Genomic DNA, 120,107 nt, shown 5'->3' with positions numbered 1-120,107 from the left:
TCCATTTCACCTCTGAGCATCTGTTATCACAGCAAAGGTGGTGCTGGGAGAGATTGCCCCAACTTTGGTTCATCTATAATCCCTCCCCACCCATGCCCAGACCCAAGACATGATTTTCTCCTCTCTACTGGGTCTTCCTTCAAGACTCCTTCACATATATCTTTCTGACAGGTTCTGTACCCTGCAACATTTCACAGGTGAAAACAGGGCCTTTCTAGTGAAGATGTAAAAAAAAAGGAGCTCCTCCTGGGACCCAGTCCTGCCACATAACTGCTGAAGGCTCCACTCTGCCTTCTACCCATTCATTGCATTTACTTTGGGGAAGGCAATCCATAGCCCACACGCTACGAGCCCCTCTCCCCTAGTAGCTACCAGCCAGATCTCACTAGGTGATGGCACAAGGAGAAGGGCCTCCACTAATAAATTCACGGTGTAGGTAGGAATACATGGGAGGGGTTGACCCTGTGGAGACTGAGGCTATAGTGTGGAACTGGAGAAGTTACTCTGAAGATACTCTGCTCTTTCATGACTTAGGAGTCCTTCCAGTCGCCCCATTTCCATGCACAACTTTTCCCCTGATTTCAAAGCTTTCCAATGGAAATCAGCTTGCACGTTCAGTCTTTCCATCACTTGAAAACTAGAAGCATATCCCCAGTTTGCAGGGGAGGGGGAAGGACCATGACATTCTTAGGATGGTTCTTCCTCGTACCTTAAAACACAAACCAATTCAATTGAACATCTTATTCCATATCTTGCAGTACAACAGATACTATGTGTGGAGTAGTCTCTTGATAGGGTTTATTGAATCCCCCCCCCCCGGTTCTTGTATGTGCATTAAGGCTGCAACTACACAGCGTGGACTAGAGATCGAGGCCAGATGTGTTAGCATCTCTCGTTGAGAAGTGAGTTTGCCAGTGCTTGGCCTTAAAGGCTCCTCCATGCCAGAGGAGGAGACAAGCAGTTGCAGCTCTTTTCAACACAGACATGGCAATGGGAGGAGCAACACATGCCAAATGCTTCCTTCTCTCTTAGGTCCCGTGGGCTTCCTTTGGGTCAGGAGCTGGCAAATCTATGGACCGAAAAGACAAAATTTCAGAGGCTCCTTTCTCTTCTGGCCTCCGCTGGGAAATCCTGTTCAGAGGGCATGTTCCCAACTCTGCCATAGCCAGGAAACTGAGGTTAGCGGTGACCTCAAGTACCAGTGGCTGAATGGTCAAGGCATGGGACATCTAAGTCAAGGATGGTGGCTTTCAGCACCATCTGGAGTCGGGATGCACACATGTGGCTATTTATTGATTTTACCCACAACTTCAAATTCCTTGGATGAGATGGTTCTTAACCGTCCATTTCTTGATGTCTCTTTGAAGGGGACGTAGCTCAGTGGCTGAACAGCTGCTTTGCATGCAGAAGTTCCCAGGCTCTATTCTCAACACCTTCAGTTTAAAAGAAAAAGGAAGGAAAAAAACTAGTAGTGGGTGATAAGAAGGATCCCAAAGAGCCACTGCCAGTCATAACACACAGTACTGGGCTAAATACGTAGAGGTCTGATAAGGTACAAAGCAGCATTCCTGGGTTCATGGAAATGAATGAGAGCCCTCATTCTCATGGCACGACGACTCATTTCTTTCATACCTGCAAAACTTGTAGGCAGAGGCAAGAGCGGGATGGGTATACACTGCATTTGGCCGTGGTACCTTGGTCCTACCACTGTGGGCTCTCTCTCATAGCAGTATAGGAAGCTGCCTTCTGCTGAGTCAGACCATTGGTCCATCTTGCCCAATATTGTCAACACTGACTGGCAGCAATGGCTCTCCGGGGTTTCAGGCAGGAGTTTTTCCAGCCCTAACTGGGTTTGAACCTGGGACCGTCTGCATGCCAGGAAGATGCTGTGCCCCTGATCTACAGCCCCTCAATCCATAGGGATGCACCATAGAAGAAGACGACTAGCGTCCATTTCCGGCCTCTTTTCCCCCCTGTGGCCCAGTCTATTGACCCGTTCCGTAGCTTCAATGCCGAGGAGAGAAAGAGAACAAAAGCACACTCTCTCACCTGGTCTCCTGCAGAATCCCTGAATCAGGCGATGCCAAAAGTGGCAGCTTCCCACAGCAGACGCCCATTATGCCAGTTGACGCCGAAGTCTGTCATTTCCTTCCCCCTGTGTTAGTAAACATGTTGCTCCATGCGTTTGCAACAAATGACTGGTGCTCTTGCGTGCTTCGCTACTGTCCCCGTCCTTCATCAGTGCGTGTGCTGCGCTACCTGGGGACCCATGCTGGCTGGCTACCTGGTTATTTAATGCTCATGAGGAATGGAGAAGAGGCTCCTTGCCTCCATTTTGGGCAGGGGGGAGAGAGAGAGAGAGAGGGGCTGATTTAGAAGCAAATGGAGAGGGAAGCAGCGAGACGTTGTTTAAAAAGTGATTTGTTTAATGAAATCGTAAAAATGAATTTAGATGAATTTCCCAAATTACCCCATCTGCAGAGGCGACGTCCCGCTTTAAAAGTTCCCTGACATTAACGCCAATGAATCATCAAGCCCGGCAGCCCTTGTTCGGTGGGCGGCTTCATGATTCTTCCTTTAATGGCCCTTCATTCGAGGAACAGATGGCACCAGAGGCTGCTGGCTCCGGAGGCTCCCTTTTGCTGAAAGGTTGGCCTGTGTGCAGACCCTTGCTGAGCCTCTTAGTTGTGGGGAAAGGGCATTGCTTAGACCCCCCCCACACACACCTGCCTGTTCCTGCCCCTCAGCTAGTGAGTGAGTGGCACTGTGCAGAGTAGAACCTGTAGGATCCCGAAGGAAGTCCAGTTAATTGGCAGAATCTGGCTTCTGATACAAAATCCACTTCTCTCTCTCTCTCTCTCTCTCACACACACACACACACAGACAGCCAGGTGTCCTATTCTACAGAGGACAATTCACTATTTGAAGGGCTATCCAGTTTAAGAGCGTCTTTAAGCGAGTGTTTTATTGCACGCTCATTACTGGCCACTCATGGATGTTTGTGGGTCTTTCTGACAATGACATCCACCTCCTGTGAGTCTCCTGCTCCATTTCCAGGTTTTAGTGCTAAAAGTAAAACCTCAGAAAACCCGACTTTTGAGATATATCAATATTTGTCAGGTTTTCCCTGTCATGTGCTGAGAAAGTTTGCTATGAAATGCCCACTGGAGGGTGCTGTCCCTTTCAACTGCATTGAGGTTGTACAAGCCATGTGGTTGCTGCTCTCTTCCTCGTGTAATTACAGCTCATTGCAGAAGCAAAAGAGAAGCCGGAAGCAGAGCCACGGTAAGGGAACGGGATTTTTCCCCATCTGAAGGAGCTCTGAGTTTTGTATCAAGTTAAAGAGCCTTCAAGTTACGCATCCATAAGTTAGTATTCAGATAGCACCACAAAAGTCACCTGGGCCATGTCATAGGACATGACACCATGTACACCTGGTGTCATGTCGTATTGATACAATCCTATCATGGTGATGCTATATCCCTTTTGCACATGTATACCTCATAGCGCATACAGTGACATCTGTTGTGGTATTTTGGATAATACAGAATAAAAAGTGGGAAATAATGCCAGAAAAGTAGTATACGGAATTTCCTGACTCTTAGAGCAGTATGACAATGGAACCAGTTACCTAGGGAAGTTGTGGGCTCTCCCACACTAGAGGCATTCAAGAGGCAGCTGGACAACCATCTGTCAGGGATGCTTTAGGGTGGATTCCTGCACTAAGCAGGGGGTTGGACTCGATGGCCTTGTAGGCCCCTTCCAACTCTGCAATTCTATGATTCTATGCCCCAACAGTGATCAGTGTGGTTCCATACCAATAAAAAGCACTAGTGTAGTTCTGGCCCTGGTCTCAGCCTTCCCCACTATGGTGAGAAGGATTGCATTTCTATTTAAATTATTGTTCTGTCTTCTAAATTTGCTGTGCGGTGTGAATTGGTGCCCTCCTTTTAAAAAACATTTTGGTGATGCCTTTCCTTTTTTTTGGCAGTGGCTAAATGGCCATTTGCCCGCCCAGATAAGACTGTTTTTTAAAAAACAAGAATAGTGCATATCTACACCAAGCAGAATATAACACTTTGAAAATGGTTTGAAAACTATATGTGGGAGTGTGTGTTGTGGGCTCCAACAGTTGTCCATACTGTTATACACCATTTTAAAACAGCAGTGTAGCGCCCGTCTTAGTTTCTAGCCCTCCTTCTTAAGCAAGTGCATACATCACTTTCCACTGAAGGGTCAGGAAGTGGCCACACGGGTTTCCAATAATTGGGAAGCAGGATTTCTTTGCTCTGCATAGCTTCCTTTCAGTTCCCACTTCGCAGTCCTATCCATGTTGCCGAGGATGATGGTTCACTCAACCTTTCACCAGTGATGAGCAACACAGAAATATAAGTGACAGTTTGGGAGCACTGCCGTTTTCATGCACTTGCTGCCTGACTGATGATAGCAGGTATCTATGTGAGGTTTTGAAACTAATTGCTGCTGTCCTCTTCTGCCCCCTTGGCTTTGAGTTGTGTGCGCTAATCTCTGAAGATCCACTTTCCCTTTCTGAAGAGTGCCTTGAAAAGTTACCCATGTGTTCGCCATGCATGCCGTTCATTTTGTGACACCTTAAAGAGTGACAGAATTGCTGTGGCCTAGGGTGCTTGCTGAGAGACCTCCCTTAGTGCTAACAAAAAGAAGAAGAAGAAGAACGTAAGAGCCTTGCTGGATCAGACCAAGTATCCATCTAGCCCTGTCCTCTGTTCACACAGTGGCCAAATACCTGTTGACCAGGGATCCACAAGGAGGACACGATGCAATGGCACCCTCCCACCCATGTTCCCCAGCAACTGGTGTATGTAGGCTTACTGCTGCTGATATTGGAGGTAGCACACAACCATCAGGGCTAGTAGCCATTGATAGCTTTTGCCTCCAGGAATTTATCCAACCCCCTTTTAAAGCCATCCAAATTGGTGTCCATCACTACATCTTCTGGTAGTGAATTCCATAACTTAACTATGTGCTGTGTGCAGAAATACTTCCTTTTATTTGTCCGGAATCTCCCACCAATCATCTTCGTGGAATGACCACAAGTTCTAGTATTTTGAGAGAGGGAGAAAAATGTCTCCCTGTCCACATTCTCCACACCTTGCATAATTTTGTACACCTCTATCATGTCTCCCCTCAGCCTTGTATGGCTCTTCCATCTCTCCCCCTTAACAGATTTTTCCATGGTAAAAGTGTGTGTGTGTGTGGGGGGGAGAAACGAAAAACTTGAGAGGGTTACAAATGGGAGATGGCAATGTCTGGGACCCCACCGCCAATAAAACTCCAAGCTTGAGGCAGGGCAGTTCCACAATGAAAGCCTTGCCTAGAATCCACTTCAAGTGCTCCCTCCAGATTATGATAGTTGGTTTCTCACCTTATCTGTACTCTGGATTAGTTGGGGGGTTTCTTTCCCCTCTCCTTGCGTGTTAATTTCTTTAGCATAACGGCAGGGGCCTGTAAGCAGGTTTCCAAAGAATGGAAGGGGAATAGAACAGCCAGAACGGTGCACCAGCACCAGCTGTTTTGTGAGGCTGTTGAGACAGCTGCACTGAACCAGCCAATCTCCTCCATTTATGGGCAATTTCCCAAAGTGATCCCAGAGTATCTGGTTGTTTCATCTTCTTAAGATATGCATTTGCATGTATAGAAGGGATCTCTTCGCTCAGGAGATGCTGTCCAATTAAGAATGTGCCAACATTCATGCCTGCAGCAGGTGTTTGGAAGTTGAGTCTCTGCAATTGCTGGATGAGCAGGTGTGTGCTTGGCTCAGCCTAGTTTATACAGGTTGATGAGGTTCAGAAACAGCCTTCACAATGGCTTCACGTTGTTTGCAGAGTGACTCTCTTGGTGTGCTTGACTCTCATGCCCTGTATAATTTCTTCGGTCATCCTGTGGTTTTGGCAATCAGAAACGTATTGTGATGCTGCTCGTTTGTGAATGTAGCTCCTAGCCGTCTTATGGTGGGACTAGGCATATTCTACTCTTTAGACTGTGATGAGACGGGAGGCGAAGTTGAAACCATGATCTCAAGGTCCTTCCATGCTTGTTGATCCTAGGGTTGTAAGGTTGGGGGCTTGGACAATAGAAGTTTTGCTTAAGTCAGGGGTGGGAAACCTGTGGCCCTCCAGATGTTGTTGAACTACAACTACCATCATCCCTGACCATGATCCCTGCTGGCTGGCGTTGATGGGAGTTAGAATCCAACAACATCTGGAGGGCCACAAGTTGTTCACCTCTGGCCAAACATGCCAAATAGGTCAGGCAGAGCAGTGGGCAAATACCTTTCTTTTTGTTAGGGAGCCTTCTCTGTAGACTCTTTGGGGAATCAGGACTTATCGCTTCCCTGCTACCTGTGGGAGATGATGCCATCAAGTCTGCAACTTTAGTTTTTTTTGAGGTGGAGCAGCAGCTGGGATCAAGGTCAGTCAGGACTGGGTTGGGGGTGAGCGGGCTTAGTTGGAGCTCTGGAGGCGCCTTTAAGGTGCAAGAGCCTGGCCTGGAACCCTAACAGAGAGCAGCCTCAGTTGGAGTGTTATGTTGATGCTGTGAATCTCCATCTATGTTCAACATGTACTTGTGTGTGTGTGAACAAGGCCTACATCACCCAAGTGCCATAAGCTTCCAGGACCTATTCCTTGCCCTTATGTAGATATTTAAGTTGAAAGGAACTGACTTTTAGTGTGTGTGTGTGTGTTTTGGGAGGGATGGAGATATTTATTTATTTATATATATATATAAATATACAGTCTGTAGACATGAAAAACAAAAAGGCAAAGAGGCAGGAAATGTTAACCACAAAGTAGGATTCCCTCCTCCCCCATTTCTGGTTTGCTTGTTCTTCATGAGTTATTACACTGCCACAGCGCAAGGTCTGGCCAACTTTGCTCTGAAAAACAGTGCAGTCTTTTCTAGGCAAATCAAATGATGGACGGTGCAAGCCTAAATATGTTTACTCAGAAGTAAACCCATTGAATTCAATGTTTATCATTGATGTGGGGCAAATGCTTTCAAATGATACAGAGGGCCCTTTCAGACGAAGCTTTTATCTTGCGATTGCCTGCCTCATCGTTCACAGAATTTTACCAGGGGCCTGGGTTGTCAATGTTCTGGTCTCAGCACCTTTTTTTCTGCACCACTTCTTCCATCTTTTATTCTTACAGCAGGAAATCCTGTAAGGCGGGGGTGGGGTGGGGGTGAGACAGAATAGCTTCACAATGTCTTCTGATTGCTAGTGCTAGGAGCCCTCCATCTGGAAGTACCCAGAATTAACTGACACAACAATTCTAAGTTTAGGATGATAGTGGTGGCTAATGTTTGTGACTCACTTGCTCAAATTCTTTTAATGATAACCTAACTGCAGCTCCTCTCTGGAAGTTAGGTCAATATTGTATCCATTATTATTAGTTATTGTCATTTGTGAGCTGAACAGAATATCTTTAAAACTTTGGTTCCTTAGCAATTGACAGCGTGAATTGCCTTGTGGCTCTGTCACAGATCAGACAAATACCTGGAGGCTGTGTCTTTGCTAGGTGGGTTCACTTGATAATCTCCCCACTCGCTCACCTGCACACACAGTGTTTCAGCTCTGCTTCTAACCATGGAAAGATGGCTCTTGTGTGCGAACTTGAGTTCCCCTTGGCTGCTTTCCAGCTTAACTTAAATCTCCATCTGCAGCACAGAGATAATAGTGTGGCGAGAGCCCTACCTCACAGGAGTGTTTTGATGATAAATAGGACGCTCAGCTGCGATGATGAAGGGTAGGCCAGTGAGATAAGCATCTAACATAGGTCATTTCACAGCTAAGCCACTGTCCCTCCATTGCATTTTGCCTCCTGCCATCTCTCCCCCTTTCTCTCCCATAAATCCTTGTCTCTGTGATGACACCTGCTCCGATTACTTGGACTGTATATTTGGTGGGATTGAAATTTACAACCAGAACGCTATGTTTCCTTCTTTTATGGCTGTTTGTCTGGGCACACATTTCTGCTATCATTAAAAAAAAAGCAAAAAATGATTGGACAATGCCTCAAATAGAGGACTGTCATCTGAAAAAGACAACATCTGGCCACCCTATGCCTTGGTCTATCAAGCCTAGTATTGTCTCCTCTGACTGATAGTGGACGCGGGGTCTTCCCCATAACCTGATGCTGGATCCCGTTAACTGGAGCTGTTAGGAGTTGAATCTTTTGCATCCAAAGCATCTGGCTTCCTGCTGCGTTCTGGGGCTTTTCCCCAGTAGCAGTTCCTGGCAGACGTAGTGATGGCCACCAATTCGGATGGCTTTAAAAGGGGGTTGGATAAAATCATGAAGGAGAAGTGTGCTACAGCTGGTGTCTATGTGCTACCTCCAGTAACAGATGCTGTAAGCATATCTACAGCAGTTGCTGGGGAACATGGGTGGAGGGTGCTGTTGCACCATGTCCTAATTGTGGGTTTCTGGTCGACACTTGGTTGGCCACTGTGTAAGCGGAGTGCTGAACTGGATGGACACTTAGTTTGTTCCAGCAGGGCTTTTCTTACGTTCTTATCAGTAGCTTGACATTGATGGCAAAGTTCAGTGGCGAAAGTCCAGGCTAACTGCTCCTGAGCTTACTGACTTGCACTCTTTTTGTACCAGGGAAATTCAGGTCAGCATTTTTGGCCCTTGAGTGTTCAGCTACCTTTGTATTTTTTTTTTTAATTTTTTTTTTTAGACTTTTTGAATTAACAGGAGCAACGCTTTGTTTTCATTACCCTCTGATGCAGGCGTAGCGCAGAAGGAAAGGCTGATTAAGAAAAGTGACATGAGATGCTGTCACCTTTCCCATTTCAAGGTCCTCTGCCTCAGGTTGTTTGGAGAGAACACCACAGCGTCGCACATGTGAAAGCCCCTCTCAGATTCTCCGGGTGCATCTGCCTCACGTGCCGGCCTCCCTTATGACGTCACCGCCACTGCCGCAGCAGCAGCAGCGTGCATGTGGCACTTTACAAGACCTCACGAAACTGATTTCCTCCTAAAAGTTTACAGGACCATTCTAGACTGAAATAAAAAGGCTGCGGAGCAGGCAAAGACAAGGGGGTGGGGGTGGGGGAATAGGAGGCAGCCCAGACGCGACTGCAAATTAATTTGCATGATAATAGCAGCAAGCAGGAAGCACAAGGGCAGATCAATGTTGGAAGTGCCAGAAAAAGGGGCCGCTTGATACATCCAGCAAACGTAAAATGGTAACGCTTTCCTAGACCGTACCACTTTGGGCTGCAGGTGGGCACGTCTGAAGGCTCCTGCAACGGAACAAACAAACACAGCTCCCTGCATAGACAAAATTAGCATGCTAGGGAGAAGCTTATACAGCTGTCTAATGTTCAGCCAGGTTTCTGCCTGACCAGCTGTTTTTCAATGAGTATTTTATTTATGAGGCAGCGTTCAAAGGTGCAAACCCGCTACCACTTGCCATCTAAAGTGGTACATTCCAGGCAAAGAGTTGCCACTTGCTTTTGCTGAATGCATAAATGGCCCAGCCCTCCTGTATTAAGCCACTGGACTTCTTTGGAAGCCACATTCCAGTAATAATGGGTGGAGCCAAAGGCAAACGTTACCCCCCCCCCCAAATACTGGCCTATTGTAGCTTAATGCTCTTATTGGAGCATCATCAGATGGGGGGGGGGAATCGTGTTTCCTTACTATTGCTTCCCCCCTGCTTCTGTCCCACAATACTTCCTCTTCCTTCACACGGAGAAGAAAGGGAAAGTAACCAGTGACCACATGGCCCATTCAGTGGGTGTTTTTATCCCGCTGCTTTTCCTGCACACAGCAGGAAATGGCGGCACGTTCTGCTTCCCCCAATTTTTTTTTTTTAAACGGATTTACTGGGGTTCTTATTTTGCTGCCAAAAGAAGGTGGATGGCATCATCAGCAAAAGGACCTGTGACCTACTGCCTCCTTCAGCTTGCCCATGTTTTGAATCACTGGAATCAGAAGAAGAGAGCAGGTCCATGGGCAGGAGTGGCAATAATGAGGAGGGGAGGGGAGGGGAGGGGAGGGGAGGGGCACCTCACCCAAAGGTCCGCTGAAACCTGGCACCGGTGCTGTGTGGTCCCATTTAGACAGCCTGGCACCAAGGCTGCCATTCTTTAACCGCCGTGCTTCAACTCTGTTTGCAGACACACTAGCCCTGTTCAGAAGACACCTTAAACCATGGCTTTAACCATGGTGGTTAAGCCAGAAAGCTGGTTTGTGTTCAAAAGACATGTTAAACCACAGCTTTAAACATGGTGACTAAGGCATGGTTAAAGCCATGGTTTAAGGTGTCTTCTGAACATGGCCTGGCTTTCTGGCTTAACCACTGTGGCTAAAGCCATGGTTTAAAGTTACTTCTGAATGGGGCCTACAGCTGTTTCCAGGTGAGCATTTATTGTAGAATCTCCCAGGCTTATCCACTCATATTTTATACAGGGTCCACATTATGTTGTTACTGTGTTGGGTGACCCTGTGAAAAGGAGGACAGGGCTCCCTTAACAGTTGTAGAGAAAAGGGAATTTCACCAGGTGCTGCATGCATACAAATGACACCTACCTAAATTCCCTTTTCTATACAACTGTTAAAGTTCCAGGATCCCTATCCTCCTTTCCATATGGTCACCCTATTGTTACCCATTTGCAATCCTCTTCTATTTCCCCAGTGTTGCTTCTCCCCCTCCCAAGTAATGTTATTTTATTTTTAAATAAACTTAGCAAACTAAAATCAACAAATAGAAAAAGAATATACATAATAATAAATCAAGATCATTAAAGAAACAAAGGAATTTATTAATTTTAATTCTTAGTCTATAACCGATATGCTTATGGAATACCTAAAGTAAAATGGCCTAAGAAAGAGCTCAGTGCACAATGAAAAACACAATTTATGCAGCTTATAAAAGAAGCATGGGCAGGTTGTGTGCTACTGTGTGCATATGTATGTATTAGTCAGAAATATATATAGGCAACCATACTTGGTTGGAATTTGATCAAAAGTTTGAAGACCTTTAACATAGGCAATAAATGGAAATTATGGTGCCATAATATCATTCTTCAAATTAGGAATGCTAGTTCACTGCACTTGCTGAGTATGTTTATACATAGTAGTTTTGATGTGGCCAGTGTCATGAACCAGGATCCTGAATTTTTGTCCTCAGAGGATTCCAACCCCTTGTCCTCAGAGGACTATGTCTCCCGAAAGACCCTAAGAGCCAGGTCCCCTGCATCCAGTGGAGGTTGCATTGCCATCCTCAGTCTCTGAGGACTTACGCCATGAGGAAACTAGTATGCCGTAGCCACGTGATCATGACCTGAGGTTGATAAAACAGGCCAGGGCCCTTTAAGAGACAGATCTTCAGTCAGAATGGAGGTGGCGCCAAGAAGCCTAACTCTAGTAACATTTCTATTTAAACCTCAGTCTTGCTCTGATCCTTGTTTGAGCAACATGCAGGGAACCTGACCCAGCACCACTCGGAGCTTTCCATGGTGCTGAACTCTTTCTGTCTTGCTCCCTGAGAAACCACCACTGTTAAGACCTGATTCATGGCAGAAATCTGCAATCCAAGCCACATCACAGAGCAGAAGCCACAGTCTGAAATGATACAGGTTGCAGTCTATCAGGCAGGTAAGCCTATCACACATTTAGTATGCCCTTTGCAGTGGGTGCTATTTTTATCACTTTTTTTTAAAGTGATCTTTTAATAGCACTAAAACTTGTTTCTAGCTATATATATATATATGTGTGTGTGTGTGTGTGTGCGTGTTCTGAAGATGCTCTGTAATGTGGCTTGGACTGCAGAGTTCTGCCATTGCCCCTAAATGAAAGAGATAGCACTATGTACCCCTATAATGTTCTGTCTCACAACATATGCTTGTTTGTGTGTATGGGCATGTGTGGATGAGGAGTCATCTGGCAAGGCATTGATCTTTATAACTGAATAGGAGCCCAAATTCTATTCCCTGTTTTGGGTCCTTTCCCTTTACCCCACAGATGCAGAACCTCTTTCAGGCAGAGGGCTGAATTTCATTTCAGAAAAGCTCTTGGGGGCTGCATGTTAGTGGTAGGTGGGGCCAAAGGCAACAGGGGCACCACCCCCACCCCACACAGAGACACCAGCCTATTGTAGCCTAAAGCTTTTACTGTCAGTCACTAAGCCTTAGAAGAGGCATTTCTAACTTTTAGAATGGGGAGGGGGGGAGCCACAACATCTGGGAAATCATGAAGCTATTGGTGATTGGGGGGAGAGGGTGGGGCCAAGAAAGGACAGGGCCTTCTAGGGAACTCAGGAGGGCTGGATTTGGCCCCCCAGGCCCGAGGTTCTGCACCCTTGCTTTGCCCATCCAGCCATTTGGAAGAAGGGATGAGATGCATCATCCAAAATGCAAGTGCTACATAGCATGCTCTCCCTATGCTCATCAGTGGTAACATTGCCAGATATGTGCATGATTGGACAGTTGTGTGTGACAGAGATAACAGTTTTCTAAAACTGTAATAGTGTCTAATTTTTGCCTGTGTGATGTGCCTAGGATACTGGTTTTTTTCTTTTCTTTTTTTGAACAATCATCTCCGGTTGTGGCAACGGGGGTGGGGGGGACAGCTCACAAAGATTGGCAGTTTTGTGGGAATTAGCTTTTGTCATAACTTTGCTAACAGACATATAAGATGGTTCATGGTGGCCTACACCAATCGTGGAAACGAAAAGAGCTGGGTCAGGCCAAGGGTCCATCTAGTCCAGCATTCTGTTCACACAGTAGCCAACCAGCTGCCCACAGGAAACCCACAAGTAGGACATGAGAGCAACAGCCCAAGGTGGGTGATGGTCAGAGTTATAGGCCAAAATATCTGGAGGACCGCAAGAGTTCCACCCCAGGCACACACAAAACTGAATCTATGTGCTTGAACATGCGTGTGGTTGCTTTGCTAGCAGCCAATGTGGCTGGATGGCTTCTTCCTGCCCTGCAGCTTCCACCATAGGCTGATGGTTGTGGGGACTGGCTCTTAAGCAAATCCCTACCACCTTCTTCCTTCTGGTCCTTGGAGCTGTTAGAAATTCCTTGGCTAACTTCTGGGGTGGCGGAAACTCCCTCCGTAAGTACTGAATCCCTTTCCTCCAAGAGCAGGGTGCCTCTCTCTTGTGCTGCTGCTGCAGGCAGCTGATCAGCCCCATCATAAGGCTGGTGGCTACATGGCTATGTCAGGCTCTCCAGAGGGGGGAGAGGGGGGGTCACTCTTCAAGTTTAATAAAACATAGTGTTTTCAAGGGGGGAAATGACAAAGTCATTTGCTATGTCTAATGCATCAGTGAATGAGCACCTGGCCTGGCAGCAGGGCTGAAATGGAACTTGGATGGAATGGATACAGCCAGGTGCTGATAGGAGGAAGGACTGGAGGGGGTTGGGGATGGGTGGGAGGTGGGGAGCCATTGCATGGCTCAGAGAAGGAGGGAGTTCTCGGCTCCGTTTAGCTCTATGGGACTTCGGAACAATCCTGGTTTTCCCTACTTGCAAAGCAAAGATCCAGGGAACCTTCCTGCTTTTGGTGTCTGATTCTGATCGTGTGTCGGAATCTGATTTGATGCAAAGTAACTAGAGAATACAGAGACTCAAGGTGCTGCGTGAAAAATGGTTTATGAATCTCATAATAAACAAACATGAGAGAGGCCAACTGCCTTGTTGTCAGCATGCAAGCTTTCTTCATAAAGTAAAAGCCTACTTCAGCCTTTCCAGCCTGGTGTTGTCCAGATGTGCTGTACTTCAATTCCCATCATTCCCAGCCAGCATGACTGGGGATTATGGGAATTGAAGTCCAGCATATCTGGTCCACACCAGGCTGAAGAAGTCTGGCCTACTTTATCAGATGCCCTAGATAGACCAAAGATTCTTAGTTTAAGTATCAATAGAGGCACACCTGGCACCTATGTGACAATCTTTTCAGTGCCAGGTAAAATCGTTTTTAATTTTTCCAGGCATTTGACTCTGCTGTTGCTTTTAGCTTCAAAGGGTTTTGATGTTTAAGTGTGGATTTATTTTGGTTTTATTGTGAAATAATTTCATATTGAAACCCAAATATGCCGAAGGGTGGTATATGCATTTTTAAAATAAATCAAATGAAAATAAATAATTGTAAAGTCCAGTAATAGCACGAGTGAGATGCTTCCAAGCAAACACTTTGCCCAGGGGTGGTGGATATGTAAACCTACTGGCTGCTCAGCGTGTTATGTTCTCCTCTATTGCAAGACGAAGGAAACACATATTTTATGGGTAAATAGCATGCTCTATTCTTTGTTATGTTATGTTTTTAACATTGCCTGTGAGTTGAGGGTCACTCCTAAGAGTAAAAATTACAACGTAGGAACGTGACCCTTAGAGATCCTTTTGTGATCTTTTCAAGATACCTTAAAATGCTTTATTGTAATGTATGTAATAATGTTTAAAGCACTATTGTGAATTGAAACTATGCTACACTGGAGCCATGGTTCTCTACATTTCCATAATGTGGTTGAAGGACTTAGGCTGCAGTCCTGTACATACCTACCTGGAAGTAAGGCCCATGGAACACAGTGGGGTTTACTTCTGAATTGTTAGGGTCATTGCATGATTGCTTTGTTGTTTAAAGCAGAATTCTTGTTTCCTGTCACAAAGAGTTGTGGATATAGTTCTTCACTTCTGTTCCCTCTCAAAAACCCCAGCTTAAATTACCAAAGCCAGGAGATAATCAAACATACAGAGAGTCCATGGCTGGATATTTTACACTGACTTGGGAGGGGAAAACACTACACAGCCCTAATCACTGGCAAACTTGTTTCACACATTACAAAATTCCTATCTGAAAGATGCTGCCATGTACACATGAGCAGGAAACCCATGTATGGATCATAATATTTGCAGTGACATGCATGGTATGTTCACTGTATGTACCTGTGATGAGTAGCAGCAGCACATTCTGGCTATGGCATTATGCTGCAAGCACACACAATTAAGAAAACACACAGGTAGCATGAAATAAACACCTTCCACTCATCACCTCTGAAGGTTGAGAAATTCTTGTTCCTTCTGGGATCCCAAAACCTGTGTCCACGGAGATCCTACACAGAGTTAGGTAGCAGAGTAGAATGAAATAAGCATCTTCTAGTCCACTCATCTGCTCTAAAATTTGAGAAATCAATTTTTCAAAGGACAGGGGATTCCAAAATGACCAACAACATTAACTTTGCTGTTCAGCTATCACAAGTTGGGCAGAGTAAGCGGGATTTTTTGCAATCAAAAACCCTATGTGGGTTGCGACTTTACTTTCTGGTCACAGGGGTTGTTTATGCATGTGCTTACTAGGCATTAGTAACCTCCTTATTATGTGTACCATAATAACTGCATTTGCTATGTAACTGCATTTTCTACATTTTTGTCCTGTTATCCTTGCTTTCCCCTCCTGCGCCTCCCACCCTTGTCTCCCTCCTTTGAATGGCAAGCTGCTTGGGGCAGGATTTTGTCTTTTGCTTACGTTACTATGTTCGGTGCTGTGTGTGCTGGTGGCATTACATAAATTCACCATCATCATCCATAAATTCATCCTCATCCCAGATAAACTTGTATACTAAATCGGTACACAGTACAATAAAATCCATGCCTACTTTTGTGTTTGGGTTGTAATTATCTTCCCCAGATGTGATAGTAACTCCCCTTTGGAACTATGGACTTTGCTCAACATCTAAGATGCACTCAAGCGTGCTCATATGGCGAAGCTGTTGTGGTACCCCTTGCTCTCTGCCTATTACACACTATCCATCTCTAATAGGATTTATGTGGCTGAATGAGCAAGCTCATCAACAGGGCATTCGCTTGGTTTAAAATGTCAATTGAACATGCTTCCAGAGTACATTGCATATGAAGTATTTTACAATGCTTATCTCACCTTTCATCAATACAGCTGTGCATTAAATTAGGCTGAGTAAAAGTGGTTTCTCCAACAAAAGCTCTGAACCTTTCTGAAGATCTGAACCTAGGTCTTCAATACCCATGTCCTCTCTTTGCTCCACTCCATTATTAGAAGAATAGAATGGGATTAGACAATGAGTCAAATAATTTTTATGACATCTACTCCAGGTTTTCCAAATAGTTCTAGCAACACACCAAAATCTGATGTAGCTCCATCCCAGGTTTTACTTAGGAATGACACATACCTTGCCTCTGTCTTTCCATATGCTAGACCTGGTCAGTTTTGAGATATTTATTTATTACATTTTTATATCGCTCAATAGCTGAAGCTCTCTGGGTGGTTCACAAAAATTAAAACCATAATAAAACAACCAATAGTTTAAAAACACAAATACAAAACACAGTATAAAAAGCACAACCAGGATAAATACACGCAGCAAAAATTGATATAAGATTAAAATACAGAGTTAGAACAGTAACATTTAAATTTAAGTTAAAATTAAGTGTTAAAATACTGAGAGAATAAAAAGTACTTCAGCTGGCGATGAAAGGAGTATAGTGTAGGCGCCAGGCGGACCTCTCTGGGGAGCTCATTCCACAGCCGGGGTGCCACAGCAGAGAAAGCCCTCCTCCTAGTAGCCACCTGCCTCACTTCCTTTGGCAGGGGCTCACAGAGAAGGGCCCCTGTAGATGATTTTAAGGTCCGGGCAGGTACATATGGGAGGAGGCATTCCTTCAAATAACCTGGCCCCAAACCTTTTAGGGCTTTGAATGTCAATACCAGCACTTTGAATCAGGCCCAGACCTGGAGTGGCAGCCAATGAAGTTGTAAAAGGACTAGCATAATGTGGTCTCGCCGGCCAGTCCCTGTTAGTAAACGGGCTGCTCTGTTTTGTACCAGCTGAAGTTTCCGGACCGTTTTCAAAGGCAGCCCCATGTATAACGCATTACAGTAATCCAAACGAGAGGTTATCAGAGCCTGGATAACTGTAGCTAGGCTATCTCTGTCCAGATAAGGGCGTAGTTGGTATATCAGCCTAAGCTGATAAAAGTTGCTCTTTGCCACTGAGTTCACCTGTGCCTCAAGTGACAGTTCTGGATCCAAGAGCACCCCCAAACTACGGACCCGATCCTTTAGGGAGAGTGCAACCCCGTCCAGGACAGGGCAAACATCACCTCGCCGGACAGATGAACCACCCGCTAACACTACCTCCGTCTTGTCTGGATTGAGTCTCAGATACTTGTGTAGGCCTCTCTCCAAGTACTTATTGACACCAAAATTGCTTTTCATGAAACCATGCTTTGCCTAGAACACATCTTTCTCCATTTGCTTGGGTCCCTGAAGAATCTGTTTGCATATAAGATCAAAGATCTTATATGCACATTCTTGAGGCCTAGGGGGAAATGTGTCCATGTGAGTACAGTCTCTCATACAATGTAACATAGTTTTAGGCACGGTTCTGCCTTGGATGAGATCCTGTCCCTTGTGGCTTTTTTCTGCTTTTAGGCTCCCACCCACAAACCTAGCTGCATTGCTTCTTGGTTGACCTGGAGATGGTCAGTGCATGCTTCCTGGGTTTGCATTTCCTTCTGTCCTGAGATACAGCAGGTTAAATGGAAGCGGAAGCCATTATAGGGACAACCAGTGGGAGGGCCCAGCAGCTGACGATTCACCACCTCTTGCGGCCTGGTGCTCCATGGCATATCCCACTGCTGCCAGAGGAGAGTTGTTCATGTGTAGTGGCTGGCAGACTCAGGCATGAATAAGGAAGCACCCCGCTTGAATCTCTCATTGACCATGCCTTCACCAGGTAGGTGGCTTTAAGAAAGACATTGTCCTGGTTCAGATTATCAAAACAAGCCATGGTGGCTTGTTTAAATTGGTAGGGCATGTCAAGTGCTGTTAGCCTAATTACCTACCTGGGCGCAACTTACGTTGTCCGAACCTGAGCAGCATGTCTTGTTAGAGGGGGAAACAACTCTCAAATAACCCATGGTCTGTTGTTGGGTTATTTGAGGGTTGTTTGCTCCTCCCACAAGCTATGCTGGGTAGGTTTGGATAACACAACAAGCTGCACTCAGGTGGGTAATTAAGCTACTGGTGCACAGTGCTGCCAGTGTACATGTGCTGCCAGTGAGGTGTAGTAGCTAGAGTGTTGGACTGGGAGTTGGGAGATCCGGGTTCTAGTTTCACTTGGCCATGGAAGCTCACTGGGTGTTTTTGGGCCAGTCACGGACTCTTAGCCCAGCCTACCTCACATGGTTGTTGTTGTGAGGATAAAATGGAGAGCAGGAAGATTATGTACACCACCTTGGGTTCCTAGGACAAAAAAAAGGCAGGATATGAATGTAAATTATCAAGTCACCAAGGCTTATTTGATCATATGAACTAAGTCTCAGTTCCCTTTTGCACATGCCCTTCTGCAATATGGGGATAATAATACCAACTTACCTTGTAGGGCTGTTATAAGGGTTCCACAAAGGTAATGCAAAACGAAGCCCTTGATTGTTCGAAAGTGCTATATAAATGCTAAATACTCTTAAGTAGGATGATGACCTGGCCAGCTGCTGCTCCATTGTTCCTTAACAAAGCTGTGCCAAATCTGGCTAGATTTTCAGCACCCAGGAAAGTATTGCAGGTAATTCCCCCCTGCCCCCACCCTCAGCTTTTGCTGTCTATACATTTCAGTGATGTCATCAACTGCCTCATTGCTGTGGACCTTAGGACAGGGCCTTTGCATTTCTCTGCCTGGCAGAACACCAGCTCTCAAATTATTCAGTCCTACATCGCTGCCTTAGAATTATGTTGACAACACACATACTCAAATTAGTGAGTCCATATGGGTGATTACCAACCCCGGTTAGTTAATGGGATAATTAGTTACTTTCCTTCTGCTGATGTCTGCTATAGGTAGGATGCCAGGAACTGGAACCCCTCCTATATGTTTTAGATCAGGGGAAGGCCACCTGGTGCCTGCCAGATGCTTTGGACTGCAGCTCCCATCAGTCCAAGACAGCATGGTCAATACTCAGAGATTATGGGAATTGTAATCCAAAACTTTTTGAGGGCTTCAGGTTGCTTGCCCCGATTTCAGATCTTGAAAAAAAATAACAACCTCCTGCACCATTTGCTTCTGCAAATGTAGAAACATTTGTGGAGTTTAGCATTTAATCAACAGTCAAAGGAAATCTGGTTCTGCAACTGTTCTATAAATGGCACTCCTAATTAAAAGTCAATGGAACTTCTGGACTTGGACAGCTTGTTGAATTAGCCCCAGGGCCGGAGCACGGATGGGTTGCCTGAGCCGCAGACAGATTAACATGGAGGAATGGCAAAGCTTATCTTTTCAAATGTTTCCAATATAATTGTTCTCATTTACAAAAGCCAAAGCAAATTCTCACATTAAAGTGTAGCCCTTGCCTTGTATATACAGAACAGAATCGATCGGTGTACAGCTTTACGGAGCAGCTGGATATACATGTAGATCTAGAAATGCTTTCCTGCTAAAAAAAAAAAAAAATCAGGGTAAGTCAATGGGAATGTCTGTGTATAAGAACTTGCTGACTCCCCTGTTGATCTTGTGGAAAGGGTTAAGTAAAGACTCAGGTATATATTGCTCCAGAGATCTTAAGCTAGACTGTACTATAATGACTCTTAGGATAATACTAAGACAAGCTGGATGGACCAAATCTCATTGTATGTCTCCCATGCCAGTTTAGCTGCAATGGCAGACGGTGCCCATTGGGGCTGATGGGGCAGAGGGCAGGGCAGGGCAGGGCAGGGACTCAATAGTCTACCATGGGCAGGAGAAGTTCATTTGCTGCATGCCGTGCATTGGAGCAAATGTACCTGGGTATGAGGGGATTTCTCTAGCACGAGTGGGAGATAGGTCACCACCCCATTTGTCCCAAATATAGAGTCGACTCTGGCTGAAGGCCTACATGATCCTAGAGCAGCCTTCCCCGATCTAACGATGCCCTCCAGAAGTGTTGGACTGCAGCTCCCATTATCCTCAGCCAGCACAGTGACAGCACTGGGAGAAGCTGCTGGGGCTGGCTCTAGATCCCCACCATCGGCACGTCTCTCAGTGTAGGTTTGTCTGGTGCCGCTGTACTTAGTAGTCAAGAACCACTTGGATTATGGATAGTCTACTAGCCGACTCAGACCTATTACATAAGCTGCAATGTTTCTGGCGTTTCCGACTGCCAGGGGTCATTGTCAAGACCCAGTGATATCCATTTCTTTGGGTGCCTTCTCTGAATGCTTTGTTTTATCCGTTTTAGCCGGAGCAGAATAATTGTATGTTCCTGGAAGTGTGTGACTGTGAGCAATGAAATTTGGTGATTTTATGGACTATCTGAGATAGGAAGACGATAACTTTCAGACTGTATTGGTTACATTGTTGTCATTGTAGACGCTTCAGCTGCAGTCAGCTATGCTTATATCCGTTGAGGCTCAGGGTGTATAACTGCAGAGTTGGGGAATAGAAGGCAGTGTTGAAGGTATCTTGGAAAAGACATGAAATTGTATTGAACAGTGTAAGCTGTGACTCCTACCCTACAGAGTGCTGCCTGTGAGAGTGATAAATGTTAAGCAGATCGGTTGATAGCCATTATTAGGCCATCTTCAGTTTGTGAGCATTTGTATAGTATTGAGACATATGGATGATGATGATGATGATGGTGATTTGTTGGGTTGGATCCAGGATCTGCCTTCTGCAAGAGGAAGGGACCTTCCATGAGAAGATGTGCTCTGCTTGGAGAAGGTCCCCCTGTATTATTTTTGGGGATCTGCTCTCCATCTCACCCTATTTAGCAGGGCTGTTGTGGGAACGAGAGGGCAGGGAAGTCCACTGCCATCAGCGCTGTTGATCTGACTTAAATCTGGATCCAACCCGTTGATATTTCAAGAGTCATTGGATTTAACTGAGTTGAGATCATGACATGTTTTTCAGTGATTTCTCCCCTAGCTAAGAAAAACAATAGTGTTGTTGTTTTTATTGGTAAAATAGTTAGCAAATAATCTGCCTTACAGTGTGATTCAGGCTCACTGGGCATCAGAGCACCCAAACTATTCCCATTGGGTTCCTTACATCTCCACCACTTGACTTAAGGCTAGTGACTTGGGGCCATTGGCACCCACGAACTTAGGGCCCACTGGCACCAACCTTTACTGGCTGCCACTGAGGGGCACTGTGACTCCTGTACATGTTGGTCCCTTTCTGTAGGTAGGCCCCTCTCATCTATGCTGCCCAGAGTCACTGCTCACTCATCTTCCCTTTCTTGCTGGGCAGCACAGAGGTGGGGATTGGGCCCAGCAGGGCGGCAAGGAGGAAGATGCTCCCCCACCAAGGATATATTGTTAAGAGACTCCCAAAATCTGGAAGCAGCCTTGATTGGCAGCCATACAAAGCACCTTGATTGAAGTTCCTACAAAGCATCACATTTTGCAGGCTTGTTCATGCTAGTGGTTTGGAACGTGAGCTTTTCTGGGATTCTCTGTGGATGGATAGCACACATGGTCATTCATTCTTGCTTTCCATAGGAGGGGATTTCCCCGGCCCCTCAGGACTGATCTGGAATGGCCACCTTCTCCAGCCTAGTTCTTTTGATTCCCTCCATGGGTTTGTTTTGCTGAACGTATAACCAGGCCTTCATGAATTCTGCACAGAAGGCCTTCCAAATTGTACAACAAAGGAAATGAAGTGCTGCAAACCAAAACTTGGCACCCTAGTGCAGAGTATGTAACTAAAATAAACCCAGCCTGAAGAACTTGTCTGGGGCTGCTCTTGCTAGCCACTGGGATGCTCTAGTCTTCTTTGTACAGTACACCCCAGCAAACAGTGAAGAGATTCTCAATTTAGCTTGGATAAGTCTGTGTGCCTTAGCGCTTAAGCTACTTGCTCCTATGCTGTGAAATTGATCCACATTTCCAGAATCCCAGTGTAGAACTTACCCATAAGGAACTATCATTTCCTTTCAGTCCGAGCAAATGCCAGGAATGCAGGATGAGTCCCTGTCCGTGACCTGCCACTGCCTCTCTGCAGGTCCAGATCATTTGCTCGGCATCCCACTTCCTGTTGGCATCAGTAGGACATCTGTCACCATGCCAGTGTCTGAAGTTGTGGTCTTCAGTGCTAAAGATAACAACCTGAGGGTTATATATAGCTGCTTTGCTGTGCTGTAATAGACTCCTGGTTGAAGCACAAAATGGAACTTGGGACACCCGTCCAGTCCATGAGGTTTCATACCACATACTGAATTGACCTCCCTGCGCCCTTCCACCCCTGTAATTGGGGAAGATTCTTTCGTATCAAGCTCATACTGGGAATGAACGCTGCTTGGGTACAAGTGCACCAGGCAGATAGTGGTGCTGTGATTTCACCAGCAGCAATTCCAGGGACCGTGTCCCTGATGAAAGACAGGCAAGGTGTATCTTAAGCATTCCTCTCACTTCATGCCACATCTCAGTTGCAGCACATGTAGGCCTAAGCAAGACAGGTTAACTTCAGGGCATGCGCAGGCCTAGCTCCTTGCACTGTGCACGTTTTGCAATTCTGCCAGTTTCATGGACTGATGTGGGTTCCATTCATTTATTTCTTCACTCATTCACTCCACTCTCTCCCTAAGGCAGGGGTGGGCGACTCATGGCCCTCCAGACATTTTGGTCTATAACTCCCATCAATCCTAGCCAGCAGTGCCAATGGTAAGAGATGATGGGAATTGTAGGCCAAAACCTCAGGAGGGCCACAAGTTGCTCACCCCTACTCTAAGGTGTCCAGAGTATCTTAAATATAGCTCCCTGGTGGGCTCCCATCCAGGGAGGGCCAGACCCCCCCTTTAGCTTAAACAGTTATGCCTTGTTCAAGCTATTGTGAACAGAATGCTGGACTAGATGGACCCTTGGTCTGATCCAACTTATGTTCTTAGTCTACAGGGCATTTTCTTAGCTTTGGGGGGCTAAGGTAACTATTGGATTCCAGTATATCAGCTACTTTATGGAACAGCATCTTCACACTTGGCCCAGACGTTACCAAGTTCAAACTTCTGACAGATATTTTTGGGGTTCATGGATGCTGCAGCTTCTGTTGGGGAGCAGTGAGGAGCAGAACATGATGGAGAGAAGAAGGCATCCTTGTCTTCCCCTTGAATCTCTCTTTGGTGCTTCTTCTGTTGACCCTGGCTGTGGCTGGCAGGAATCTTTTGCCTGTTAACCATTTTCACCATATGAAGGCTTTCACATTGGTTTATTTATTTGAAGTATTTTTACCCTGCTCTGAAAAAAGCACTCAGAGCAGTTTACAAAGATCCCTGAAAAGACAGCCCTTGCGGTCTTGCTCACAATGTAAAAGACATAGTATAAAAGGAAAGGGGATTGGGAGGGAGGAGAAAAAATGCAAACTAGTTCTTAGTTATAAATTTCTTCATAACTAGTACTTAGTTATAAATTTCTTACAATGAGCAGTTGGAATACAAATAGTTCAATGAGTGGAGAAGGCAGAAATAGCTGGTCTTTCAGTGGAGCCAATAGAGTGGCCTTTCTACCCTTCGCTTCCTTTCCTTGGCCTGATGGGATGGCTGCTGCCAGGTGGCAATTGATGGAGGGAACAGCCTATTATTATTATTATTATTATTATTATTATTATTATTATTATTATTATTTATTTATATAGCACCATCAATGTACATGGTGCTGTACAGATTACACAGTAAATAGCAAGACCCTGCTGCATAGGCTTACAATCTAATAAAGTTGTAGTAAACAATAAGGAGGGAAAGAGAATGCAAACAGGCACAGGGAAGTGTAAACAGGCATTGGGTAGGGTGAAGCTAAACAGTATAGAGTCAGAACAAACTCAATATTTAAAAGCTATAGGGAACAGAAAGGTTTTTAGCTGAGTTTTGAAAGCTGTGATTGAGTTTGTAGTTCTCAAGTGTTCTGGAAGAGCGTTCCAGGTGTAAGGGGCAGCAGAAGAAAAAGGACGAAGCCGAGTAAGGGAAGTAGAGGTCCTTGGGCAGGCGAGAAGCATGGCATCAGAGGAGCGGAGAGCATGAGCGGGGCAATAGTGTGAGATGAGAGAGGAGAGATAGGCAGGAGCTAGGCCGTGAAAAGCTTTGAAGGTCAACAGGAGAAGTTTGTATTGGATTCTGGAGTGAATTGGAAGCCAATGAAGAGATTTCAAAAGTGGAGTGACATGGTCAGAGCGGCGGGCCAAGAAGATGATCTTAGCGACAGAGTGGTGGACAGAGACCTGCGGACTGATGTGAGACGAAGGAAGGCCAGTGAGAAGAAGGTTGCAGTAGTCCAACCGAGAGATAACCAGTGCGTGAACGAGAGTCTTGGCAGAAGAGACAGACAAAAATGGTTGGATCCTGGCAATATTATACAGGAAGAAACGACAGGATTTAGCTACTGCCTCGATATGAGGAATAAAGGAGAGCGAGGAATCAAATATAAAGCTGATGGTGGCCCAATTTCTTGTATCTTTGACTCAGATGTAAATCTAACACTGGCTAGAATTCATATATTGATTAAAATTAAAACTGGCTCCCTCCCTCCCCTTCCTCCTTTCTACCTCATGTCATCAGTATTCACATTTGTTCAGAAATAGCATGAAAGCAGTTCAAAGGTTTAGGGATGTTCTCAAGTGTCAGCATTGCATTGTCCCATCTGGTGGTGTCTGAAATACGGTCCTGTCTGGGATTGCATTTTAGCCACTTGAATCGTGTTCTCAGCCTCTGGGCAAATACTGTGCAAGCCACAACTAGTGAGTATGTTCTGGTATGATGAGGGGATTGCCTTCGCCCCAATACGTCCTTTGGTAAATCTCCCTCTATAAACATAGAAGCGATATAGTTTGCATGAATTATCTTCTCTCTCATGATCAGCAGGTACTGTTTCCTTGATCAAAGATCAAGTGGAAACTTTTAAAGGACTATTCTTCTCTATGCATGCTTTTTTGACATTGGACATCTAAAGCACTTGGAATTCAGCATTAGGGAAGCAATCTGATATAACAAAAAAACTTTTTCTTAAGGTTTGAATCCCAGCCTGTGACATTTTGAACAAGTGTTAGGTGTGATTTGGGCAACTTTATAAAACGCTTTCCCTTGTTAAACATCCTGTTTAAGCTAAATAACTGATTTCATGGTGTTGCTGGGCAGTTCATTGTGCCCTGCTTTCAAGAGATGTTGTTGGGCATTTAGCTTTGTAAAATAGTCTCCAGCCTGTGGAAGAGATCTGGGAGAAATAGGTAGCTCAGAGGTATTTGCCCAGTTAGAAAAGCCGCTAACTATATAGCCAGGTTTCCCAAAGCCATGGCTAAAAATGTTTCTGGTGGTGAAAGCAATTAATGGGCTCCTAGCTAAGAATCTGCAAAGGCCCCTTTGACAGAGGAAGCTCAAATCCTGAGGATTTCAGGTCTGAAGTGTACTATTGCTAGTTAAAATACCCAGTTTACAAGCTTTGTAAACTGCCCAGAGAGCTTTGGCTATGGGGTGGTATATAAATGTAATAATAATAATAATAAGTTTTTCTCCTGCCAGGCAACCACACTAGAGATCAACTTTTTGTCCTCTAAAGCTAAAAGTAGACACTTTTATTGTCTGTTCTCTGACTAGACATAGTCATAACATAGAAGTGCTTTAGATACTCTTTCGTATGTTATGAAATCAGCCATAGATGGACTGGGAATGCTTGTGCTCAAGTATGTACTTGGCATAAGCAATACGTGTGCCTAGATACTGGAGGGATGCTGGTGTGTAAGTGGCCATGAGGGCTATAGCAAATTTTGCCATCTCCTTGCTATCTTGCCCCCTTGTTTAATTATTTTGTATGTCACGAGACCGGCCTTCGGAGTCTCCGTCTTGAGCCAATCTTCCAGGCCTTTCTGGCACATTGAAATGAGCAATATATGAGCAAGGCAGGTACTTTCCATCAAGGCCTCACAAGATTTCTCCTCTGAAACCCAGGACATCTAGGACCATATTCTCTCCCTCCCGGGGTCCCAATCGGGCCCTCTGAGGTTCCCCACATGGCCATGCCTCCTTCCCTGGCCCCGTCCTGGTCACTGGGTTGTTTCCAAGTAGATGGCAGGGTAAAGCAGGGGTGCAGATCCTCAGGCCCAGGGGCCAAATCCAGCCCTCCTGAGTTCCCCAGAAGGCCTGCACTTCCCCCATTCCCCTCAACCTCCAATAGTTGGGCGGCTTCCTGGCTTTTGCACAGTCCCCCCCCCCCCCGATTCTAAAAGGTTGCAATGCCACCCCCCACCCCAGCTTAGTGACTGGCAGTAAGAGCTTTAGGCTACAATAGGCTGGGATTTTGGCCCCGCCCACCACTGGAATGCAGCCCCTGAGAGCTTCTCTGACACTTGAATTTGGCCCTCGGGCTGAAAGTGCTTCTCCGCCACTGGCCTGTATACACAGGGCAAGTGTGAACTTGCTCAGACTGTTACCCTCTCCGCCCTTAAGGCAGAGCGATGGGGAGGAAACCAATCAAGAAGGAGCCTCAGCCATCTTAATACGGTTCTTTTAAGAAAATCTCATGGTACCAATCCTGACCGTGTGAACGAGTGGGTGATGAGTTGTCACCCTCCATGCAAACAAGCCCTCAGTAGAGTTTTCCAGGGGACAAACTCCCACGACGAATTCTCTCCCTGGCCAGTTGCTTCCCTCCTCCCCCGCCCTCCCCATGGGGGACTTACCTCCGATTGCCTCCCCCTCCTCCAATTTTACAAATTAAAAGCCGCCTGATCACCTGACCTTCGCCCTGCCTGGGCCCAGGCGACAGCTGGAGGCTCTGAATCCGAGGGCTTTGCTCCTCTCAGCCCCCTCCTTCCTGTTGCGTCGCAGGGGAGGGAGCCGCCCCTTCGCCTCCAGCTCCGCCCACGCCGTACGCCTTAAGGGCCAGGGTCCGAGCGCTCTTAAAGGGACAGGCTGTGGCGGAGAGGACCTTGGTGGGACGCCAAGCCCTTGCTGGGACGCGCGTGAGCCGAGGATGGCAGAGGGAAGGAGGAGGAGGGCAAATGGGCAGCCGAAGGGCCGGGCAAAGCTCCTGCCGGCTGGGGCTTGGGGCGAAGGGCGGCACGGCCGGCTGGGGGGCGGCTGGGTAACGGGGGCGTCCTGCTGCGGTTCGCCCCTGGGACACCCCTACTGCGCCTAGGTCTTTCGCTCGAGAGCCCCTCCACACCGCGGCCCTTGTTGCTCCTGTTGCACGCCGAGCGCACGCGGCGGAGTGCCCGGCAGCCCGCTCCGGGGCACGCGCGGTCCCTTCGGCGCGCCCAGCCAGGGGCGCCTGGCAGCCGCGTCCTTCCGAGGCGCACATCTTGGCAGCCTCGGGGATGCAGCCGCGATCTGGAGGAGTGTCCTTCCGAGCCCGGCCGACTCACCTGGGGGAAAGCGGCGAGATCGGCGCCGAGCCCGCGCCCCTTCCAGCCCTCCAACTCCTCCTCCTCCAAACTGGGAGCGGTGCCCACGCGGGCGGCTCTAATCGGAGCCACCTGTCCCCTCGCCGGGACTGGCCGCGCGCCTAGGCGCCAAGTTGCGGGAGGGTTCAGGCCGGGTGACAGGGGAGGGAGGACGGCAGCCCGGGCGGCCCCGCATGGAGGGGAGGAGGACGCGCTCTGCCCGGTCTTTCTGCCAGCGCCCTGCGCAGCCCGACTGTCGAAGATCGCCGCCGCCGTCCCGCGCCCGCCCGCCTTCTCCGCCTCGGCCGGGGAGATGGACGGCCCGGGAGGGCGATGAAGGCTGGCTGGCTGGCGGGAGGAGGAGGAGGAGGAGGAGGAGGAGGAGGCACTTGCTGCTGGCATCCAGACCGCGCGGCAGCCCGCTCGCCTCCTCCAAGGGCGAGTCCCGACGGAGGACTCTGTGCCCCTTTCTAGCCAGCCGCCTCCGGAGGTGGCCCAAGTTGGAGCTCCCCCTCCCTCCCTCCCTCGCCAGCAATTGGGATCCCTGGGGCCGCCCCCTCCCTGGAAGGATGCGCTTCTGACAACCAACCAGGCAGCCACGGAGAGCCCTTCGCGCCACTCGCTCGCCTGCCTCCGAGGTGCCAGAGCCAAGGCGGAGGACAAGCTGAAGGAGTTTAGAGTCGCTCTCCTTCCCAGCCAGCCGGGAGAGGATTGGGAACACGCGCGGGGCGGGGGACCCCCGAGATCCCTCTGCCTTCTCCTGATCGTGAGAACGCCGCCGCCCAGACCTGCCCTGGAGAGCAGGGGATGCAGCCCGCCGGACCACTCGCCCTCTAGTAAGTCGCCCCGCTTTGTTTACTTTCTCCTCCTCCTCCCCCCCCCCGCCCCGCCGTCTCTTTAGCAAGTAACCACAGAGGCGCGAATTCTGCCACCTTGTCAATGTCACGCCTTCGGCCGAGGCGGCGGCTCCGGATTCCTCGTCAATTTCTGGCCGGGCCAAATCTTTAGCGCTTTCCTAAGTTCTGAATCACGAAGGAAGAACTTTTATTTTCGGTGTGCAACTCCTATAGCTCCCTACCATCATCATTAAATACTAATTAATAACAACTGTGGAACCTTTGCCTTCCATCCTTTCTAGTTCACCCCACGTCCAGCTTTCTCCCAACTCTAGGGTTGTGGGGTGGGGGGTGGGGAATGAAACGAGCTCCGATCCACCCTCTGGCTCGTCTCTCGGCTGCATTTCGACGAAACGTGAGAGGAGGCAGGTTTGGTGTGCGTGTGTGCGCGCTGGCTTTTTCTTCCCTTTTAATCGCTGAGTGTCAGTATTTACATCCCCATCCAGCACCTTGCGTAACATCGCATGAGGCAGGAGGACACTTTGCATTTATTTTTGGTTAATCCATATGCGACCTTTTAAAGCTGCATTTCTCCTCCCCGCCCCCCACCCTGCTCCCGTTTGGCGTGTCTGAGCTTGAGCCCTGTAGGGAGGGAGCTTTGTCCCGGTGACAAATGTGCGTGTTTTCCTCCATCCCTTCCACGTTGCTTCTCAGCTGCTGGCGTCGGTCTCCAAACGGTGACGGGCCTAATTGGTATCGATAACGCTTTCCCTCGGCTCCAACTGTTGCTGCGAGAGGACCAAAACGGAGACGGGCGGATTACATAATAATACGATGCATAATGCCATTACTGCTACTAAGAATATGGACATGCATTCGAGTATCAAGGCTGGGAGGGAAAAGGTGGCGGGGCGCAAAGGAGTTTTCGGAACAGCTACTGATCCCGATCCAGAGCCCTCCTAAGGAGGGGCGTTTGGCAGAGGGAGTCCCTGGGAAGGAAAGGGTGGATGGAAAAAGAACGATGGAAGAAGCAAGGGGAAAGGGCAGTGGAAGCTGGTGGCTCTGATTCCGGAGGGGCTGTGAGTCCATTCTGGATTTCAGTCAGAACCAGCCTGAAATCGGAGCACCTGCCTTCACTGGCAAAGGGAGACAAAGCCATGGAGGTGAAAACTGAAGTTGCTTCCAATGGGGGAGAATGGCATCACCATCTTTCCCTCCTGATGTATTCTTGGATGAGTGACAGGAGTAGATTTTCCTGGACCCCCCTTTTCTTCTTCTATTTCTTAATCTTTTCTATGTTCGGCCCTGATTCTGCCTATTTCTCACCATCACTTTGCTTTTATTTGTATTTCCTTAAGGTTTGGTTTGGGGACTTTTCTGGATTGTAGTAATAACAGTGGATGTGATCCAGCCCTACTTAATAATTTCAAAGTCTTGCAGATACCAGTAGGAGAGTGGGCCCTGCATTTTAATCCCACTGCTCCTCAGATCAGGGGGATTTAAAAGTTTATAACTTTAGATGGATGGTACCCAACGTGTGTATATAGAATCGAATGCTCACAGATGTTTTACCCCCCCCCACTCCTAAAGTGAAGAGGGTTGAAAAATTTCTCCAGACACCTGTGTGCTTTATCTGGAGGTGTATACTTGGAGGTGAGGAAGGTGGAAGCAAGGAGAGGTTGATAAATAGCTACACTTCATTCATCCTAGCTACCTGCCATGGCTTGAAATAGGCAATGAGCAGGAAAATGAGCTTGATATGAAACCATCTCCAGACCGGTTGAGTAAATGCCAACTAAGCCATGACAAGACTGCTACCAGAGACTGAGGGCATCTGAGAAGTTCTCCTGCACAACCTCCATTGAAATGAATAGGTGGCTTCCATTCATTTCCATGGAATTTGTATGAGAGAACTTTCTGGGTGGTTATGCCTTGAGAATCCTAATTTTACAGCAAGTTTTCTTTATCCCTGTTGGGTTCCTTTCTTCTCATCCACCCATCTTCATGCACTCTTTGATAATTGTGTGTGTGTGTGTGTGTGTGTGTGTGTGTGTGTGTGTGTCTATGCAGGTACCAACAAAATTATAGCTTCTGACCAGTGTGCCGTTGTTGTTATATAAGATAAAGTCATGATAAAGTCAGGACAAATTCCCTTCAAACAAAACTCTGCTTGTGAAATATTGGGAGTTGTGGCAAAGTAGATGCTGTGACAGGGGTGGGAAATGCTGGTATGTGTGTGAGAATACTGCAGAACATAACAGGATGTGGGCTTTGAGTTCCTAAGACATCATCAACTCTTTTGGAAGGAGCCAGATCTTGTGGCAAATAGTATATAGTTTCCTTTTCCTTCTGTTAAATACTTCCCTTCCATTTCTGCCCCAAACAAACTTCTCTCAAGTGTCTATGATGTCAGGACTAGGACCCCATCTGCTTCCACACTCCTTGGGAGGGAAGACAAGAGGTAAATGTTTGCTTACACCTGAAAAGTCCCTTGAATTTCTGATCCGCACCCCCATTGTCTACCCGGCCTAAAGATGAGCTGTAGGTTTGAAATACCTTGGACTGACCACCCTGAGCACAGCAGCAGTGACTGTTCAATCCATTCGGCCCATAATCTCCCTTTTAAATAATTTTCCTAAATAAGTACTTATGTGATGCTTATTTAGAGGGCTTTAGGAAATATGGATTAAAGAGGCTGTATTTCCTCCCTATTTTTAATACACTTTTTAAAAGTACCATCAGGAGAGGGTGGGGGAAATCTGCAACATGCAGAAAAACTGGACTAGCAGGCAGGCAAAAACTATCAAGCCATCCCCAAGCTCTGTATTTCCTGGAGAAAGACCAGAGCTGGCAGAACTGAGCTTGTGCTGTGCAGTGTGCAGCCACCTGCTATGGCTTGAAATTGACTGAGGAGGTAAATAAACGTAAGAATCCAGGACCTAATGAATTAAACTGTGCCCCTTTCATGCACCTGCCTGCACCTCTCACTCTTTTCCTCAGATCTGTTTCATTCCCTTGCACTTTGGCCACAATCCTATCATGTGGCATGCCGGTAAAGTGTCTTTGAATTAAGTGCAGTTGATTCACATTTGGAGCGCCACTGTTCCCCTTTCATTCTCCTGCTCTCTGGTTTGAATCGCATCTTTTTGAGATGTCACCATCATCTGGACGCAGGGACAGTGGGAATGGCTTGGTTTCAGCTGTAGCTTTCGAGATCTGCATCACCTATCAATATTGACTTCATACATTTCTTCAGTTGTTCATTTTCAGTCTGGTTTTGTTTTTGCTCTGGGTGTGTGTGAGTGGGGGAGTACAATTGGTGGGCCTGACGAATTATGAGCCTTGTTCAAATTCATTGGCTACGTTTTTTCATATTGCTGGAATGCTACAAAATTCTACCAGCCCCAACTTTTCCCCAAGTTGAAAGAAAAATAATTCTATTTGCACTCATTGAGTGTCATATTTCTAATGATCTCGACTCACTGTTAGCCCAAAACACCAGTAACTTCTTCAAACCTCAGAATTTATTTTTATTTATTTATTATTACAAATTTATTTCTTATTGCAACTTTGCCCCCTTTTTAACTCTTGCAAGAAACCCGAGACAGCATATTTGGTCCTCTGCTCTCCATTTTATCCTCACAACAACCCTGTGAGGTAGGCTAGGCTGAGAATCAGAGACTGGTCCAAAGTCACCCAGAGAGCTTCATGGCTGAGTGGGAATTAGAACCTGGATCTCCTGAGTCCCAGTCCAGCACTCTAACCATTGCACCACACTGTCTCTGTTTTGTAGAGGGAAGCCCCAGTCAATAGCATGGCACTACCCCAGCAGGATGCTTAAGGGAGAACCCATTGCTCATCACTCACCTTCCCTGTGAAATACCTGTGCTTCATCCAGTTTGTCTTGATGGATTTTGCAAATGCAGCAGAAGATAGAGAAGTGGGTGAGAGGCAAGAGGAATCTGGTTTATTAAAAGCACACTAGCGAAATCTGGAATGAATGTAACCACCCGTATACAGCCTTAACATTGCATTGCTTGTGCTTTCTCTGTTTGAACGTAAACCAGTTGACATGGGCCATTTTAGGATTAATTTGTGTGTGTGTGATTTGGTGAAGTACCTTTATACTCTTGTGTACATCCAGGTGGGTCCTGGTTCTCTTTCTTGCTGCCACTGTACTCAAAGTGGGTAGCAGCTTGCCCATTGTAAACAGACTGTTGTACTAGTGGAAACTGATTCTTTCTATGTCCATTTATTTGATGATATGGATTCAGTGGCTGGGTTTCTCTTTTGCAAGCAATATAGCTCAGCCTTCCCCAACCAAGTATCCTCCAGATGTGTTGGATTACAACTCCCAGCATGTCCCAGGTAGTGTGGGGCATGCTGGGGGTTGTAGTCCAACACCTCTGGAAGGCTTCCAGTTGGAGAAGGCTCATGGAGCTTATCATTGGGGTAGCTTTCAGCTGGAAGTTTGAGTTCCATACATATTGCTTCCCTTAGAATTCCCTTTGCTGTTGCTTGATCAGATTCACCACAATTAAAAGGGTCTGTTTCACATGAGACACATTTCTTCCCTGGATGTTACTTACATAAATCCAGCAAGTAGTTCATCACCTGTGATGAATGCTCATTGTGTCTATTTTGATACAGGTACGTATCAATTGGGGATGCTGTGAAACAAATGCATTATGTTCTTCACACATGACTTCACACAGGATTCATGAAATGCCCTATGAAGAACTGACTTCCCTGTGAGTAATTTTGTCTGAAATTCCCTTACATTTCAGCCTGAAATGAGGGCCTCTAACTGAGCAAAAATCATTTTCCTGGCAAGGGCAACTTCCCAACAGACAGAGGCTTGTTTCACCTGGTAGCCTGGAGGAAGGATAACTCTTTGCTCACCAATCTGAATATTATCCTCTTGGTCTACGGTGTCTTGTCCACTCAACAAGCCTTATTTCACGGCTGGTACACAATATGCAGAAGAAAGAGAGTCCTGCAGTGGTAGGAGGGACTGTACCACTTCACATTGCAAATAGGGAGTGTCTTTATTGAATGCTCTCCTATATTGTTTTAAAACTCCCTGCAAGTAAACAAAGCAAAACAACAAAAACAACAAATCAGCATAGCAAGATGCAAACTGGGGTAGTACTTTTCTCCCTGATGTGTGTGTCTGTGTTTTAAGTTTTGTTTTATTCACTTTAGTTTTTTTAAACTAAACAAAAATCATATATAGGATTTTTTTCAGTGAGGGAAACATCCACACGAGGCACCCCCTACCCACAGTCTGGGGAAATCTCCTTTTGCAGTGGTTTTGGTAAAACAGAACCAACCCAAACGGACCCCTTCCCTCCCCCTCCCCACACCATTGCAGCACTGCTTGCTGAGTCGTTTCTCCTGCTCCTTACTGAAAAGGGAGCCCTGCTCTCTTCCAGGGCTTGCTGCATCCTTCATGAGGCTCCCTGGCATGATCAGAGTATGCAGGAGATGGACAAGGCCATGGCATTACGCTGCGCAGAATCATCCTGAACCTTCTCACCCAGTGCTGTAGATCAGCCTTCCCCCTTCCAGATGTGTTGGCCGGGTTGGTTGGGGATGATGGGACTTGCGGTCCAGAGTATCTAGAAGGTCCCCAGTTGGAAAAGGCCGACATAGATGCTGGGCCTGGTGGCTGAATTACGTTTCAGTTGCAGATCCTTATACAATATGAATAAACCTTACCTGTCTTGATCCTGGTGTTTGGGTGGGCTTGCTCAGTTATAGTCAGTGCAAAATGAGCAACTCCCCTCCTTCAGGTGGATTGAGGGATTCTCTCAAGCAAATCAGGTAGTGTGTGTTGAGTGGATAGGACAGGTCCAAGTCATTTTACTGCCTGAAGCAGGGCAGTGAATGCTGAGAGCCCTGGTGCATAGTGCCCCAAACCAGTCAATTTATTTTGTCATCTGAGGCAGAGAATCCCACAAATGCCTGCGCTCCTCTCAGGCAGCAAAAAGATGCTGCCACTGCTGATATAGATATAGATGATATAGATAGCTAAATTTGCTGCCCTTTTATGACACCCCAAATCAGCTGTCCAAGGCAGCTGCTTCACTCTGCCTAGAGGTAGGGCTGTCCCTGACAATGGATATACTCCACATATTGCTGGTTCCAGTTCTGTTGGATTCTTGTCCTGTGTTTCTTTGAACTGGGGTTCTGGCTGACTGGAAGAAGCTCAGTTCATATCAACAGCTATTAGGCAAGGCATGTGGGGTCTGCAATGAAATGTTGCACTGTGGAGTGCTCCTGTTCAGGGATCCAGCCAGCCATGCCCTCTTCCAGGATACTCCATTCCACCCCTCCTCCCTGTTGCTCCCCTGTTCTGTGAACAGAGTGCTGGACTAGATGGACCCTTGGTCTGACCCAGCAGGGCTCTTCTTCTGTTCTTATGCCCCCACCCTTCCACAATGCAATCTGTGGCCATTGAGCATGTTCAGTCCTCAGCTGTTCGGGTGATTTTTCTCTCCTTAGGTTTTTTTTTAAAACAACAACAACAACAACACTAAAGTTTTTTTGTATTTGCAAACCTTGGGGTTCCCTTGAACATGTCAATATCTCCCCCTGTTTCTGAGTGGTCCCATTTTGTCCACTTAGCCATTGGCACTCAGCACCTGAGTTTGCTGTTAGAGGGAGTGATGAACAAAGAATGCATTCTCCCCCTCAGGATGTCCTACATTTTGGATTGCTTTCAGAATTTAAAAGCCAGCCCTAGATTGGCCTAAGAGAGAGGACTGTTCATTCTAGGGGTCTCAGGCCATTGAACAGCATGACATCCATGATCCGAATCTCAGTTATCGAAACCTCTTGATTATTCTATAATCACTATATGTTTTCCTTGAACCCTTTGTAGGTGTCATCCACCAAGTGTGCAGAACACGATCACCTATTTGGCTTTCGATAGTCCCACATTCTGGATATCCTTCAGAATATCTGGGTGTTCAACTAAAGGGGCAATCCTATGCATGGCTGGCTGGGAGATGCTGGGAGTTATAGGCCTTTTTTCTGTCTAAACAGAAAATCTTGTCTAAGATTGCACCCTAAGTCAGTTTGGACTGCATTTGCTAAACAGAAAGGCAAGGTCACAGTACGAGAGGGTATAGAAGTTCACTCTTAATTGTTGCAGAATCTCAGTTTCCACCTGTTTAACCAACCAACCAACCATAATCTTTCTTGCCTTATTTTATTTATTTATATTTATTTCTTACATTTATATCCCGCCTTTTTTCCTCCAGTGAACCCAAGGTGGCATACGTAATCCTCCTCCTCTCCATTTTATCCTCACAACAACAACCCTTTGAGGTAGGTTAGACTGAGAGCCTGTGACTGGCCCAAAATCATCCAGTGAGCTTCCATAGCTGAGTGGGGACTAGAACCCATATCTCCCGACTCCCAGTCCAACACTTTAGTCACTACTCCACACTGGCTCTCTTATTTATTGCATACATACAGCACAAAACTGACCTAGGAGCAGTTCTGGGTTGAACCAATTCAAGACTGATTGTGCCTTTACAATAGAAGCTGGGAGTGGATGTTGGAAGCCAGACCGGTATACTTCCTGTGTGGCATTGGGTACTAGCTGCTATTGGAGACAGGATATTGGGCCAGAGGGACCATTGGCTTGCTTTGAACCTGTGAAAATATCTTTGCAAATCACCGTCTTTGGTTGCTCATCATCCAGAGAGTATAGCGCGTGTGCTTTTTGGCAAGCTACTCTTACAACACTTTCCCAACATTATGTCTGTGGAAGATGAGAGCACATCTAGTATATAGATCTTGATTGGTTTAACAATATTTCCCTCTCCCTCTGGAAGCTCAGGGACTGTAGTTCTATAATGGGATGTCTCTAACTTAAGTCTAGTACCCTTTAATTCCCAGGATTTTTTGGGAGAGGGAAGCCATGACAGTTAAATGGGTATAAAACCAATATAAGGGTGGATGTGCCCTCAAGTTCTCCTGAAGGACATCTCTCTACCTTCAGCAGCATTTCAGTATTGCTTCTTAGGTGAAAGATAGGGGGAGGCAATTTTCTAAAATCAAGGATGTTTACTTAGAACAAGATCAAAGTTGCCATTGAGATTCGGAGTGGCTCTGACCTTGCATTGTGAGCTGAAGGTGTTCCAAACGGATGTGAGTTATGACATCCCAGCTTGGTGTTTGGTCAATGCTCCTGAGTAAGAATACCAAGTATCCGCCTTGTCACAGAAGTGCCCTTTCCCCACATTCTGTTCTGACCCTTGTTGTCATTAAAGGGTACTGGCCGGATATTAGCAGAATTCACGGCAGCGTGAGGACTTCATTTGAATTCTGCATTTGGGAATGGTGATGGTGGCCTGGTTCTCTTTTCTGCCCTTATGTGTTGCTGCTCTGCACTTCAGGACACGTCACTTCCTAGATCTGGTATGAGTGTATTGTAGAGCTAGGTGAAAGGATCCTTGCATTTCTCCTGACATAGGTACCTTTCTTTCAGGTGAAGAGGCTGCCGTGAGATTCAGGGGACAGCAATAAGCAAAGAGGTGCACCATCTGGCCCCAGCCCAGAAAAGCACTCAAGTATGATTATTCACATTGTGCCTGTGAATAATCCCATTCAAGTCTATGCTTAGTTTAAGCACATGCGTAAGTGCTTTGCTGGATCGGAACCAGAGTGGCCCACCAGACCTTAGATCAAGGGCAAAGAGTTAGCTGAGCAAATCTTTAACAAATCTGCCAACAAGGGGGCCCTCTGTTTGAACCAGAACACAGGAAGCTGCCTTATACTGGGTTGGAGCATCTTCTTCAGCCTGGTGCCCTCCAAATGTTAGTGACTACAATGACCAGCATTCCTGACTCTTGGCCATGTTGGATGGGGCTGATGGGAATTGAAGTCCAAAACATTTGGAAGGTACCAAGTTGGAAAAGGCTGTTCTAAATCATTATTGTTGACACTGATTGGCAGCAGCTCTTCAGGAGCTCAGCACCTTTTCCAGCTCCACCTGGAGAAGCCAGGGATCAAACCTTTTGCATGCAAAGCTAGGGTGACCATATGGAAAGGAGGACAGGGCTCCTGTATCTTTATCTATAAAAGAGAGAATTTCAGCAGATGTCATTTGAATGCATGCAGTACCTGGTGAAATTCCCTCTTTATTACAACAGTTAAAGCTGCAGGAGCCCTGCCTTTAACTGTTGTGATGAAGAGGGAATTTCACCAGGTGCTGCACGCATTCAAATGACACCTGCTGAAATTCCCTTTTTTATACAACTGTTAAAGATACAGGAGCCCTGTCCTCCTTTCCATGTGGTCACCCTATGCACATTGGCTGTAAAGAGCAAACTGTGTATTAGGAAGGTTCCCAACTTGATTTTCCCCTTGTTACAGTAATGAGGGGAGCATTTTCAGGGAAGAACCATCAGAGTGTGTGTGTGTGTGTGTGTGTGTGTGTGTATGTGTGTGTGTGTGTGTATATATATATATATATATATATATATATATATATTGTTTAATCCTTTTCCTGCTTACCAATTTGTTGCCCCCACCCCTTTTTCTGGGCACCAAAATTATTTTACCATAACTAGGGGAAAACAGCCTTGGTTCGGGGCATTTACAGGAGAGACTTGGCAGGTGTGGGAGGGGTGAAGCACCTTTTCCTCCTGCCTGTGGATTCTAAGTGCCCCACATTCTCCTTCTCAAGGTGCACAAGTGGCAAACATTGTTTGGGGGCCATATGTTTTCCAAGATAACATCTTATTTGACCCCCATCAAAACTGTCTTGAACCATTTCAAGCCGATGAATGTTGGAGTCCAAACTCTGATGCTTGCAACACAATTCCTACGCAAATAATACAGAATGCTAAATATTGTTGAGAAGATATTGTTTATTTTTAAACATATTGTCTGCTAGACAAAGGGCTATGTAGGAAGTTCCTCTCTACATCTCAGCTTCTCATTGTGATAGATGTGACGTGATGTGTGTTTGTGGGGATGTAAACATGTGTGGATAGCCCTATTCATCCATTCATGGCATCATAGAATTGGAAGGGACCTTAGAGGTTATCTAGTCCAGCCCTGGCTCAACGCAGGATCTGCAGTGCAGGATGCAACTACTACAGCATCCCTGCTTATAGCTCTAGCCTCTAAAACTATGTAGAATGAATGCATGGAGGTGAAATGGAAATTGGCTCTGTTGATCCTGCCTTCATCCTCTCCCTCTTGGGTCTTCCTAATCAGCCCAGTTCTCTGATGTCTCTGACAATCTTTCCTTCCTCTTTGATTGGGTGGGACCTGACCCCATGATGCTCTAAAAGCCATCACTCCCAAAATCAGGGGATCCTCTGAATCATCCCCCGGTGCAACACAAGGAATTGAATTCAGAAGATGAAATCATGGATGCTCTGGTGCATGCACTCCATCGGTTAGGCAGATGCATGAGTTTCCTTCGATCTGCTACCATCATTGGCATGCAGTAATGCTCAATGCAACCAAACTATAGAACTGTTCACCATTAAGCGGAATGAGGCAGCTGCCTCCACAACAGCAGATGCTGGCAGTGAGGTGATGGAAAGACAGAACTATGTGTATCACACAATCTGCTCTTTGACCCCTAAAGTAATCTGCTACTTTCTGGGATCTGTGGAAGATGCTGTCCTGTTACCAATGTGTTACCAATTAGGGGTGTGCACGGACCCCTCGCTCCGCCCCGCAGGCCGATCCGAAAATTTCAGGTCGGCCCACTCCGCGCCGCTCTGCCCATACTCTGCTCCTCTTCGCCGCGGAGCTTCGGCTCCGAATCGGAGCTCCGCAGTGGAGGGGAGTGGCGCCAGGTAAGGCCGGGAGAGGAGGGCGGGAGGTTTACCGGGCCCTGCCGCCATCGGTAAGGGACCAAGGGAGAGGGGGGCCTTACCTGCCTCCGTCCGTGGTCCGTCGGCGTCTTCAATTGAGCCCGCGGTTCAACAGCGACAGCGGCAGGGCCCGGTAAACCCCACTTACCTTTCCGGCGGAGCTCCGGATCGAGGCGAAGGATCCGCCTTCACCTCGATCCTCTTTGCCACGCTCCGCCGGCCCCCCAATCCTCTTCGCCTCCGCCTTAAGGGCAGGCGAAGCCCCCGGCTCCGCTTCTAATTTGCTGGTCCGATTAGAAGCGGAGCACATCCCTATTACCAATCCTGTTACCTGTACCAATTCAACTGCCAGTCTGGTCTGGTAGTTGGAATGGGGGAGGCATGCCATCTTGTCCTTTGCCTCAGGTGGCAAAATGTCTTGGGCTGCCCCTGCTGTTCACACATTATGATGAGCATGCTGTGTGTGAGTGTGATCAAGACTTTCCCCCTACAAGACTGAGCTAGTCTTGGTCAACGTTGGAGCCACATCGTGGCTGAAGCATGATGCAGGGTTTTCCGGTGTGTTAGTGACACACTGAGGCCTTAGCTAGACCTACCTTTTAGCTTGCAACAGAGGAGGGAAGATCCCGCGATGTGTTTATCACAAGATCCCTCCTCTGTCTACATGTGACATGTGACAACTTCAGCAGAAGAGGCATCGCATCTGCCATTTAAATTTTTTTTAAAAAAGAGGAAGGAGTGCACGAATGCTCGTGGGCTAAAGGTAAGCATTTTTTAAAAAAAATAATTTAAATTCCCACTCCCACCACCCTACCCCCAATGGGCGCAGCGCTCCTGGCTCCGCATGAGGAATCGTGCGGAGCCAGGTCAAACTGTGGCAATGGGCCACACGTTCTGGGGAAACCATGGAAAAACTGGGGCCAAAGTGGAGGGCAAGATCCCGGGGCAAGGGAGGGATGATCCCTCCCTGATCCCAGGATCCCCTGTGCATCATGTGGATGCACAGGGATGATCCCGAGGTTCGCCCCTGGATAAAGCCCCTTCTAGCTAAGGCCTGAGTCTGATGCAAAAGAGACTTAATTACAGCGGTGGGGACACAGTGCTTCCTACAGTGTATTTAAATGTCCTTGAGGAGAAATTAAAACTGGCAAATCACAGATTTAAGAGATTCTGGTCTTTTCCCCTCTCTCTCTTTTCTCAGGTAGTTGATGCCATATCTCCCATGAATTATTGATCTTAGGACTAAAAATACTTGGAAATTCACAGCAAGCGTGTAAGAGACTCTTCCTCCCACCGGCCTGGCTGGGTGGGCCGGGAGGCTGGGGTGGGTATATATGCGAGTGTGTCAGGTTCTCTTGCTTTCAAGAATATGATGCTCCCCACAGCTATCACAATAACCATGAACTCCATCCCTGGCCAAGTACCATGTTTCTATTTTTATGGCCTTGATGCCGTCTCCATTTCTCCCCAAAGTGAGGATTAGGAGGATCTGACTGGGACTAGGACCCAGGAGCCACCTCTGGCTCCAGACTCTTGAGCCACAGTTGCATTGGAGAGCTGGCACAAAGCTGGCACTAACATAAGAACATAAGACGAGCCCTGCTGGATCAGACTCAAGGCCTATCTAGTCCAGCATTCTGTCTCCACAGTGGCCCACCTATTCGAGGCCCACAAGCAGGGCATGAGTGCAAAAGCACCCTTCCATTCATGTTCCCCTGCAGCTTGTACTGAGAAGCATCCTGCAGCATGATGCTCATGTCTCTCCCCACCTTTTCAAGAGCCTATTCTACACCTCCATTAGTTTCTGCCACCCAAGATATCTACAATGCCTTGACATCCCCTGTGGCAGGTCCCATCTTGCCTCAATTGTGCTCTGAAGATCCACATTTGTAACTTTCATGCAACACCTGTTGTAGGAAGAAATACAACGCCTGTGTTGTGATAGCAGCGATCAGGTGTAATATATCCTGGTTGCAGATGTTGAGATTTCTGCTCGCAGAGTTGGACTCTCTTCCTGATATAAAATTTGAGGCTGTGGTGATTTCTCATAGCAAGGGCTTGGACATGTGCCACGAAGGTAGGGACTGCTGTAGCCTCTCTCTCTGTACTAGCAGCTACAGGGGCAGCACAAGATTAGCCAAAAGTAGAGAGAGTGGCACACCAAGCGACCAGCACTGGAGGCTGGTGGTGCCCATGTCAGTGGGGTGGTGAATCCACTCCGGGTTTTAGTCAGAACCAGTCAGAACTCTAAAGGAGCTATCCAAGGTACAAAGTTCTGACTGGTTCTGGCTGAAACCTGGGTTTACCGCCCCACTGATGTCAGAGCCACCAGTCTCCACTGGCAAGCAGACCACATTTTGCTATAATTCTAGTTCTAATTCCTAATCCTGGTTGTTCCTCACATTAAATTAAGCAGGGCCAACGTATGTTGAGGCTGGTTCAAGGCTACATCTGGTGAATGAATTGTCCTGGTTGTTTTCTCCTTTTAAAGCTTAGCCTCAGTGCTAGACCACCGCCATTTTGTTGTCCTCTGAGGAACACAGGGAGCTGCCTAAGTCAGACGGTTTGTCCAGCCAGCCCAGTTTTATTGCCTGCTCTGACGGGCAGTGGCTGTCCATGCTCTCAGGCAGAGAAGGGTCTTTCCACCACTCAGGGTTTTTCTGCCTGAGGCACTCATCATTCTCTCCTCATGGTTGTTTACAGGTTCTTTAGACAATGTTGTTACCCTCCTCTGCGAGGTTTTTTTTTTTTTTTTTTAGAGCAGGGAAAATAGAGCATTTAATTCTCTAAGTGAAAGAAAGCGTGACTTCGTCTTGTGTATTTGCTCTATTCTACTATACCACAGTGCCACCTAGAAGTTATGTAGTGGGAAAGCAGCAATAGAAATGCTCTTCGTGTTTTTCTTAGATCTTAGTTCTGTGATGAAACCAAAAGTAGATATGGCTGATTAACAGCCTTGTGTAGAAAAAGCTCCCAGTGTCCCTCTAAATGTGGGAAATGCCAGAGAGACTGAACCTGAGACCTTCTGTGAGCAAAGCAGGTGCTCTACCACTGAGCGATGGTTCCCTTTTCTGGTAAGGAGGACGGCAAACCTACTTGCTATTAGTTGAAGATGGCCTTATTTTCTATTTGCCTGAGTGGTTTTACGACAGCAACAACATGGTGACTGGAGGAGGTGAGGAGAGAAGAGGCACCTTGAACACTATTTTTAGTAGGGATGTGCTCTGCTTCTCCTCGAACCGGAGAAGCAGGAGCGGACAGGGGGCTTTGCCTACCCTTAAGGTGGAGGCGAAGAGGATTTGGGGGCCGGCGGAGCGTTGCGGATCGAGGTGAAGGCGGCTCCTTCGCCTCGATCCAGAGCTCCGCCAAAAAGGTAAGTGGGGTTTACTTGGCCCTGCCGCAATGGCGGCAGGGCCAGGTAAACCCCCCCTCCCTCCTCTCCCTTACCTGCGTCCGTCCGCGGTCCCTCAGCTTCTTCAATTGAGCCCGCGGCTCAACCAGGAAGTCTAGGCCGCACTTGCGGCCCAGACTTCCTGGTTGAGCCATGGGCTCAATTGAAGAAGCCGAGGGACCGCAGACGGATGTAGGTAAGACCCCCCCTCCCCCTTGGTCTCTGCAGGTAAGGGAGAGGAGGGAGGGGGCCTTACCTGGCGCCACTCCCCTCCACTGTGGAGCTCCGATTCGGAGCCGGAGCTCCACGGCGAAGAGGAGCAGACTATGGGCGGAGCGGCGCGGAGCGGGCCGATCCGAAATGTTCGGATCGGCCCGCGGGGCGGATTGGGGGGTCCGTGCACACCCCTAATTTTTAGTAGAAAAGCGGGAAATAAATAAATAAAAAGTTTGTCTTATATTAGCTGCATTCATTTTGCTTCCCTCGTTTCTGGGCCACCTAATGGCAACCTGACTAAGTGTACCTTTTATGGAGACTTGAGGTGGGGAACAGTTGCCCCTCCTATGTTTCAGACTGCTGGCAATTATTCCTCAGGGGTAACCAGGACAGCTGCCCTTTAAAAGATCCAAGAACATATCCAAGAGTTTGTTGGGAATTTTGCTCCACCAGCCTACCTAAAAGCTGCCCCTGCCTCCACAAAACAACAACATTGAAATGGCACCCCTGGGCTTGACTCAGAAATTCAGCAGGTGAGCCATTTCCCTATTGCTTTGTCTCTGTGCCAGGCAATTCTTGCAATGTATGACTTTCCTGTAGAAGCAAAGTCTATTCAGTCAAGCCGTTGCCACATGGTTTGAAAACGTGTGTTATAATAAACACGTGGAAGGGAAGTGGGATCACGCCTGCCAACGTCGACACAATGGCTTGTATCCAGTGGTGCCATTTCACCAGCTCAAAGCTTCTACCACTTGTGGAAACTATTTTTTTATCTTTACGGAAGTGTCAGTTCCAACACTCTGATTCTCTTGCACAAGTGGTTGCCGAAAGTGTTTTACAACAGTGGACGCCACAGCTTGTGCAACACTTTGGGCAACAGCTTGCGCAAGCACAGTCGAAGTGTTGGATGGATTTGACACTTGCGCAAGGATAAACTAGGGTTTTGTTTTTTGGTTTTGCGCCAGTGGAATGATGCCATTGCAAACATTGCGCTTGTGGAATAATATCGCTGCATACAACCCATTCATCAGTTATGTGGGCACAGGGCCTACGTGTGAGTAGGCTGTATGTGTAGGCTCCGTGTATGTGTTCTGGGGAAAAAGCAGGATGCCCGATTATGTGGAGAGAGAAAGAGCTCCATCCAATGAGTGTTTTATTGCACTCATATGATTTCTATACATCAATCATAGTTGCATCCCTGCCATCCTCCCAGAAGGAGCCCAGGCTGTTTTTATCCTATACTAGTATTCATATCCTAAATACTAATATCTTCTATATACTAGCCTTCTCCAACCTTGTGTCCTCCAGATAATTTGAGCTTCAATGCTCATGAGCCCCAGCCAGCATGGCCAATGTTTGGGAATGCTGGGAGTTGTAGTCCAAAACAACTGGAGGGCATCAGGTTGGGGATGACCTTTGCATACTAATAGCAAACTCATTAACTGATCTTTATGTAGCCAAAACTGCACAACCCATGCCCAACAGAAAAGTGTCAGTAGACTCGACGGAACCTCAAGGCAGGAGTTTACATCCTAAAGGATGGAGGGTGATATTAAAGAATATCCTAATGAGAACTGAGCATGCTCAATGGGCATGGAATGTTGGAGGGATGAAGAACCAGATGAGGCGGGGGAATGGAATAGTGTATCCTGTAAAGGGGCATGAATAGCTAGCTGGCTACTATCTTGAACAGGAGCACTCCACACTGCAACATTTTGTTGCAGGTCCCACTTGTCCATTCTTATTTGTATTTTCCTCATTAGGCTCAGAGACACTTTTCTGAGTCCATTTGCTAGTCATCAGTAAAATAGTCAGTCTATGTATTTAACCATTGAGTTGGCCAGGAATATAGGTTCTTTTGAAGAATAGCTACATGTGATGTGAAGCACTGATGATGGGTGGGGTTGTCAGCCCCCTGTCCTCCCTAAAAATGTGGAGGTGGCACCAGAAAAAAAATATTGAGATTTGGCAAAGTGTATTTCTGGAGGTGAGTGAGCTCTGCTTCTCTTCCCCCCTCCCCACTTGATTCATGAAAAATAAATGATTATATGTTTCACATTAACACTTCCATCATAAACTGAAGCAAGATGGAGTTAAGTTTCAAGTAAACTTGCTTAGGATTGCAGCCTTATTTAAATTTCCAGTTTATGTTTAAATTACATGTGAAAAGTGCCTTTCCTTTAAGTAACCACAACGGTCCATCAATGGGTTATGTGTGATTCCCCCACAATGTAAATGTTACCCCTACTTGGGCTTCTAAAATGTCTCCATCTGATCTCACCTTTAACCCCGTATTCATGACTGTACAATCCAGCAAAACCCTAGGAGTGCCAAGTAGGATTTAGGCTGGCCACTTACAAATCGCCCCCAAAGAGGAAATGGATCAACAGAATGGTTACTGGTGCTGATGCCTTTATGCTACCTCCAGTATTAGGGGCAGCATGCCTATGTAAACCAGTTGCTGGGGAATGTGGGGGGAGGGTGCTGTGGGTTTCTCGTGGGCAGCTGTTAGGCCACTGTGTGAACAGAAAGCTGGACTAGGTGGACTGATCCAGCATGGCTCTTCTTATGTTCTTAAGAAAAAGGCCAAAAAAAGGATACTGGGTTGCATAAAATCGGCATATGCTAATTTATATGTATAGATGCAAATATAGAAATGTTTGCTATGATTTAAATAGAAGCACAGTCCCTCTCACCATAGTGCAGAAGGCTGTGACCAGGTGTTGTGTACCTGCCTGTTCAGCCTGGTGTTCGGGTTCTGACCGTTGATGGACAACTTCAAGGCCCCCTCCCTCCCTCCCTTTTGGTGGTTCTTTATCTTTTAACCAGATTTGAACTGGACAGCCTTTCAAATAGAGGACTGTCCTCTGCAAGAGGGGACACAAGTCCAGCCTAAGAATGCAAACATTTTTACTGACATTGCCCTGGCCTTTCTGTGCCTTTAATAGCAGCTTCTTCCTTTGTAGAATTTTGCAGGTTATCTGCTTATTGCCCTAACTGTAAAAGCTTCCCTTGCTGATTTCTGCAGATCAAGCAGCTGTCAGGCAAAGAAGCTGATTTTTCTTTTCCCCCCAGTTGATTTCCAGTGCTCATGGCAACGGTCACTGCCTGCTTCAACCTTGAATGGAGTCTCATCATCATCATCATCATCATCATCTGTTATTTATAAATAAATATATTTTGCTTTTTATAAAAGGAATCAACAAACACCTCCCCCTCCTCCCCCAAAACCAGGTTGTGTAGGGTGACCATATGAAAAGGAGGACAGGGCTCCTGTATCTTTAACAGTTGTATTGAAAAGGGAATTTCTGCAGGTGTCATTTGAATATATGGAGAACCTGGTGAAATTCCCTCTTCATCAAAACAGTTAAAGCTGCAGGTGCCCTGCCCTCTTTTAAATCTGGTCACTCTTGTATAGCTCCTGCACTTTAACTGTTGTGATGAAGAGGGAATGTCCTCAAGTTTTCCATATATACAAATGATACCTGCTGAAATCCCCCTTTTCTATGCAACTGTTAAAGACACAGGAGCCCTGTCCTCCTTTTCATATGGTCACCCTAAGGTTGTTCTTATGCTGTAAGAGGAAGGCTTGTTGCTAGATGCGGTCTAGTGCCTGGTTTGGTGTGTGCAGAGCATTCTGGGAAACGGAGTGCCTTGGAGCTTCTACAACATGCTCTTTTACTCATCTCTGGTGGAACAGCATCAGGAGTAATGCACTCCAATGCAGTAATTACAGTTGGTATTAGCTAGGGTGACCATATGAAAAGGAGGACAGGGCTCCTATATCTTTAACAGTTGCATAGAAAAGGGAATTTCAGCAGGTGTCATTTGTATATATGGAGAACCTGGTGAAATTCCTTCTTCATCACAACAATTAAAGTGCAGGAGAGTGACCAGATTTAAAAGAGGGCAGGGCACCTGCAGCTTTAACTGTTGTGAAGAAGAGGAAATTTCACCAGGTTCTCCATATAAACAAATGACAACTGCTGAAATTCCCTTTTCAATACAACTGTTAAAGATACAGGAGCCCTGTCCTCCTTTTCATATGGTCACCCTATATTAGCAATCCAGAGAACATCTGAAGTGGGGAAGATGCTTCAGTAATTGCATGCTTAATGGTCTAGGTCCTAGACTCTAGGACAAAAATGGGGAACTTGTGACCCTCCAGATGTCGTTGGACTTCAACTCCCATCAGCCCCAATCAGTATGGTCAGTGGTGATGGGAGTTGTAGTCTGATGGTACTGGGAGGTACACAGATTCCCCACCCCTGCTCTATGACCTTGTACATGAGCCATTAGAGATGTACAAGAAATGTACAAAGAATGAGATCTAGAGAGCAAGAGTCTAATCAGGTTGCCACCCATTCATCCTTCTTAGCAGCGGTTGGTATTTTTGGAGCTCTGCCCGTAATATGAAGAAAACATATTACAAAAAGAGCTTATCCATATTTTTAATTATCGCCAGCCATTTCTCATAAGAAACACAATGGAAAATAGTACATTGAGCATGAATAATGGGGGTGCCACAGCTTGGTGATGGAGCACATGGTTCTTGTGCAGAATGTCCCAGCTGCTGTTCCTGCTGTCATCTCCAGTCTTCGGGATCATAGCTTGCAAGGCTGGCACAGAGCCATGCCAGAGACCTTGGAGAACCACTCCAAGTAGACCCATTTTGTGTGGGTCTACTCAACAGAAGGCAGCTTTGTAGGATGAATCACAAAGCTACATCTTCTGTACTTGGATTGAGTTAGTCAGTATCATCTGTCAATTTAATGTCCCATTAGTGACCTGTTTTCCAATGCTGTCCTTAAATAAGAAAAGAATTAAAATGGTATGATTAGATCTCCGTAACAGTATTGTCACGATAAGCCTTTTTGACATCTGTGGAACCTTGACCGTAGTATTGAGGCCCTGTGCAAGCCTATGAAGCTCTGAGGGGAGATGTGCTCAGCACTTTTAATGGAAGCCTCCCAGTGTTATCAGGGCTCCTGATTGAGCGGTGTGTGCTTCTAAGTGCATTCAGCTGAACATGCTCAGAATCACCTTTCAGACCTCTGCATTAATCATATGACCGGTAGGGGAAGTGATTCCATTGCACTGCATAATTCGTTGGCTTGTTGGTCAGAACATGTACATTCCTAACTCTCACCATCACAGAACACTTGGATCACTGTCTTGCGAACTTGTTACTAATTTCAAAACAGATTGTGAGCTTTCATGTGTGCACAGCCTGCATCTAGACTTCAGCATTCTCATGCACTGAGTTGATTGGTTGAACTCGTTTCTTTCAGTAGGAAATGTGATTGAAAGAAACAGCCATGTGGGTTGTATATACCCCTTTTTGTCATTTCTTTTTCACACATGGGTTAGTTTATTCAGCTAGTCAAACAAACTCATCTCTCTCTCTCTCTCTCTCTCTCTCTCTCTCTCTCTCTCTCTCTCATTAGGATTATTTGCAGGCAATAGTGAGTAAACTTTGCATAGAAAGGCCACATGGAAAGAACCAGTGTGGAACAGGTACATAATGTGACATATGATGTCATGACACATCATGCAATTACAAACTAGAGTTCTCAAGATGCAGTTTGGTACTGTGCATGCAGAAAAGCTTGTATACACAGAATGAGATCTTGAATTAAAAGAAAACTTTAATCTATGATTACACAGAGGAATTCTTTATTTTCTGGGGAAATAGCATTTAGGTGTAAGTTCAGCCATAATTTGTCAGGAATTGAGCGACTGGAGCTGGCACATTCAGAGATATTCAGAGCTTTTCTACACGAGGCATTTATTGTGTGCTTGTAATTCCTTACTCACAGTTGTTATAAGTTCTTTAGATGACGTCATGATCCTCCAGTTTCACTTCTGATTTTTCAGAACATTTTCCCGGGAAAATGAGGTATTATTTCTGAAAGTGCTGTTTCTACTTGTGTATTTGCACTAGCTGCTATAGCACAGCTCCACCTAGAGGTTATGTAGAAGAAAAGCAGGAAAGGAAGAGCTCTTTGTGTAGTGCTTGGATCTTAATTCTGTGTTGAAACTGAAAAATTAAGGGGAGAGTGCCACGGTGACTAAAGAGTACCACATATGTAGAGGATGGCTGGACAGTCTAAAACTGCCTTCGCAGATGTGGGGCCCTCATTTTGGACTATGATTCCTGGCAGCCTCAGCCAGCATGGCCAAATGGACAGGGATGATGGGAGTTGTAGTCCAAGCCATCAGGAGGGCACCACTTGGGGAAAGCTAGTCTGTGATATGCCAGCTTCCAAAGTGGCAATGCTGGAGTGACTCTAGTTGGTGCCAAGACGCTTCTTTTTTAATTTTGAAAGTTTTTTATTATACATTTCAACGAAACAAAACACCAACATAGAAAAACCCACAAGTGTAACTACATACATTAAAGACCTCTGTTTCAAATATTACAACATTATAAAAAAAAGCAAAAGAAAAAGGAGTAAATTCAATTGCACATAAACACCAGTAAAGTCAGACCAGATATCCAAATATAAGTCCATGTGTGAATGGCGCCTATATGCCTCTCTTTCAAATGTTGTTAGTGTTGTTAGGACTTCAATCTATTGCATTATAGGTGGTGAGATTTTATCTTTCCCATATTGTAATACCTGTCTTTTAGCAGTCAAGAGGATGCTTCTAAGAGAAAAGCTTATGCTTCTGACCTTGGAGGTGGTCTTCTAGCTGCCACATTTTGAAATAACCACGCAGGTTAGGCATGTGCTGAGTCCAAAGTGGAGAGGCACCAAGTGCGCAAGCCCAGCAGGGATGGGGTATGTGTGTGTGGGGAGGTGGTGGGAGAGGATGGCGCGTGGACGCACCGTTTCCTCCTGTTGCTCTGGGGCCAAGTGCTTGCATCTAGCTGGCGGCCACCCAGCAGGCAAGGGCCCACCCAGTGAGAGATGCCTCTTGCCACAAAGTGGCCGTGTATTTGGAAACCCAGATTTTAATTACAGTTGCTCTTTCCAAAACCCCTGCTGGCAGCTGACATCTTGCGACAAAAGAAGAAGAAACCAGCGTTTGTGACAGCAAGAGAGCAAGTGCCAGCCGTTGGCATCTGCCCTCTTCACCCCCGTCCCCACTTTAATCTTCACAGGCCAAACTCTTCTAGTTGCATTTTCTTTAACAAATGTTAACATGCGCCCTTGGTTTGCAAAGTCCGCATTAGAATTGGGGAGAATGTGCATTCCACAGATGTTGGGATAGCCAGGGTGGCCGGTTTGGTTGCTGACCCTCCTCTGGGCCTTTGAACAGCAGCTTGGCAGGCATAAGTGTAGCACATGTAGCTTTTCCTGGCATGGAGCTGAGAGGCTTGGGAAAGCTTCACTTGCGAAATTTCTGCATGCAAGTCTGCTGTTAATGACACAGGTAAAGGGTCCGTGTCATGGACAGCTTGGAAGAACATAGTAAAAGACCTTTATTGTCTCTCTTAAACAAGAACAGGACAGATACAGGAAGTGCCACCCAGATACAATTAAATCCAGTGCCACCTAGTGACTAAACTCTACAAATGACACTATCCATGCAGCCAGTAAAAAAGTTATCTCTTCCCATGAGGGCTGCAGTGTGTTCCAATTTCGGGGCTGGGATTGCCACTCCTTTCGCTGGCAGGATTCTTGTGACTTGATCACCTGCAGGTGTAGCAGATATTCAACAGATGCAGCTATCCTTGCCCTGGAGCTGTGGTGTTGGGGAAAAGCGTCACTTGCTGATTTTCTGCTCATTATGCCACTTTTGAAGAGACAGAAGGCCACCCAGAGAGGAGGAGGAGGGGAATTGGCAGCCCTAGTCAGGATTTGACTGGCTTTTGGGATGGTTGTGAGCATTAAGATTTTAAATACGCTTTCATAGCTTCCAAAAACCAGTATATAAAGGTCAGAGAAAGACCAAAGCTGAAATGTTGATTGCAAACCAATTCCCATTAAAATTAAACTCTTTTTAGCATTTTAAAATGGCACGATGTACTTTTACTATGTTCTTAATCATTGTAATGAATTGCCTTCTGTAGAAAATAAATTATGTTTAGATAGATGCACTATAATATATTCACACACACACACACACACACACACACACACACACACACACTCACTCACACACACACACACACACACACACACACAAAGCCCAAATACCCCTGGACTGGAATGGCTGTAATTAGTGTTGTGTTGAATCCCCTCCTGGACTTTTGCAACCACTTTCCTGAAAACCAGACAGTTGTTTTCCTGTTTTCTTCACAGAGATAGTGAGAATTTCGGAGAACGGTCTCGTTGTACAGAGCTTAAGGGCTTACCTTACCGCAATGAGATGGCCAAGGTGTGTGTGTGTGTGTGTGCTCTTTCTTTTTCAATTTATTTTGGGTTCTCCTGTGCTTTGAGCCTCTCCGGCTGCTTGAGCTTTCTGAAAAGCCTACTAGGGACTCTCTTGGGACTTTACAGTGAGGAAGAGAAAGTGGTGGTGGTGATGTCAGTGGTGGTGGTGTCGTCTTTTACGCAAAAAACAAAACCCCAAATGACAGCTTTCAGGCCCTCAGCATGCAGCAGCAAAAGGAAGGAAGTCCTGGCTAAGTCCTCTAGGAGGCCTTTCAGAAAGCAAAAGCTGCCAGGGAGGCCGGAAAGCACAAGGTGAAAAAGGAAAGAACATGGACACATACGCATACCTTGGCCGTTACAAGATAAGCCTAAGATTATCTAAGGTTTACCTAAGATTATTCACGATTATCTAAGAAATTTCTTCAAAATTCTCACTCCTTCCCTCAACTTCGGGGTGTGGTTTCTTTTTACCCCTCCCCTCCCCCCACAAAGAAATGGTCCAAAATCAAAGCATTTAGCATCACACTAGTTGTAACTGAGATACATTAACAACTGAGACAGCCTCAGGCCAAACGCAGACAAGCTGAAAGGGGATATCAAGCTTCCCCAGCCTGTGGAGTCCATGTTGAGCACCGGTGTCTAAGGTATGCAAGCTTTCAGGACGAGTAACGTCGGGTGAAGTAGTACATCCTGCTGAAGTGACCCGATGCAAAGGTCTCCCTTTCAACTGTTGTGGAAGAAGAGGGCATTTTAGCCTGTGGAGCTTGTCACACAGGGTTAAGTAAAGGTCAGGACTGGCTCCAGGTTTAAGGAGACCCTGGATGAAGTCCTCCTGGTGGGCCCCCTCCTCCATGGGCCCTGAGGCTAGCATTCTGTGCAGTGGCAGGCTGCAGGGTCTAGCTGGTGCTAGGGCCCTGGCAACTGCCCAAGGAAGCCGGGTGCTGATGGTGGCCGTGGTAAAGCTGCACCAGATGAAATTCTCTCTTCTACACAACTGATTCTTTGCATTTGTTCACCCTCCTAGAATTTGCATGCCTCCTATGTAGCTGCTTAAAAAGCCATGGGGCATGCAGTGAAGTGGCTTAGCATTGCTTTACCTGGCTGATCACTTAAGGGACCTTTAGTGGCAGGCCAGTAACTTGGCTGGAGATGACTCCTCAGCTGCTGGTATCACAGAGGGGTGACAGATCATCCAATAGCTTGGGTGGTGTGCAGCCTAATCTTATCCATATTTTACCTAGAAGTAAGTTTGCATCGGCTGATCAGGAGCTCTGGCCTTGATGCCAAGAGCTGATAGGTCAAGGCATTTCTGAGTCAAAATCCACATTGAGTAAAGGCAGTAGTCTAGACCCAAGACTCTCCTTTAGGGGCCAATCATATCTTTGCAGACCCACTTCTTAATTTTTGCACCGTATATTACTATGGCATTAGTAATGGCCTTGTAACCCACCTTAGGTCAGGCTGCTGTGACCCAGAAGAGGGTCTCCACCTGCCAATTCAAGACCAACAGTATAAAGAGTTTGGTTTCAGGAAAAAGCATGTGGCATATGGCTGGATTTTTGTAACTGCTTACACTGGGCACTTGTGGACTATCAAAGCTGTTGTCTGAGCTGCAATGTTGGATTAAAATGGATGGATGGCCATTTCTAGGCTGATCAAAGCCCATTTGGAAAGGGAAAATGAAGGACAAGAGGACACTTTTCCCATCAGATCACTTAAGGGACCTTTAGAGCCAGGCTGATAACTTGGCTGGAGATGGCTCTTCAGCTGATGGTTCCTCAGAAATTTTGAGCTCCATCAGACGAGTGTTTTATTGCACACTCATTACTGGGCACTCAGGGATATTCGCAAGTCCCTCTCACGATGTTGTCTGCCTCCCATGTGCCTCCTGCCTCTTCTCGTCTTCTTCGCACTACAAAGAACACCCCAGTAAGTCTGACTTATTTTTAAAGCTGGCAGTTGCTGCTATCTCCCCTTCACGTACCTGTGTGCAGGAGAAGCAGTGGGATCAAAACAGCGCACTGATGGGCCAGTGCAGGTTGTTTACTTCCTCTTTCAAAAGAGGAAGTAATGAGGGACAAACGTGCGGGCGGAGAAGCGACGGTAAGCAAACGCGATTTCGTCCCATGTGATGATACTTTTAATCTCCCTTGACTTAAGATGTCTTAGGCCACAATCCCATGCATAGCTGAGGCAGCCCTATCTGTGATGATTGTGGTGGGGAACATCGATCACACACTGGTATTTTTTTGCAGCAAGTGTGTGAAAAGATGTGGAGGTAAAAGATGCATGTCCTTGTATCTTTATGCGTCCGCATGCCAGTCAGACCTCTGAAGATGTATGTACAGGTGTGTTTAAAGTTGCATGGCTATGCATATTTTACTTCCATACTTTATGCATCTGCTGCGGAAAATGCCAGCGTATGCCTGATGTTTCCCCACAGCCGTCATAAAGAGCAGCACTGCCCTAAGTTGCTGTGAAATCCATGGCACAGCACACACCCACCCATGGCTTGTTTAGGGTCAGAGGATGGCTTGAGAGTCTCTTCCCAAACTTATATGTGTTTTGCCCTCTCAAGACTGACATCTTAAAACTGCTGCCTTTCCCTGAAGTAGTTGGAACTAATTTCTTTCCCTTGAAGTGTCTTAAATTTTTTATTATTACCGTTGGCGCTTAATCTTTGAGTTGATGGAACTGAAGGTGCATATCAGGCTGTGATATATATATATATATATATATATATGTATAATTTGAAATGGAAGGAAGATTGTGCAGTGGCAGCTGACAGCACGGGGACAGCCGGAGCCACAAGAGAAGAGGTACGTGAAGGGGAGAGGCAATATTGCTCCACAAAGAGTGTAAAATTCTTCAAGGACAGCCAGAGACCAAACTGTTCCGGAACAAAGGGCAACATGGGAAGGAAAGGAGAGATATGAGAAGCAGAGTATTTCAATTAACGGCTCACAAAATTGGAGGCAAGAGAATGGGGGATTATAGGGTAAATACTTTTTTGTTGAAGCTGGAAAAACCCATGGGAGATACTTAATTTGCAGGTGGCATTTTGTTACCTAATATAATCACATTCTGTTTAGATAGTTCCCTATTTAATATCTGCCCTTGTTGAGGAGGGGGTGGGGAGTGTTTCTAGAAATGTACAAAATGGCATCTGTAAATTATTGGTAATCCTAACTTCTTTTTAAAAACAGAAACCCAAGCCTCCAGTCCTAATCACAGGGAAGAAATGTTTCAAAAAGGGATTTGTTCTTTCTCTTGCCTCAGATGCAATGTGATGTGATGTGGCTTTAGCTACATACCTTGGAGAAGACATTGACCTGTAGACTGTTTTAGCAATCTTAAAAGCAATTGGTTGATTTTTTCTTTATTTTAACCCTTTGGAGAACGGTAACAATTAGTTTCATAGGAATTGGATGTAAGTTTTTCTTTTACCTTTATCTGAGCCTTTAATATCATTATTTGATGCGTGTTGTTGTGTCCGTTGTGTCTGCAATTTGGGTGGCCAGATGTCCTCTTTTACAGAGGACAATCCTCTATTTGAAAGCATCCTCTGTTTGAAAAGCTGTCCACTCCAATACAGGTTTAAAGAGAAAGAACCATAAGAACTGTTGCATTACCAATTAACATCTGGACGGCAGGCCGAACAGGCAGGTACACACGTCACCTGGTCACAGTTTCCACACAGTACTGCATTTCTATTTATAATGATTTTTAATTTTGCATCTATGTGTATTCACATGGCAGTGTTGTGCAAATTTTATGCATATTAGTAGGGATGTGCTCCGCTTCTAATCGGACCAGAGAAGCAGGAGCGGAGTGGGGGGGCTTCGCCTGCCCTTAAGGCGGAGGCGAAGAGGATTGGGGGGCCGGCGGAGCGTGGCGAAGAGGATCGAGGTGAAGGCGGATCCTTCGCCTCGATCCGGAGCTCCGCCGGAAAGGTAAGTGGGGTTTACCGGGCCCTGCCGCTGTCATTGTCGCCCATGCGGAGACGGCGGCAGGGCCCAGTAACCCCCTCCCCGCCCTCCTCTCCCTTACCTGCCTCCGTCCGCGGTCCGTCGGCGTCTTCAATTGAGCCCCTGGTTCCACCAGGAAGCCTGGGCCGCCCCCTCTCCCTTGGTCCCTTATCGGGCTCTGCCGCCGTCGGCGCATGGGCGGCGACGGCGGCAGGGCCCGGTAAACCGCCCCAGCCCTCCTCTCCCTTACCTGCCTCCGTCCGCAGTCCGTCAGCATCTTCAATTGAGCCCGCGGTTCCACCAGGAAGTCTGGGCCGCTTGCCAAACTTGAGGTTTCTAACTTTCACAGAAAAAAAGTTGTATACTTTTTTAGCTTAATGCAAGCCTATGGGGGGGGGGGGAAACGGAGCTCTGATCCGGATCCGGAGCTCCGAGCGGAGCGGAGTGGACATAGGCGGAGCGGAGCGGCCCGATCCGCAAATCGCAGATCTGGAAGTGAAGCGGAGCGGGGGGGTCCGTGCACACCCCTACATATTAGTGTCCTCTTTTGTCCTGTTTTTTTTTTTTAGTGATGCATTTCCTCTTTTTTGTTGATTCATAAATGCCCACGCTAACCCTCTTGACACTATGGCGTTGGGCGCATGCAGCCCATCTGCTGCCACAGTGCCATAAGGAGTCTTCTTATGCTTAGCTTCCCATGCCCCATCTGGTTCCTTTTCTTGCATGTCGAATGGTTCAGCTAAGACCCCTTCGCCCATTCCTTCCGCTCTTCTGGTGATGATTCTGCCCTCACCACCACCCCCATTTTTGCATTTGGCATCAATGAAAAAACTTAATAAAATGTTTCCAAATCTTGTATAATTGAATGCCATTGTGGAATTGGCTCCCCATATACATAATGTTTGGCTTGTTCTTCTTTTTTTTAAAGGACTTTGCTTGCAGAGCAGGACATTTGCAATCCCCTCCGCCACCCACCCACCCAGTTGAGGGCTCACCATAGCAGATTTGGATGGTGTGTGGGAACTGCAGGGGAGTGGGGAGGGCATAGAAATCCCATTCCACAAGCAGGTTCCCTCCGCGTGCAGAAGGAAGGTTCAGGATCCAATCCCAGAACTCCACTAGGCCAGATCTACACTACCGCTTTAAAGTGCTTTAAAGTGCTTTATAACAGTTTTGAAAACGGTATATGGAGTGTGCCCTGGGCCCCAACAGTGGTCAAAACTGTTATAAAGCGCTTCAAAGTGCTTTAAAGCAGTAGTGTAGATCCTGCCTAAGACACCACCTTCTCCACCACCTCTTCCCCTCCTTTACCCCACCAATCATTTCCTACCGTGTTTGAGTTCAACTGTCAGTCCACATTTCTTCATGATTTTCTGTCCCACTTTCTTTCAGCTCAGCTTGGGACTCTTTGGTGTTTTCTTTCTCTCAGTCTTTACTCCTTGCAGTCCCTTTATGCATACAATCAAGGCCTTTTCATTCTCTGTGTACAACTTAGGGCTGGACCTTGGGCCTAAAGTCCAGCCCCCACAGCCCAGGGAATCCGCCACATCGCACTCAGAGCAGCGGCAGGCGATGAGGGCAGCAGAAGCAGACTCCATTTATTCATGACATCCTGGTGGTGCTAGGATTTAAGTGAGCTGAACATGCAAAACTGCACAATCTTAGTTTAGGGTGACTATATGAAAAGGAGGACAGGACTCCTGTATCTTTAATAGTTGGAAAGAAAAGGGAATTTCAGCAAGTGTCATTTGCATGCATATCACACCTGGTGAAATTTCCTCTTCATCACAACAGTTGAAGCTGCAGGAGCTATAGTGCAGCTGTACTGTGACCAGATTTAAAAGAGGGCAGGGCACCTGCACCTTTAACTGTTGTGAAGAAAAGGGAATTTCAACAGGTTTTCCATATAAGCAAATGACACCTGCTGAAATTCCCTTTTCTATGCAACTGTTAAAGATACAGGAGCCCTGTCCTCCTTTTCATATGGTCACCCTATCTTAGTTTGTTTTGTTTTGTTTTTTAAATCAGGATTTGCAAACAATTTTTGTGGTGGAATAGGAGGATCTAACATATCAGGAATGTAGAAGCAGTTGTAAAGCATGGAATGGTGGTGGCGTGCGGGAGAAGAGAAACATTAACTGTATGATTCAAAATGGAAGTAATACATGTGGCCATCTAAAGGGGTCGGGGAGCAAAGGACCATGAAGTTTAGGGTCTAAATTTACCTAGGTGCACCATTGCCTGTGTTGACTCCATCCCAACTTCTTCCTTCTCCTACTTTGTGCATGTGTGGAAAGTGCCACAGTTGAAATAAGCCTTCATCTAATTTTTCTCATTTTGTTCCCAGTCTTTCTTTATTAGCCCCAACATCCATCTCAACACTTTTCATTTCAGGAGCTGCCCTGCATAGTAATTTTCTCGTCTTTCACCTGGCAAGTACCACGGTTCCATACAATTTCACTGGATTACACTCAAAAGAAGAAGCGAGAGCAATTTCTTAGATTGAGGATCAGGAGAAGGGAGGGGATTGATTCCCAATTCTTCCAAGGATTTTGGCTTTTTCAGAGAATGACGGGGTAGTAAGAATAACAAAGATCAGCTGGCCCAGCTTGCTGCACGAAGGTGGTGTCATCAATTACAGGGTTGGGCAGAAGGTAGATCTGGATCTACTGGTAGAACTCTGGGTGATTTTCAGTAAATCCCAATACCACCAACAACAGAAAGGTCTTTCTCCCTCCTTCTAAGGATGCTTCTAAGGCAAGGTTTTATGGTGCCATCACCCTGCCTTATTCAAAGAACTTTACGGGGAGTCCAGACATCATCTTCTGCTCATGTCCAGGGCCAGTATTAAGGGTAGGCATGGCTGGGAGCCTGCTGAGGGTTCACCCCCTAGTACGGGCCCACTGACAAGAACCCCCTGGAGCCATTTGCTCTTGTACCCACAACCTTTGCCTTAATATTGTGCCTCATTTCCCCTATCTGCAGCATGGGCATAATAGCTTTTGTATGATGCTTTGAATTGTTATGTATCTACTATGGTGGTTTAAATTCCAGAAGCGGAAAATATATAACCTGAAACCAGAATTGACCTTGCAAATATTCTTCCCTAGCATAATCTTAAATTGCAGAGGCTGTATTTGACTTGGACGTTTGGATCAGGGGTTGATGCGGTTACAGTTAAGTTGATATGAGTTGTAGAGTTTGGGAGGTAAGTGTGAGTTAACTGACACAAGGATTAGAATGAGGGAGAGAAGGAAGTGATTCAAAAGACTGATGCTGCCATTTTTTCCACCGTAGAGAGACTAGCTGCTTCTCTAAACCTTTGGAGTAACAGGAGGAGGAGGAGGAGGAGGAGTGTCAAATCAGAACTGAGCAGGTACAGAAGCTCAGCCTCCTGCCCAGGGCCAGTCCTCAGAGAAATTGCACCCTGCGTGAGGAGGGCCTTTGGTCCCCCCACCTATGTGGGCAGCTTTGGCGCCCCCTCAGCTCAGCTTGGCCCACCCCTAAGGCTGGCCCTGCTCCTGTTTTCTGCACAGGGTTCATTCTTCCTCTCCCCTAATAACCACAGAAGGCTGTTACCTTCATGTCCTATTTGTGGACTTCCACTGGCATCTAGTCTGATCCAGCAGGTCTCTGCATATGTTCTTGTGTTCACAAGAACTAGGAACATGTGGAGGTTTTAGACATAAAATTTGGAGTACCCAGAATCCACCACCATGACAGATTCTAGATGCTTACAGTGCATTTTGGGGCTCAATTCAAAGTGGAGGTTATTATCTTTAGCCCCTGAAACAGCTTGATTCCAGGATACTTGAAGGGAGCTTCAGTTGTGTTTCCTGATTATTCAGTTCATTGGGGGAAACCCTGCTTCATGTTCCATTACCACCAGAGATATGGTTGGTGGGAACAAAGAAAAGACTTTCCCACTGTAACAGCCAAGCTATGGGACTCACTGCGCTGGGAGGCCTGTCCTGCTCCTTCCCCAAAGGCATATAGATGCCAAAGGAAAACCTCTGTATTCCAGCTGGCCTTTGGCCTGGCTAGCCTGTGGGTTCTTATTTCTTTGGCTTTTAAAACTTGGCTTTTGCGTTTGGTTTTAAATCTTCTCTGCTTTCCGTAGTTTGCTGTTTTAAAAACGTTTGGCGATAGTAGCTGCCTTGGGCATTTGGAAGCAAGATGGAAAGAAAGGCTGCAAATATTTTAAATAAAGAAATAGTAAAAAAAATATGTAAGACTTTATATATTTGGGGGGTTAAAAATACAAGAAAGCAGACTGCAAGTTGGTGACATAAAAACAAAACCTTTCAGCCCACACTCTGCCCGAAAAGGCAGGTGTATACAAAATGACTGGAATTAGTCTTTGGCGGCTAAATTGCCCTTTATTAGCCACTCAAGCAGGTGGTTGCTTTTATACTTGGAAAAGGAGACGTTCAGCTTCTGAAAGAGCAGTCTCTTTTCACCTCTGCGAACAGAGATCCGCTTGACGCAGTGTTTGGGGTTGCATTTGTTTTGAGGTTTTCCACAGCTGGTGTCACACACACACACACACATTGATCTTCCACATAGCAAAAGTGGGAGAAACCCCCAGTAATACCTTGTGTTTTGCCCAGGATGGAAAACACCTTAATTTTATATTTATTTATATATATTTATTTTCAAAAATGAAATGGAGGGAGGCAGCATGTTTACCTTTCTTGAACTCAGCAATGCTAGGGGCAGCAGCAGGTCCGACCAGTAACCATCACATGACTTGCACAGCCTAATTCAAATGTCTGCAGACCCCTCCTCCCTCCCTCTTGAGACTCTGAATGTGGAGACACTGACTACACCATCAACTTTAACACTCTATAAATTAATTTTAACCTTGCTGTTTTAAATTTGTATTTTAAATTTGTATTTTTGCATTGCTGCTGTTTTTATCTTGGTTGTGCTTTTATATTGTATTTTATATTATGGTTTTATACTGTTGTTTTGTTTTGAATTGTCTTAATTTTGTAAACCGCCCAGAGAGCTTTGGCTATTGGGCGGTATAGAAATGCAATAAATAAATAAATAAATCAGAATTCTCCCCACTCCGTCTGCTTTTTATAACATCTTGCCTGCTGAAGAGATCTGGACATCTCAAAAGCTTGCCCATTTTGTGTGATCTTTTCAGTGCCCTAATAAAGGAACTACACTAATATTTTACTCATGGTCAGCACAGCTTTGCTTTGGTACCTTGTGTGACTGACTGATGGCCAAGCTTCATCTTGCCAGCAGTAATGTCAGTGTGTGTTGGAATATGCTGCTGAGATGATTTACAGTGCAGCTGAATGATGGGATGGGAGAGTCTTCCCTCTTAAATATTTGATTGTCAGCTGCACAAAGCACCAGGCAATTTATCCTCCAGCCTTTTGCTTGGGGGGGGGGGAATCTATGGTGTTTTTGACTCATTCTAACCAAGATACCAAAGAAGGCTGAAAAAGAATAGCACAGCAGTGCCCGTTGAGATTGCAAGAGCTGGGAGTGACTGGATGGAACCAGCAAGTGCTAAGTAAGAAAGCAAGAGAAAAGGAAGCAAATATATACATACACATACATACATGCATGCATATAGGAAAAGGTTATATACAGAAAGCAGTGAGAATTGGCCACTGGGTGGCAGTAGAGGGAAATTGGGTGGAGAGAGATGTGTAGAAGTGGAAGTTTAAAGGCTGGTCAGGGAGATGGGAAAAACCTGAAATTGTCTATACACAGCGGAGGCAGAGAATCTGTGGGTTGTGAGCTACATGTGGCCTGAGCTTTCTGACTCTCCCCTTCAGTCCCTTTCCTTCCTGAGATTTGAGTTCCTCTGCATTGTTGCTTCCGCAGCAGCAGCATACTCACGCTCTGTGATCTAGGTCAAAATGCTTCCCATTCTGTGTGTGTGTGACACACACACACACACACACAGAGAGAGAGAGAGAGAACACAGTTTTGAAGTTGGTGTGGTGGTGGTGAAAACAAAAGGAGGAAATGGAAGGGTCAACCTGTTAACAACAATAAAGGGATTTGTTGTTGTTGTTGTTATTTTAAAGTACATGGATGGAGGCATGGAGCAATCTACAAGGAAATGCAAGGAATCATCAGATGTAGTTCTTTATCCATTTGAAAATCCATAACTGTTGGTTGTTTTATTGTGGTTTTAATTTTTGTGAACCACCCAGAGAACTTCGGCTATTGGGCGGTATAAAAATGTAATAAATAAATAAATAAATAAATAAATAACTCTAAAACCTTCTGTCATTGCTCACACACCTGTCTAGCAACAGGTGACACCTTAGCCAATCAGAAAAGTAGAAAAAAAACCTGCTCAGCCAATAGAAGAAAAAGGCTGAACATTCTCCTCACAGATTTGCCTAGCAAGTGGCTCTTAAGCATATCTGAACAAATAGAACCAACCACACTTGACCAACCAGAGAAAAAGGCCCGGGATTCCTACTGGCTTGAGAAGCAGATTCACCTGTCTAGAAAGGGCAGGGGGAGGAAAGGGGGTTCCAGAAGGCGTAAGAAGGGAGAAGAGCTGGCCCCACCCACTGCTGGCCCTGGTTCAGGGGTCAGGCACAACCCCAACAGATTATCCCCAGGTGATTGCAGCCCTCCACAGAAAAAAAGATTCCCTCCCCTGGTGTACAGGAATATGGGGAGAAGGTGGATGGGGTTGAATGGTGGGGCAAGAGAAATTGTGGACCTAGAATATGGATGTTGGGATGCAGAAAGGGCAAGAGGTTCTGAGAAGAGATGGGACAAATACAAGGCCCTGGTAAAGATGGATGGTGAACACCAGGGAAGGAGGAAAAAGGGAAAGCCAGGGAAAGGCCGGTGAATGGTTAGTGGATCATCTAATCCAAGAGAGGAAATGGACAAGGCCGGTGAGGCTGGGTTAGGACAGCAGGAGAGTCCGTGTGAGGTGGGGTAGAACTACCAGATGAATATGACTAAAACGAGGGAGAAACAACGCTGCAACTGCTCTGTGGAGGCTGATGGCACTGTGCGCATTTCTTTATTGCACCGATTTTAAATGCTCAGGTAAAAATGTCAAGTGCAGACACAGCATACAGGTGTTCAGAAATAGTGTAACATGGAGATATGCTTGGCAAAGAGTGGGTTTGATTCTTTGGCCCACCATGCATACCTTGTGGCAAATCTTGCTCTACACTGTGTGAAATGGCCCTCTGATATCCTGCTGGTAAAGAGCATCTTTGGTGCCTTCCTCCCGCTCCTCCTGTGGATCTCTCGCGATTGCCTTTTCTGACTGGTTTCTCTTTGTTCTGGGTTGCAGGGACTCCATGGTGGACATGGGCAGAGCTCTGACAAACACCCTGGTGCTGTCCATGGTGCTGGGCTGTTCGGCTGTCCTCATGGATACTTTGTTGCCAAGCCCCGACGAACCAGTGGTCAACGTGGCGGTGGTTTTCGGAGGATCTTCATACCCTCTCCACATCCGCAGCCGGCTGACGCACCAAAGCTTCTTGGACATGCCTCTAGAGATTCATCCCGTCACCGTGGTAGTGAATGACACCAATCCCAGCACTCTCCTGACCCAGATCTGCGATATGCTCTCCAGCACAAAGATCCATGGGATTGTCTTTGAGGACAACATCGGCACGGAAGCTGTGGCACAGATTCTTGACTTCATCTCATCCCAGACTCACATACCCATCATTAGTATCAGTGGAGGATCTGCTGTGGTCCTGACACCCAAGGTAAAACCTCTTTGTTTTTCTGGGTGATTGGGCTGGGAAACGGGTACAGTACACCATTCTTAAATACCTATTTCTACCTTCCAGGATACAACTCCTCTTAGCTGAAATTAGTATAAATCCATAGATCTCAATCACCTATAGCAATTTGCACCCACTACCAATCTTGTTCTGTTAAGCCATACATAACTGCTGAGGTCTGGCTCCTCTCAGACAATTAAACTCACAGGTTTAAGTTAAGAAATGTACAGCTGGGCAGCTGGACAGGCAGGCAGGGAAGTTGATGGTCAAAGAGTAAAGCAGCCTCCTGGAAATCCAGTCATCTAAGCCATGCAAGGAATCCGGGGGCCAGGATTCTGTGCTAGGAGCTGAGCCAATAAAGGATGTTGCTGCTTTGATGGTGGTGCTGCACATGCGATGCTCAGTGCTGAGTGGAGGTCCTGATCCTGCACTTACGCATGCTACTGTATCCAGTAGGCCAGCCTTCCCCAACCTGGTCCCCTCCAGATGTGCTGGACTACAACTCCCAGGATACTGGGATACCGTACTGGCTGGGACTGGTGAGGGGACCTGAAGTTCAAACCACATGGAGGGCACCTGGTTGGGGAAGGCTGTGGTAGGCAATCAGGCCTTGCAATTAGGGCAGCTTCTTTGGCTGGCTTCTCATGAGAGCTGCCGACATTTTTCAATGGCCCTGCTCTTGTGCCTAGAACAGCAGCTAAACATACTGGAATTTAGCGGGTAAATCATTTCCTGGGCCAGAGATGAAGTAATGAGAAGAGCTTTACCTGTTGAATTCCTCTGTCCCAGGCTGTTGGTAAAATGTACAGTATCAGGGCTAATAAAACAGTTGGAATCCCTGGTTCTTGGGATACTGCCTTGTGGCGGGAGTAGGTTGGACTGGGTTCTGGTGGGCTCCTGGCTTAGGGAAAAACGGATGTTAAATCCTGGGGTCAGTGGAGAGATACTCTGGAGTCCTGTGTGGCAGTCGCTGGAAATTCAGACGGGAGGGGCCCCAGTTCAGTGGTAGAGCACATGCCTTACATGCAGAAGGTCCCAGACTTTTTTTAAAAAAATATATATTTCCTGCCTGCCTTACAATTTTCTGAAGTTAAAATAAATAAAATCAAAGTGTCTCCCCAAAACAAAAGCAATAAAGAAAAATGCATTTTAAATAACAGAGTAACAGTAAATAGTAAACAAAAGTACCTTCAACAGCAGTTAATCACAAAATGCCCAGGCAAACAAAAATGTCTGAGATTAGTGCTTAAAATCCATCAATTAGAACCCACATGAGCAGCCTGGAGAAAATATTCCCAAGTTGGGCTCCCATCACAGAAATGTCTCTTTTAAATTTTGTACATCGGTTTTAATGTTCAGTGTTTTAATCTTTGTAAACTGCCCAGCGAGCTTCAGCCATGTGGCAGTATATTTAATAATAATAATAATAATAATAATAATAATAATAATAATTTACCCAAGTACCACCCACCTAGCCTCTGATGACAGGGGCACCTGGAGAAAAGCCTCAGATGATCTTCTTAATGAGCAGTTTTAGGAGGACCTTGAGGACCTCTTTTGCCCACCGCAGGTGATGTCAGGGGCTCTGGCTCCTTGTCAGACAGGAACATTACAATAACACACACATGCTTGAGGTTTGCTATGTTCTTGTAATCAAGTTAACTGAGCCATTTGTATTGTTTTGCAGAGCAATTCTTGGCCTGCAAGCACCTCTGGCACGGTGTTCTTTCTTCGCTCTGCTCTTTGCTTGTGGCTCCCTGTGATTCAGATCATTTGTATTCCATTTTAAGGGAGGTGATTGTAATGGGGGCTGTTGGTTTATTTATGGTCCATCTACCTTTAGGAGGGGGCTAGGACTAGATGACTGTGGTGGCGAGGCAGGCAGTCCTATGATCTAAGGATGTTTAAGGATGTTCAAGTTCAGATTTCTATGAAACTTACCTGCAGACTGGCTTTTCCCAAGTTGCGTGGATTCCTTGGACTTGGGAACTGTTTTGTTTGTTTGCCTTAGGTGGTGGAGGTTTGCACAAATGTGCACTTCCACAATGCATGTTACTGCTAATGCACATTACCACTAATGCACGTTACCGCTAATACGCATTAGTGCAAATGAAACAAAGTTCTCGTACATCTCTAAAAGAAATCCGATTCTGTCCATGAATGGACAATGGAATAGAAGACACCTGACAATCCAGATTTAACAAAATCTGTACCTCCCCACTATTGTCCATGTACAATGTGACTGTTAACTATCAGATTATTGTCAAATGTATCCTTTAAACACTGCAGCACCCTATACCAGCTTCTGGGCCTTCTGGGGAGTCCCAGAGGGCTGAATTTATCCTGCCCCCAGCCTGAGGTTGCCCCTCCTGCTGTAGCCTTATAATTTCTTTTTCCTAAGCATGTTGTTCTGCTATTCTTTATGGCTTTAACAGTTCCCAGCATGTGGAAGGAGAGGGCCCTGTGTCCTGACAATTGGCATCATGTTTCCCAAGTCTCGAATGATCCTTATAATGTCTAGGAACTGTACTTTTTCAACCAGTGCTTCAACCAACCATTTATCATTTTTTGGCTGCTGCTTAAATGGTCTTGGCAAAGGAATGGAAATCAGATAAACCTCCTTCGATTATGGTATGTCTGATGGAAGTCTTTTATATTGCTGAAACGGTTGGTGGGGCGGAATGGACTGTCTTGGTTCATAGAAGCAAAGGAAGGTGTGTGGCCCAATGACTTTGTCAATATGTGTTGTCAGTTTATTGATTTCGGGACCAATTATACTGAACAAGTACCGACAAGTTATTGTGTTTTCCTTCTGTTGTGAATTCTAATGTTAAGAAGAACCTAGTGCAACCTTCCACAACCTGGTGCCCAGCAGATGTGTCAGACTGCAACTCCCATAAACCCCAGCTAGCATGGGGAGGTCATGCTTAGCTGAGGATGATGGGAATTGTAGCCCATCACATCTGATGGACACCAGGTTGGGGAAGCATAGTCCCATGGGAAACAAAGCCAAATGCAATCCATTTTGCATCCCTTCCAAAACATCCCTTGGAGTTGGCAAGGGTGAAATCCAGTCCCACGTTTCTTCCCACCCAAGCAGTGTTCGTGTCTTGAATAATCCGTTCAGGGCGCATGAAATCACACTGCAACGACTGCTGCAGGGTACTCTGATTCCTTACAGGTGGATTGTGCACTGGGCAATTATTTTTAGCTCGCTTGCCCGTCACAGGGTGTCAGTGGTGGTTACTGTCACCTTGCTCACAAGAAAACGTGTAAGGCTCCTCAGCCATGTTTGCAGCCAGCACAATTTGGTGTTATTTTTGCAAGTCCAAGACTGGATTAATCGGGGGGGGGGGAACCCTTTAAAGACATAATTAGCAATAATGGGGATCGCCTTGAAACAGACTCTTTCTGTTTGCCAAGGCCCAATAGTGCTCAATCCCATGTCAACGTGTGCTCCAAAAAACAATCCATGGAAATGGCCATAGGTGGCTCATAACAAGTTCTTGTGCTTCAGCCAAAAAAAGGCTCTAGATTATTGACAGGAAAGCTCTGCAGGTCCTTGCTAAGTTGCTCCAGGCCTTCTAGAAGAGCTAGTGAGACAGTACACCCCAACAGCTTCTGTTCAGAGGCCATGTTCAACAGATCCCTGTAGCGGCTTGCTCTCTTGATCCATCCATAGCAGCCCATCTGGAAACACGGTTATGTCAGCTACCTTAGATGGTGAGTTTGTGCCAGCATGGTGACGAGGTTCTTCTTTATGTGGCCAGACATTCCAGAGGAACGACTTGGCACATGGCAGCAGACGCCGCAGGGGGGAACCAACAGGCTATTATGTTGAGGAGGCAGTATAAGTGCCTCCTCCTGATGCAGCCTCTGTGGTGCTCTCCATGGTGCTGCATTACTATGTACAATCTGGAAGACTTAAAAACACATGCACACCCCTTTAACTTAAGGCGAACTTCCCCAACCAAGTCCCCTCAAATGTGTTGGACTACAACTCCCACTAACCCAGCCAGCCATGCTGGATGAAAATTGTAGTCCAACAATTCTGGAGGGTACCAAGTTCGGGAAGGCAGGTGGACTTAAGGTATTTGTAGTGATCCCGACAGTACCCCATATCGAAGTTGCCTGACATGTTAGAAGGCCTGTACAGATGATTTATGGGGCCTGGAACAGATGTGAAGTAGATGTGTGTGTGGGGGGTCCTACCGGTGCCCCATGAAAGTGTGTGTGTGTGTGTCTGGTGAGCAATGTGGCAGGACCAGATCAGGGGCCAATAGTACACATGTCTTTCAGAAACATTCGTTCATTACATTTCTATACTACCCAATAGTCAAAACTCTCTGGGCAGTTTACAGCATGAACATGCAGTAATGACCATATTACGAACTGCCCAGAGAGCTTTGGCTATTGGGCGATATAGAAATGAAATGAATAAGGAAAAAGAAAGGAACCTCTCGTGCAAGCACTGAGTCATTACTGACTCTTGGAGGGACGCCAGCTTTCGCTGACGTTTTCTTGGCAGGCCTTATAGCGGGGTGGTTTGCCGTTGCCTTCCCTGGCCATTATTACCTTTGCCCCAGCTAACTGGGTACTCATTTTACCAACCTTGGGAGGATGGAAGGCTGAGTCGACCCAAGCCGGCTGCCTGAACCCAGCTTCCACTGGGATTGAACTCAGGCCGTGGGGAGAGTTTCAGCTGCAGAAACTGCTGCTTTACCACTATACACCCCCCCCATGATATATGTCAGTAGTAATTCACAAATGTATGGATTGCACACAAGGAAAACATTCCAAGTGTCCAGTGTTTAGAATTTTGAAGAGACAACTGAACACATTGATGTATGTGAAAGCATGTTTAGCTTTTCCCCAGTCTGTTTTTGTCTGGTTTCATTTCACATTATTGGCTTTTTAGTTGGATTCACTTTTGTTATAGTGAACAGCACTGTGTGTGTGTGTGTGTGTGTGTGTGTGTGTGTGTGTGTGTGTGTGTGATATGTAACACTAAACTATGGTGAACAAATCTCAGGCTGGTGTAATTCCCCTCCTCTCTCTTCCACTGGTACGGCTACGTGGTGACTATCACAAGTTTTCACTTTTTTGTGAGACTAACCACAGTTTAGCATTGCACCTGAACCCTAAACAGTGGTTAATCTTAACTATGGCTTATTGAAACAAGCCAACTTCATAACCAACAGTTGAAATTGGCTTGTTTCATTAAAGCATAGTTAAAAGTAACCACAGTTTGTAGGACATAATGGTAAACTGCAGGTAGTTAAATAAGGAGCCAAGCCATTTTGCTTTTGTTCAGCTCTCATTCATGTTTGATTACCTAATGTTAAACCAAAGTTTACCATAGCAGACAGTAAGTTCCAGCTGCCCTTCAATGTCTCATCTATTTTTCTCCACATTCTGGACACTAATCACAACTGTAACAGAGCTGGGCAAAAGCCCACAAAAGCTGGCTTTTTAAAAGGCTCATGGGAATTCTGTGGTCTCCAAACTACTGGCACGGGGCACTGGTTCAAGCAAGATCCCAAGCCTTGGGAATGTGGGAGCAGTGTGATACTTAAGCTTGTCAAACTAAACTTGGGGAAACTCTGTGACCCAACTGAGCCGAAGCTCAGGCAGTACAGCCTATAAGTCCTCTGCCCAGCCCATGTGACTGGACCTGAGCCTTCCCACCCAATATAATTCCAGAGAGTCTTGAGCCACCAGCTTTAATCACAACAGTCCCATCTGGAACATGCTTGGCCCAATCCAAATCGCCTTCTCTTGGTGCCACTATCATGGATTCTCTTGCGCTTTTGCCTGCATGTGATCAAGAACAGCAGCAACTTTGGGGAACATGAGAGCTGAAAGGCTGATACACAGATACATAATGCATGATTTATGAATGTTTGACCAGCTGTCTGAGCTAAGAATTCCAGCAGCATCTCGCTGCATAACTTGCATGTGCATGCAAAGGCGAATGAAATTATTCTAACGAAACAGAATTCTTAACATGCCTTAGGATTAGTCTGATATTGCGCACAATTGAAATAAGACTAACTAAAAGTTAATAAACGAAGTCCTTGTGACAGGACTTCTCCTGTCAATGGGAGCTGCAATTTCAGAACTTATCCTGTTTTTCACTACATTCTCCCAAAGTGTTATGATGGCCGGGTCAACTGTTTGAGCATCTTCAGTCCTGTGGTACATTGTGCGTTCAGTTTAAGTGGGCATGTTTAGTTTTCATGGTATGTACACATCTGTCCTTAGGCTCAGAAAATATGGGATTTGAGTTTAAATAAAAGAGAGACGTGAAATGTTCTCTAGGGCTCCTTGCACCTTGTGCAGCTTTTTAGTAAGGCTATGCAGGGACACACACACGATCCACTTTGGAGGCTGATTCATAGCTTCTGAATCAGCCCTGATCTGCCTCATGCTGCTTCGGGTCTGGTCTGATCCACTTCAGTTCTGGATCCAAAGCAAGATCCAGACATCGAAAACAGGCTGGATGTTACAGGTTCCCAGGCACGAGGCCTATTGGGAGTCCATCAGACTTGCCCCACTGCTCGCACCCGCGCCCTCCTCACATCTGAACCTGGCAAGCTGCTGCCCCCACCCACTGACCCACCCGCCCGCTTGCTTGACTTTCCTGACCTGTCCAACAGCCACCTGTTGTTTGGCAGCTCTATCATTTCAAAGTACAGTGGCCATAAAAGACCATCTTCCTTAAAAATGGCAGCTTTCATTGAGGAGAGGCAGCTGCTGGACAGGTCAGGTAGTCCTGCAGGAGAGAGGGGGCAGCACTGGATCAGGCTGAAGTGGCCCAAAGTGCTTTGGGTCCAATCCAATCCAATCCAGATCACTTCAGCCCAATCTGGGCCTGATCCGGATTCAGATTGAGATGTGCCGAAGAAGCCCGCTTCGGTTCAGGGTCCAGTTTCGGAGACGAGGCGGTGCACAGCCCTACTTTTTAGTGCACTTACGTGTGCATGAAAGTCATTTGTGCTGCATTTGGGGTTGAGGAACACCAGAATCTGCCTTATACCCAGTCTGACCATTGATTCCCCTGGCCCAGTGCTCTCTGTTCTCAGTTCACCAAGATTTTAGACAAGGGCATTTCTCTGCCCTGCTTGGAGATGCTGGTGATTCAAACTGGGATCTTTTGCATGCCCTGCAGGTGTTCCACCCCTGAGCTACTACAGCCCTTCACCAAGAAAGAATGCGTCCTAATCCAAACTAGTAGTTTCAAGGCATTGGAGGGTTCATTTTTCAAGGAAGCTTCTTCTTCAAGGTTTTAGCTTATTTAGGTTTGATGACAGCAATATATTTTGTTCATTTTCATTCAATCTTCACAGGTGCAATTGCTCTGGGATGATAGGTTTCCCCCCTGTCGTCTTCTTCTGAAGGAATGTCTTGTTTTTTCACATGACAACCCCATGCCGTCTGTTGCCATCTCAAATTCCAAGGCAGATCCTCTGCTACCCTCACTTCCAATTTATATCCCACTAAATCTTTGTTATCTGAGGTTTCCTTTTGTCTGGGACTGTTTCACTTCTCTTTCAGAAACAATTACTTTGGAAAGGGTAGTGGCTTGCTCTGGGGGAAAAAACGTGCTGGATTTTCATATGAGTTTCTGCAAAACACACACAAAATGCTCTATTTTGAAAATGCTTAGAAGGTAAGGGCAGATCAACTAAGACTCATCCGTGAGGGGACAAGATAGGGTCAAAGAAGATAATTAGGAAAAGGTGAGATGGGTATCAGGCAGAAACAAACTGAGAAGCAGAGTTTAACAGAGTACATTCTCTATGTGCATTTTTTCTTTGTGTTTCAAGATTGCAAGGCAGCCTTTCCTAACATGGTGTCTTCCAGAACAGATGGACTACAACTCTTATCGTTGGCTGGAAATGCTGGGATTTGTAGTCCAACATGACTGGAGGGCAACAGGTAGGGGAAAGCTATTGTATGTTTTCAAAATTGGATAAATACACTTACAGTAAGAATAAATTCCCTTCCTTGGCTGATTGGCTAGGAAAGCCATCACAGTATGAGAAACTTTCACTGTGCAGAATGTTGCATTCAAAGACCTCTAGTTCCCAAAGGAAGACAGGAAGCTCTGTGGACTTCCCGATTGCTTTGTAAATTTGGAATATTTCAAATAATGTGGGTGGATGACTGAGCAATTGAATCCCTGAAAGCTGTTTCTGCAGACGTACATATGTGTGGTCTGTGTGTATGCAAGTGCATGCACATGTCACATGAAACAAAGTGAAACACAAGGAAAGATAAGGAATCATTAGGAACTGGGAATAAAAAGGTTGAGTAGGAATAGTAGGTACAGGAAGTGAGTGGCTGAGGCAGAGCTAATAAGTGGCAGAATTGATGAAAGCATCTTCTGTCTTTATTCACCATATTGCAATGTTTGACTAATTTAGTTTCACAGTAGACTTGCAGATGAAAGGTTGAATGTGCTGTCTGTTTAAATGCGGAGATGAATCTGAGCTACATGGATAGTTCTGCTGATGTGCCCAGGCTTATGCAGTGAACAAGTGGCAAAGCTGAAACCAAAGGGAAGTTTCTGGCTTCAAAGTTAGGTGAATCCCCCAAGGAGAGTCCAAAAATGCAGGTACTGCTGTTGGTCTATATCTATATCTGAGAGTGTAATATGTGTGAGTATGTAAACACACACACTCACACCAAAGAGCAGCATGACACCCAATTTCTTAGGATCATCTGTCAGTCGTAGAATAGTGAGCTGGCAAAGGACACTGTAGCAATTAGCAGGTTGGAGACTGAGGATGTTTAGAAAGGCAAAGAGAGGGACACAACAGGCGGCCCAAATAGCATAAGACCACCAGGTCAAAAATTTCCAGGAGTTCCATTTCCCAGCACCAAGAAGAAAATCCATTTCCCCCCAAGACTGCAGCTACACTTGAAGGGAACAGGGAAGTCTGAGTGGGGTGGCAGATGATGCCATCATCCCTACAAATAAAAGAGTCCTGTCTGTCTCATCAGTCCTATAAGCCCTGGGTCCACTACACTACTGGCTGTACCTAATGTTGATTGGGAAGATTTTAGTGTTGGCCACAAGCGTGGTCGTCAAGGCTTCCATTCTGAATCTGTGAAGAAAATAGCTAAGGAGTCAAGACTTCTTGACTTCTTACCTATTTACTTTTTTTAAAAAAAACTACTTACATGCACACCTAGTTGCTAACTCACTGTCTTCTCCTTTCCTAGGAGCCTGGCTCTGCTTTTCTACAGCTGGGTGTCTCCATCGAACAGCAGATCCAGGTGATCTTCAAAGTTCTGGAGGAATATGACTGGAGCTCCTTTGCTGTTATCACCAGCCTATATCCCGGATACAGTGTCTTCCTGGATGTGATACGTTCCTTCACCGATGCCAGCTATTTTGGCTGGGAGATCCAGGACATCCTGACCTTTGAGATGAGCCCAGATGACAGCAACTCCAAAATTCAGAGGTTGCTGCGTCAGTTAGATGCACAAGTGATTATTGTGTACTGCTCCCGAGAGGAGGCAGAATACCTCTTCCAGATGGCAGAGCAGGCGGGCTTGATTGGACCTGGCTATGTCTGGATTGTGCCTAGTCTGACGGTGGGCAACATGGATGTCCCACCCCTCTCTTTCCCCATTGGCCTCATCAGCATAGTCACAGAGAGCTGGAAAATGAGCCTGAGGCAAAAGGTCCGGGATGGTGTGGCTATCATTGCCCTCGGAGCAGAGAGCTATTTCAAGACCCACGGCTACCTCCCCATGGTGGGCAGAGACTGCAGCAGCAAGAACCCTTCAAGTGTGCCCACAAACAACACTTTCTACAGGTCAGTATGAGCCACAGCCTACTCAGTAGCTCTGTTGGAAACCACAGTTGTTAGTGTGCATCCAAAATTAGAATTTGATTTGCAGCAATCCTTTCACAGTTTTCTGTCTTGGGAGGGATGGGCTTAACAGTTACAATAGGTGGGAGACTTCCAGAGGCTTCTGCCTCACAAGGGTGCAACCCATGGGATCGTGCCCTTCGATTTTCATTCATCTGGGTTTTTTTTTTAAAAAAAAAACCCTGCATGTAGGAATTCTCAAATTTCTGCAGTCGGGATTCTTCAGATCCAGCATATTTGCATATATGTCTTATATGAAGTGAAGAAGAAGAAGACGACAAGAGGGGAAACAGCTGGTGGAGCTTAGCAGCAGAGATCATGCACGGGGTACACACAACCTGATCCTGAAGAGCTCCACAGCAAAACTTCCTTATTTCTGAACATCATGCATCAGAAATGGTCTCTGGGTGGGTTCAAGCTTTTCTCCACCATTGTAACAACAACCAATGTTGCTAAGAATTCTGTCCATACCACTAGATTCTACAATCAGCCACCATTTCTTGAGGGTCAGTGGAGAATTTTGGAATTCATCCTGGTGCCACGGGATAGACTGCTATAGAGATGCTGATATCCTGATCAATGTTCATGGTGCTTTACAGAGAGACACAAGCAAAAGAGGCAGGTCTCTGTTCTGAGGAGTTTGCCATCTAAATGTTGACAGTAGGAGTGATAGTCAGGAGAGAGAAGTTTAGGGAGGAAAAGAAGAAGCGAGGGATGAGGATGGACAATTAACAAACACACTGGCACTTCAGCGTGTGTTTTGATAGTGGTTAGTGGCCAAATAGAGAATGGCTTTTCATGAACCCATTTGTTCCCCCACAAAAGCAGCAGCACCCTCATTTTATCAATCCTTTGTAGGGTGCTGTAAACTGAGGTGAAAGTGTGTCCTCATTGTTGGGGAATGAAGGAGGGATTGCAAGAGGATTGACGTTCCCTCTCTAGGCAAGGCAGGGAGAATTGGTCCAATTTGGCTTGGCAGTAGGGATGTGTTCCCAATTCCCTCCCACATAAAGAGTGAGAGTGATGTGAGGATATCAGTTGCCCTCAGTGACATAACCACATGGCCAAACTGGATTGGTCATGTGGCATCATGACTACATGATTCCTGATAGGTTGGAATTATATCATAAAGGAGAACTAGCACTGAAACAGCTGACAAGAGGGGCATCAAAACAACAGGTAAACAGCTCCAAAAAAACCCCAAAAAACTTTCAGGCTTGCCTTTCAGATAATATTTCCTCCCTCCTCCTAAAAACCCTCTTTTCAGATCCAAAATATTCAACCACAGATATTGGGCTCAGCTCTACTGGTGAACTCCCAAACATGTGAGGCAGCTATGTGTATTATTCTACCATATGTTCGCTGCAAAAAAAATATTGTGTGATGAGTCAGGGTTGGCCCTAGCAGCGAGGAGATCATCATCATCATCACCATCAAAATGTATGCATCATTTCTCACCACAAAAAAGCAGTCTTGAAGTGACTTACACACAAAAATACAGAAACCCATAATTAATAGAACAGGAAAAAAACCCACAATCGATACAAACCGTAATCAGTACAACAATACAAATAAAAACAAATAACATAAAACATAATCTAAAAGCAATATAGTACGAAAAGTGTTTATCCACAATACATAAAATCTCCCCCTCTATCATTTCTATTCTAAAATGAACATGACAAAAGCAGTCCACAACACCTGCGCCATAACTAATATCCAAATCCCTGGGAAAATAAGTACGTCTTTGCCTGGCACTGAAAAGATGACAATGTTTTCTGTGATTAACATGTAATGAATGTTCATTTCACACATCACAAGGTTCACACATAGTGGCTATCCAATGTGTTTTGTTATTTCTATCGAGTGTGAAGTAGTACAAAGGGGTACCTCACCTAAAGTCACACAGCTTGAAAAGGATATAATCCAGGTCTTCTGCTCCCCCTATCAGCTGGAACTCACACCCTGGAATCGGGCCTTTCCCCCTTCACCAAATCCCTAACCTCTCTGTTCTTTCTCTTCCTGCCATTCATACTCATTACCATAGCTACAAGTGGGCCTCATGGTCACTTGTATGCCATTGAAGACAGAGGGGAGCAAAGGAAGGCACTCTTGTTGGGAGCCAGAAGGATGGTACAGCTTAGAAGTAGGAAGAAGCCATCTGAGCAAAGGACTCTGTGGATATAAATTGTATACACATAAATGGGACTGTTGCTGGTAGAACAGACTGAAAATCAACCCCATGGTGGTGGAGGTCTTGGAATTATTAGATGTGGAGGACAGAGATGAGAGAGCCAGTGTGGTGTGTGGTGTAGTCAGGCCCGGTGCTGCCATAGAGGCAACTCAGGCGGCCGCCTAGAGCGCCAACCAAACGGGGGTGCCAAACAGCGTAACCGGAAGCTGCTCTCCTAGAGCGGCCTCCGGGTGTGCTGTTCCAAAGCCAGGACGCTGGGGTTGGAGCTGACCGGCCCGTGGGGGGGAGCAGCAGCAGCAGCAGGGGCAGCCGGTGGCCTCGGCGGCCCCTCAGGGGCGGCTCCTCATGTCCTGGAGGCGGCGGCTGTGAGGGGGTCGGTGGGCCGGCCCGCGGCAGCAGCGGCCCCACCCTGCGTCGCCGCCGCCGCTGCGCCTCGCCCCGGCCCGGCTCTCGCCCGCGACGCGCTCCACCCCCCCAACCCCAGCATCCTGGCTTCAAAGCCGGGAGCGGGAGAGAGTGGGCGGGCGGGGGGGAGCAGAGAGTGAGCGAGCGGGGCGGGGCGGGGTGGGGGGTGGCGGCTTCAGAATGCGCCTGCCTAGGGCGCAATATAGTCTGGCGCCGGCCCTGGGTGTAGTGGCTAGAATGTTGGACTGGGAATTGGGAGATCTGGGTTCTAGTCCCCACTCTGCTATGGAAGCTGACTGGGTGACCTTGGGCCACGCACAGACTCTCAGCCCAACCTTGTTGCTGTGAGGATAAAAAGGAGAGGACGAGGATTATGTATGCCACCCTGGGTTCCTTGGAGGAAAAAAAGGCAGGATATAAATGTAACAAATAAATAAAAAAATAGAGAGGGTGGTGGGCCAGATTCAGGAGACTTTTAAGGCAACCTTCCACAACCTGGTGCCCTCCAGATGTTTTGGACTACAATTGCCGTCAGCCACAGCTCGCATAGCCAGTGGTCACAGGGATGATGTGAATTAAAGTTCCAGACCTTGGGAGGGCACAGGTTGGGGAAGACTGCATTAAGAAAAGAATTATGATGACCCATGAAAGTGAACGCTGTATTCTGGAACGTAGGACACAAGTATTCCTGGACCATTCCTCTTCACAGAAGCACATGGCCACTGGGTTGGGGAAAGTCAAAGAAGACTGTCTGTGATGTTGGTCATTTGATGCTGGCCATTGCACTTCATTCTGTACCAGAGGGCCAAGCTGGATGGAGAAAGAGTACTTAAACCTTTCTCTGCCAACCATTTTCCTCTGAAATTTGCCTGCCTGAAGTACTTTCCCTCCCCTCTTCATAGGGGGAATGATATAGGTTCCTGTGTCTTTTGCCCTGTCAAGAAAAAAGTATCATGAGGGGAACATTTTGAGAGGGAAAAGGGTTAGGCATTCCCTCCCTACTGGCCCTTCTTCTATTCCTGATCATAGCCTCTAACAGCTGCTTAAAAAGTCAGGGGTTGTGTAATATATATATATTGGCCTACAGAAATTAGAGTGGCTCGCTCCTATCATTCCATTTTCTGGCAGTGGAATCTGAAAAAGGGGCTTAACGTTTCACATTACTCATATACTTATATCATGTTGAGGTGAGGTCATTTCAACAGTGGCCAGAACAGTCCTATGGTGGCCAGGGAGGGACAATCCATAGTGGAGGAACAACCAAATTCCAAGTTCTTCAGGGCTCACACCAGCAGGGTAGAATTAGAAATGGAGGGGAAGCAAGTGTGCCAGCTCCAGGGCTGCAGTGTCATTGTCCCCCCCCCCCCCAATTTCTGAGTATATCAAAGGAAACCGAGATTTCCACAACTGCAAGAAGGGAGGCTTGCGAGGGTGGATCAAAGGATGTATGAAAAATTCATTTCAGTTCATTTTTTGACCAGGATTTCCAGACTGTTCACGGTCTCGGACGAAATTTGTGATGGAAGTCTGTAGATTTCTGAGCTTGCACTGTGATTTGTGCAAACCCCCTCCCAATGCATTTGACAAAATGTGTGCGTTTGAAAAATGCATGTGAAAATTGCATGCCTTGGAAAAATGGGCACAAATACACTTTAAACAATGGGAGAATAACATTTTAAAGATGTGCATAGTTGCGTGCACATATATACACATATATTTTCATGCAAACCCCCCCCCCCCAAAGCTTGCAATACAGATGATTTGGAATGAGCTTTGGGATGAAATTCATTGACCTCACATTCTGCCAATTCACCCCACCCTCTAGCCCCTGTGCTTCTATGGGCTTCTTTCTCTGTAGTGTAGACAGAGAAGGAGATCCACACTATTTTATGGTCCCTGGGCTTCCCTCCCAGGGACCGTAGGACTGCAGCTTAAATCTTTTCTTGTGTCATTTTATCTTTCTTTACACCTCCAGGTTGTTAAACTTCCTTTGGATCCCTGTTGTATTTCAGGTTGCCTCAGTATTTAAAAGACTGACAACTCTTTCAGTACATTTGTAATAAGCAGGAAAACAAAATTGCACCTCAGAGTATAAGAAATTATTGTTGTGAAAGTCAATAAAAGAAATCCTATACTTTCCTACACACATCTGAAGATTATCGATTTTTCTTTAACATGCATAGAGCGGGTGAGCTTTGGTTTTGCCGCTTTAAAATATTCCCATATTTTATTTTTCATAAGAAGAATATTTTTGTTGTTGCTACCATATACGAAATTACCTCCCTGTCTTGTGTGTGTGTGTGTAGGGGAATTTATCATTTAATTGCATAACATCTTAGTATCTTTTCCATCAGAACATTAACAGATATGCCAGTATTTATTCATAATATAATTGCATTTGTAAAGGCCAAGGCAGATGTATATCAGCAGGAGACGTGAAGCACTGTGTGGATGTCCTTTGTGCTCACTTTTTAGTGCCTGTAACGTAGCTGCAGATTGAAAGGTGGTCCATTACAGCCGTCTGGCTGGTTGCTCTGCAACTGCAGCGTTCAGTCTTCCCCCCGGGAAATGAGGTGCCCCACAGCCGCTTGCCTGAGATGGGAGGAGGCTATGGCTGTGGGGCACTTTATTTCCCGGCAGCAGAAAGGGAGCTCTTTGAAACGAAGGAAAGCAGGCGTGGTAGTGGGAAACAAGCAAGGAGGGAGCTCAGATGTCTGCTCTCTTGCTTCCTTTGCTGCCAGTACAAATGCCGCCAACTCCTGCTTAGGGATGGGGAGAAATTCATTTTCATATGAACCGACCTGATTCGCACTTCCCAAGCGAATACACAAACCGGGATGCAGGTACCCTTTGGTTTTTGCACTTCTGCGAATTTTGCAAAGCCATTTTCTGATCAAGAAATGCATTAAAATATGTATAGTGGGGGTGGGGGGTTGCTCAAAAGTGCATATATTCAGAAACAATTGCAAACCAATGTGGAAACAGGACAGAGTGAGCTTGTGTTTCAAAAAGTTTGAAAGTGGTAGAAACTGAAAGAGAGAGATTGGTCCCTCCCCGCTCGTCCGGCAGTTGTTAAGAAGCCATGCCATAGGCACAACCTTCCCAACCTCGCTCTGCCTTTGGTCAGTGTGTGGCTCTAGGGAGCGCCATTCCCCAAGAAGAGGAGGAGTCAGTGACAGAGCAGCCGGACAACTTGCTGTAGCATCGCAAGTTTCAATGTGCTCCTATGCTGCTGACGCCCATAGGTTAAAAAGCCAGTGTGGTGTAGTGGTTAGAGTGTTGGACTGGGAATCGGGAAATCTGGATTCTCATCCCCACTCAGCCATGGGAGCTCACTGGGTGACTTTGGGTCAGTCACGGGCTCTCAGCCCAAAGGGTTGTTGTGAGGATAAAATGGAGTGGAGGAAGAGGATTATATATGCTGTCTTGGGTTCCTTGGAGGAAAAAAGGCAGGATATAAATGTAATAAATAAAATAAATAAAAAGCGAACTCAGAACACATTGACATCACTTGTGAGTCTCTTTTTGATGTCTGTCTGTGCTGAGCCATATTTGTTGAGCACCTAAAAAGCAAGGGGTTGCTGTATCGAAGAAAATGGGCCCACTCAAGCGTGCTTACTGTCTAATATTGACAACAACCAAGACAAGAATTAAATGTGAAGAATCCACAAAGTCTGGCAAAGTTTCTGTTGAGTGAGACGATCACCATGTGCTGCTCTGGTTGGGCATCCCAATCTGCATGGAGACTGTGTGGGAATCTACACTATTGTTATTATAACGTTATGAATCAGCAACTGTGACGCAAAGCATCACATGACCCTCTGTATCTTCAGTTGTAAATGAGTTGTACTTACCTCCTTGATTTCGTTGTCACCGTTCGTTGTTGCTCATTACTAGCGCTTATTTAGAAATCATGTGCCCTGTTCTAACGACGTTAGCTCTTCTCTGAAAATGTTGAATTGAGTGATCAGCCAATTGCTACCCTGGGGGCATTTCCACTTCCGTTCCCCGCCTTTTTGCCTCCTGGATGACTGCAGTAGTCGATCCTATCCTCCTCAGAGATTATTGTTGTTTGATGGAGGGGGCATGAACGTCAGGTTTGTATTGCCCAGAGTCTATATATTAATGTTTTTTGAAGCTTTTTAAATGTGTTTTAATTTTAATAATTTCCTTTATGTTGCTTTCCATTGTTCCCCTATTTTTTTCTCATTTCATTTAAAAATTTCTAAGAATGTACTACCTCTCTGCTGCATACTGTTTTGTTCTGTAAGTGTGCTTTAAAACGCTGCTTATAATTCCATGGGCATTGCTGTATTTTACGTAATAAATTCACTTCTTAAATTATTTTTTGGAAATCACTAATGTTTAAAACTGTCTTTCACAGTACTTTCTTATATCTTTAAGTTCTATTATTAATCCTTGGTATAGAAAGCAATGTTGTTTGTGGAGTAGCATTAATGTCTTCTGTAAAGGGGATTGCTGAAATCATGGTGTTACTTTTTTGAATATTTTCTAATATTAAAGTCTTGTATATTAAAACAATGTAATCAAAATGAATTGGCTGCACTTCTTTTTTATAAATTATTTCTGCCACTATAGCCTCTTGCTCTGGAATTTCCCCTATTTGCTCTGGAATTACTATTTCCAATTTGCCAGGTAGTGTACTGGTAGGTTCATTTTGGGAACAAATCTGTAAGAGCAACATTTTAAAAAGGTGCCTTGGACAGCTTCTTTTCAAGTTCTGACTGGTTCTGACTGAGACCCGGACCTTCCACTGGTCAGTCTCTGTGCAGTGATGGGCCAAATAGGCTAGCAGGAGCAGCACAGGTGGAAGAGCAACTATGGTGCATAAAAAGAGACGTCAGTGCCAATGAGAGCAAGTGCGGTTCAATAGTGAGATAGTGCAGGATTCAATTTACTGCTTGGCTGTGATGTTTACTGGATGACTTTGGGCAACTCACACACACACCCTTTTTTTTACCCTAACCCATTTTACAGTGCTATTGTGAGGATTACGGTGGGGAAACTCCATGTATGATGCCATTTGCTTATTAGGGACAGGCAAGACCCAACTGCAACTGATAAATACTCTTCCCACAACCACACTTGCTAGGTGGTGCCTTTCCCGTGAAATCCTTTGAAATCCTTTCCTCCATTTTAAGTTTAGCGCTCCCATCGCTTGGAGAAAATAGTGGTCTCAGCTGGTAGCAAGCTGTAGTGGTCCTTTGTCTGAAATGCACATCAGTAGTCTTACTCTGAAAATGATGATGTCTGGATGGTTGTTGCAAGGTCAACATGGGAGAGGGAAGGAGGGAGAACCCTCACTGTCAAAGGAAGGAGAACTAGCTGTGTGGTACTGGGGAAACGGAGAATGGAACACTCACCACTTTCTTGTAGCAATCTCAAAGTACTTTCCTTTACTTTCAACAGGCATTTGCTCAATGTGACCTGGGAACACAGGGATTTCTCCTTCAACGAAGGCGGCTACTTGGTGAGACCCACCATGGTGGTGATTTCGCTGAACCGACACAGGCTCTGGGAGATGGTGAGGGCTCTTTTTCGTTCTTTTTGTCATCTTGTCTGTGACTGCAGGCACAGCTGCTCTGGAATACATCCAGGGAGATTTTGCTGCCTGGGGCAAAGGGCAGGATAACCCACCCACCCCCGTCCCCCCAATTCCACCTACATGGGCTAAACTGGCAGTTGAATCTTACTTTAACAGTAGTGACAGGACAGTATCCTTCACTGCATCTGCAGGCAGAAGGCTGGCTTGAGGGCACAGGGAAGGCTGTGTTACACAAGTAGCTCTACTCTCAATCTCTTTGCCACTGCTCTGCATCTCCACCTGCCGCCTTAGCATCTGCCACCTGAGGTGGCTGCCTCACTCTTCCTTAAGGCTAGGACCAGCCCTGAAGACATCTTCTTCATTCTGGAGATGGGGCTCTTCACAGTTCAAGCCCCAGACTACAAATACCCATAGTAGAAGCAGGACTGGAGAAGTTGTAGGGAGAAACTGAAGTTGGGAAAGCATTTAGCTTTAAAACAAAGAATGATACGATGGAAGTCCCGAACTGCCACTTCCGCTTGTCTTTTACGTTTGTGCTTGGTTGTCTTTCTTGCTCCTGCCATTGAGTTGATGGCTTAACTGAATGATTCAAAGCTGAATATGAAGCCTTCTTCAAATCTGCATGGCAATTTAATTTGATTTCATAAACAAATTGAAGCACCATGAAATGAAATTTTGGATTCATTTATTCAGTGTTATACAACTAATTTATTTAATTTGCAATGCCTTGGTAATGTATCACATGCTACAGGGCACATAACTTAGTTGGATGAGTGCACCGAGATGTCCTTGTTTGTGCAAGATTACTTTGTCGTTTTCTTTCACTCACATGAAATTGAATTAAAAATGAAATTGGACAAATGATATGATGGCAAATTGGCCTAAGCGAGTTATATATCAGAGATGAGGTTCTTAAAGATCTTGTGGACAAATCTGAAGTCTTGGCAATAAAGTACATTCTTCACATGTTGAAAACAAAATGGAAGAAAACAATCTGTGGAATGAACTCTAATTGAGAGTTAACTCTAAGACCACTAATATCCAGAGTCAATCCCCTGGCATATGATTGGGGCTTTCCAAAAATGCCCCACCTCTGAGGGAGAAAGGGCAAATTACTGTTTTGTTCTTAGGTAATTAGATATTCTGTCACAAGCAGTGAATGTTATTTCCACATCTCAGTATATCATAACCCCGTGTTTCTCAGGGCCGGCCCTACCATTAGTTGGAGTGACACAACCACCTCAGGCAACTGATTTTGAGTGTCATGAAAGGGCAGCAAATTGTTAGTTACTAAATTATTACTATTGTATTTTTTTTTACTGCCTTGGAAGGAGAGAGGTGCTTTTCGGGTTTTCTGCCTCAGATGCCAAAGTAACTTGATTGGTCTTGGGTACTATGCAAATTTACTTCAGTGGGAGGGGAGACACCATTCGCTGTTCCACCTGTGCCAGAAAAATGTCTTCAAAGGACCTGTGGCCCAATTCTGTCAGAATGTTCCAGAAGATGGAAGCAGTTGGGCTCAGCCATACACTTGGTTATATTAGAATGTAACCTTAGCAGTACTAGAATCCATTCAAACAACTAAGAGAATATCATTTGTCCCCACCACACCCTGACCCAATTGTTGGATATATAACCATTTCCAGAATAATTTCTTCCTGTCTTCATATGTGGCAAAAACTCAGGGAGAAAATCAGTCGGCGTGTGCATCTGTTCATGTGTGTGTGAAATTATTGTATCCAATAAAGTGTGTCTCTAAATATTTCTGGTTAAGTTTTCCATTCTTTTTCGAAGACAGCCATAAATACTATGGAGGAGATAAATGCTATCAGTGGCATTAATTAAACAAGCCCTCCTGTTAGTGTAAATGTTTTCCATTGATACTTTCCCTTGATAGTATGTCAGTCTTTGGTTGTTAAAATTGTGGCATTACTACATCTTGTGTTCAAAGTTCACAGTTTATGCGCTATGTGAAGAAGTACTTCCTTTTATCGGACTCTCCCACCACTCAGTTTCATTGGTTGGCCCCAGGTTCTAGTATTATAAGAGAAGTCATCTTTGTATACTGTATGTTGAGGTCATCTTTGGAGGCCCTACTTTAGGTGGCCCCACCATCACAGCTAGAGTAGCCGGTGACCAAGGTTAGGGCCTTCTCAGTGGTGGTGCACTCATGATGAAATACTTTTCCCAAGGAGGCTCACCTGTCAACTTTGATGTCATCTGGGCACCAGGTGAAGGCCTTTTTATTCTCCCACACATTTTAGCTGTGAGTTTTATCTCCAGTGATTGGTTTTTATTTTTCTGCAGCTAGGATTAAAATCCAAGCTGGAGAAGAATTGTGTGTGTGTGTATATGAGTGTATGTGTGTGTGCCATAATGCCCACCTTGTATTTGAGATGAGTTTTCTGAGCCCCTGAAGCTCATAATAATGAGCCTTTAGATACAAGTCTTAGCAACTTGTCTAACATTAAATGTTTCTTCTTCTAACTGGACCACAGTTTGATCAGTTCATTGCACATTTTTTTTGTCACAGTATATAATTTTGTTGTTGCCACAGTATATAAAAATATCCGTCACAGCCTATCTACGGGCACCAATTGCATAGTGCAGTGTGGATTGGATTGGCCAGACTTCATTTCCTGTGAGCCTCAGTGGCAGGACTCCCATTGGGAAAGTTGGGCACTGTGGCAAAAGGCATGCTGGAAATTGTAATTTTTGGTTTCTATGAGGACAAGGAGAATCATGGCAGCAGCTTCAAGGTGGCCTTGGCCATGCGTCGCAGGTGAGAGAAAGAAAAGAAAAGAATTTAATTCATTTTAAAATTACCTCACAGGCCTAGCACTGGCCTACTACTTTAACATGATTACCCTGCATACATATATCTTGGGGTGGGGGTGGGGGGGCAAGCAACACTGGGTATATCAGCTAGTATAAAAATATCCATTTAAAAAATCTAATAAAACATGTCATTTCAGTAAAATAACAGTAACTCCAGTGGATTTTTAAAAACTCTACACCCTAGGTTCATTTCAGGCACTCTATAGCACACCACATCACTGCCCTCTAATACCCCTTTTATTTCCTCCCCCCCCCCACCCCCACACACTAATATATCAAAACAAAAGTCTTGACTATCATTGTTTATGCACACACTTGCACTGGTTTCCACAGTACTCACAAGCGGGGTAATTCAAGATGATAAAAAAATTGAATTTTCCCTTGTTTGTGGAGTGGTCATTTTAATCCATGTCACAGTAATCTCCTTTCTCATGCATGGGATAAGGAATAGAGTTTGGTTTCTCCAAGGAAGCGATTCAAATACGAGCCCTCAAGCTTTCTGGTGAATGCATTACTCAGCTGTTGGCTGCAATGTCTAAGTCACAGGGATAGAAATGAGATAGCAGATGGGGGAGCAGCAGACCTGGGGTTAACAGTAGGCCAGTTTGTGTTCCAGTTTATAGTTACTGGAGCTGGGCAAATGTTACAAGGCAAAAGCAAATCTCTCCACTCATTGCTTCACTTTCAATCCAAATTCCTTTTGCCTGGGGTTATGTGCAGTTTATGTTCAATCTCTGTAAACAAATATCACATCTAGACAATTTCTGTTGGGGCATTTGAAAATCCAGCTCATTAGCAGCTAATGTCGTGAAATCTATTTCCGAAATAAGTGTTCTCTCCCAAAGTCACTTGCAGCAGGACTGTGAGTCTAAAAATGGCCTCCGTTCAATCAAGGGGGCAAAAATAAAACATCTGTCTTCTGTGTCCAGACAGAACATAGACTGCTCCATGAGCCTTATCATTCCCATCAAAGCATTCGGCAAATGGTTTCAGGTTATGACTGCCTTGAGTGCAGGAAGAGAAGGGAAACCCCGTGAGGGAGTGAAAAAACAAGCCAAAAGCAGGGGCGGAACCAAGGATAATCTTTGCAAAATATTATTGGTATGAAAATGGTTTAATGAAGGTGCCTATGCGTTTCGGACAAAAAACGCCCTTCCTCAGGGCTTATTCAACAAGGTTTTACAGTTGTTTGCTCAATGAAATCATAGGCTTGACTGATACAGAGAGATGTGAGGTCTCTCTTCTTTATATCTCACGAAGATTATCCTTGGTTCCGCCCCTGCCTTCGGCTTGTTTTTTCACGCTATGACTGCCATGAGGCTGTAGGTGCTTTCCTCTGAATAGGGGAAAAAAGGTTGCAGCCTCAGTGCTCCAGCATCTGCATTGTCTTCCTGTAGCCTTCTGGGATCATTTCATGATGATGGTTACCTCTAAGCCAGGGGTTCCCAAAAGCTCTCCTCACCTTGCCCCTTCAAACTTATTTTAAAAATGAAAACCTTGGGGGAGTCTTCTTCCTCTCCCTTTTTAGCGTCTCTATTTCTATCCAAACTCCACTTCTTTAGCGCACGATTTCTCCCCCCTCCTGTCTCTAGCTTTGCTCTTTCTCTACCCTTTTTGCCTTCTTGTTTCCCCCTCACTTCCAGCCTCTAGCTTCACTCTTTCTCCCCCTCACCTCTTTCTCCCACCTCCCGCGTCTAGCATCACTATTTCTCTCCTCTTTAGCTCACTTTTTACTAGCAAGGCCTCCTTGCCAGGCATTATGAGACCAGCCACATTTTCCACGGGAGCCATTTTGTGGTGGTGCCAGGAGCAGTTTCCTAAATTCCCAAATGTGGCCATGGGTCCATTGGGGACCCCTGCTCCAACCTATAAAATAAGAAAGAGATTTGGCTTTACTCCTTCATGGCTTTACTTCCCCATCCTAACTTCAAGCATTTACTGAGCATGTCCTGTGACTATAAATCACAACGTAAGAGGGTGCACGGCATAGCCTGGATGTAAAAGAGCTGAGGGCATCCTTTTACATGATTCAAACAGTATCTCTCCCTCTCTGCTCCTGCACAGGTGGGGAAATGGGAGAAAGGGATCATCCACATGAAGTACCCAGTGTGGCCACGCTACGGATCCTTCCTGCAGCCCATGGCAGACAATCGCCACCTCACAGTAGCCACCCTTGAGGAAAGGCCCTTCGTGATTGTGGAGAAGACAGACCCAACCACTGGTGTGTGCGTCCGCAATACTGTCCCCTGCCGGAAGCAGACCAATACCACGGAAAGGTAAATGAGAGGGAAGGCAAGAGGGAGGGGAATGGAAGGATAGTAGAAGGAAGTTCTGGAGCAACTTAGCACATCACTATAACTTCCTTCACATTTACTGATGGCGGGGGACAGTTCAACTGACCTTATGTTCAGGCTGGACACCTCCACAGCAAACCCTGTTACATTTTCTCATATAGCTGATAAAGGAAGTGCTCTCCTTGTAGGCTGTCTTTGTTCATCTCTTTTTTCGTAAGGAATGCTGAAACAAAGCAGGCAGTGTCTAGCTCAAACTCTGTGATCTAAGAAGGATAGATGCAGAGCCCAGGGGCAGTATCCAATGTTAGTCCTACTTAGATTAGACCCATTGAAATAAATGGGCTTATGTTAGTCAGGACTAACTGAAGTCCAATTCATTTCAATAGGTGTACTCTAAGCAGGGGTAACATCGGCTCCATCTTTGCAGAATTCACTGAAGGAGATAAAAAATTAACACTACCGTGGGTTTAATAACAACTAAACTGGGACTGAGGGTGGCTCCATTCCTTATGTGGCAGACCCCATACTTGTGGTTACACCAGAGTTTCCTGCAGCAGTCATCTGCCATGTGAACTTATGGAGTCCACTGTCATGGAGTCCTTCAGTGGTGGATGCTTGAATTCACAGTGTCTTAACTTTCATGTCTACTGGCTCAAGTAATGCCATGATTGCATCCTGACCAGACTTGGAAGTAGACTTGGAAGTAGGCCTTGAGCCAGTGGTGTTGATCCTCAGGCTTGTGGGCCAAATCCAGCCCACCTAGGGTCCCAATCTGGCCTTCTGGGGTTTCCCCGATGGCCATGTGCCCTTTCCTCCACCACTGATGGTTTGGTGGTTCCCTGGCTTTTGTGCAGTTCCCCCCACCCCATTCTAAAAGGTTGAGATGCCTCTCTGAAGGCTTAGTTTATTATTTATTTATTTATTTCTTACATTTATATCCTGCCTTTTTTCCTCCAAAGAACCCAAGGCCGCATACATAATCCTTCTCTTCTCCATATTTCTCCTCACAACAACAGCCCTGTGAGGTAGGTTGGGCTGAGACTCTGTGACTGGCCCAAAGTCACCCAGTGGCCTTCCATGGCCGAGTGGGGACTAGAACCCAGATCTCCTGATTCCCAGTCCAACACTCTAACCACTACACTACACTGGCACCACACTGGCAGTAAGAGCTTTAAGCTAAAATGTGCTAGTATTTTGACCTTGCCCCTTTTGCCTTTGGCCCTGCACTGGAATACTGGAATGCACCCTCACGAGCTTTTCTGAAATTGCATTTGGCCCTTGGCCTGAAGAGTTTTCCACATCCCAGCCTTAAGCCAATTAAGGTTGCTAGTCTGTCTTAGCATTTATGTAACTTCGGGTGTAGACAAATATAACGAAACTAAAAGAGGGTTCACTCTGGGCTCCTCAGATGTGGAACAAGGCAGACATAATATCCTAACTGAATGCTGGGCCAGCTGCCGGCCACCCTTCCTGCCCAGTCACTGCTGTTGTCACCACCTCTTCCTCCTCCATGGTGGTGGTGGTGGGATGTAACACAAGTGCCCCCTAACCACAGAAATGATCATTTTAACTCTATGTAAACATCTGAAATGGGGAGAGGACGTTTCCTTCCTTTCATAGCCCCTTTTCCCTCCAGTCCGCTGCATGTTGCAGGGGGGAAAGGGGAGGAGGAGTGGGTGATGCCAGTTTCTGCCACTGTGGGACCCTGTGTCCATTTCACGTGGGATGGCTTTCAATTCAGTTGCGAAACAGGATGGAAGCTGCAGTGCAGCTTTCTCTGACTCGGTGCCCTCCAGACTGCAATTCCCATCACCCCTGGCTAACAAGTCCATTGGTCATGCTGACTGACAATGATGGGAGTTGTAGTCCAACACATCTGAAAGGCACCAGATTGGGGAAAGCTGCTGTAGTGAGACCTCCTTTTATATTAAGTTTCTCTCCACCCTTCTGGGCGCCGAGTGTGTGCTAAGATATACTTCCTCGCACCTGCCCTCTACCACAGAGAAAATAAGGATCTGGCAGAGGCTCGGGCCCCAAGAAGCACGTTCAGCAACAAGAGTCCCAACTAAAGCACATCAGGAGTTGGAAAAAATGAATCTAATTGACATATTTTAATTCATATCATGCAATTAATTGCATTTGCATAAACATTCCACAAACATGATGGATGCTAGGTCATGGCTGGAGGAATCGTTGCCGTTAGTTTAAAATGCCATTTGCTCACTTCCCAGGGTGACACGAGAAATGGGAGTCGCCTTGATTGATGGAAATGATTATCACTCAATGGAGATCTCAGTTTTTCACTTCTGAAAGATTTAGCAGGGGGAAACGTGTGCACTGAGAAACAAACAGGAGTTAGTTTCAGCAAACCATTTCTGGCGAGCTGAATCTTAGGGATCATCATAGCATCTCTAGTTTCCTTTTTCCTGGCAGGTTTCCCTCTGCCTGTAACAGTTCCAGCACAGGAGGGAATTCAGTTAAGCGAACCTTTTCCTATCTCGGCATCTGCACGCTGGGAAAATCTTTGCTTGCTGACTTTCTGCTCTCTTACAGCTGCCTAAGGGAGAGCAGCCCCTTTGGAAGGAAATGTTGGCAGCCCTAAATGAGCAGGAATCCTGGCAGAAGAGGCTGCTTCCTCCAAAACAGCCTTCCCCCACCTGGTGCCCTCCAGATGTTTTGGACTACAATTCCTATCATTATCACCACTGGCTGGAGCTGATGGGAGCTGAAGTCCAAACCATCTGGTGCTAACCAGGTCGGGGAAAGATGCTCTGAATCCTCAAGGAGTTTGAAGCTGGGTTTTCTTGGTCAGGAACCGTTCGAACCCCGAACAGCTGGGTGATTCTAGACCAGGCTGGGCTTTGTTCCAGTGCTGAGGCTCTCAGTGGGATCTCTCTGGCTTGCACGTACACTCCAAGCTCCTGATTCAGTGGGAAGCCCTCAGAGCAGAGTCTGCACTTCCCGTTCTGTGTCTATAAATGCAGCGCTTTCCCCAACAGGCTGCCTGGTGAGCTGGCCCATCAATTATACTTCCAGGGTGGCTTGTGTGTGGTGACCCGGCCTGCAGATGCAAGGCTATGGCTGCTCCTTGGAGGCAACTAGCTGGAAAGGTGGCCATGGCAATCAGCTTGCCACACACCCCTGTTGGGACCCAACCTGAAAAGCCTGCCCGTCGTTATTAATCACCTGCCTGTTGCTGACCTCTGCCGATCTCCGATCAAGGTTGTGTCATCAACCAGCCTTCTGGGCAAAGAAACAGTTCTTTTCTTCCTGTGAATAAATGTAGGTTGAAAACTGGCAGAAGGTATTCAGCCGTTATAGGAACAGAGATTCCGGAAGTGCATTTCAATGGGCAAGAGGAGGCAGCAAACACCAAACGGGCTTTAAGTAGAAAGGCCTGAGTTGTCCTCCACGTAAATCACAGTGAAAGGCTTTGTGGCCCATTAGAGGGTCCTTCTCAACATTGTAGGAAGGTTCTGCCCTCTCCCCCCTAGGGCAGTTATAGTCCAAAACATCTAGTGGGCACCGGGTTGGAGAAGCCTGGTCTATTACCTGCATCCTTTAGCTCTGGAGTGGGCCATGTCAGGTCCCCCAGGGACCCTCCCCCACTACAAATCATACTCTGGGGTGCTGCACAATCCCTGAGGTTCCTGGGAGGAAAAAAACACCCCAATGTTTTGTTGCCAAAATTTGGCAGCAAACCATTATGGTTCACTAAAATTGACCTTTTTAGCCCTTCACAGTGCTAAAGCCACCATTTAAAAACCAAACCAAACCAGGTTTTTTTGTTGCCACCATCAAATTCAGCAGCATGCCAGTGGGTGAGGGAGGCTGCATGTCGCCCACCACTGTTTTAGCTGGAGAATCCAGGAATTGAACCTGGGACCTTCTGCAGGCAACACCAAGGACCCTACACTGAGCTTTGTTCCCTCCAGTGGTTGGCTGTATAATGCAGCCTGCATTGTCCTGCCAAGTGATGCGGAGATGCCTCTCCTTTGCTTGTTTTTCCTGGTGCAGAAGCGTACTAAGACTCCACTCACCAGTCATTAGTCAGCCTGGCTTAACAAGTGCGCCACATGGTGAATGGGCCACCTGTATTCACCATCTGAGATCATCTTAGAAAGGTTTGGGGTAACCTGTGGTGGTAGCCACAACACTGGTGGAACAACTCTCTTATTTACCATCCCTCACATACTTCCATGAGCCTTTTGAAGAGAGGGGAGGCAAGAGTGAGGCCCTGGGAGATTAGCAGAGCTTGAACTGGTGAAATGTCAACACTCTCATGTGTCTGGCCCTGATTTGTGAAATGGCTGAGAGAAAGTGAGACTTCACATGTCACCTTGAAATGTTGCCTAGTTTTGCTGTTCAAGCAAGTCTCATTTTAAGGTGATACTTGAGGTTTTTTTTTTAACAGGGTTGTATGAAATGCTTTCCCTATAATAGCAGGAAGCCACAATCTTTCCTCTTTTTCTGGCTGGAATGACATCTCCTGCTACTGGAATGTCGCATACCCAGGAGTTTAACAATGACTGCAATTCATTGGATAATGAATAACCATATTTTGTGATCGGATCGGCACACCTTTCCCCCCCCTCTTCTCAATTTCTTCTGAGATAGGATACATTCCCTCTATTCCTCCATATGTTTCATTTCTCCCAGTAGCTTGAGGCTCTTGAAGCTCCTCCTTGAATTACTTTTGTCATCAGTCACTCTGCACTCCTCCTCTTGCTCTGTGCTCCAAAACCTCATAAATGCTTAGAGTAGGGGGAACAGAAGGTAGATTGGGATCTACTGGTAGAGAGGGTTTCTGACACCCAATTATATAACAATAGCAACAATTAAAAAGTCCTCCCCTCAAATTAGGCTTCTGAAAAAGGATGCATGGGGAAGAAATCAGGAGTGGGTTTTTGTGTGAAAGGATTTGTGAGCTTGGCTGTGGTGCTGATGAAAACATCCCGGCCTGAGCATGTGCTGGGGCACCCTGTTCCAAAATTCATAGCGTATACCTGCCTGCCCAAGCCACTGTTTTGTATCTGTTTCCAGTTGGTGGATCTCAGGGTTCTAGTAAAAAATGGAATTGATTCTGAAAGCCTGATGCCTGCCCCTCCTTGGCTTAAAGGGCAATTGGAGGAAAAGTACAAGTTGACAGCTGGCGCGCATGTGAGCATTTGTATGTGTGTAAAACTATCTTCTGTAATGGCCATCACACGCAGAGAGATGCTCATGAGGTAACAAAGGTGGGAACATCAGCCTTTATTGCCACTGATTAAGTTATACAGCTCATTTACAAGAGCACATTGCACCCTATCATTGGGACATGCGCCATTATTCAGTGCCATGCTGATCCGTCACTGATTCTCTATTATTGTGCTTTCATGGAGACAGCTACACTGACAGACTGCAGTAGGGTATACAAGGCTGCCACATCCAAGTGTCCTTTCCATTTTAGTCCCTCCAAAGCAGGGCAATGGTATCATTGGCTATAGGGTTGCCCTGAGTAGACATGCAAGGACTTCCGTTCAGAATGCCCCAGTACTTCAGTGTGCATGGAAGGCCCCTGCCTGGCATGGCCATCGTGAGGGATGCAAAGGACTAGTCAGCCTGATCTATGTGCATTTTTCATATTCTTCTTTCAGTGGGGATGAACCTATGGACCCCTATACCAAGCTTTGCTGCAAAGGCTTTTGTATTGATATCCTCAAGAAGCTAGCCAAGACGGTCAAATTCTCCTACGATCTCTACCTGGTGACAAATGGGAAACATGGGAAAATAGTAGATGGCTTCTGGAACGGCATGATTGGTGAGGTAAGATGTTCTAGGAGTCAAAGCGTCTTAGGAAAGTCCATGCAATGCCTGCACAATGGGGAAGAGAGAAACCATCCTGTGTACAAAAGGGCCTCTGATCTGGGACTCTCCTGACACATCTGAATATAGATTCTCTTCTCGTTAACAACAACTCAACCCCTTTTGTATGAATCTCTTGGGATCAGGAAGGAAGCTTCTCCATCAAATTGCCTTGGGATTTTAGGATTTTTTAAAAAACCCATTTACACATTATACTTGATTGGACATTTAAACCGGAACACTGACATTGTAATTGGCAGGACAGGAGTCTCTGCTTTAGCCAACTATTTGTGAGAGACTTTTGTTCCCTGGCTGCAGTTTACAGGTTTCCAACTTACTGATCGTATACTGCTGCATCTTCCATCCACTGGTATGACAGCCAGATTCTAAGGGGCAATTCAATCATTCAGAAAAGGCATGTGGCAGAGTCCTCCCAGGGCTGTACCACTTCAGTATACAAGTTGCATCTGTGAAGGCTTATGCTGAAAAACTAGCACATCAGCAAGAAGGATTCTAGCCTGGCCTCCTTCCTCAACTGCCAGGAGTGTATGCCAGGAGTTATCCACGAAGAGGAGAATTCAAACTTGCAACTCTGCCAGCCTTATGAAGTACCAGATTCCTAAATGTTTGAATGAGCTTTGAATTGCACCAAACAGAGGGAAAAGAAAATCTACCACTGGTTAGCTGCTAGACCCCATGAGTCTCCCATTAGGAGACTTTGCAGTCCCCTGCCTTCATCCTTTAGTAGAAAGAAGACCCATCCACTCAGCGCTCACGAGCAGCAGCGTTGCGCCGGGCTAGAGCCTGGACAGGGATTGTGTATAGTTTGGACAGGGAAGCATCAATGCCTCCTTGATTCCTGCCCTCAGCTGCCTGTTGGCCTCCAGCATTGGGAAGGCGGACTTGGGCATGGGCAATCTGCTTGACGCACCTCCCCTTCTCTGCCAGTTTGCAAGCTGCTGAGCCTGGAGCCCTTGGTTCAGATTTGCATTTAGTTTGTCTAAGGCTATACCCACTTACCTGGGAGTAAGCTCCATCAAACTCAATGGGGCTTAGTTCTGAGTAGACATGTATTGCAAGGGTAGGCAGAAGGTAGACCTCCAGATGTGTGGGACTTCAACTCACAGAAGCCTCTCCCAGCATGGCCAATGGTCAGGAATGCTGGGAGTTGAAGTCCAAAACTTCTGGAAGTCTACTTCCTCCCTGCCCCTGCTGAATATGCTTGCACTGTCAATGAGCATCATGAGACGTCCGTTTTATTGCATGCTCATTACTCCCCAGTCACATCTTTTTGCGTGTCCTTTAGACGACACCATCCACCTTCTGCACATCTCCCACTCCTTCTGGCTTCCATTACACCACAAAATAGACCCCAGTAAATCCAGTTTGGGGTGGGTGGGTGGGTGGGAAGTGAAATGTGCCACCATTTTCTGCTGTGTGCAGGACAAGCCACGCAATAAAAATGGCCACTGAACGGGCCACATAGTCGTTGTTTACTTCTTACTTCTTCCCCTTTCATGGGACAGAATCAGGAGGAAAGCGACAGTAAAGAAACGTGATTTCCCCCCAACTGGTGATCCTCAATGTATTTCTTTATTTCATGACAGTCATGGTATGTTTCTGCCTTGTGCTTGTGGCATTCTGTAAGTCGGACCACACAGAGGGGGCTGGTGTCTTAGGGATGTCTGAGCATCGAGAGCCATATGCCTCATGAGGTTGGCCTGGGAGATCTTTAGGTGCCTCCTAGTCCTCCAGTGCTCTCGTTTTAGTAACCTAGGGAGGTTATCTGAACGGTCAGAAATGGAATATAAACATTGACACCTAACACCAGATTCTGCTTTAGCTGCTTTCCCTTGGCCCAGAAAGGAACCATAAATCCCTCTGAACAGGCTGTTTTAAGACGTGTTTGAAGCAACAGTGAGTCAGCAGAGCAGCGCTAAGTGGTCTGAGTGTGCCGGTGAATACGGCAAAGCGTCCCTAAGAGAAAAAAAAGGCAGAATGGGGGAGAAATCAAGCAGTCAGTATTAAATATACAGCCCTGAGTTCTAACTGAATACAGGGTTTCCCTCCCCACTGCTCCATAAATGGGAATTATTTTTGCTCCAGGATTTCAGCTATTAAAATTTTCCACAAGAGAGGAAGCGCTAAGACTTCTGAAGAGTGTGGAAATAATGGCAGTGTGGAGCAACGTCTGTAACAAGAAGAACCTGGCAGCTTACAGTTTCCCAATCTTTTTATTAAAAATACATTTTTGAAGTGAGCAAGGAGTGGAGAATTTCATGGGTGCCATTGGATGTCCTTGCGGGCACCAGGGCACCGACAAGTGCCACATTGGTTGGGGACCCCAACACACATTCTTTGCTGGGAATAAGGCTCCATAAACATAGTGGAACTTACTTCTGAATAAACAGGCTTTGGGGTTCACACCCTTCTTCTGCTTGTTCTCAGTTTCTTGGGTGAATTATGTTTCTTTTGACTAGCCAGGCCCCTACAGGCAGCCATTATGTGATTAGCCATATCGTATGTGGGAGCCATTTTGTGGTGGTGCCCACAGCACTTTCTCAAATTGCCAAATGTGCCCATGGGTCCAAAAAGATTGGGGGGCCCTGGTGTATAGCGTTGCGGCTGCGGTCTCTTCCATTTGCTAAGAAATGCAGAATGAACAGGGAAGGAATCAATTAGTGCAAGATATTCTGCTCAGTTGGGTAGAGCTGATTCTGTTTGGTTTTCTTTTTTCGTGGCGGTGGTGGGGATTTCTTCATGTCATTTCATACTCTCTTTCTGTTCTCCAATATCTAAGGTGTATTACAAGCGAGCAGACATGGCCATTGGGTCTCTCACCATCAATGAGGAGCGCTCACAAATTGTAGATTTCTCCGTGCCCTTTGTGGAGACTGGGATCAGTGTCATGGTAGCCAGAAGCAACGGGACCGTCTCACCCTCTGCTTTTCTAGGTATGATTAGCTGCCAGCAATACTGAACAAGTGGGACCTGCAACAAAGCACTGCAGCGTGAGGTGCTTCAGTTCACTGCCATCCTCTGCAATACTCCATTCCATTCTCCTTTCCAACCAGGGTTTGTTTTTTGTTTTGTGTGTGTGGGGGGGGGGGGTTTCTTCACTGAACATGGTCAGTTCTGAGTAGGCAATTTAGGGGGTTTCTTGCCCCCCAACAGTTTTGTTGTTTGGTAATTCTGCAGACCTCAAGGTTCTCCCAAGCCTGCAGATTCCTCCCTCTTTTATGTGGATGGTGCATAACAACAGCACTCATGCCTGAACATCAGAAATAGAGGGAATGATTTAGAATCATAGAATCATAGAATAGCAGAGTTGGAAGGGGCCTACAAGGCCATCGAGTCCAACCCCCTGCTCAATGCAGGAATCCACCCTAAAGCATCCCTGACAGATGCTTGTCCAGCTGCCTCTTGAAGGCCTCTAGTGTGGGAGAGCCCACAACCTCCCTAGGTAACTGATTCCATTGTCGCACTGCTCTAACAGTCAGGAAGTTTTTCCTGATGTCCTGCTGGAATCTGGCTTCCTTTAACTTGAGCCCATTATTCCGTGTCCTGCACTCTGGGAGGATCGAGAAGAGATCCTGGCCCTCCTTTGTGTGACAACCTTTTAAGTATTTGAAGACTGCTATCATGTCTCCCCTCAATCTTCTCTTCTCTAGGCTAAACATGCCCAGTTCTTTCAGTCTCTCTTCATAGGGCTTTGTTTCCAGACCCCTGATCATCCTAGTTGCCCTCCTCTGAACACGCTCCAGCTTGTCTGCGTCCTTCTTGAATTGTGGAGCCCAGAACTGGATGCAATACTCTAGATGAGGCCTAACCAGGGCTGAATAGAGAGGAACCAGTACCTGACGTGATTTGGAAGCTATACTTTTATTAATGCAGCCCAAAACAGCATTTGCCTTTCTTGCAGCCATATCGCACTGTTGGCTCATATTCAGCTTGCAATCTACAACAATTCCAAGATCCTTCTCGTTTGTAGTATTGCTGAGCCAAGTATCCCCCATCTTGTAACTGTGCATTTGGTTTCTATTTCCTAAATGTAGAACTTGGCATTTATCCCTATTAAATTTCATCCTGTTGTTTTCAGCCCAGCGCTCCAGCCTATCAAGATCACTTTGAAGTTTGTTTCTGTCTTCCAGGGTATTCTATCCCACCCAATTTTGCGTCATCGGCAAATTTGATCAGCATTCCCTGCACCTCCTCGTCCAAATATTAATAAAAGTGTTGAAGAGCACTGGGCCCAGGACTGAGCCCTGCGGTACCCCACTCGTTGCCTCTCCCCAGTTTGAGAAGGTTCCATTGATAAGTACTCTTTACTGACAAATCCAAATCATGTACACTAGTGATAATGGGGAGGTTTTAACTGCCTTGATATCTGGGAAACCAACATACACTTCTATATAATAGACTCTAATTCACATGTTCAAGATAATAATAATAATAATAATAATAATAATAATAATAATAATAATTCTTTATTTCTTACCTGCCTCTCCCTTTGGTTGGGTTGGATAGAAAAAGTCCCCCAAAAACATTATGTGCAAATGTTCCATGTTTAGAGTCATGTTTGGTGTTTCCCCACCAGCTAGTGTTGCTTCTAAGCAAAGTTTTTCTGGATACTTCCCAAAGTAGTCAAATGGCTGATCCCAGAATATTTGGGATCACATACTGAACACGATGACCTCAAATGCTACATAGCTAATGGATTTGTGGCTATGTGGTGATGTCACTGAGGGCAAATAAAAGCCATTGAGTGTGATAGTAATGCTTCTTGAATTAGTTGTGTGTGTAATTCCACCCAATCAGAGACCACACAGTGAACAGGATATCAGAATGCTACATAGCCAATCAAATTTGACTAAATTATGATGTCAATGAGGGCAGGTGAAGTCACTTTATGAGAAGGCAAGAGGGGAATGTAAATGTATGGAGTGCCCAAAATAAAAAGGGCAACAATTTTCAACATTGCCAACAGTAATAAAAAACACACACCTGCAGTTTTGAATCATTCTAAACATAGCCATACAGAAGATGTCCAGAATGTTCTTGAAATCCGTGGGGGATAATCCTTTGCACCAGAAAGTTGGGCAACCAGTGACAGATTAACAGTTTGGATTGATGGGTACAAATATGGAAGAATTGGCTGAGCGAAGAGACTGGGGAGAACTAGTCAGGAAGTGATAGCTTGAGATAAGACAAAAGAAAGAGCAAGGGGAGCAGCAGGTAAAAGTACAATGAATTTTGTTTGGAACTGGCAGGAAAAGTCATGTGAATGGAAACACTAAAGGGAAAGGGAAGCAAGGAAGGCTGTCAGCAAGTTGATATCATTAGAAGTACAGTTGAAAGCTATTCCACTTCCAAGACCAAGGAAACATATCAGGGCTTTGAAGAGCCTGAGCTGTCAAGATATATGGTATTCATTTGCATTCCCCTTATCTACATGAGTTTCTTTCATCAGTGAATAGCTTTGGTTGATATACCGTATTTCTTCGATTCTAAGATGCACTTTTTCCCCCATATAAACATTTCTAAAAATGGGGTGCGTCTTAGAATCGCGGGTGCGTTTATTATTTCTTAGAATCAAAGCTTTTTTCTGTTGGTGGTACTGAAATTAGTGTGCGTCTTACAATCGATGGCATCTTAGAATCGAAGAAAGGTAAGTTGTTTTTAACAAATTCATGCCAACCACTAGTAATCATCTCATGTTGTTCTAAAAACTTAAAAATATATTGTTTCATTATCTGTTCTAATAAATTTTCCAGAAATGTTAGATATATAATTCAATATTGGGAGCTAATGGGTTTGACTGCCTTTTTGACTGCCTTCCCGTTGACCGATTTTCATGAAACATTTTTCATTGGAAAGGTCTTGACATGTGGATTCCACAAATAACAATGGGTTTCATTATAATTCAAAGTCAGGAGTTTATTTATGTGCATAAAGAAGTTTTTTAAAAAACCTTTTAAAAACCTTTTTGAAGTTTAAAAAAAGAATCAGGCTATCTTCTCTAACAATGTACTATAAAGTTTTCATATCAAAACAAGTCAAGTATAATTAAACACACACAATTAATTGCAAATTGGAGCAAAATGAAATACGAACACACAAAAAGTCTCTGTATGCCTTTATAAACACAGGTGCAGGCCAAAGTACAATGATATGCCAATAACGCACAGCCTGTAAACACACCAGGAAGGGATTAAGAGATACCTACAGTTAAAAGTAACCCTGTCATGAAAACACTTCTAAGTGCTATTTCACAACTACTTTGATAACTAAAAAAAAGTGTAAAGATGTTAAAGGGCTAACTGGAAGATGAGGGAGGAATTGGTAATTAAATGCTGCTGACTAAAAAGACTACAAACCGCCCAGAGAGCTTGGGCTATAGGGTAGTATATAAATGTAATAATAACAACAACAACAACAACAACAACAACAACAACAACAACAACATGTCTTTTAAAACACTATTTTAAATTGCACTGAAACGTTTTTTACTCTTAAAAGCTATTGCACACATTTTTCATTAAAAAAAAAGGAAGTTGAAAAGGTGTTTTAGCCCAAATTGAAAGCTCATTTAAAAACAAACACACTGATAAAGTGTTAATTTAAAATGGCACGCTGCAGTGTAGGCTTGCCCAGTTGGCTGCCATGATGACTCCTTTTGCAGCCGGCTGGACAATTGTGCATCCAGGGTCAGCAAGGAGAGCGAGGAGGAGCCGCCGCAAGTTCAGGGGTTCATTTGGGAGTCCCTGGAATGTGGGGCCCCAGGCATGTGCCCTGAGGTCCAGCCCTACCTGCACCATTGCTCATGGGGGAAACTCAGGAGGACAATGTTTGGGTGATGACATCACGTAGATGCTCCATAAAAAGGGAATGAAGCCAGGTGTGGAAACACCCAGAAGCATAGTCAGAGGCAGTAAACTTTCAGAAGGCTAGTGCATTTCTCTGGCGATCCGATGCAAGGTGGCGGATCCACTGCCTGGTAGGAGTGGGCAGGCTCTGCTTGTGCCTTTGTAAATAAAGTAGGCATCACCAAAAAGCACCATAAGCCTCCAGTGATCTCTGCTTCAAAGGAGGCCAACCTTGGGTAGCACTGCCCTTAGAACTGCTCACCACTTGGAGAAGTGGAGAGTGCATCATGACATGCAGCCAGGGCCCAACTTCTATTGCGGCATGGATGCCTACTCAGAAGTATATCAAAGGGTCATCTAGTGAGTCTGCAGCTGGGGTACCATTTGAACTGGTGACTTCCTGGCTTGCGCTCTTCAGCCACTTCTTCCCACCAGCTTCCATGGCTGTATTCCTCATCATACTATTCTGTGGTAGACCAGTAGGGTTCCTGGTCGCATGGACAGATGCCTATGTGGGTGCAGTTGCACGCATATCAACTCATTGCGGACACTGAAATGACTGCACATATGCCACTGCATTGTCGCCTCCCCACGTACGTGGCATTTCTCCATGGATATAACACTTGAGAAGGTCTCTCTCATTTTAGCATCTGGGAGCCGAGAGGTATGGGCTACACCAGAATTTTGATTCCAGTGCTTTGAATCACAAATCTGTGGTTCCCCTCAAAGGATGGGTCACACCAGAGATAAGTTTACTTCTGCTCTGCGGAGCTCCCTTGGAAATAATTTGCTCGGTGCCAGGTGAGGACACTGACTTCTCATTGGCTTCCAGGACAGCCCCTCCAAGGCAGGCAGGGCTTCCTTAGATCTGTTTCTCCTCCTTCCTGTTGTGCAACAAAAGCTGTCACTTCCTTTCGTTCCTTTCACCAGCACCAACCGTCATCTATGCCGAAAGCTTAAGGCACTAAAATAAACAACAGGAATGCATGTTGGGGTGCAGGGTGGTGCCTGTCAGAATTATCGCTGTAATCAACTGAGGGGTCATATCAGGTTTTTGGAAAGGTAAACACCCAATTATGGAAGCAAAGGGGATTCTTTAGCATATTGGTAGCAATAACATCCGTTGGGAAAACGAATTAATGCAGCGATTCACATCCAAGAGCCTGGTATGAAAAAAATAGCTTTTGCACATGTCTGTTTGAGCGAGCACCGGCTGATGTTTGTGTGTAAGAAAGAATGTACCCTGCCTTCCATCATTCCTTAGTTTAAAAATAGGCACAAATGTTAAGTTATGCAAGTTTAGCACTTCACAATGGGGTACTAAGCAAGTGAGATGCATCTACCTTGGGGGACCCAGCAACACCTTGCTGTCATACTCCAGAAAGATTTGAAATGCTGTCTTCACAGCATACAGCTGTGTTTGCCTTTTGACACAGCAAATGATTGATCGGTCTCAGATTTCAAACAGAAGCTTGTTTAACAGTTGGGTGGAATCTATTACACCTGCCGAGGAATCTTTTGACATAAAGGCAGCGAGCGCCTCTGGAGAACCCATGGGCTATGGGCTAATTCCTGAAGAGGTGGAGATTTGCTTGATCCATTTCAGGATCAACTACAAATTCAATTAATAATGAGCAGCTGGTACTTCCAGGGAGAAAATCAGCAGGGTACCTGTGGAAAATCAGAAGCGTGCCTATGGAATATTTCAAGTATGGAATAAATATCTGTGCATTGCAAAAATTCAGCAAAGGACAAATAGCAAAGGATAAGCCGCATTTAGTTTCATGTTTTGGTTTAGTAAGTGCGAATCAGATGTGTTTGGAGGGGATTTCTCTGATTGGGAGATGGACAGGGATCCCCTCTTAAACTGGGCTATTTCATATTCATATTCCAGGTTCTCTCACCATCACAAATGACTGCCTCACAAATCATCCTCCTTCTCCTCCACAGGAATTCCCTGCAGAGAAAACATCATAGCTACATTTTTTGTGGGATTTCCCCCATCATTTTGAATTGAAGTGATCACCTAATGCAGGGGTGTAGAACCTCCGGCCTGGAGCCAAATCCTGTTCTCCTTGTTCCCCATCCAGACCTACAGGGCTCTCCAGGCAGCCGCATCCCCATCCCCTTCCCTTGGCCCCATAGATTATTTGGAGGTTTCCTGGCTTTTGTACAGTTTCCCCGCTGCTTCTGAAAGGTAAAAATGCCTCTCCTAAGGCTTAGTTACCAGCAGTCCATGTTCAATTCAATTCAATTCTTGATTACAGTCAACAGACCAATAAAACATGTAAAAACATAATAAATATTTAAAATACATGGAATTAAAACACAGTGTGATTGCACGAAATCCAATCTTTAAGCTAAACTACACTATTTGTCCCACCCATTACCGAAATGCAACCCCTAAGAACCTTTCCGAAATGGAATCCGGCCCTCAGGGTGAAAGAGGTTCAACCTTCCTGACCAAAATTCTCTTGGAAACAATGCAAATGTTGGGAGCATCTCAAAAGAACACTTAAATGGGGGAACATTGGAGAATCTAAACACAAGAAGAGGGGAGCTACCTCTCTCCATCTAAAACATCTTTTCTTGGATGGGTGGGGAGGGGGCAAAACAAGGCCCAGTGGAAATCTGGGCCTTCTCTTGCTGTTCTTGCTGGATTCCCCCACCCGCCGCTGCCCACCCACTTTTGCTTTCTCTCTCCATCCCCTCCCTCTCTCATCTGCCTCAACATGCTAATGAAATGCATCTGATGCCATCAGATAAAGTTTCTGTCCTCCCTGACAGGGAAGGACAAGCTGACAAATGGGTCTCGCTTGCTGTATTTTGAGGGCCTGAATTAATCCCATCCTTCAGCCTGCCCTTTAACGCTGGAGCTCTATCGCTCAGCCGGCTGCTGTCATCTGACAACTGCTTGGTCTCTCTTTTTCTCTGTGTATGTGTGTTTGCTTCTCTTTCTCTTTTTTAAAAATGTATGTCTCTTTGTGACTGATTTGGTTCTCTCCCCACAGTTTGGTCAGGGCCACCTGACTCTCCTTTTGGGAATGGGATGTGGTGTCTCAGCAGGACAGGACAGCCAATCCCTACAAGCCGGGAACCTCAGGCAGAGCAGGCCTTCCCCCACCCTCATGCCACTAGGCCACCGGGAATGACGGAAGGCACAGCGCAATCTGCAGGGCTGACTTCCTGCGTCTCTGTCCCTTTAAAACCACAGATTAGGTGAGAGACAGACCCACTGCGGTTCCTCCACCTGGCCCTTCCCTCTCCCTCCGCTCCACGCTTCCCTACCTGTTCTGCTGCGGCACACTTGGAATGTTGTGCGCTACTGCTGGTGGAGAGGCACAAATCAAAAGGAGGGGGAATGGGGTGCAGTTGCTGTGTCTCCCACTTAATCCGTAGGTTGAAAGGGAGTGAGCAAATCACCTTCCCACATCCCACATGGCAGCCTAGTCCCTTGTAATGGTTTCTTTCTTTTTAGTCCTAAGATGGGAATGGCTCCCATGTCCTGACATTTTGACACCAGAAACAGCATTTGTGGATGTTCATGAACTGAATTCAGTCACATTCACATTCACACACACACACAGACACACACACACATCATAATTACCTTAAACTTTTTTGATGTTTATTTCTTTGCTCACCAACCATGAACCAGGTGAATATTTTACGTATAGTCCTTCCAATGTTTTGTACTGCAACTCCCATCATCCCTATTGGCGACGTTGATGGGGCATGTAGTAACAAAAACATGTGGCAGGCCCCACATTGGGGAAGACTGTCAGTATCCTCAGACAAATGATCATGGGGATAGTTCACATTTACCTAGTTCTTGCTTCAGTCTTCGAAAACATATCTTCATATACTTTGGTGCCTATATAGACCACTTTTTATAAGTGGCTTTATTTATTTATTTATTTATTTATTTATTTATTTATTTATTTATTTTATTCATTTCATGATACGGGCAGGCAAATAGCTTTGGGGTTTGTTTGTTAGAAAACACCACAGAGTTGCCAATTAACTTCCCACCACTTTTAAAGTGACTTGGTTGGCAAAATCTTCTGAAAATGTTTCACCCTAGTTCCTTGACTGGTAAATTTCACTGACACTCCCACATGGCGAGCCATCTCCCCTGCCCCATTGTAGGCACCCTTTCAGTATTTTTCTGTAAGGTAACCTTTTGGTGAATGAATGTTTCTCTCTTTTTTTGACTGTCTTGTTCTCTCTTTTGTTCTCCTATCAATCTTTTATTTTTAATTCTATAAATAGCAGGAGTGTAGGAAAGGTCCTTTCCCAGTGGGGCATATAAAAATAATCACTCCAGATATAAGTTGCGTGTGCTTGTGACTTGTTCCGCTTACAGCTTCTCTGAGTACCATCACATCACTTTCCTTTAGTTCAATTTTTATTCTGAAACTGTAATCCAGATTCCTCACTCCCCCTTTTAGGTTCTTTTCTCCTTTGGGATTGACAAAAAATTTTCATATAAGATTTTTCACAAAGATTTTCAGGTTCAACCTCATTTGTGGTTTAGGTTCGGTTTGACGCCTTTTTGTTTGCTTATTGTGTGTTTCCAGATGTGCATTGTTTGCACGCTGTATGGTATCTGGTGCAACAAATACATGCAGCAAATGTGGCTGCAATGGAAAGTGCAAGGCGGCGATACGAGTGCTTGGTTTGGATGTGGGAACCTTAGGCTAAAATCACTGCATGCACACGCAACAGCTATATTGTACCTTAGTCCCGCCTGTCAGCAAGAACCCTCTGACAACACTGGGGATAGAACAATTACATTTTATGTCGAGAAAGAGAAATGGAAAGTGAACAGCTGTTTTTAGCTTGATAAATACATCTTCTAGGTCTTGGATGTCACCTTGATTCCCTTCACATTTCTGTTGTCAAAACCATCACAACAAACCATGTGAGTGCTCAAGCTATGTGATGCTGGGACCTTTATACATATTTTAGCTGGTGAATGATATTCTTTAAGCACGCATCATAAAGTGTTGCTGTAATACTCTTATCTCTTTCCATAACTCGTCCTCCTCCTCCATGTTAAATAAATGTGTGAGCCTCAGCATCACAGCAGCAGGCTCTGCCTCCTATGAACTTGCATAGACTGAGGGCATAACTTGCCCCCTCCACAGCCACACATAATCGTTCAGCGCCTGGAGGAGCATCATCATAATGGATTAAAAGGGCTAATGCCTCTCTTAGGCATAAGTAAGTTCAGCAGGCTGTTTGAGATTGTTACTAAGGCCAAGCAATCAAACTCTATCGCTACCTGCTATCAGCATAGCTACACAGCTGATAATCATTCCCTCTACTTCTGATGTTGAGACACGGCTGCTGATGCTTATGTTGCCAAAATGATGCCATCTGTGCACTAGAAGGAGGTATCGGCAGGCTGGGGAAGCCCTGAAGTTTGCAGAAATGCACAAAAGTGGGGGGATCTGAAAGGAGTGGGGGGACCTGAAACTGCTCAATGAGGAATGAACATACTGACCATGAGATACTAATGGAGTATCATGGAAGAGGACATATCTAGGACCACTCTGCACTGCAACTTTTTGTGGTCCATCCCCAATTGCCACATGAGAAGAAGTGCCACAAAGAGGAGCATGTAGTGGCACACTTTGTTGACTTCAGCAGGCATTGAACGGAAGTCTCCAGATCGCACTGTCTGTTGGGTCATCCTTTCTCTCTACATCTGTGTGGAGAGCTTGCAGCTTGCTGTGGGAGGGCGTACGTGGGCAATTTGGAACCTGCCATGTGCCCTGGATTGACTGGCTTCCTCTTGTCTTCTAGAACCCTACAGTCCGGCTGTGTGGGTGATGATGTTTGTGATGTGTCTCACTGTCGTTGCTATCACGGTCTTCATGTTTGAATATTTCAGCCCTGTTGGCTACAACCAGAATTTAACCAGTGGCAAAAGTAAGTAAGTTTCCAAATGGTCCAGTGAATGGGCCTTACAGGGGAGGGGGGATGGACGGACGGACGGACGGACAGACAGACAAAAAGCTGGATGTCCTTTGGGATAAGCATCTCCTGTCTCAAGCATCACAACAAAATAGGTAGCTAAAGACAGAGACCTTTTGTCTATTGGACTTTTTATTATTATTTATTATTATTATTTATTTATATAGCACCATCAGTGTACATGGTGCTGTACAGAGTAAAACAGTAAATAGCAAGACCCTGCCGCATAGGCTTACAATCTAATAAAATCATAGTAAAACAATAAGGAGGGGAAGAGAATGCAAACAGGTACAGGGTAGGGTAAGCAGGCACAGGGTAGGGTAAAACTAACAGTAGAAAGTAACAGTAGAAGTCTTTTTGTACCATCCCAAGCAAAACTACTGTTTAGGATCATCATAAGGTTATGAAAATATGCCAGGTTTGGAAAGAACATAGAGAAGCCATCCGATGGCCATGTGTTCAACCACACTTTTGGCTCTCAGGAACAAAAAGAGCATCTGCAGCTGTAAAAAAATAGCTAACTCCGAGTGTCGTATCAAAATCCTCATCCTTTGCAAAGAGCCCATTGCAGATGCTGTCAATGAAGAGTCCCATTTTGCTCCCGTTCTTGGTGTAATAGTTCCTCTATTTTTTTTATTTTAGTTATAGCTTTTCAGACAGTTTCCACCCTGTGAGCCACGTGTTACACATCCCTGCAATAGAATTTGTTAAATGTTTACAACCTACCTGAGGTGATGATATTTTCCGCCGTTCATGATGCTTGGTGAAAACTCCTTTAGATTTCAGGAAAGCAAACTGAAAAGCACCCAAAATACGGGAATGAAATCTTTATTGCTCAAAGTGATAAGCCATCAAAATATGGGAAATCATGAGTGGTAGAGGTAGAAAATCCAGGTCTTTTAGATAAATTTTATGCACATAGACATGATTCGCCATTCTCTTTATAGGCACATAGAACGACCAGATGCACAGGAAAATAGGGCTGTCTTTACCTTTAAACAATTGTATAGGAGAGGAAATTTCAGATGCAGCTTTTCAGGTGCATGACAAAGCTGCACCACCTGCTGAAATCCTGGCTCCTTTGCAACTATTAAAAGTCCAGGAGGCTTGTCCTCCTGTACATGTACTAGTCAGCCCTACATTCAAAGCATGTGGAAGCTTTGGGAACCGCCCAGAGAGCTTTGGTTATTGGGCAATATAGAATTAAATAAATAAATAAATAAAGTTGTTTAGAGATGGTACCCTGACTATGTCCTACGAATGTCATCACCTTGGATTTGTTCTGAATCTAGGGTGACCCTATGAAAAGGAGGACAGGGCTCCTGTATCTTTAAGAGTTGTATTGAAAAGGGAATTTCAGCAGGTGTCATTGGTATATATGGGGAACCTGATGAAATTCCCTCTTCATCACAACAGTTAAAGCTGCAGGTGCCCTGCTCTCTTTTGTATCTGGCCACTCTAGTATAGCTCCTGCAGCTTTAACTGTGATGATGAAGAGGGGATTTCACCAGGTGCTGCATGTATACAAATGACACCTGCTGAAACTTCCTGTTCTATTCAACTGTTAAAGATACAGGAGCCCTGTCCTCCTTTTCATATGGTCACCCTATCTGACTCATTCCGCAGCGGAAGCACTCCTGGTGGCACCGTGGCTGGTCTGCAAGCGCTTGACCTGTGGAGACTGCAGCCCAGTCGGTCGGTTTCACCCAGGTTCCCCAGCACTGTGTGGAAACAAATCCACTCGGGACTGATGACACGATCCCGCTCTGTGTCTGCATCTTTGTGTGTCTGAACAGTTGACAGTCGGCCAGATCAGCCTGCCTGATTTGTAGGCTTGTCTGTATACTGTGCAAGCCGTTCCTCCTGCTAACAGCTTCCACTGTGCTGGGAAGCAGATTTCTCACAGCTGCTTTGAGATGCTGTCAGCCCCAGGCCAGCCGCACCATCCCTGTCCTTGATAAAAGCTCATTAAGACTTCTACATCCTGACGTGTGCGTAATGAAAAGACTCCTTGATTGGGAGGAGTAAATCCGTCACCCGGCCCATTGCCACCCTAGCTTGGCCATCTTCCCTTCCAGAGGGCTCTCTGAAATCCTTACCATCAGCCTTAGAGAATTTGCTGTTGAAAGGGGATGAAATGCAGGCAAGGATGCTGGAAGTCAGGAGAAAACTGGTAACTACTATGAGAAAAAGCCAGGAGGCTGGAATAAAAAATTACAACCTGTTTTTAGCTTTCCTTGTTCAGACTCTAGCAGGGTTTCTGGGACCTTGCTCCTTTCATTGGAATCTGACATTTTTTTTAAAAAAAAAATTCTAAACTTTCTGCATTTCAGATTTTAGGGTTGGGTATTTTGTTTGTTTTCTTTGATTTTTAGTATTGTTTGTATTGCTTTCTTTAGAAACACGAACAGCATCTCATAATTGCCAGCATAAGGGAAATGGGAATATTCAGAACTCCAAAATGTTCAAACTGTGCAACTCTCCCTTTCTTCAGCATGTCTAGAGAGTCTGACATCTGCCTAATCAAAAATCTACATAGACCTTTTGGGTTTTAAGACTTTCAAACTTACCAAGACCAGAAACTTACCAACAATAAATATTATCAGAATTCTCAGTAGGTTGTATTTGAAAGCTAGATTCTATGTAGTAATCGGTGCAATTAATCAAAGGTCAAGCAGATTTCTGGACCTCTTATCAACCATGTTAGATACTGGATTGCACTGGTTATCCCATTTCTGGCCTTCAGTGCTGAAGTTTGTCCAACTCTGCTGTGTGACTGAACTTTAAATATAGATGCAGGGTTTTGTTTAACAAATGGAAGAAATAGAAAATCATACTCTTCCAAAGTAAAGTCTGCGAATGTGATCAGGACCATTGCAAGAATTTTTTTAAAAGATATCGCTAAGTAAATAAAATGCATTTACTTACTTAAAGAACTTACTACCTGGAATACTTTTTTTTATTTCTAACAAGCTGCTACCCACAGTTTATTTTCCTTTCATGTTTCTAGAATCCGGGGGACCTTCCTTCACTATTGGCAAGTCAGTCTGGCTGCTGTGGGCTCTGGTTTTTAACAATTCCGTCCCCATTGAAAACCCCAAAGGAACTACCAGCAAGATCATGGTGCTCATCTGGGCTTTCTTTGCTGTCATCTTCCTGGCCAGCTACACTGCTAACTTGGCAGCATTCATGATCCAGGAGCAATATATTGATACTGTCTCTGGGCTGAGCGATAAGAAGGTGAGGAGTACTTGAGCGGCAGTGGTGGTGAAGTAATAAGCGTAGAGTGCTGAAGGTGGGAATGCGCTGAGCATCTGATAACACGAGGTGGCTTGGAATTGTCCATACAGGTAAGATGAATTAGTACTGAATGGCAGATAGGGTAGCTACTTACACATTGCCAGGAAAGAGGAAAGGCGTCACAAAGAAAGAGGACGCCAATTGCACAACGGTTGCATATGCTAATTTATATGGGTAGATGCAAATTTAGAAATTGTAGCTATAAATGAAATAAAAATGTGGGACAGTTCACCCTAGTGGAGAAGACTGTGACCACGGAACCTGTCTGACTACTCAGTCTGCTGTCCAGGTGCTAACAAATGCTGATGGACAACTTCAAGGTCCCTCTGTGCTTATGCTTGTTTCTCTTGAGACTGAAATTGGACTGGACAGCGCTTCAGAGAACACCTTTAAATGGAGGATTCTCCTTTGAAGGGAGGACTGTCCTCTGTAAAATAGGACACCTGGTCACCCTAAGGCATAGTTTGAACTGAATTTTGTTGAGAAACATTTGCTAGCTTTGGTATTACAGAAAACTTTTTTTCAGCTACCAATTAGATGAAACCTGATAAATGAAAGCAGCAAAAGTTGATCCTACACAAAGTGTTCCTTCCAGTACCTATCTTTGTGTAAGTAATTTGATGGGATCGTTTGCCAATAAAAAGCTGAAGAGAACTGTGCAGTTTTGCTGTCTACACTTTGTGACGGGCTTCAGTATTCTTGACTCCCAAGGCATTGGGGTCAATCAAGTAAAAGAAATAAATGCAAACTTATGCCAAAATAGTGGTACTGAAGTATACTGCTGGCTCTTTCTGAGTATTCATCAGCAAGGCTGGATACAGGGTGCTGGTTCCTTTCTGGCTTTGGCAACAGACTTTTCTTTGTGGTGTCCAATCCAGTTCCAGAGGCCCCAGGAGCAGTATCCCCCATTCCGGTTTGGAACAGTTCCCAACGGCAGCACAGAGCGGAACATTCGGAGCAACTACCATGATATGCACTCCCACATGGTGAAATACAACCAGCGCTCAGTGGAGGATGCCCTAATCAGCCTCAAAATGGGGTAGGTTTTGACAGGTCCCGAAGAGAACAGTATGCAAGCATCCTCAAGGAATGCCAAACTGAGTTTGTAAGCAGCTCTGATTATTAAAAGAACACCCTCCGACCCCCACCCTAGCACATTAAGAATAAGCACAGTGATATTGATTTCTGGATTCTGCCCCGTTCAGCTTCTAGATACTGTGTTGAATCCAGGATCTCCCTTCCTTGAGAGGAAGGGCTCCGCTCTTTGCCCAGTTCATCCCATTCAGCAGGGTCTCCTGACTCAGTGACGTGGTTCACATGTAATGGCAATTCATTGGTTGTTCAACCCATAAATTTCCATAGAACAATAGGATTGGGTGTCCTGCATGCTCATTGCTTCTGCATCACATCTGTCTTTGTAAACAACCCAGGAATGCCCTTTTTCTGGGTTGTTGTTATGATGTGAGAAATTCTCACTCTGGGTTGTTTAGGATGAAACAACCCAGAGTTTTAACCTAACAACAAACTGTGGGTTATTTAACCCATAGTTAGTTGTGAAGTGCAAACCAGGTCTCTGTGTAGCATTTTCAGAGGCTGGGGGCGGGGGGGAGGCTGTTGGGGGAAGCAGAGGCAGCGAAGTCTACTTCCTCTATCACAGTTGGATTCCACCCATTGTTTTCTGCCAGCCTGTAATCTTCTCTCTGGGTTCTGATCAGTCTTGTGAATGTTCTTCCATGTATACTGAGGCCATGTCTTAGACCACGTTCAAAAGTCTTGGGGGATTCACAGGACCAGCCACCATGCCATAAAATGGCAGCCCATGGTAGCTTCATCACGTCACCATCATGTCAAAGGGATCTTTAGTGACTGAAGTTTTTGTATACAGCTGTTGTTGTGTGATGTTAAAACATAAAATAGCTCTCTGACGGTCTTCACCCCAGAGAGGACTACATGTCAGTATTCTGTCACATGGCAGCCTTAGTGTTTTCCAGAATATTTATTTACGTTCCTGGGTCTTACTGCAAATCCCTCTTGCCGTCTAAGGATGAGTAAAGTCTGTGAAGAGGGAGCCAGACATCCACATTCTGTCCACACATAATTTGACTTGCTCAGCTCAGCTGCAGCATCTTTATATACATGGCTTCTCTTCAATGCTTGAGAGGCGCATTTGTCTGTGATTGCTGGTTTTTCTTCTATGGATGTAGCTAACAAACCTCAGAATCTCCAGTGCATCCTGATTTTAGAAAAAGAAGTCTCCACATGTCTTCCACAGTCTTATATCGGGTTTTGAATCTATAATCTCACTCCATATATTCTGCTCTTTTTTCTCTCTGTTTTTGTCCTTTGATGTGTTGTCCTTGTTTTTAAAAGGGAAACCTGTACAGCAAAATGAGGCTAGGACAAGATATTGAATTCAAAAACTAAGGAAATCAAAGATCATGGGCCAGTTTACATAATCACCTGCCCTAGGCTCCAGGGTGTGGATGTGTGTCGTCCCCCCCCCCCCAATCAATGTGTTCAAAGTGGTGTTGCAGGAACTACATAAGTACAGCCATATCAAGGAATAACTTCCTCCAGTTTTTGAGGAGAGATTTTATGCAAATCACACCTACCTGATATATGTATTTAGCACACAATGAATGTGGTGTACGCCCCTGCTCCATCACCAACTATACTGGATTTTCAACCAGGTGTCCAACATTGGGTTGGATCCATCTTCCTTGTTGCATCCATGGAATGGATACTGCTGGAAGAATGAGACATGCATATCCTCTCTTTCCCCCTTTCAGCCTCTCCAAATTTCTTCCAGAAAGCCCCCAACTCTCTGGAGCAAACTTGGAGGGCACTCGGCCAGGGAAAAGAAGAGAGTGCGGAAGTCCTATTCTGTCAGTGGTATCAGTTCCGGGGGCACAATGAGGAAATTGGATTCAACCTTCACAAGATAGTGCAGGACAGCCCTATGTACATTTACGCAGATGTAAGCCCCATGGAGTACAGTGGGATTTTCTGTGAAATACTTTGGCATAGGACAGTAACGGTAGCTGACTTGTCTTCCCTCAAGGCAGCCCGTTTGTTGTGTGGAGAAATGACCTATCATCACTCAAATCATAGGATTTTATAGCTGAGGAAATGTGAGTTGTCTTCCAGCCTATTACAGCTGTGGCTGCCTTGCATGTGTCACTGAATCCACACTAGCAGGGCAGTGCTCATCAAGCCCACCATTTTGTGAACTTTTAAAAAAAGTATTTATTTTATTCAGTTGTATAGAGGCTGGGCTTGTGTGGGCAATGGAGCAACCTAAGTTTGGGTGGTTTTTTGTTTTTAAGGTGAAAGCAAAAAACAACAACAGTGCACTTTCTCCCTCTCTTCCTCACATACTTGATATGTGCTGGCTGTGTTATTATTAGCATAGTTCTATTATTTCTGAATTGGACCTTACATAGCTGTCTTACAAAAGCTTGGAGTATAATGGGGGAAACTCTGGGGATCTGGATAAGTCCAGAGGTAAAATAGCATTGTTTTTAAAATGGCATTTTGTAGCCCAAAAGTTGATACTCTACTGGTCTACAGGCTTGGACCGTACAGGCTGTCTACTGGCTTATGATTTGTTACTCTGTGTGTTTTCATAGCCACTGTTCCCTAATTTGCTCTGAGTCTCTGCTTGATTCCAGAAAGCTGGACGCTTTTATATATGATGCTGCAGTGCTCAACTACATGGCAGGCAAGGATGAAGGTTGCAAGCTGGTCACCATTGGCAGTGGAAAGGTCTTTGCCACCACTGGCTATGGCATTGCCCTCCAGAAGGACTCCAGGTGGAAGAGGCCCATTGATCTAGCCCTGCTGCAGTTCTTGGGAGATGGTGGGTAGCTCTCAGTTCTCCCACAAGACACACTCACCCATCCATCCATCCATCGCATCCATCCAACATTCTTATGTCCTATCCTTCCTCCCAAAAAAGCCCAGGGCAGCTCACAATCTCCTAATTCTCAGGTGAAGGTGTTGCAGTCTCTTGTTTCTTTTCCTCCTGGGGTCACATAATAGTCAAGCTTCTGTCTTTCCAGAATTAGGAAAACAACACTGTCATAACGTTCTGCCAAACACAAATACGTTTCATCTTTATGTCCTTTCTCCCCACTTTCTCCAGTGAAAATGCATTTTAAAAAAATAATAATTTTAAAAATGAAATCCTTGCAGTATAGTGAATTTCTATTCTGGGCTTCTTAAGCATGCCAGCGGTAGCACAGAGATGTTGAACCTCAGGCCCACGAGACAAATCCAGCCCACCTTCTGGGCTTCCTCTGATGGCCATACCCTCTTCCCCACAATCTCTCCCTTAACTGTCAATCACTTGGTGGTTTCCTGGCTTTGGGGTGGGTTTCTCCTCCATCCCCCCCATTTTAATGCCTCTCCCAAAGCTTCTAATGTCAAAGTCCCTCTCCCAAAGCTTAGGGGCTGGCAGTAAGAGCTTCAGTAGGAGCTGAAAGAGGTTCAAGACCCCTGCGCTAGAAGAACATAATTGGGTGATGATTGAGGGTTGGGGATGGCATCTAATGTCAAAAAGACAGTTTGGATTTCACTGTCTTACTTTCTTTGTCCATTTGCATGTGAATTGTTTGTCAGGTGAAACCCAGAAGCTGGAAACGGTCTGGTTGTCAGGCATCTGCCAAAATGAAAAGAACGAGGTGATGAGCAGCAAGCTTGATATTGACAACATGGCGGGAGTATTCTACATGCTGCTGGTGGCCATGGGGCTGAGCCTGCTAGTCTTTGCCTGGGAACACCTGGTGTATTGGAAGCTGCGACATTCTGTCCCTAAGTCGAACAAGCTTGATTTCCTTCTGGCTATAAGCAGGGTGAGCACCAGGCCTGTTTACATGCCCCTTCCATTTTCTCGGAAAGTGTCTGCACCCCCCTTGAAATTGTTTTTTTATGTCTTAAATTAGAAACAGACAACTGTGGTGTTCTTGGAAGTTGATTCCCCCCCCCTCCCAATTTGAGTGCAGGGATGCAATTATCTGACTGCCTTCATGGAGTGTGAGGTTCTATGACAAAGTTGGCTTCGCCTAGCAGTACAGCCATCAAAGACACACAGAACGCATACATGTCAATGAAGTCAGGTCATTAGTGTTGATGTCCATCAATACTGATGAAGGGGTGAAGGTGGGGAACTTCTGTACTCCATCCTGTAGGGTGTCCACAGATGTGTCTGCTTTCATGGTTTTGCTCTCATTGAGAACCTGCTTTCAGCTACAGCTTTGCAACAAGCACACTGCTTTGTAAATTACCATGTCCACTCAAGGAAGTATAAGGGTGGTTTTAAAAAGCTCCAGCCCAGTTCTGAGAAACTTACCCAGGACTTGTGGTGGGAAGACAGGGATGGTGTCCATCCACTCCACCCACTACAGTCCCTTGTCCTACCTCTGGGTCTGCCATAGGACCTTCCCATGAAAAGTTAAATGCTTGTGGGCTCAAACTGCATAATTGTTGTTCCACACAGTATCTGGACATTGACCCTGGGAAGTATCCAAAAGTGTAATTCTGCACACTCAAATAACGCTATTCACCAGAAAAGCTTATCCATCGGTCTGGATAAGCCTATAAATTTCACTGGTTTCACTAGCTTCCAGTGCAAGTTTAAAATTTATTAATGAAACTTAGCGTTGTCATACCTATTGAATTGAAGGAATGTTGTCAACCAGTTCTATCACAGTCCATCTCACCATAGTGCTGAAGACTGTGAGCAGGTGATCTGTGTGTCTGCTTGTTTGGTCTGTTTTCCAGGTGCTAACTGTTAATGGGCAACAATTTTTAAGGTCTGCCATCCTTAAAATGGACTTAGACAAGATAGCCCTTCAAACAGAGGACTACCTTCTATAAAAGGAGGGCACTCAGAGGCATCTGCTTCAGAAATTGGGTCCTTTAATCCTGGAGTGAATTCACACTTGACACACTTTCTCCCCCACAAAGTACCCCAGTTTTTAGGAGCTCAGGTCACCTGGGTAGAGTTGTAGGAGCTCCTGAATTCTTCTGCCTCTGTTTAAGATAGCAGGTGGTTCACAGACCTTCTCATGACCACCCCATTGCCACCAAATAGCCTAGTGTTGAAGGAGGGTGCAGAGAACAAACTAGGCACAGCCTTGTGCTGGGAACTCACTTTTAATAACAAACAGTTTTGCCCCCAGTTGCCTGCTACCTCTTTGGCAGGGTAGGAGAGTGAACTTTATTAAGTTATCATAGTCTTCCAGGTCAAGAAAGCAGGATGTTGATAAGGCAGCTTCGAGAAGGCACTACCTGGTTGGTCATTCCTTATGTACAACCTCTGGATAACCCAAGATCTTCCAACACGTGTATTCCACTGTAAAGCACCATTTATACTCAATAAACTGTGTTGTTAATAACAAACAGTCTTGACAAACATACCCACTGCATGTGGATAGAGCCAGGCTTCCTGTGACAGTTTCTAAAAGCAATTTGTAAAGGAATGCATAGGTTATACTTAATTTGTGTGAAATCTCTTTGAAATTAAACCAATCAAAAACCAATCTTTCCCCAATTATAAATGTGCCAGAGCGATGATCAGGGAATTGAGTTTCCTTTCCTTAGTTCTGTTGCATTTACATTTCCCAGCCATGTTCCATCATAAATGCCCTGTTTCTTGCCTCTGCCTCACCTGTTCAAAGTAAAATGCATTTAAGACACTTATTGTTGACCTGATGTATGAGCAGAAACAACAGAGAGAGACTGTTGTCTGTGCATACTTTGGATTGACTTCTAGATATTAGACTATCACAAGCTCTTAGTTTTATTTCATTTAGGCAAAATGCCTAAATTAAAATGCATCAAACTCATGAGATTGAGAAGCACAGCACTAAAAACCACAATTTCTGGAGCTTACTTATTTGAAATTTGTAACTACCCAAATTCATTGCATCATATTACTATCCTTATTTTAAGAGCTGCCGATAACTGCATTTTTACAAAATTAAATATTACAAGTAACTGCTGAAAGCTTACAATTTAAAAATAAAGTTAAGAACAAAATGTGGACAAAGGAGAAGTTAACAACTGAGAATACAGGCCCCTGCAATGACAAACAAACCTGTTTCATAAGAAACATGTGACAATTTGAGATTAAAAAGCCACCAAAAAAGCAGGAAGGGAGTTGGATCTGCAATGCTAGATATGCCTAGAAGGCAAAGTAAGGCAGCCTGCCAGACTATACTTTTGTTGAGGCACAGCAAGGGATAAGTGGCTTGGTCAGGGGGTGGGGTGGGGGGTCTTCTCAATGCCTGTATTCATCAGATCCTAAGTGTGGAGTCCAGACCTTCGAGCCAGGTCTAATGCCTGAGAAGAAGAAAACAACATGCCCTTCGGCACCTCCAAAGCCGAACCCTTCCTCACCTTCACAGTCAGTGGCTGAAGCATCTGATTAATAACAGGGTAGAGAGAGCATTGTTTAGCCCCAAGTCAATGTAACTAGCCCTCCCATTTGCTCACATCTTTTATTCCCCAAACAGATAAATGAGGTCATCCAGTATTTGTAATGTCTGTTCTGCATGACCTTGGAAGTTGAGCATAAGCCAACATTCCCCTTGCCAAGACATGCCTATTTGTCATTCTTTCTCCCCGTTTGCCTGGGAACTCTTTTGGTCACTGTATTCCCTCATCTCTTCTCTTCTTTTCCCAGGGCATTTATAGCTGTTTTAATGGAGTCCAGAATCTGGAGAGTCCCGTCCGCGTTCACAAACCGGATGTCACTGCTAACTCTGCTCAAGCCAATGTGCTGAAGATGCTGCAGGCTGCCAAGAACATGGTGTCAACAGCCAGTGTTGGGAACTCACTGGAGAATGCTACCCGCACCATTGAGAACTGGTCTAACAGGAGTGAAAACCTCCAAACCACCTTCTCCTTAAGGCCTCCTCAGCTTGTGGTTCAAAACACCAGTGGGCCTAACAGGACAGCTCATTCCTCCAGTGCAGCAGCAACAGCCACTGAGAAGCTTGGGAGGCCGATTCCACCATCGCTTCCTGAACCCCATCAAACCTTGGTGCCAGCCAGCGAAAACTGGAGGGGGACAGTTGAGCAACCACAGATACTTCATCCGCTGAAGTTCCGAGGCAGCTATTCTGAGGATAAGGTCCTTCCAGGTTCCATCGTGAACAGCTCCCCACACTATCCTCAGACGCATTTCAGAAACCACGTGCCACTCGGAAACCACCTTAGTGCTGCTCCCCACTCCCCAATAAGGTCTCCTAGAGAGATTCCTCCACCTGAGCATAAGCTCCCTGTGGCCAGAGGGCATGGGAAAGAAAGGTTCCATCAGAACGTTCACCTGGTGTACGGAGAAGGTGGCCATGACCGTTCAGCCCAGGTTGCAAGGCTGGTTTCCACTCCTGAGAAGCGAAAGGAGTTGGAAATCCCCTTCTTGCCTCATGCCTGTGTGCATAATTCCTTCCCCAAAGCTGACAGGACTTGCAGACCCTTTGCATATAAAGAACCTGACCCAGTAGAGCTAAGGAGAGAGAAGCAGAACCATAGAGCTAAGCCTTCCAGGTCAGCCTGGGAGCAGCACGAGAGACCCCAGTCTCTAGGCATCTGGAAGCACCATGGGAAGTCCCCTGCCTGTGGGGATGTGCCAGACCTCTTCCCCAAAGCTGGCCTGGCACCAAAACCAACAACAGTGCCTGGAATCCATCATGGAATCCATCACTATCCCCCCAATGCCCTTAGACCAAGCTATAAATGCAGTAGGAAGTATGTGGAAGCCAATGGTTTACCTTGGAAGGACCAACGGCTGCTGCCTTCACAATCCACAAAGCTCCCCTCGTACCGAGAGGCCTGCCTACAGAACACCTCAGGCATGCACAGGGCTTCTTCCACAGTGGTGCACAAGCAGTATGCCTACCTGAACTCTTACACAAATCTGCCTATTTACTGGGGGCGCCTTTACCAGGGCTCTCCTCAACTGTGTGGACAGTCCAGTGCTGCTCAGCACTGCTTCACTCGCACTCCCTGGTCCCCTTGCAGCAGGGATTTCTTGGTCCACGAGGATGGTCAGAGAACCATGTACTTTGGTAGCACATACAGAGACTGCAGGGACCGGAGCCAAGTGGATCCAACATTTCTTCAGATGGTCAATACTGAGAGCAGGGACTTCCTGACAACCCAGAGGATGCACAGCCCTTATGCAGCACGATCGTGGAGGCGTATATCTAGCCTAGAGTCTGAAGTCTGACCATGGAAAGGGGAGGCAGTGATGCTAGGGCCTGTTGTTCCTTGAGTTGTACCTGCTATTGTTCACATATGTTGGAGACCACTCATTTGGGGCCAACCCTAGGAAATGACCTCAATACGGGCAAGTGACAGACCTTCCAAATGACCAGCCTGCTTCTCCTTACTAAGCTGGTATCAACAGAAAGACCTTGCGTCTCTTCTGCACTGACCTGGATCCATGTGAGAGCAAGTGACCTTTCTCCTTCATCATCTATGGATGGACCCATGAACGAAGGAGCAGCAGCAGTTGAAGGCACTTTAAGGACTGAATTCCAAAGTCTTCCATTGCACTGGGACACTCATCACGTGCAAGCAGACCGTCTTGGTGGTGATTCACTGTCAGTCATGCTGCCTCTGTGGATAGCTTAAGAAGCATCAGTTCCAATGTCAACCATTCACATTTCCGTGCCACTTATCTTTCAGAGCATGCTGTCTGTGACACAGCTGGAGTCGCCCAACGGCCTCCGAATAAAGATTAAGACTACCTTGCTTTCCCATATGCACTGATATTAATGGGGACTGTATAAAGGACTTGCAGGCACATAGTAGGATATTTTTAGTGTTTTACATTACTTTCTGGTTCCTCGTAAAAAGCTCAAAATGCCAAAACAGAGGTTATTAAAGACACACTTCTTAAAATGTATCCACTCCCCCTTCCTTTCTTCTACTTTGCTTTTGGGCATATTAGTAAAGGCTGCCTTCCGCAGGGTCCCTAGGATCATGTTTGCCAAGGGCGTGAGGTGGCCGTAGATCTGGTTTGCCACTGTTTTTAACGTAGGCCCTAAAATTATACACTTCTAAAGCAGTAGCTGCCGCTCCAAGCACAAACACCTCCTGGGCATAGACAGATGCCCTGAAAAATGATTCACAAGGGATATTCGTTTTCTGGCATGGAGTCTAGCCAATGTTCTGGACTTACCCTAGTCTTCCAGCTTGCTCCCTGAAATTGGTTATTCTTTAATATGAGTAGGCATAATGCATTGTAGGTAAGGCTTTTAAAGATTCAGGAGCATTTCTTATATAGGGGTAGGCAACACAAAATCCTTGAGCCACATGTGGCTTCTTTTGGCCATTTTGCAGTCCCCCTGCCCCATTCTTATGTTACTGGGCTGATGGGGTGGGGTGTCCCACCAGTGGGGGCAATTTTGGTGGTGGGGGACATCATCCTTGTTCTTATATTTAAGGAGGGGCTTAAGAAGAGGAAACCATTTTCTCAACACTGGATGATAGTTTGTAGCAGCTCAGTGAAGGCTACCACTCTGTACATTCAGATGGTGTTATATGCCAAACCATGGCCATATACACTAATAGCAAAATCAGGTATATTTATCATCAGTTTGGAAGCAAAATGGGACCATCCAGAAATAAATTTCCACATATTTGGGTGATGCCATCAGTATGCAGAAGTATACATCTGCAAATTAAAACAAAAAGATTCATCTATCTATCTAGATATCAAAACAGCTCAAAAAGAATCTATGAGCTTAAAGGACTTATGGAATGTTGAGATAAGAAATACTAGAATATCTCATCTGATTGTCTAGAGATAGAACTTCCATGTTCACGCTGGATACCAAAGACAAGAACTCTCTTTGCTACTATCTTTTATTTGGGGGTGCAGTGGAACGACACCGGAATTATGCAAACACTGGATTTCTACATTTCCCCCTGTGGGCAGCAATCACTTTCAACCCCAGGGGAAGAAGATCTAAAGCAGGGGTGCTATTCTGGGCTATTTCAGGAAGGAAAAAGACATCTTTTATCTTTCCCACCCCCATGTGCTTGCAACAAGCCCTAAACCTGAGCCCTCTAGCATTATATATCACTGCAGGAGAAGGCATGAGGATGAGTTGTCTTTTTTCCTATTTACCACCAGCAGCAAGAAGCCTAAATAAGAGTTCTCTTCCAGGTTGGCTTGGAGCACCGAACCGGAGCAATGTTAGGGAATGAGGGATATGCAGCAACGTTTTGTTGCCGGTCCCACTTGATAAACAATCTTGCAAACAATGGATGACATGTTATTTATGTCAATGGCAGTGATTTCCCAATGTCCAATACGAATGCAAGGATTTTAGAATCATCTCATTACTGCTTCCTTACTGTAAATTAACAGGCACTTAATCAAAAGTCAGGAAAGAGACATTATACATCTTTACACCCATTCTTCTAGTGGAGAACTAGGCTAAATCTACACCAAGCAGGATATGACACTTTAAAATGGATTTGAAAACTGTATATGGAGTGTGTCCTGGGCCCCAACAGTTGTCACTCACTACCGTTATAAAATGTTTTAAAGCTGTAGTGTAGATCCTGCCCTAGGCTTCAAGTGAGATTGGTTGGAGCAGGTCACACCTACAGAATAAAGTGTTTGAAGGCAATAGGGTCATTAATACAAAGTTTGGAGGAAGTCACAATAAGATCTAAGCAATCCGATATCTATCTTTCACTCCTGGCAAAGTTGAAACATGGCTGCATTTTGGTTTAGCAGTTACCTAAGTGTTCTAGTAAAACAAGCGTGTTTAAACTGTGGTGATGTAGCCACCCTGGTTAGGTATTGTTCACACGACATGCTAAGCATGAATGTTTAGCTCAAAATGCTTAACCCCCGTGGCTTAGCATATCGTCTGAACAGGGTCATTCTATGTAATATAACATAACTGTAAATACACACTCATGACTGATGGGACTGATCCTACTGAGCTGCATTTTTTAAAAAAATGCAAAACCGTGTGATCAGAAGGGGACAGCACAGTATTTATTCACTTAGCCATCCCTAGAGTTTTTGAAATCGTTTCAGTCCAACGTGACTGCCAAATACTCAGTTTGAAAGCTCTGGGCTAGTACCTGTATATGTGATGTGAGTTGCTGCGGCTGTTGTCTATGACACCAAGTGTGTGTGTGTGTGTGTGTGTGAGAGAGAGAGAGAGAGAGAGAGAGAGAGGATTTTGGTTTGGGACTTGTTGGGTGAT

At 45.6% G+C, this 120,107-nt stretch overlaps 1 protein-coding gene across 2 annotated transcripts; it reads left to right on the top strand.

Annotated features, from left to right (window-relative positions):
* The first annotated feature begins 11,599 nt into the window (after nucleotides 1-11,599).
* GRIN2C (glutamate ionotropic receptor NMDA type subunit 2C) lies at nucleotides 11,600-117,790 on the top strand. 2 transcript variants are annotated; one of them, XM_063120249.1, is made up of 13 exons: nucleotides 11,600-11,650; nucleotides 62,248-62,671; nucleotides 71,921-72,519; nucleotides 80,606-80,720; nucleotides 85,644-85,855; nucleotides 91,510-91,678; nucleotides 94,518-94,671; nucleotides 104,395-104,520; nucleotides 107,576-107,805; nucleotides 108,744-108,904; nucleotides 111,537-111,724; nucleotides 112,486-112,718; nucleotides 115,553-117,790. In XM_063120249.1, the coding sequence occupies exons 2-13, from the start codon at nucleotides 62,255-62,257 to the stop codon at nucleotides 117,098-117,100; spliced, it is 4,152 nt and encodes a 1,383-aa protein (XP_062976319.1). In that variant the 5' UTR covers nucleotides 11,600-11,650; nucleotides 62,248-62,254; the 3' UTR covers nucleotides 117,101-117,790. The 2 variants fall into 2 exon arrangements, with proteins under 2 accessions (XP_062976319.1, XP_062976318.1); XM_063120248.1 differs by lacking the exon at nucleotides 11,600-11,650 and adding an exon at nucleotides 27,904-28,198.
* The last annotated feature ends 2,317 nt before the right edge of the window (nucleotides 117,791-120,107 follow it).

This window comes from Elgaria multicarinata, chromosome 3 (assembly GCF_023053635.1).
Source record: "Elgaria multicarinata webbii isolate HBS135686 ecotype San Diego chromosome 3, rElgMul1.1.pri, whole genome shotgun sequence".
NCBI lineage: Eukaryota > Metazoa > Chordata > Lepidosauria > Squamata > Anguidae > Elgaria > Elgaria multicarinata.
This window is presented reverse-complemented; position numbering and strand designations above follow the sequence as displayed.

Excerpts from the sequence above, each read along its gene's own strand:
- GRIN2C (XM_063120249.1), top strand. The coding sequence starts at position 62,255 with ATGGTGGACATGGGCAGAGCTCTGACAAACACCCTGGTGCTGTCCATG. Across the intron at positions 108,905-111,536 it reads CTAATCAGCCTCAAAATGGG|AAAGCTGGACGCTTTTATAT; the intron begins GTAGGTTTTGAC and ends GCTTGATTCCAG. Across the intron at positions 112,719-115,552 it reads TCCTTCTGGCTATAAGCAGG|GGCATTTATAGCTGTTTTAA; the intron begins GTGAGCACCAGG and ends TTCTTTTCCCAG.